The sequence below is a fragment of the Oratosquilla oratoria genome, chromosome 23 (assembly GCF_046742065.1).
Source record: "Oratosquilla oratoria isolate Oo_2021 chromosome 23, ASM4674206v1, whole genome shotgun sequence".
Classification (NCBI taxonomy): Eukaryota; Metazoa; Arthropoda; class Malacostraca; order Stomatopoda; family Squillidae; genus Oratosquilla; species Oratosquilla oratoria.
This window is the reverse complement of record NC_134799.1, coordinates 60721054-60840140: the sequence shown is the minus strand read 5'-3', so window position 1 is coordinate 60840140 and position 119087 is coordinate 60721054. Positions and strand designations below refer to the sequence as shown.

Below are 119087 nucleotides of genomic sequence, written 5' to 3'. Positions count from 1 at the left end.
ATTGTTACTTTGTTCAGTAATCTTTTTATGGTGGTTGCCCCAACATTTCTTTATATCCAACCTTAGCCCGAGCTCTTTCCTCGGAGAGAGAGAGAGAGGGGGGGAGGGCATATTCCACCATGAGGTCTCTATTCATACCTTCTGTTCTAACTTTCAGGTGGATTGTTCCACCCATGCCTTCACTCACATTTGCTTCTCCTATCATTACGTCATTTCTCGTGACAACAGTCGCCTAGGTTATCTTCCCTGTCCCTTGTCCTGGTGGTGTATCTATTATTTCCCAACTGAAGATCAACATTTTTTTGGAAGTTTGGCCTCTACCAATCATTTATTTCCAACCTGGCCGATATTGAACCATCTACATTAGATAATTTGATTTCTTGTGGTGTTTCCTGTGCTTTTATTGCCCTCCGGTCCTTTTCAAAATCATCTCCTTACACGACGAGAATTCTACAGAAAAACTTTCTTCTTCTTCTTCTTCCGTCTCTGTTTCATTTTTGTCTTTGGCTTCCTTGACGTGAGCCCTGGCTTTGCACGCTCAACTTCAATTGCATCTTTCCCAATCCAAATTCTTTAATTTTTTTCTTCTCTTGCAAACTTCCAAGACTTGGAAGTTTGCAAGAGAAGAAAAAAATGAAAGAATTTGGATTGGGAAAGATGCAATTGAAGTTCAGCGTGCAAAGCCACGGTTCATGTCAAGGAAGCCAAAGACAAAAATGAAACAGAGACGGATGAAGAAGAAGACGAAGAAGAAAGTTTTTTCTGAAGAATTCTCGTCGTGTAAGGAGATGATTTTGAAAAAGACCGGAGAGCAATATAACACAGGAAACGCCACAAGAAATCAAATTACTCCACTTCGTCTGGTTTGCATTTTACTTTCATTGGATGCGAGCCACTACTCTTACACTGAACTGACCTAATAATGCCATCCATCTGATCACTTACATCAGAGTCGTTTCCCATAATCATGGAAGTAATTTCCCTGGCAGCCATTTTGTATCGCATGCACCCCGTGTACTTTCCATGAGGTAGGTAGGTAGGTAGGTAGGTAGGTAGGTAGGTAGGTAGGAAGGAAGGAAGGAAGGAAGGAAGGAAGGAAGGAAGGAAGGAAGGTAGGTAGGTAGATAGGTGTGTAGGTAGATAGGTGTGTATGTGTGTGTGTGTGTGTGTGTGTGTGTGTGTGTGTGTGTAAATATATATAAATATATACACACACACACATATATATATATATATATATATATATATAGAGAGAGAGAGAGAGAGAGAGAGAGAGAGAGAGAGAGAGAGAGAGAGAGAGAGAGAGTTTACCTTAGCCATACTCCAGTGCTAAATTTATCCACGGAGTCTCGCCGTCCACTCCAGATCCCATATCTCAGACATGGCAGCACACTTTGTATCTTACCCACAGCCTTCTGAAGGGAATCCATTCCCCTCGTCTCCCAATGCCCTTACCTTAAGGGTTGATTCACACTATCGGTCCGGTCGCGCTCCACTCCCGCTACGCTCTCGGTCCGGTCCAATATTGTCTCATTAATTTCAATGGAAGCATTCACACTGGCGCTCTGGCTCCAGTCTCGCTCCGGTCACGGTTCCGTCAAAAGATATTTTTACTGGAGCGAGACTGGACCGTGAGCGCCAGTGTGAACTCGGTTGCCACGGTCCTGCTCCACTCCAGTCGAGATTCAGCCTTCATATAAGCAAGTAGTGTTACCCTCTGTCCTACCAAACCATGGATAATCCAAAGGAAACACCACAATGGGATCATGAGAAAGTTAGAAAAATGATAAAAATACAGTTTCTTTTTATTTATCACTGATACAATGACAATGCGTACAGCGAGGATATTCATAAGCACCAACTGAATACAATATAACCTACAAAACTTACTTTAATTTTGTGGATTTAGATGAAATGCTAATAGAATTAGTCAAAAGGTAAACCAGAGCTGTATGACCTGACTTCGCTGCACTACAGTGATAATGTTTGCATACTTATCATATTGCCAAGGTACCGAGAGAAAAAAATACACATTATTAACCGAAGAAAGAAATTCCATATGGATAATAACAACCTATTATCCACTGCGGAAATGCATCTCCTTAGCTCACTCAACAAATATTCCTACACAAGTTTGTTTGTCTACTTATATTTTATCATTTTGCCAAGGCATTGAACCAGCTGGGGAGCTGAAATAATCTTTCACTGTTTCTCTCGCGCCAAAAGCCTCCTTTGTAGCATTTCCCCCTCTTCCTCTCATTGGACGTACTGTGTTTGATGGAGGCATGACAACAGTATCTGGTAATGCAACAGCATTTGGGTGTATCAGATTGTGAAGTATGCATGTTGTTGTAATGATTGCATTAGCGTTAGAAGGCATAGCTTTAAGTTTCCTTAAATATATTCTGAAGGTTTGCACTAGAATACCAAATGTGCACTCAACTATCCTCCTGGCTCTAGATAATCTATAATTAAAAATCCTCTTCTCTATCTTATGTTCAGTCTGTGAACCTGGGTAGGGCCTCATCAAATTTCTCTTCAGCGGGAAAGCCTCATCTCCCACTATAACGTATGGTGCAAGCACATCAGTGCCAGGAAGTGCAGCATCTTCTTGTACATTTCAAGTCATCCTCAATTTTGGATAGTATTTTCTCAAATGTTCCTTTGTTCATTCTGAAATAGCTGTGGAATTTACTCTCATCATCAATAAGACGAGGATACAGAGTATGAAATTCTCCTTCAGTCTTCCTATCTTGCAACATAGGATGAACCCACAATCTCTTTCTTTTTCTATTTTGTTTTCCTTCTTCTTCTTCATCAAGTGCAATAGCGAATATTGCCAACTCGGCGTCAGAAAAGTCACACTTCCTTCGTAACTGATGGTAAGACTTCTACTGGTATCGAGGGAGGGGCGATGACGGGAGCGAGAGCGGACCGTACGTGTGAATGCCTCAGAACCGAGAGCAGACCGAGAGTGGAGCGTGACCGGACCGATAGTGTGAATCAACCCTAAAGCCTCGTTTACACGGAGCAAGTTGAGAGGCAAGTCAAGCGTGCAAGTGACTTGTGTGTGTAAACATTTGCCTGACAAAGAAAATTAGGCAAGTTGCCCAATTGTTTTTCATGCAGATGTTTACATACGGAAAGTAAATTGTAGCAAGTAACTGGCACGCTTGACTTGCCCCTCAACTTGCCCCGTGTAAACGAGGCTTTACGCATTTCTATATTGAAATCACGCAATCCCACCCTTTTGCTCTCTGTAACCAATCGCGAACGTCTTCAGACAGACCACCCGTTCGTTCTTGCGGGATTGTGTGGGAGAGGAAGAGAAGTCTGAAGGAAAGTGAATTGATAGTAGTGTATAAAAGGGGGCTATTATTGCCACTAACTTGGCCACTGAGGCTTGCATCTTTTTCAACCAACGAAAGCGGGAAAAATGGGCGTTGTTGAGAAATATAAAAACACGGGGAGGGGAACTGAGAGGTAAACTGAAATGTGAAGGAGTACGAGAGATAATTAAAATTTAGTGAATTTCTGTCGAAGAAAAAGCGAGAATGTGTGCATGTGGGCGTCATTTTCTTCCTGGGAATTGTGTGTGTTTCCTTCGAGAAGAGAGTCGAATTTACTTCACGCGTGTCATACAGTATTGAATATGACGGGCGATACTGACATTGGGCAACATACACTCCTTAATATGCCCGGCAACGTCGCAAAACAACTAAACACACAAATCTGTGTTCGTGACTTGAGATTTAGGCCCAGCTGCAGCAGCAGCATGGCAAAGAGACAGAAAGTAAAGCGACACAACGACAAGGCGGGCGACGCGGTGGGAGGAGCTTGGCGCCAAAACACCAATCGGCAGCCGCAGGGGGCGGGCCGTTGCCGAGCAAGGGCGTGTCCCCCAGGCTAAATGCAAACTTGGCACGATTCCTTCTAGGCTTGGATCCAAAACAGGAGAGCACGTGTTGGGCCACGTACGTACTTACCCTTGCTCCCACAGACAAGCGACTTGACATTCAGGGCTCTTCACAGAAGAGCAGATACAAATCTATATATGAAACAAAACAAATACAAGAGCCTAAAAAAAGGATTTACGTCTCTGTGTGTGTTGCGTGTATTACCTTGGTCTTTGGATCACGTGCTGGACTCGTGAACGACAGCTGTTTCCCTCACGGAAGTGAGCTCGTATGACCGATCTATGGTCAATGTTGTGACCTTGCACGCACACACACACCCAACTCCCCGCCCACGAGAGTTGGAGTAACGACTCGAAGCGCAGCGATACTGAAATTATTTCAGCCCTGGGCAGGATTCGAACCCGTACCGCCGTAGTGACAGTCGGAAACTCTACCAACCGCGCCACCGAGTGTGTGTGTGTGTGTGTGTGTGTGTGTGTGTGTGTGTGTGTGTGTGTGTGAGCGTGTGTGCGTGCGTGTGTGCGTGCGTGTGTGTGCGTGTGTGTGTGCGTGTGTGAGCGTGCGTGCGTGTGTGTGCGTGCTGCCTGTGTGTGTGTGTGTGTGTGTGTGTGTGTGTGTGTGTGTGTGTGTGTGTGTGTGTGTGTGTGTGTGTGTGTGTGTGTGTGTGCGTGTCCCGTTAGCCCAAGACATTAGATTAAACTTGCCTGGCTTTGGACATAAACTATGGAGTCCTCAGACCCAAAGGATAAGATTAATCAAGGACTGTTCCTCCTGATCCATGATATCTCTTTCTCCCAATTTCCATTCCTCTTTATTTATTTGTTGTGTATTCGCGTGTATCATACTCTGGACATCGCGTCGCTGCCTTTCCGTTTCAGCAGTAGATGGAAGCCTGAATCTGTGTATATCCTTTGTACACTTCCCATTGAACGTTTCAAGTATACAATCATCTCATCCTACACTTGTATATTTCATTTAGCTCTCCTTAACTGCAAACGTATATCTATTAGACAACTCTGTCCCACCCACCCCCCTCTCTCTTCTTTCCTCCATTAGCCCCAGTGGCCTTCTCTCGAGCGCGAGATCGATAGGCATTTCGCTCCACCAGGTGCACACCATCCACAAGGTCCCCGAGGCGGTCAAGTCGAAAACATAAAGGCTGCAGTTTAAACTTCTATCATCATCTGACCCCACTCTCCTGATCCGCAATTCTACATACGAAACCGCGCGGCTGCATCACCTTCATTCCCTTTGACCTATTTCTCCTTTACCTTTAGTTTCCATTAGACACCAATCTCGATTCGATTTTTTTTTCTAACCAGACACACTGTATGTGAATACGACTGCAAACACATTAACAGAGAGCCAAAGTTATAAGAATTACTCCCGAACTATATAGAGATCACAATCATGAGGATTTCGAGCGCAAACATATTCAATGTAGAGCACGTGCATGCGGATGCGTCCGCACTCTCGAAATAAGTTCCATCCACGATCACGTGTAGACTACTCGACTTAATGATCTGCCAAAGACTTAAAAAAAAAAAAAAAAAAAAAAGCGCGCGTGACTACCTGCGTCACCGTGGGCGTGGTCACATAACCACAGCTAAAGTGTTATCAATTACCGCCGCTCTCAAATTAGGTGTCCACGTCAAGGAGTGCGTGCGAGTTTGCTCAATAAAATGTAAAATGAAAAGATTATTCCTGGAAGTGCTTAGCTACGATCGAAGTCGTAACTTATGGCCGGATGCTTCTGCTGCTCAAGGTCTAAATATACAGGTCAGACCGTTTACATTCTTCTGCGCAGCTTCTGACGTCATTTGGCTGAGTCCATTTTCTCTTTGTGATACACTGAAGAAAACTGTGAAACGCCAAGGAAGACAGGAACTATAATATTTTATATATATATATATATATATATATATATATATATATTATATATTAATATATATAGACAGGAACTATAATATTTTATATATATTTATATATATATTTTATATAATATTTGTCAGAATATAACTAATTGCGTGGAGCAGTGCGAGCGAAGGCAACGTCATTTTTGAACGACGGACCAGCTTCAACTGACAGCTATAGGACCCGCTAACCCCACTTTGAGCAGCCAGGTGACGTTCACGGGCCCGCTGCGCCAACTCCCTCGAAATTCGGTCGGAAGTGGTTAGACCTTATATTCTTAGATCTTGCTGCTGCTGCTGCTGCTGCTGCTGCTGCTGCGTGCACAGACGGCAACCGATTGGGTCTGAATTCAAGCCCCCATCAATATTATTCAAGAGGCGAGATCGAAACGAGAAGCAACAACGGTTCACACACGCAGAGAGCGAGAGAGAGAGAGAGAGAGAGAGAGAGAGAGAGAGAGAGAGAGAGAGAGAGAGAGAGAGAGAGAGAGAGAGTCAGAGAGAGTAGATGGTGCATCACGTCACATGGATAACGGCCAACCAACTCCCATCGAGCCGGGGGGGGGGGGTTGTTCGGTCCTTCTGGCCTAAGTTCCGACGAGAGACTCACTGACTGACTGAGCGACACCAGACAAGGGGTGTATCATTAGTTATGACTTTTGATTCATCTTCTTTCTATTGCTAACCTCTGTACCTGCGACATTTATTCACTGGGCACTAAATTGGTTTTTTTATTTATTACAACAAATTAACTTATCCTCAACCAGCATAATTACATATGTATATATATATATGTATATATATATATATATGTATATATATATATATATATATATATATGTATATATATATTATATATATAATATTATATATATATATATATATATATTATTTGGATGATGGAGAACATAAACACAGGGGAAGGCTCGGAACCCTAAACACTCTAACGTTTCGTTCGCGTAGAACTTCTTCAGAGAGTGTATGTAGAACTGCAATTGAAGTTTATGTACTAAATCTAATTATCTTTTTGGACACTTGGGAAAGGTCGTTTTTTAGAATCAAAATACTAGTTTCTTTAGCTAAATTGATAAACCCTCCTCGATGATTCGATGAATTATTAGTAGAAATATATGCTGATTCAACAATTCTTCTAGTGAATTTATCAAAACCTTTATGTAGCACTTCAGCTTCTCTCCAGTTTGGTAAATGATCGAAAAATTCGATCATTTACCAAACTGGAGAGAAGCTGAAGTGCTACATAAAGGTTTTGATAAATTCACTAGAATTGTTGAATCAGCATATATTTCTACTAATAATTCATCGAATCATCGAGGAGGGTTTATCAATTTAGCTAAAGAAACTAGTATTTTGATTCTAAAAAACGACCTTTCCCAAGTGTCCAAAAAGATAATTAGATTTAGTACATAAACTTCAATTGCAGTTCTACATACACTCTCTGAAGAAGTTCTACGCGAACGAAACGTTAGAGTGTTTAGGGTTCCGAGCCTTCCCCTGTGTTTATGTTCTCCATCATCCAAATAATTTGTCTAAAATACTTATCAATATATATATATATATATATACACAAACACACATGGATACGTATATACATGTATATATGTATATAATATATATATATATACATATATATACACGAGGCGTGTTTTTTAAATACCGTTTTGAAATAAAAATAAAAGAAGTAGACTTTTCGTAACAATTTTATTTTTACATGAAAGCCTGTACTGTAATCTACTTTTCAACATAATTACGGAATCATCTGACCGTGTTTAAGTTTGTATTTGAAATGCCTCCTCCGATTGAGAATGCCGCCGACTGTGAAATATGCGCTGTGATTCGTTTTCTTATTGCTAAAGGCGTGAAAGCGGCTGAAGTTCATCGTCAGATCAGTGAAGTGTATGGAGAAAACATTATGAGTGATGGGATGGTGCGGAAATGGGCGAGAGCTTTTCAAGGTGGCCGTACAAATGTGCATGATGAGGACCGAAGTGGACGACCTTCACTCATTACTGATGGTTTGGTGCACACTTGTGATTTAGTTCTTATATTTTATGTTATGTGACTTCGTTGTTTCTGTGCTACGTATGAGTGCGGCCCACCGCAGCACCCATCTACGCCGAGACATGACTAACCTAAACAATCTAACCTAACTCACATCGGGCGATATACCCGGCCCGCTCCGTCACCGTAGACCAAGTTGCCCGATGTGCATTAGATAAGGTTATTTTGAGTTAGATATTGTTAGATATGGTTAGGTTTGGTTAGGTTAGGTTGGTTAGGTTAAGTATAAGTCATTAATATCATTATTCAAATTGTTTTAATCATCCCGTAGTAGTAGCATTATTGTTTCTCTGTTTCTGGCGACTTGAGAATGGCATGGTCTCCCTGCCGAAAGGTTGGCCAATAAATGTTGTTCTTAGCTGCTATAGCTAATTAAGACCTTTCAACCTTCTAGGGGTAAGGAGATCTTCACTGACTAAACAATCACGACGACTGGACAAAGCAATCTCATACTGTGCCCCTGGAGCTGCTATGCCCCTTGAACCTAACGCCCGTGACCCATATGGCGCCCGGCAGGCAGGTACAGCCGCCATATATCGGTAGGTTTAGGCCCTGTTCACATCAGCGGTTTGAACCGCACGGAAAACGCGGCGGTACCGCATAGTCTAGGAAAAATGCGCGGTTGTATGTGAACGTCTCCACTGACTTACATTATAACTGAACGGCCGCGGTTGAAACCGCATGTGCAAACAAGGTCTTAGGAGGAAGTACAGTAGTGAGCCAATGCGCGACTTATTACTCTGGGCCTGAGACCTTAAGATCTTCTTCAATAAGAATTTGGATAAAGATATGAAATCTCTGGGTCAGACCACTCACTTTCGGGGGATCGGTTTCTTGTGGGGAAGGAAGAATGCATTTAAAGATAGTTGTGCTAATAAGAACACGGGTACGTGTGTTCACTTGTGCAAAGCAGACCACTTGGAAAAAGAAACTAACGAAGCAGAGCGCGTTCGTATATTACATCTTCAGTGCAAAAAGTACTTTCTACACTGAAGATGTAATATACGAAAGCGCTCTACTTCGTTAGTTTCTTCTTTCAAGTGGTCTGCTTTGCTAAAAGATAGTTGTGTACAAAAGGGACTACTGCCAATGAGCGTTTTTGAAGGAGTTTTTATTTGTTTACCACGTCCCTGGAGGGGAAATTTGCGTAGATTGTAACCAACGAAAGTGTGCAGGCTATTTATACTCTAGTAGGTCTCCGTCGGGTCCTGGTGCTGTATCTTTCCCCCATTCTCCAAAGTGCCGCGTAGGTACTGACCACTTGGCCGCGACATGATATGCACACCTGCTTGATCCCAAAGCTAATCTAATCCAGTGCAATTATGAATCATTTTACGCCACGGGAGCTTGCCCACACGATATATCTATATACAGCTCCGGGGCGCATGCAAATCAGTTATAGCTTTACAAATAATGGTCAACGAACTCGCTAACCCTCTTTCCTCCTCACCATAGCACCCCAACGCTACAGCACCTTCCTGCCCCCTCGCCCTGTGGCCTCTTTTTGCCTCCGGGTGACCATTTGCCACTTGTTAACCCTTCTTCCCGTGAACCGGACTGTTTCCTCCTACTTCTACCGGTACTTGTCATCATGTCTTACTCTCATTCACACACACACACACACATACACATATACATATATATATACATATATATATATACATATTATACATATATATATATACATATATATATACATATATATATATACATATATATACATACATATATATATATATATACATATATATATACATATATATATATACATACATATATATATATACATATATATATATATATATATATACATACATATATATATATATACATATATATATATATATACATATATATTATATATATTATATATATGTGTGTCTAAATAAAAATATTCTTCTAAAAAACGCTGTGGAAGCCGGGGACAGGTGGTATTACGGTGACACTTTGTCCTAAAAATATTCTTGAAAAAGCGCTTGGGTAAGTCGGGGTCAGGTGGTATTCTTTTCTTCTTCTTCTTCTTCTTTTTCCTCTTCTTCGCGTTCCTCTCTTTCTTCTTCGCGTTCTTCTTCTTCTTCCTCGCGTTCTTCTTCGCGTTTTTCTTCGCATTCTTCTTCGCATTCTACTTCGTATTCTTCTTCGCGTTCTTCTTCGTGCTGGGGATCCCGTGTTGGGGTTCCGCCCCGAGGCCGAGGCCGAAGGGGAAAACGAGGGATTAGAGCGCGGAAAGCTCGGCCGCTGTTTGCGCAGCCAAGCTTCCGGCGAAGCCGGGTAGGGCGAAGCCCGCGGCTTGTATATGTATGTATATATATATATATTATATATATATATATATATATATAATGTATACATATACACACTTATTACTAAGGATATGAAATTAGGCTTTATTATCGTGTCACGGTCTGAATGGCTGAGGTAATTCAAAGAGCAGTGTTAGTGCCCTGGTTGTCAAAAACACAAGGATGGCACGTTTAAGACAACAAGCCAGCTACTGTGTTGGGTATGAACGCCGCCAACTCTACGCCAGGTGCTCTCGTGATTCCTTCCCAGTGCTAGAACCTGCAGGAACCAGCACCCAAGCCCTACAACGAGGCAACCCTGAGCAACACCAACGAAATATATGTTGGGCAGCACGGATAATAGTTTCAAGTACTTTTCTAGCAGCAGCAGCAGCAACAGTTGTGTCGTAGCAAGATTTCATTCAGAAATTTTGTGGGGAATCCTCTCCCCGTTAACGACTCTGGCCTGAACACGTACGGCCCGACCTCTCTCGTTCAGACAGTACGTATGTCTCTCTCTCTCTCTCAAACTGCATCTTCTTATTTCATTTACCTCTTACTGAAAATAGTCCCCGACCCCTTCCTACACACTCGACGCAAGTCTTCCTCCATTTTGCTCTCCGAGCCCACGATAAGTAAATAAAACTCCAAACGCGCTCAAGGGCAATAGAACCCCTTTCCACACACACACACACACACACACACACACACACACACACACACACACACACACACACACACACACACACACACACACACACACACAACCATCCCGTCGTTTCCCTGCGTATTTTCCTCCCACAAAAAATAAAAACAGATCCCACGATGGCGGATGGTCTGACCCAGATGTTTCTCATCCTAAATGCCTTGGGATCTAACTCTCAGGCTGCCGCCTCCGCCACACGGTTGTGGAAACCTCCTCAGCCCGACAGAGGACCACGCACAACTCGAGCTGTCCTTACCAGGGATTTTACTCAGTTGCACGGGGGAGGGGAGGGGGATATACCACACCGGAACTGGACTAGCATCAACGCCCTCCGTCCCTGCCTCTCCCTTGAAGGCCGCACTCACCACCCTTCTCAAGTCCGACTCGAGGCGGACTCCCGTCCACCAAGATCGTTTCCAGCATCGAGTTCATTTCTCGCGGGGATGACCCCTGGAGCAAGGTCAGTCATCAAGAGTGGAGTAGCTATGGAGAAATCTAGGAAATGGAAACGAATACTAAGAACCGACTGATGACATCAAACCGTGACATACTCCACAGAATCTCTTCAGGTCCACGTCACCACGGTATTGGATCATGTGTTGGACTCGTGATTGACAGCCCTTAACCTCCCGGATGAGAGCTCAGAGCTCGTATGACCGATCTATGGGTAATACTGTGACCTTACATGCACACACACACCCAACTCCTCGCCCACGAGAGTTAGAGTAACAACCCGCAATCCAGCGATACTGAAATTATTTCAGCCCTGGGCGGGTGTCGAACCCGGACCGCCGTAGTGGCAAGCGAGAACTCTAACCACTGCGCCACGAGGTTGTGTGTGTGTGTGTGTGTGTGTGTGTGTGTGTGTGTGTGTGTGTGTGTGTGTGTGTGTGTGTGTGTGTGTGTGTGTGTGTGTGTGTGTTTTCTGTATTCTACTCAAACTGCTTTGTGTTCTGTAGTGAGTGACATGCGAGGACTTCTGGATAGAGGAGAGTGTGGACTATTGATTTTGTTGGACCTAAGTGCAGCTTTTGATACGGTAGTGCACGATGTATTGCTTCGAGTTTGTGAACACATTGGCATTGAAGGTGCTGCTCTCTCGTATCTTAAGAGTTACCTGGAGTGTCTCAAGGTAGTGTGCTGGGGCCGGTACTTTTTTGTATATACACTGCTGACTTATCTACAGTACTTAAGAAGCATGGAGTTAAGTTCAAACTGTTTGCTGATGACACTCAATTTTATGTCTATAACAAATATACATGATGCCGAAGATCATCTTAGTGCCATACTGGTTGACATTAAACATTGGATGGACTCTAGAAAACTGAAATTGAACGAAGATAAAACTGAGTGTTTGTTTATCGGCCGTGAAATTGACTTCCAACGTCTGGGTGTTCGAGTCTTGAATGTGAACAATTCAGACCTCACAGTGAGTAAATGTGTGAAGAGTCTTGGGGTGCTGCTAGACAGCGAACTTATGATAGAGAACAGATAAATCAGACGGTGCAAGTAGCTGGCTATCATTTGAGAAACTTAGCGTTTGTAAGGAAATACCTTGATGAGAATTCTATGAGGTAAATTCTATGAGGTAAATTGGACTACTGCAACTCTTTATATTATGGTCTTCCTAACTACTTATTGAAGAAGCTTCAATTAATTATGAATAGAGCTGCGAGACTGATAGAGAGTCAGTCTAGAAGGGAACGGATAACTCCAGTGTTAATACAGCTGCATTGGCTCCCAGTCAAAGCACGTATCATGTATAAACAGTGTGTTATGGTGTATCAGGCATTGGAGTTTGGGAGGCCTAAATATGTGTGTGATATTCTCGTGGACTTCCGAATAGATAGTGATATAGCCTTGCGACACAGTATTGAAGTGAATAGACTATTAGAGCCAAGGTTTTATAGATAATCTGGGCGTAGAGCGTTTGTTAATAGTGCTCCCCGTCTCTATAATAGACTTCCTGAAAATTTTAATATGGCTGAAACTACGACCATCTTCAAGAAGAGACTGAAGACACACTTCTTCACTGCTTCGTATGACTTGGAGAATGCAGTGATGAAATCAGATTTTGGACTTTAGATATTCTACGTGGGGGGGGGGGGGCTTGGAGAGCCGTCATCGGCTGAAAGCCCCTAGAAGCCATCACCTAAGTACATACATACATATACCAAGGCTTTTTCCCCCTTTCAAGGGAGGTAGCCAAAAAGGGAAAGGCATAAAAACACTCCCACCCATTTCATCCCTAAATACACCCCACACCCCTCCCACCCTCCCTCTCATCTGAGCACCTCCTGGATGACGGGTCATCCCTGCACCTTGCCCACCGCCCTGGGTCAGAAGCAGTGTCGCAAGACAGCACATCCACAGCAAGGCCGCTTCATTTAATCGGCGACCCCCCCTCTCCGTCCCCCCTTGCATATAAGGAGCGGACGGGGAGAAATCCCTTCGGGCTGCGTCAAAATTTGCTCACACATACTACCTCACCCCCACCCCCCCGCCCATTCCTCCTCATGCAATCACATCATCCATATACAACCATTCTCCACTCACCTCTGTCTTCCGTCCTCTCCCTTCCTTCCTCAACAGACATTCCCCTCTTCCCCAAAGCCCCCTTCACCCCATCCATCCACCTCATCCTAGGACGTCCCCTCATGTTCACTCCCTTCATCACCTAAGTAACCTAAGTGTGTGTGTGTGTGTGTGTTTTGACCTAATTGTGGTATACAGGAAGGGAGCAACGCTCGTTGGGTCCCGTCTCCTATTCTCTAATACTCTAACTAGACTCAAATTCATGTATGGTTCCATCTTAATCTACATTTTTTATTTCCAATTTAAATTTGGTGTGTGTGTGTGTGTGTGTGTGTGTGTGTGTGTGTGTGTGTGTGTGTGTGTGTGTGTGTGTGTGTGTGTGTGTGTGTGTGTGTGTGTGTGTGTGTGTGTGTGTGTGTGTGTGTGTGTGTGTGTGTGTGTGTGTGTTTATTTAGCCACGGTCTTAGATCTCGTGTTGGATTAGCAATCGACATCGCCTCACCCACCCACGCAACCCGACCATCCCAGCCTATGAGAGCTCCCGATTTCCGGAAATAAATAAATAAAAAAAAATCGACCTTGTTTGCACAAGAGTGGTCCCCTTGATGTTGAAGACACTTACGTCTTTTGAAACAAAGGACCAACATGGCTTGTCAACACAACGTTTCGCAATGTCTTCCGTCCCGTGGTTGTCGTTCGTTTGTCTGTGATGACCCACATCGGCCTCTTCAATAAAACATCATACAGTCTTCGATTTCCCTCCAATCTTCAGTTGTTGAGGAATGAGAAGAGCTCAAATATTATCGTTCTGGAGGTTGGGGCGTCGAGCCTTGTTAATGAAAAATAATTCTAATGGAAAAAAAAATCAGAAATACATTTGCTGAAAAACTTACAAAACCATATTCGATCCTCGACGTCAGCTTTGGTGCTGAAAATCCTTTGCTCCTACGAGCTGAAGGAGGGACACTCACTAACATTTTGTTCCCGAACCCACCCACCCGATCACGACATATACCGGAGGAAAATCTGCAGAGAAAGGATCATCATGAAATTTTGTAGTTGAGATGTCGTCTCCATGACAATTTATCCTTTACTACTGTCCTTTTCACGTGATGAAAAAGGTCTAATGATCGTCACCCCGAGGAGGAGGAGGAGGAGGAGGAGGAGGAGGAGGAGGAGGAGGAGGAGGAGGAGGAGGAGGAGGAGGAGGAGGAGGAGGAAGAGGAGGGGGGGGGGGGGCAAGCACGATACACCGAAGCTCTTTCGCCCTGGACGACCTGGCCACACAAAGATGACGAAGAATGGGCGAAGACTCCGGCCGCAGGTTCTTCTTCTTCTTCAGTTCTGCTGCCACACGTGCCCGGCCTTCCGACGGCAACAACGCACCCACAACAAGATCACCAGCAGCGACAGTAGTCCCATTCCTGCGTCACAACTTCTTGACTTATTTCGAAAGGCTTCCTTCCTGGGTCTTCCGGACCAAAATCTCTACGCCTGCAGCCGTGAGCGCCCCCATCAGAAGAATAGGATGTGGAGGTGCTGGGGTTAAAGGATGCTCTAGGTTGAGGGGTTGGGTGACGGAGACGTTGAGGGAAAACCCTTTGTTGTCGACATCCAGGGTTTTCCCTCAACGTCGATGGCGGGGGGGGGGGGGGGTTCGCCGCAAAGGAACGAAAAAACGAACTCCGAAAGCTCCTTCCCTTTCACCAACCTACACAGGTCCCAGCGCAATGTCGCACCACATCAAGTGACTTGAGGCTCAGCGGCGAAGAATAAGTGTACTTGTGTTCGCAAATCTCGTGAGAGAGTTTCGAATCCCGTGGGTACACATGTACCAGATCTTGGCCCTCCGACCGACCCACGCCCGCACGTGCATCACACGCACGTGCGCACTCGATCCCCGCGACTGACCGCCTGCCCACCCCTTCGGGAAAAACCTGTCCGCCTGCCCCCCCCCTCCCTTAACCACTTCCGTAGTGCGACCATGCGACACTGCTCTGCATAGTCACCCCCCTGCCCTCCCCTCCCCCCCAACGGAATTCACGAGGGAGGCAAGGCACAAAACGCAGAGACGGAGCCGGAAGCGATTTAGGTTTGTGTACATTCTATCGTGTAGATATATAAACCTGTGTGTGTGTGTGTGTGTGTGTGTGTGTGTGTGTGTGTGTGTGTGTGTGTGTGTGTGTGTGTGTGTGTGTGTGTGTGTGTGTGTGTGTGTGTGTGTGTGTGTGTGTGTGTGTGTGTGTGTGTGTGTGTGTGTGTGTGTGTGTGTGTGTGTGTGTGTGTGTGTGTGTGTGTGTGAGAGAGAGAGAGAGAGAGAGAGACAGAGAGAGAGACAGAGAGAGAGACAGAGAGAGAGAGAGAGAGAGAGAGAGAGAGAGAGAGAGAGAGAGAGAGAGAGAGAGAGAGAGAGAGAGAGAGAGAGAGAGAGAGAGAGAGAGAGAGAGAGAGAGAACTTTGAACAAGAGAGTGAGTGCAGGTGAATAAGGTGAGATTGGGAAAAAAAAAAGTACATGTGAGGAAGGGGAAAGGAAGAGAAGATATAGAGAGGGGGGGGGCACCAAGTAAGGAAACAAAGTTATGTTACAAAGAATGAAGGAGCAGGATGGAGAAGTAGAGTGAGAAACGATTATCTTGGGTCAAGCCCGGCAAAAAGGATGATACTGGTAGTCTTCTTTGTGTTGGAAGGATAGTGAGGACCAGGAAGAGCCAAGGGAAGACCAGCAAGATGTGTGTGTGCTAGTCAAGGACAAATGGAGGCAAAGTTGTCAAAAGTTTTCTAAAATTAGCAATTTATTTTGAGAACACCCACTTCCCTCCCATCAGATACTGAGCACTGCCGCCAACACCCACGGGATCCATTATATCATTTCTACCCTGGTCTGTCTGTCTGTCTCTCTGTCTCTCTGTCTCTCTCTCAGAATCCTCCATTCACTTATAAGCCCCCCCCCACTTTTTTTTTCTCCTTAATTTTACACTCGATCCCTTTCTTGATTTATTCAACATTCCTTCTTCTTTTAGAAAACTAATCAGTCTTCAATCAATTCATAAGAACCACACTCAACATTTGTACAATTTGGCTAGCAATAATCAGCAAAACAAACACTATCACTTTACAAACTACACAAAGTAATGCATTGAGAATAACAGCAGACAGAATCCACCAAACCCACTTCAACAGAACACCACTCCGAAACCAAAACCCCCCTACAAAATTTTGTATGAAATTTATAGGTACGCAATCCTATACTAGGCTCCTCACCCTAATCACAACTTTCAGTTTTTCACTCAACACTTATTAAGGGGTTATGACACTGGGCTCTTTTTCCTCCAACCGTTGGAGCAGATTTGGAGCCCGCAGCTTTCTGGATGGAATCTTACATACATACATATACCAAAGGCTTTTTCCCACTACATGGGGGGGGGGGTTAGCCAAAAAGAAAAAGGCATAGAAACTACTCCCACCCATTCCATTTCCTATATATTCCACTCCACTCCACCCTCCTCCCTCCCTCTTATCTTGGCACCTCCTGGATGTCAGGTCATCCCTGCATCCTGTCCACTGCCCTGGGTCAGAAGCAGTGTTGCAAGACGCAGCACATCCACAGCAAGGCCACTTCATAAATTCGGCAATCCCCCCCTCTCCGTCCCCTCATGCAGAAAAGGAGAAGACGGGGAGAAATCCCTTCGGGCTGCGTCAATTTTTTTTCTCATACATACTTCCTCACCTCCCATCCCCCACCCACTCCCCCTCATGCATCACAGCATCATCTATACACAACCCCTCTCCATTCACCCCTATCTTCTGTCTTCTCCCGTTCTTCTAATATGCTGGAGGAAAATCATTTCCCTCCAGCAGCATAATATCAAATGAAATTATATGTATTCTTGTTAATAGAAAAAAATAAGTTTACCATAGTTATGCAGGGGGCCCTGGAACACGCCCTCACATCCCACTCCAATTCCGTGGTTATCCACACCGACTCTCTGAACCTGATGAGCTGCTTGCAACACGCAGACCCCGAAGACAATGTCCACCTACTCACCAATATCCTTGCGTTCCTATACAAATTACACCGCAAAGGATGGAACATCATTATCAACTGGGTGCCAAGTCACGTCAGTATCCATGCCAATGACCTCGCTGATGTGTCAGCCACGGCTGCTCACCAGCCAGCACTCCAGGGTTGAAACCCAGGTTCCCCCCCCCCCAGCAGAAGCCAGCTCAAACTCCAAACCAAGGCATTAGCATGCACGCAGTGGCACCTCCAACACAGTCTGGAGGCAGAGGTTTCCCAATGGGCAAGGTGGTACATGAAGGTGACAGCATATAAACCCCTAGTACTCCCCCGCTCCACTCCCAGACGGGTAGAAAAGCTGATCTTCAGGCTGCGTCTCATGGACTGTTCCTTCTGACAATTGAATCCTAGGTGTGCCACAGATGACCGCCAGTGCAACCACTGCTGTGCTGAAAATGCCAACCTCTTTCCTCAGACAGGGGCCACCAGCACCCCCTGAAGGTCTTGTGAGCACCTCTGCCACCTTCAAAGCCCCTATGAGCTCCATCAGCTACTGTAGCATCTGCCGCTGCTCTAACGGCTGTAGCCTCTCTGTTCCACTGCCCTCCCTCCTGTTCCTCTGACAAGTTCAACCATCCCACTTTAACTCTTGCAAGATGTGTCCTCCATAAACACCCACCACCACATAGGCTCAAAGCCCATGGAAGTGACATTTCACTCCCAATTTAAAAAAACACTCCCCCACAATGGTATAAAACCCTGTTTCCATTTAAAAAAAAAATTGAGTATTTTACCAGTATATTTGTAGAGAAGGGGGTGCATAACTCGAAAACACATTTTCAACAAAAATATCAGGGTCTTAGAATTGTCCAAAACAACAGAAAACATGTTTTTGTAATAAAAAATTCTGCAGATGAAATTCTGGATATTTTTTAATCATATTGTAATAATTGCATTTTGGTAACTAAGTGGATCATGAAATACAATTGGAAATGAAACAAATGTTGTGGTGATTGATTAGTGATGAAATAATGTCATAGATCAGTTTGTTACATACGTTCAGTATGAAGCCAGTGATGGGAGCTGGACACATATCATACGTATAGGGAGTGAATGTTCTGTTCATGTTACTGGGAAGCTCGACTATCAGTCTGTGTTTAGCACAGGTTCTGCCAGCATCTTAGTGTTGCTTGTGATCGTACATTATCCAAACTTGGGTTCAGACGCATTATTTGTGATTTTTTTTTTCAGTACAAAGTTTAACCTTAGCAAGAATGTCCCTGAAGAAAAACACACAAGACAGGGATAAGAGAAGATAAATCACTATAGAAGTGAAACATGAAATCACTGAGAAGCGAGAATGAGGTGTGAATGTGGCTGACTTAGCACGCACATACAATCGGGCTACAAAAACAATTTGCATTATCCTCAAGAACAAGGACAAGATTAAGGAGATAGATGCATCAAAGGGAATGACAGGAATATCTAAGCAATGGCCACATATTCTTGACAATGTTGAAAGGTTGCTTCTCATATGGATCAATGAGAAGCAAATGCAAGGCAACACTATTAACAAGAGCATCATCTGTGAGAAGACAAAAGTAATTTTCAACCTTATTACGAAAATGCCAGGAGCAGCAAGAAACAAAGAAGCATTCAAAGCAAGCCGCGGGTGATTCAAGAAGTTTAAAAGACGAACCAGCATCCACAGCATTGTAAGACATGGCAAAACAGCAAGCTCTGACACAATGGCAGAGAATTTCATCATTGACTTTGGAAAGCTTGTGGATTCTGAGGGTTAGCTGCTGCAGCAGGTTTTTAATTGCGACAAGACAGGTCTTTTCTGGAAGATGCCGAAGCGAACCTATATAACAGTGAAGGAGAAGGCATTGTCTGGCCACAAGCCAATGAAAGACAGTCTCATGCTGCTGTTTTGTGCCAATGCATGTGGCGATTTGAAAGTGAAACAGCTGCTCATGTACCATTCAGAAAATCCACGAGCCTTCAAGAAGTGTAAAGTCCAGAAGAGCAGACTAAGTGCGATGTGGAGGTCCAACAGCAAGGTTTGGGTGACACATGACCTATTTACTGATTGGATCAATGAGGTGTTTGGTCTTTGTGAAAAAATATTTGCTTGAGATGAATCTGCCACTTCATGTCTTGCTTGTTATGATCAACACTCCTGCCTACCCTCAATAACTAGAGGATGACATCCTTGATGGATTTCAATTCTTCACAATCCAGTTCTCGCCTCTCAACACCACTCCTTTACTCCAGCCCATGGACCAGTAGGTCATTTCAAACTTTAAGAAGCTTTATGCTAAAGCTCTCTCTGAGTATTGTTTTGAGGTGATTGAGGGGATCAATCTCACTCTCAGAGAGTTTTGGAAAAACCCCTTCCACATTGTTGCCTGCCTCAAGATGATTGACGAGGCATGGGAAGGGTCACCAAGAGAACCCTTACTTCAGCTTGGAAGAAGCTTTACCCAGACAGTGTTGTCAAATGCGACTTTGAGGGGTTTGAGTCAGTGCTTGTGGAGCCTGTAGTCAATGAGATTGTCTGGCCAAGATCATGGGGCTGGAGGTGGATAACAATGACATTGATGAGCTAGTAGAAAAGCATAGACACAAGTTGACCATCCAATAGCTTGTGAAGTTGCATTCTGTTTCACAGCAAGAAGTTGAGGAGGAGATTTTGTCAGGGGAGGAGGAGGGAACAGCCTCAGCAGAACAACAAACTTCCAGTGAAACAAGGGAAATGTTTAAAGCATGGGAAACTGTTTCATGATGCATTGAGAAGTATCACCCTAATAAGGCAGTGGCTATGCATGCTACAAATTTATCTAATAATAATGCCGCATCACATTTTCGCCAAATTTTGAAGTGTAGACAAAAACAAATGTCTCTAGACAGCTTTCTTGTGAAAAGTGATTCTAAAGAAAGTGTCAGTTGTGCCAATGTTCCTGGAAGATTTAAAGCTAGTGAGTCAGTCGAGACTATTATAGCAGTGAATGAAGAGGAATCTCCCTTGGTGGAAGATTCTCCTCTTTCACCTCAATAAGCCTCCCCCCCGCCCTGTCTCCGTCTCCCTTGCGCCAAGAACTAAATTTTTTTTTTTTTGTAAATTGCAACAGCATTTATATTCATTTCTATTTTATTTCACTAATTATTTATTCTTTCCGAGGTTCATTTACTGTACTTTAATTTTTTTTTTCTTTTATTATTTAAAAACTATTTTAGACATTATTACAAATTATATTTTTGGGTATTTTTTCTTAAGGATGGGACACATTATTGTATTTTACATTGATTCCTATGGGAATTTTTTTTTTATCCACTTGTGCCTCATGGTGTCAACATTAGCGTGATTGTATGCTAAGGGTTAATGATGATATTTCTACTGAAATTCACTCATTTCTGTGTTATCCCACAAAGGTGGACAAAAAACTGAAAACAAGTGATTTCCAGTTGAAATCAATATCAGATCTGGAAGATTCACACTATAAAACATTCTGGTATTTAAAAAGATATTTGCCAGTCTCACAGCTGCAATTCTTACCTATAGCATCAGCTAGTTCTTATTATTCTGAGTATTTTGAATCCCATATATAAGTACCACAAATCAATACCTAGTAACTTACATGGACTTACATGGATGAATTCCTGGAAGAGGCTTTCATGCCTGAGACTCCAAATCAACATTTTCAATTTGTGGCAACGTGTGGACTATCCTTGCTTTATAATCGTACTTCAATTCTTAATTAAACCAGAATTTATCCAGTCTGACCTCAAACTGGTTAACCGATGTTGCTGTGATCACCCACTCAGACAAGTGATTCCAATTATTTATCACCCTACACGGGAAAGCATACTTCCTTATATCCAACCACGACCTTGTCTTAAAAAGTTTGTGAATTTCCCCTACAGATGCTTTCTTCTCGAAGTTTCAATATGCCTTGACTACATTCCCCATCATATTTTCCAGTAAGTATCTTGTATGTCTCTATTAATTCTCTCCATCCTCTTCTGTATGCCAACAGTAAACAGGGTCAATACAGCATCTCAGTACTCAACAAGTGTGAATGCATTTATTCCTGTCACACTCCACTCTCCACACTGTACTTTGTTACTTTTAGTTATAAAACTATATTTTTAATACAGAACAATGGACAAGTTTTAATTCCCTGTTACCAACCCTGTCTTTATATTCTCCATAAAATTTAGCTTTCTTACTGATATGATAAATATATGGAGTCTTTTGCATTTGCAGCATAGGGGATATTATATACTGTATTCAAGTTATTCAAAAAGTATATGCTCTTGTTTTGCAATTCTGTGATAAAAGCAGTGATGTGCTAAAATAAAGATAGAATTTCCATTTACCTGTCTATATCAAATCCCATTTTTCAACGGTGTACGCAATGTGTATATACGAAAACATTAAATTTTCAGAGGTGCAAACTTACACAATACAGTATAGCATTAGAAAATTAAATATAAATTTGTGATTTATGAGACATCCATATAAGATACACTTTTCTTGGTGGAAATCATTAACAGAAAAGGTTGTTAACACATAATCCCGCTTTGCCCGACCTCGTGCACTAACAACAGGGGTTGTTGATGCCGTTTTTGGCACGTTTATGGTCACCACCAGATGCATAGTTGTAAATAATAGTTTCGTAAATAAGTAAATACGTAAATACGTAAAAATTCTCGCCGTGACACGATGCGCACGCCTCACAAAATTTTGCGGCACACTGGCTGGCGAGAGCAGTTTACTTCCTGCTAGCCTACAGTACTACCATAGGACTACGTCATGGCCAAATATAGCAGTGCTATCAATTTTAGCGCGGTTTTTATTAGCGCTGAAAGTAGCTGCCCCATTTAAGGCCTGTCGGACGTTTGCGATGCAGCCCTATTTAAGGCCTGTCGGTCTTAGCGGGTTAAAAGTGATACACTTACAAACAGAGCTGCTTGAGATGCCATCTTTGTTTTGATTGATGCGGCAGTTAAAAAAGTAATGTATGAAAAATACATCTATTCTAACTTAACCTGCATTTAGTAATGTGATACCTATAATTCTATAGGTCATCAGGGTCGTCAGGGATGTTGACAGCCAGTTTTGGTATCCAATCAGACTGCAGCTTTACAGGAGTTGCATAGCTTTAAGAAATGTATGAATCTCAGCTCCATAGCACCATTTTAAAAATATGTACCATAAGAGGTACTGACAGAAGTACTAAGGGCATATTCCAGATCCTGTGGTCACAGCTTCATTTGGTAATGAACAATTGAACCTCAGTTCTCAAACATCTCTGAACTCAAACCAATCGGTTTTCAAACGAAAAATTTGAGCTGAAAATACCTCTGTTTTTTTTTTTGTGTTTTTTTTTTTTACAAAATTTCGGTTCTTGATTGATATTGACACGTGGCTGCTGACAAAATGTAAACAGTTTTCTGTTGACCACTGAGCTGAATAGATGCACTGTGCTTTCATTATCAATTTTATTGAATTCAGCATTTATTTTTCCTACACTAGCCCTCAGTCATGGCTCCAAAGAAGGCAAAAAATGCTATTGGTCAAGGAAAAAGAAAAGTTGTGAGAAAAACAATTGAAGTGAAGAAAGAAATTATAGCAAAACATGAAAATGGTGTTTGTGTATCTGATCTTGCTGTGCAGTACAGTATGGCAAAGACAACAATTTGCACTGTTCTCATGAATAAAGAAGTGCTAAAACCAGCTGATGTTGCAAAGGTAGTGACCGCCATTAATAAAAAAAAGACCACAAATACTTGAGGAAGTGGAAAAGTTGTTGCTTGTTTATATAAATGAGAAACAGTTAGCAGGTGATAGTATCTTTGAAGCATTTATTTGTGAGAAAGCATTAGCAATTTACGATAATCATCTGGGGCTTGGGAACGAATTAATTTCTTTTACATTATTTGTAATGGGAAAATATGATTCAGTTTTCGAACAATTCGGTTTTAGAACAGATTTTCGGAACAAATTATGTTAAAAAACCGAGGTTTGACTATATTTGGGTAAATTTTAGAAGTGCACACCTGCATGATAAAGCAATAGAAAATTAATCATTAATTCTGTAAATTATAATACATCAACGTAATATGCAATTTTCTTGGCAGAAATCAACAATGAAGTCACAGCGGTTGAATGATACACCATGTTGGTTTTGATAGATGGTGAGGTCAAAGAAATGAAAGGATGATAAATTTGTCTATTCTAACCTATCCAACAATACTAAACTACATAACTTAAGCTATACTTAGTAATTCGGTACCTCAAATTCTAAAGCTCATCTGGGTCGTCGTCATCGTCATGGATGCTGACAGCCTGATTATTATTGTACCTTGGGCAATTAACAGATGACAGCAGAACACTATCCTCTCAATAAGTCCAAGGAAGCCCTATTGTCTTTGTAACAGCGCTAATTAACATCACCTGGAGTTGGAGAACACCCAGTCCACAACATGAAAGCTATCGTCTAATTGACAGTGACTGGACTGGGCAGACGACAACATGGCATCTGGGCTGTATCCTAGTGGGTTCATTTATTAATAGATTTGTTTGTAGCTTATTACATTCATGTATTATAATTTACAAAATCAATATTTAATTTTCTAATGCTATATTACATTCATGTATCATAATTTACAAAATTAATATTCAATTTTCTAATGCTATATCGCATAGGTGTGCACAACTAAAATAATACCTGTATATGCTTTTAGTGGGGCTGGACAGACAACATGGCATCTCAATCCTGTGATTGCAACTTCGTACTTTTTTTATTGATTTCCACCAAGAAAAAGTATATTACATTGATGTATTATAATTCACAAAATCAATTTTTAGTTTTCTAATACTATCTCACATAGGTGTGCACTTCTAAAAAAAAATACGATGAAAACTACTAACTTTTATGCTTTATGAATCTCTGAAAGGACTTAGGTTCATGGCAAAATAACTGTGTTTGTACTTGTACTTGAAAAATATCTACATACTTCGACTTAAGTACAGTTGCCTGTAGTTGGACCCAACCCTGGTCAGTAGCAATTTAAGACCAAATATCTTGGTGTATTATACAGATATTAGCAGATCCCTTACATGCCTAAGTGCCGCCCCGGGGCAAAGTTCTCAGTAACGCCCCCCCCCCTTCCCCCATCACCACTTCCCATCTCCACCTTGCCTTACTGCCTATTATAGCTATTGGCTTGCAGAATAATTAAACAGATTTTAAAAATGTTATTCAATGGCCCTATTGCAGAAAGGATAAGGGAAAAATATTATATTATTTTAGTTGTGCACACCAACATGATATAGCATTAGAAAATTAAATATTAATTTTGTAAATTATAATGCATGAACGTAGTATGCAATTTTCTTGGCAGAAAAAAAAAAATTGCTAAAAGCAAATTTACTAACGAAAGAAGTCGCTGGGATACAGTAATAGACACCATGCCAGTCTAGTCACTCTCAGACGACAGCTTTCATATTGTGGACCGGGTGTCCTCCAACTCCAGGTGATGTTAATAAGCGCTGTTACAAAGACAATAGGCTTCCTTGGACTTTATAAGAGAACATGGGGTTCTGCCATCATCTGTTAATTACCCAAGGTACAATACTATTCAGGCCTTCTGCATCCGTGACAACAACAACCTGGATGTTCTTTAGAATTTGAGGTATTGAATTACTAAACATTGGTTAGGTCACATAGGTTAATTAGGTTACGTTAGGTTAACCTCTTCCATACGGTGCTGCCTACATAGACGGCATGAGGAGCAAGTGGATACGCGAGGCTGCCATATCGGCGTCTTGATTATACTTATTGTAGTTGCCCCTGTGTAATGACATACTCTCTAAACTGTCATCACATTTTCTATGGTTATCAAAATTCATGGGTGAAAGAGAGAACGATCAATATAAGCGGTGACTATTTTTTATGATGCGAGTATTATGACGCAACATCGTACGTCTGGCAGCTAATGCTGCCTGCGAGATTTTGGCCCGGAGTGAAGTGGTTAAGTTAGGTTAGGTTAGGACTTAGATTAGAATAGACTAATTTATCATCCTTTCAATTCTTCAACCTCAGCACCTATCAAAACAAACATGGCATATCATTCAACTGCCGCAACTTCGTTTGTTAGAAAATAGGTTTTAGCAGCTTTTTTGTCATTGATTTCCAAGAAAATTGCAGGTAAAACTTTAGTTGTGTACACCTATGCTATATAGCAATAGAAAATGATCAATTTTTTAAATTACAATACATCAATGTAATAAGTGATTTTTGGCAGAAATAACAAAAATTTTGCAACGTATTTTCTAATGAACAAAGTCATGGCAGTTGAATAATAGGCCATGTTTGTTTTGATAAGTACCGAGGTCAAAGAAATGAAAGGATAAATTTGTCTATTCTAACCTAACCAACATTAAGAAATTCAGGTCCTCAAATTCTAAAGATCATCCAGGTCTTCATCACCACGGATTCTGACGGCCTGATTATTATTGTACCTCAGGTAATTAACAAACAACGGAAGAACCCCATATTCTCTCAAAGTCCAAGGAAGCCCTATTGTCTTTGTAACAGTGCTTATCAACCCCTTCAATATGGGCCACATCGCACGTCTGGCAGCTAATGCTGCCAGACATGCGATGTTGCGTCATAATACTCGCATTATAAAAAATAAAGTCACTGCTCTATCGCTTGTTCTCTTTCACCCGTGAATTTTGATAACCATAGAAAATATGATGAAGCTAGTTTACAGAGTATGTGGGGTCACGCAGGTACGACTACAATATAATCAAGACGCCGACGTCAGCATCCTCATATACCCACTTGCTCCTCATGACGCCTACGTAGATGTCACCGTATGGAAGAGGTTAATGTCACCTGGAGTTGGAGAACACCCAGTCCACAGCATGAAAGCATGGCATCCGTTACCATATCCTAACGGCTTTATTTGTTAGTAAATTTGCTTGTAGCAAGGTTTTTTGTTTTTTATTTCCACCAAGAAAATCACACAATTTACAAAATTAATATTTAATTTTCTAATGCTATATCGCATAGGTGTGCACAACTAAAATAATACCAAATATCATATTACATTGATTTATCATAATTTACAAAATTAATAATCAATTTTCTATTACTATATCGCGTAGGTGTGCAACACTAAAATTTTACCAAAAATATTTCATATGCTGTCGATTCTAATCCAAAATTCATATATTACAGTAAAACATTCAGGGTTCCTTTGATTTTTTTTATGATAATTTTGTCAGCTTGTGGGCGGTACATCCAGACTAGAATTTCTGCCCCCCCCTAAATGTGCCACCCCAGGGCATATGCCTCCCCCCATGTGAGGGCCCTGGATATTAGTCAATCTCATAGCTATAATGCTTACCTATATTATTGGAGCTCTTATCACGGAGTATTTTGAACTCCATATATAAATCAATAGTAACTGGTAGCGATTTTAAAAAATTGAGACAGGCAAACATCTTTATATTTACTAAGATCTTAGATACAAAGGATTACAAAGGCGGAGCATGCCGACAGGAGACCTTTTGGTCCATATCTAGGTCGGATGCAAAAAAAAAAATCATAATAAAATAATAAATAAAAACTATAATAATGTAAATAACAAATAAAATACATAAATAAATGCATAGGTATAGTTAAATAATAAACAAACAGGTAAATAATAAATAATAATAAATTGACATATAACTAATAATAAATGAAAATCACAGACAAATGATTACAAAACAAAAACAAATAATATAAAATAAATTATAATCATTACAGCATCTTGCTTAGGTGTTTATCTAAATGATTCTTAAACCTTCGAACTGAACTACATTGCACTACCTGTGCAGGAAGTTTATTCCATTCATTAACTACACGGTTGGCAAAGTTGTCTTTACCTACTTCCAAATTGAATCTATTTCCGGACAGTTTGAGACCATTGTTTCTTGTCTGATTCTCATTCAATGTGAAAATTTGGTCACTTTTGATGTTGTCAATTCCCTTTAGAATCTTAAAGACCTGTATAAAGTCACCTCCGAGTCTACGTTTTTTAGGGAAAACATTCATATGTTTTAGTCGATTTTCGTATGATTTATTTTTGATATTTGGAATCAGTTTTGTGGCTCGCCGTTGCACTTTTTCCAGTCTGTCAATGTCTTTAATGAGATTCGGTGACCATACGGAAATAGCATATTCCAAATGTGGACGAACTAACGATTTATATAGCTTGTTAATGAGTGATGGACTTTTGAAATCAAAAGATCGCGCAATCAGTCCTAGAATCTTATTCACTTTCTCAGAGGCTGAAATACACTGCTTGGATGATTTGAGGTCGTTACTGATAATTACGTCGAGATCTTTTTCACTATCCACTTTTGTTAACGAATTTCCAAATAACTTGTAATCGTACTTACTGTTATTTTTACCTAAGTGCATTACCTTGCATTTACTTGTGTTAAATTTCATTAGCCACTTTTCAGACCATTGCTGTAATTTATCTAAATCTTCTTGAATATCCAATTGGTTTGAGTGATCATTTGCCACTCCGCACAGTTTTGTATCATCAGCAAATTTGGAAACAGTAGATTTTAGTCCATGGTCTATATCATTCATATATACTATGAATAGAAGTGGCCCAAGAACGGAACCCTGAGGAACTCCACTTGTAACATTTTTCCATCTAGAAGTTTTTCCATTTAAAACAACTCTCTGTTTTCAACCATTCAACCAATTACTAGTCCAACCTAATAGGCTACCACTTATTCCGTGTAAAGCTAATTTAGTAAGTAGTCTTTCATGTGGGACAGTATCAAAAGCTTTTGCAAAGTCTAGATATATTAAATCTATATTGTTTCTTTTGTCATAATTTGAGTAAGTTAGTCACGCAAGAACGTTTCCGTCTGAAACCATGCTGGCTATCATTTATCAAACGGTTACTTTCTAAATGATGTTCGATAGCATCTCTGATGATAGTTTCCATTATTTTTCCTACAATTGAAGTCAAACTTATAGGCCTATAGATATTGGGCTTTTTTTTTCACCTTTTTTTAATTTCAATATGGGAGTAACGTTAGCTAACTTCCATTCTCTTGGGACATCTCCGGATATGATGGATTTCTTGAAAATAATTTCTAATGGAACAACAATCTCATTTTTCATTTCCTTTAAGATTCTTGGATGGCAACCGTCAGGCCCTGGTGTTTTATTAACTTTGAGTTTATCTATACACCTTTTAATTTTTGTCTTTTGTTATATTTACCATAGTAAGTTTACCCTAGACTTTTCACAGGTTTCAGTTTGGAATTCACTTTGAGGTGTTTCGTTTACAATTGCAACAATACAATACAATAAACAAAATCAAATAAACTATGTCACTTACCTGACCACCATGGCCATCATACACACCAAAGAAGGAAATCTTGCGATTGTCTCCAACATCAATGTTTTGCTTTACACAAAACCGATCCTCCATGTTCCCTCTCCGTCCCTGTAGTGAATATACCCCCACTATGCCCTCAGTCAGATTCCAGGTAATGTTATCATTACTCAATGTCGAATTCACAATGGTTTTGAGGTTGTGCTCTGAGAGCCGAACTTGACTGAGCCCAAATGTGTGCCTAGCTTTATAGCCAAACCTCTTGATCAAGTCACTACTGTTTTGGATCACGACGCTTGCCACAATGCACAAAAACACTATGAACATACACGGCCATGGCTGTAACAGTTTTGACCTAAATGATTCTCCTGGTCCAGGCATGACTGTATCAGCTATGCCTGCTCCTGTCAAGCCGATGAAACGCCAAATTATGTGAATGTGTGCTGTGAAAAGTTCGTAAATAATTTCATTTTCCATATCGTCATCCATTCCGTCAGTACAGGGGCGAGCTCTACACACGTAAGACAGGACTTTAGCTCTTCTCCAGCCACACTGATTATTTATAGAATGGTGCCCGAGTAGTTCGTAGTGCCAGAACTTCACTCAGCGCGTATAAATATTATTCGGTTGTTTTACCTCTTGGAATCGCTTATTAATATCACTGTTGCCGTTTCCCGTGAACAATGATCACAGGAACCAGAAATATAACACTTTCTTGCATCACATATATTAGAAATCACAACAAATTGTCATTCTTCGTACTAGGAACGAACGATTTCTGTTTACGTCGGCAAATGTTTCCACTTTCTTTGATGGTTCACTTTTTAAAGCAAATTGTTTAAACGAGTTAACAAAATAAAAAAGTAAAATAGGAGAAAAAATAAAAACAAATCAAAATAACCCTGAGTAAATGACAGAATCAGAAAGAAGATAAAAGAAAGGAGAAAAGTGAATGGGGAAAATAGATATTATAGATACAAACAGTTGCTTTCTGGGCAGTAAACTGCTCATCAGACTAGTGAGAAATACAACATTTACATTAGAACATAAGAATGAAGGATACTGCAAGAGACCATAAGGCCTACACTAGGAAGTTCCATGTCCATTACCACCTGCCATCCCCATCCATAAAGTTGTCTAACCGTTTTTTAAAACAACCAATAGTTTCAGTGCTCACTACTACATGGTTACTAAGTCTATTCCATTCGTTGACCACCCTATTAGCAAACCAATTCTCACCTATTTCCTTCTTAAATCTAAATTTGTTCAATTTATATACATTACTGCGATTCGTGCTCTGCTGTCTTAATATGATGATCTTGTTTGCGTTACCCTTGATCAAGCTTTTGATCACTTGAACACCTCTATTAGATCGACCCGCACTTTGCGTCTTTCCAGAGATTCACCATTCACCATAGTCTTGGATCACGTGTTGGACTCGTGATCGACAGTTATTAACCTCCCGGATGGGAGCTCAGAGCTCGTATGACCGTTAAGGTGCCTAGGCCTAGGTAAATTTCTGTGTCCATGTATTATTTTGGTCATTCTCCTTTACCGGTCCTACTAAATGCCGTCCAGAGCCGTCCAATTATAAATTAAGCCATCTTCTTTTATCATAATGCCTTTAAATGGTGTATTCTTCAATTTACTGATTCTAGTGAATTGATGTCCGTAGGACAGAGACCAAAAATGTACCGCATAGTCAAGGATGGGTCTAACTAATGCTAGAATTTGATAATTACCCTGCACTTCTATTCGTAACCGTCCTAGCAGTGAAACCTAATGCTGTGTTAGCTTTATTCCTGGCGTTAATGCACTGTTTCCTGGATTTAAGATCAGGACTCACTGGAACTCCCATGCAAGTCTCTCGCACTCAGTTTTCTTTAAAAACATGTTATCTAAGCAATATCTATTTTCGGGGTTGTGTAGCCCTACGTTTAACACGCTGCACTTTGAGATATTTAAGTCCATTTGCCATTTCACCGACCAAATGAACAATTTGTTAAGATCATCCTGCAGAATATCGGCGTCGTCTCCTGACCTAATTAGGCGTCCTGTTTTAGTGTCGTCCACAAACTTATTGACATCATTATTAATACCATTATCCAAGTCGTTTATGTACATGATGAACAATAAGGGACCCAAAACCGAGCCCTGGGGAACTCCACTAGAAATACTCCCTCATTTGGATTTTACACCATTTATGGTGACCCGCTGTTTTCTGTCACTGATCCAGGCTCCAATCCAATTTAACACTTTATCCCCTATGCCATGGTGTTTGATTTTATTTAGTAGTCTGGTGGAGTACCTTGTCGAATGCTTTGCTCAAATCAAGGTAAATGACATTGTATAACTGTTATTTGACGCCTTATATACTTTAGTGTATAATATATAAAAAAACAACGCATAACCTACCACATTATACCCGTCGGGGTATTGGCTGCATGTTATTGTGGTAAAGTAGCATGCAGTTGATACTTTAGGGTCTACTGTATATGTGGTGCCCCTACGGACCAGAGTCACACATCATTTTGTCTGTGATAGAGGAGGACTCTGTTCACAGAGTAATGATGACACTTTTATTATACTGCTACTGTCCCTCCGTTATCCTATCCCCCAACCCCTTGTTACTGTCCTGCACAATTTCTCTGAATATTCATTTTCTTTTTTCGCCTACCCTGTGATGGGGGATAGAGTGCTGCCACCAAGTATTCCCACTTGAATTGTAAGAGATGGGAATAACGGGACGGGGATTGGGACTAAGCATGCTTCTCCCTGTAGCCCCACAGGGGATATTCCTAAAAAAAAAAAAAAAGTAAAGGCATAAGAGGGTCTAGGAGTTTTTCAACCACTACCCTAAGGTTTGGGTCTTTTAATGGGAATGGATGTAGTACAGATGAGAGTAAAAGGGGAGAGATGGGCAGTATGTTTGTGAAAAGAAAGATGGATGTGTTGGATTTGAGTGAAACTAAGTTGAGAGGAAGGGGCGAGTGTGAGTTTGGCAGTGTAGTTGGGAGGTTCTCAGGGGTGAAGAGAGGACGAGGGAGAGAAGGGTTGGCTATACTAGTAAGTGAAGAGACAGGTAAACGTGTAGTGTAGTGGAGTGGAAGGAGGTTTCCTCAAGGATAATGTGGATGAAGGTGAAACTGGGAAAGGAAATGTGGGTTTTTGTAAGTCCATATGGGCCTGGCAGTGAGAAGAGTGTAGAAGAAAGGGAGTTTTGTTTTTTATAGATTTAAATGAGTACATAGAGGGATTAGGGAGAAACGTCAATGTAGTAGTATTGGGAGACCTTAATGCTAGGGTAGGAAATGAACCAATAGACGGAGTGGTTGGGAAGTGTGGAATTCCAGGAAAAAATCGCAGTAGAGAGTTGATGGTGGAGATGTGACTAGAAAGAGAGTTGATGATAGCAAATATAGTGTTTCGGAAGAAAGTAAAGCGTAAGTACACATGGGAGAGGGTGATGGATAGAAGGGTGGTAGATAGAGCGTTAATGGACTATGTAGTGGTAGATAGGAGTACAATAAGAAGAGTTAATGATGTACATGTTCTAAGGGGAGAGAGTGGGGGATATCAGATCATTTTCTGGTGGAAGGTAAGATGAGAGTGGAGGATAGATGGAGAAAGAGGAAAAGGACAAAAAGTAGGGAGGTGCTTAGAGTGAACTACTTAAACGAGAAAAAAGGAGGAGTATAAGAAGAAGCTGAGAGAGGAGTGGGAAGGAGTGAAGGATAGAGTAGAATTAGGAGTGGAGGAGGAATGGGGATGGTTCAAGGAGGGAGTCACAAGGTGTGCGAAGATGATGTGTGGAACAAGGAGGACGGGAAGAAATAGAGGGAAGGGTAGTGAGTGGTGGGATAAGGATATAAAGAAGTTTGTAGAAGAGAAGAAGCGAGCTTTCACAGATTGGGTACAAAATGGGACGAGGGAATCATATGAGAGGTACAAAGAAAAGAAAAGAGAAATAAAGCACAAGATAAAGGAGGCAAAGACGAGAGCAGATGTGAAATGGGGTAAGAGTATGACAGAAAAAATTTAAAGTAATAACAAGATATTTTGGAAAGAAATTAAGAGAGGAAGAGGAGGTGAATCAAGTAGAGAAGGAAAGGTAAAAAGTGCAGAAGGAGAGATGATAATGGAAGAGACGGCAGTAAGGGAAAGATGGGCAAAGTATTTTAGGGAGTTCCTTAATGTGAAGGAGGATAGGGAGGGAAAGGTAGTTGCAGTGGGAAGTGCAAAGAAAATTACCGTGATGAATGAGGAAAACGGAGGAGAAATAAGGAAAGATGAAGTGAAGGCAGTTGTTAAGATGATGAGAGCAGGTAAGGCACCTGTTCTGGATGGATGCTATACAGAATATCTGAAATAGGAGGTACAGTGATGGTGGACTAGCTGGTGAGGTTATTTAGTGTTTGTTTAAAAGAGGGTAGAGTGCCGGAGGACTGGAAGAGTGCCTGTGTAGTTCCACTTAACAAGGGAAAAGGAGACAAGTGTGAATGTAGTAGTTTCAGAGGGATTAGTTTGTTAAGTGTAGTTGGGAAGGCTTATGGGATGGTCTTGATTGAGAGGATTAGGAGAGGAACAGAGGGAGTAATTGGTGAGGAACAGTGTGGGTTTAGGACAGGTAGGGGTTGTGTAGATCAGATTTTTGTGGTAAGACAGATATGTGAGAAAGTTATAGGAAAAGGTAAGGATGTATTTTGGGCTTTTATGGATCTGGAAAAGGCTTACGATAGGGTAGACAGGTAGGCACTGTGGGAGGTATTGCAGATATACGGGATAGGAGGAAAGCTCTTAGGAACTGTCAAGAGTTTTTACAAGAGTAGTAGAGCATGTGTCAGGATTAGAAATGGAGAGAATGAGTGGTTCGAGGTAAAGGTGGGACTTCGTCAGGGATGTGTTATGTCGCCCTGGCTGTTCAATCTTTACATGGATGGGATGGTGCGAGAGGTAAATGCAAGGGTGGTGGATCAGGGATTAGAGATGGTTAAAGAAAATGGGGAAAAGTAGGAGATAAGCCAGCTGTTGTTTGCGGACGACACTGCGCTTATAGCAGGACCAGAGGAGGGATAGAGGAAGTTAGTGACAGAGTTTGGGAAAGTTTGTGAAAGTAAGGTGGTGAGATGTACAAGGGGTGAAAGTGACAGCAGACTGGAATTGAGTATTAAGGGAGAGAGACTGGAGGAAGTGGGTAGTTTTAGATACTTGGGTGCGAACGTGTCAGGAAAGGGAGGAGTGGAGGTGGAGGTAGAATGTAGGTTGAGAGGAGTGAGTAAATGCCTTGGTGGATTAAAGTGTAATGAGAAATAGACATTTGTGAATGCATGCTAAGAGGAGGTTATAAGAAAGAGTGATTGTGCCAACAGCACTGTATGGGACAGAAACATGGAACATAAGAGAGGAAGAGAGAAGGAGTTTGAATGTGTTTGAGATGAGGTGTCTGAGATATATGATAGGGGTTAGTAGGCTGGATAGAGTGAGAAACGAGGTGTGGAGGAGAACAGGGGTGGAAAGGGAGCTGGGAGATAGGGTGGATGAAAGAGTATTAGGATGGTTTGGACACACGGAGAGAATGAGTAAAGAAAGACTAGTAAAAGAGGTGTGGAAGGCAGATGTGGAAGGAGTGAACATGAGGGGACGACCTAGGATGAGATAGATGGATGGGGTAAAAGGGGCTTTGGGAAAGATGAAAATGTCTGTTGAGGAAGGACGGAAGAGGACAGAAGACGGGGGAGGGAGTAGAGAATGGTTGTGTATGGATGATGTGATCCATGAGGGGGAGTGGGAGGGGGTTAGAGGGAGTATGTGTGAGAAAAATTTGACGCAGCCCGAAGGGATTTCTCCCCGTCTTCTCCTTTTCTGCATGAGGGGACGGAGAGGGGGGGGGGGGTTGCCGATTTGATGAAGCGGCCTTGCTGTGGATGTGCTGTGTCTTGCGACACTGCTTCTGGCCCAGGGCAGTGGACAAGATGCAGGGATGACCCATCATCCAGGAGGTCCCAAGATAAGAGGGAAAAAGAGGGGTGGAGTGTGATGGGGATGGAATGGGTAGGAGTGGTTTTTATGCCTTTGTTTTTTGGCTACCTCCCTTGGAAGGGGGGAAAAGCCTTTGGTATGTGTATGTATGTACCACATTATGTCAATAATTCGATTCTTTGACTTGATATGAACTGTGTTACCAAACAAAAAAATAAAAAATGCACACCCATATTTTTACTCGAAGTATATAACTTTAAGCGTCAGGTTAAAAGAATAATTCTCAAATGATAGCTAGAAATCAAAAGTCTGCTATTTATTCTTAGTTCTTTATATATCACTATTCTAATTCTAATGTTTAGATTTGTTGTCTCTTCATACGTACTTTGATATTTGTAAGATAAAAAATATTGCAGATGTTGTGGTTAGGTTGCGACAAGCCAGTGAAATGAAACTCACAATAACACTAAGGCACACAATATTTAATGAATACTAGGCTCGGAGGTCACGGACGAGGACTCGTAAAGGGAAGGTCCTGAGTGAGGGCCTCTTTAAGTGTCGTGGGCTGAGAGCGAAGGGCCACAGGAGGGAAGGTCCTGAGTGAGGGCCTCATCAAGTGTCGTGGGCTGAGTGCGAAGGGCCATACTAGGCAATGATAATATTGCATAGAGCTACAATGTGCCAGAAAGGCATTACGAATGTTAGTCAACTTGAACAGACAGTATTCAGAGCATATAAGAATCATTGGAGTTAAGAAGGAACAACAGAACGATCTAAAAATAAGACTATGATTGTAACACGAAGCTTGCCTACGTTAATACATACATATACCAAAGGCTTTCCTCTTTACAAGGGAGGTAGCCGAAAAAAAAGGCATAGGAACCACTCCCACCCATTCCATCCCCCACTTACTCCACTCCTCTCTACCCTCTTCCCTCCCTCTTATCTTGGCACCTCCTGGATGATGGGTCATCCCTGCATCTTGTCCGCTGCCTACGTTAATAACTAAGTAAAAAAAAAAGAATGGAATAAGACAGGTGCAAAACCTCGCAGTCATATCCAAATGAGAAACTTAGGGAATTATCGGGAAAATGGAAGCAGCTGTGAATAACCATATTTTTCACAGATAATGTGCTGTTAGTCTCATAAACACTGGAATCAACCAAACATGAAGACTGAGACAAATCAGCAAAGAATAGGAGTTCATCTCAAATGCTAATAAAAGCAAGGTTATCAGAATAGATATGAAAGAATATAGAAAAAAATAAAACCTAAGGAAACAAAATGCCTAGGAATCAGTTTACTAATAAGAAAAGACTTCCAAAAACATGTGAAAATATGATGAGCTGATGATGAAAACACAAAGTTACCTTGTCATTTTGAATGATAACCAAAAATGCAGTGAATTACGGACAGGGAAAACAGCGTTTCTTCGGACATACTAAAGAACCTGGCATTGCCTAGCCTGGAGCTAACGTGGTGCACATGAATACAGCAGAAACAAATTCCAAAAATATAAAACTCAGTAGGACTACTCATAAGTCAGGAACAAAGTATTTCGTGCTCAAGGTTCTTTACAAGGAGGAACGTAAAAGATAATGATTGCAAGAATGAAGAAATAAAATTGATGAGAGGAAAATTGCAATACATTTATGGAACCATAATAAAACGAGACAGTAGAGAAAATCATAGAAATTGAAGATAATTGTTTAGAGACCTACTGTAAATAATATATCAAGAGATTAGGCATGACGAACAAGGAAGAGTGAAGAAAAGTGGATGGAGAAAAGAGCAGAAAAACAAGAATAGCTTGCTAATGTTTAGAACTCAGAGAAGAGAGGTTAGGAGAAAAATGAAAATGAAAGGAAAAAGAAAATATTGCGATAACCACCGACATTGACATGTTATTAAAATGCAAAACAAACATTACAGTAAAACGATAAGAATAATTTTTCATATATTCGAAATATACACCATTTGAGGACGGAGCCTTTATTAGTACGACGTTTCGCTTTCATTACAGGTTTTTTTTTTTTTAAGTACATGACAAGTCAATCGAAACAAACACCAAATGTGGCGTCGGAACCTTTATTAGTACGAAACGTCGTACTAATAAAGGTCCCGTGGCCCCCGTCCACTGTGCTTATTTCGATAGACTTGTCGGTAACTGCCACTTCCCTACAAATTCTCAAACAAGGAATCCAAACATCCTTATTGTGGCAATGAACCATAATATTGGAGCAGCATTTCTCAACCTGAGAATCCAATTAAGACTCCAGAGGATTACCTAGGGAAATGTGGATTACAAGAAACTTGATCAAACATCCCACTAGATCACTGAATAAAGGAACTTGATTTATTTTTTGTAAGCAAGGTAATTTCACATTTTGTGCTAACAACTTCAGAAAAAAGCTACCGTTTACCATTTGTGTTACAATTAAACAAGTCATGCAATTTTACGTTTTGGCTACAATTCTTCTTGTGCTCACATATAAGGAGGTTTGAGAGAATTGAATTATGAGGAAATTACAGAAACGAATATAGGAAGAAGAGGCAGGGAAACTGAAGTTATATATAAAATTTGAAGAAAAAAAAAGAAAGCAATTAGATAAATACACAGATAGAGATAAAACAATGAAAGGTGATAAACAGAAAAGAAATAGGCAATCAAAAGGCTAAAAGGGCAAAGAAAATAAGATAACAGGAGAGAGAAGAGAAATGAACAAGTAAAGAGGAAGATAGGATGTTGGAAGGGTCGATGCAGGGGTAAGGCTTCAAACTCCGACGTCACATGACGTGTAGGTCGATGGAAGATACACGCACGCGCGCGCGCACACACACACGGTGTAATAGACGTTTGGAACAAGTTAGATGAGAAAGTGGTTTATGCAAAAACAATACACGAATTTAAAAACAGTCTAGATTAAACGAGATATGAAGACGGGACATACGAGCATAGCTTCTCTTCCCGTAAAATACAACTCGGTAAATACTACTATGGACACCCAGTACAATAAGAAATAAAGAAACTAGAAAGAATTCAAAAAGCATTGACAAAGATGGCACCAACACTTAGTAAGTTGACATACGGACAAAGATTAGACAAACTAAACTAACTCTGGAGCAAAGAAGAGAAAGAGGCGATTTTATAACCATCTACAGAATTATGAAAGGGATGGAAATCCTTGATAGGGATGATCTACTTAAATGGGACAGAAGAAACACAAGAGGACACGAGGAGAAACTTATGGACATTTACAGAAGAGATTTGAAAAAGAACAGCTTTCCACACAGAGTAATAGATACATGGAACATATTGAAAGAGAAAACAGTGAGTGCTAAAACTATACATAATTTCAAGAAAGAACTGGATGCGGAAAGATACAACTGTGGGTCACTACGAGCATAGCTCTTCTCCCGCAAAATACTAGGTAAATCCCAGTTAATGAAGTCGATGTTGCACTTTTTAAGGTACGTTTTCAGGGAGTCTTTGTAGCGTTTCTTCTGGCCTCCTTTTGTTCGCTTGCCGTCTTTGAGTTGGGAGTAGAAGATCTGTTTGGGAAGACGTTCGTCCGTCGTTCTAACCACGTGGCCGCTCCATCTTAGTTGGCCTTTGATGACATAGGCTTCGATGTTGGTAATTTTTGCTTCCTGTAGTACGCTGACGTTTGTTCTTCTGTCTTCCCAACTGATGTTGAGGATTTTCCGAAGACAGCGTTGGTGAAATTTCTCGAGGAAACGGCAAAAAATAGACCACTCTGGAAAACCACCATCCATGAGGGAACAGCGACTATCGAGTCAAAAAGGTCTACAGAGCTGGAGGAGAAAAGACGACGACGGAAGGAGCGCCAACAACAACCACGGCCGACCTTTCCTTCCGGCACAAGATGTCCACATTGCAACCAATCTTTTCGTGCAAGAATCGGTCTTTATAGTCACTTACGGACTCACCAGTAATTTTGCGCGAAGACTATCATCCTCAACCTTGAGGGATTGCCATCATCACTAGGTAAATACTATGTAAACACACACACACGCACGCACGCACACACACACACACACACACACACGGTGGCGCAGTTGGTAGAGCGCTGAGCTACTAGCATGGTGGTGCCCGTAGTACTTGGTTCGAATCCTGCCCAGGGCCGAAATTATTTCGGTACCGCTGCGCTTCGGGTCGTTACTCTGACTCTCGTGGGCGGGGAGTTGGGTGTGTGTGTGTAAGGTCATAGCATTACCCATAGATCGGACCTACGAGCTCTGAGCTCTCTTCCGGGAGGGAAATAGCTGTCGATCACGAGTCCAACACGTGATCCAAAAGACCAAAGACCAAGTGAATACACACACACACAAACACACACACACACACACACACACACACACACACACACACACACACACAAATGAGATATGAAGACGACACCACGAGCATAGCTCCCCTTCCCGTAAAATACAACTAGGTAAACTAGGTAAATACACACACACACAATATATATATATATATAATATATATATATATATATATATATATATATATATATATAGGGGGTGATCAGAAAGTAATGACAGTCGGACTCGTAGCTGAGAGACTATACGAGGGTCATTCAAAAAGTTCTGAGCCCCCCTTCATAAAATTTGCCACAGTGAACAAAACGTGATCAAACTTCTAGGTCCTAATTGTATATGTGTAATGTAACATTGAGCTGAATTTTGTTAAATATACTCATCATTTACTAGTATAAAGACGACCTTGATCAACATACTTTGTTCCATTTCGGAAATATGAGCTTCTCAAAGGAAGAAGTGCGAACGATCATCAAATTTTCGGTTATTCTGGGCAAATCTGCTTCTGCCATCCACGCAGAACTTGCCCAAGTTCTTGGTGAAGAATCTGCACCTGGCCTTTCCACTGTGAAGCGTTGGGCGGTGAAGTTTCGTGAAGGAGAAGCAGAAGTCTCGGATGCCCCCAGAAGTGGACGACCAAGAACAGCGACCACAGACGACAATGTGGCGCTGGTGCAGGAGCTTTTAGCAGAAGATCGGCGTCTGACAGTTCAGGAGATCAGCTTGGAGGTTGGGATATCTGAAGGAAACGTTTGGGATATCCTCCACAACAAACGGCAGAAGCGGAAGAAGTGTGCGCGGTGGGTTCCACACCTCCTTACCGACGAGCAGAAGGCCTGCCGCATCACACTGGCTCGTGTGCATCTTCGACGGTTCAGGAGGGAAGGAGATGCTTTCTTGGACAGAATAGTAACCGGGGATGAGACCCAGACCTCTCTCCATGTGACTTCCACCTGTTTGCAATCCTCAAAGAGCCGCTGCGTGGTCAACGATTTCAGGACGAAGATGAGATAAACATCGCCGTTTCCAACCGCCTGAAGACCATCCAACGTGAAGGCCTGGGAAATGGTGTTCCCAAACTTCCTCAGCGCTGGGAAGCCGTCATAACCAAGAATGGAGAATATATTGAAAGTGACAAATAAAGTTTTTGTAATAAATCTTCTGATTAAAATTTTGTGAAGGGGGCTCAGAAATTTTTGAATGACCCTCGTAAGTGTTGGGGGGGGCGGGAAGCAAGGGGCAGCAAGTGTTGCCTGTTGTTACATGTTTGAGCTTGTCGCTCTTTGTCTAGCTTACATTTTGTCGTTGCACTGTGCGATTGCGTCATTGTTGGTTTGCCTCTCTAACCGGAAACATGGATTTTTCGAAAGAAGGCTGTAGATTCTACACCTTCACAAGGTGGAAACTCGGGAAAAAAGCAACGGAGATCAGAGAGGAATTGTTGCAAGTTTTTCCCGAGTCTACTCCATCACTGGAAACTGTTTCCCGCTGGATTCGAGCTTTCGCAGCCGGAAAATTGCAGCTAGAAGATGATCATCGTCCTAGCCGCCCTCGGACATCCGTGACCGAAGCAACGACGGTCCATGCGCGGGCCATCATTGACGAAGATCCAACTGTTACTCTTCGATTCTTATCCTTGGAGCTCGGTGTCAGTTATGGGAGCGCACATGACATCGTGCATGAACACTTAGGGCTGAGGAAGAAGTGTGCTCGATGGATACCTCATTTGCTTACGGAAGAGCAGAAGAGCGAACGGGTGCGGATTTGTCGTCTATGGCTGGCTGAATTCGAGCCAAATGGTCCGAAACGGCTCTCAGATGTAGCTACCGGAGATGAGTGTTGGATTTCTTTCTTCACCACCAGAGACAAGCAGTCTAACATGGTGTGGTTGAGTGATGAAGAACCTCGACCTCAGATTCTGAAGGAAGGATTTCGCAGCAGGAAGCGCCTTTTCACCATCTTCTTCAATTCACAAGGACCAATGTGTGTGGATGTAATGCCTCAACAGTGTACTATCACAGCCCAGTACTACACTGATCACGTCCTTCCTCGAGTCCTGGAATATCAGGCCAAGACTGCACCAACCCGTCGCCGATCGCGCCTTTTGCTGCACCATGACAATGCTGCCCCCCACAAAGCTCGCCTCACTGTGCAGTTCCTGGAGCAGCAGGGGATCACACTTCTCCCCCACCCACCCTACTCGCCTGACCTTGCTCCCTGTGATTTTTGGTTGTTTCCAAAGATCAAGGGTGCGATCGCAGGGAAGCTGTTTCATCGCATCCAAGATCTGGCGCGAGCAGTCAATTCAGAGCTACGAGGTATATCGGATTCTGAGTACCGTGAGTGCTTCATGAAGTGGCGAAAGAGGATGGAACGTTGCATAGAGGCAGGAGGGGAGTACTTTGAAGGAATGTAGGCCACTATTTGGATTTACCTCTGTACCGTGAAAATATATGGTATCACTGTCATTACTTTTTTATCACCCCTCGTATATACACACATTTTAACAACCACAATGCACTTTAATTCTAAGCCATCAACATCGGGAGACCCAATGGAGGCCACATGCAGGAATTGAAATGCGGTACTGCCAAGGACACACACACACACACACACACACACACACACACACATATATATATATATATATATATATATACATATATATATGTATATGTGTGTGTGTGTGTAATATATATATATATATATATATATATATATATATAGTAGTTGCAGGGGATAGTACTAAGAAAATGACAGCGATGAGTGAGGAACATGGAGGAGAAATGAGTAAAAATGAGGTGAAAGCAGTTATTAAAATGATGAGAGCAGGTAAGACACCTAGGTTGGATGGGTGCCATGCAGAATGTGTGAAGAAAGGAGGTACAGTGATGTTGGACTAGTTGGTGAGGTTATTTAATGTTTGTTTAAGAGAGGTTAGAGTGCTGGAGGACTGGAGGAGTGTCGGTATAGTTCCACTTTACAAGGAGAAAGAGGACAAGTGTGAGTATAGTAATTTCAGAGGGACCAGTTTGACGTGTGGTTGGGAATGCTTATGGGAGGGTTTTGATTGCGAGGAATAGGATAGGAACAGAGGGAGTAATTGGTGAGGAACAGTGTGGGTTTAGGACAGGCAGGGGTTGCGTGGATCAGATTTTTGTGGTAAGACAGATATGAGAGAAAGCTTTAGGAAAAGGTATGGATTGTTGTTTAGGCATTTAAGGATTTGGAAAAGGCTTATGATAGGGTAGACAGGAAGGTACTGTGGGAGATATTGCAGATATATGGGATAGGAGGAAAGCTGTTATGAGCAATCAGGGGTTTTTATGAGTAGTAGAGCCTATGTTAGAATCAGATATGGAGAAAGTAAGTGGTTTGAGGTAAAGGTGGGACTTCGTCAGGGATGTGTTATGTCGCCTTGGCTGTCCAACTTATACATGGATGAGGTGGTACAAGAGGGAAATGCAAGGGTAGTGGGTCGGGGATTGGAGACGGTTAGAGAAAAGTGGAAGATAAGCCGTGTTGTTTGTTGACAACACTGCGCTTGTAGCAGGATAAGAGGAGGGATTGAGGAAGTTAGTGATGAAGTTTGGGAAGGTGTGCAAAAGTTGAAGATAAATGTGGGTAAAAGTAAGGTGATGAGATGTACAAGGGGAGAAAATGGCAGGAAGTGGATAGTTTTAGATACTTGAGTGCGAATGTGGCAAGAAAGGGAGTGGAGGTGGAAGTAAAATGTAGATTGAGAGAAGCAAGTAAATGCCATGGGGGATTAAAAAATGTAATGAGAAATAGACATTTGGGGATGGATGTTAAGAGGAGATTCTATGAAGATTGTATGCGTCTTGCAACACTGTTTCTGACCCAGGGCAGTGGCCGAGATGCAGGGATGACCCGTCATCCAGGAGGAGCCACGATAATAGGGTGGGAAGGGTGAATGGGAGTGGAGTATGTGGGGATGGAATGGGTGGGAGTGGATTGTATACCTTTTTTATGTATATATGTATATATATATATATATACTGTATATATGTATACATATATATATGTATGTATGTATACATATATATGTGTTTCTTATTAAATAACACAGCAAACTGGGCGTTAGTTATCTTCTTATTGAGACTTTCTACTCTTCTAATAACTTTTCTCTCTAAAGGAGGGAGAAGGTATACAATATTTCCAAACGAGTCCATGATTGGGTAGGAAAACTAACATTATACGACGTTTCGCCTATGCATTAGGCATCTTCTGGTAATTTATTCAGAAATAAATACATACTTATATAATACAAAGATAGGTACATTAGGAGAGATCTAGGACTGTGACAATTCATCCTTTCCAGCCCGCTACTCGTGACCCATACAACTCTAGGGTCCCGCACATGTTTTGTTGTATATTAATAAGTGGCATATAGTTTCTTATCATCACTGCCTCCATGCATTTTAATTTTGTTGTATTACCATTCCTGGCGATTATTATTGTGTTCGTGTTAAGGTGTTCTCTTGATATGTTGTTCTTGTGGGATTTCGTCATGTGTGATTTTATTGCCCCGTTCTGCATGTGATACGTGAGTCTCTGTGAAAGTGTTTGTGTTGTGTACCCGATATACTCGTCTGTACAAAGCGCACCGTCTTTGTTGAAATTACAAGTATACTTGTACACGACATTACTCCGTTTTAATTTGTCCTTTTGTGCTGCCAAATTATTCTTCATGATAAGAGATGATGTTCTGGGGTTCCTGTAATAAATTATCAAATTAAGCTTATCTCCTTCTTTTGTAGGTGTACAATTCTTTTTTATTATTTCTTTCAGGACCTTTTCATCTTTTTTATAGCCTGAAGACATTGTGTTCTGGTAGTAAAGGTTAATGTTATTGAATTTACTACTTTCATCTAAAGCAGTGGTGTTGACTAAATCCATTTTAGTTTTTATTTCGTTGTCAATATCTTTTAACGGGAAGCCATTGTTAGTTAAGATTTGTTTTATCCTGTTTAATTCTTGGTGAAGAAGAGACCAACTTGAACAAATTTTGAAGGCCCTTGCAACGTAAGCCCGTACCACACTTTTCTTATACTTAGAGGGACATTCACTCATCCCGTTTAAACACCTTCCTGAGTCACTAGGTTTTCTGTAAACATCAGTGGTGAAAGTGCCATCTGATCCATCTACCCACACGTCTAAAAAGGGAATTTTGTTCTCTACACTCTTTTCAATAGTGAATCGTAGGCATGAGTTCTCTTCCAAAGCCCTCTTGAGGTTTTCAAGCTGTTCGTCTCCGTCTACGTCAACAAAGATGTCGTCTACGTATCTTAAATACATTTTTGGTGAAGGGTTGATGGAACTTAGGACGGAGTTTTCAACATGACACATGTAAGCTTGGGCAAATAGTACTCCCAATGGACTGCCCATTGCGACACCATCAACCTGGAAATAAATTTTACCTGAAGGGCATCTAAATGGTGCTTCTTTTGTGCAGGCACGTAGCATGTCCTCAAGGACGGGGCGTGGTACCTTAGGTGGTGGCAAAGTGTCATGGTGGAAGACATTTCGTAAGATGATTTGAATTGTTTCATCCACAGGCACGAAAGAAAATAAACTTTCTACATCTAACGAAGCCAAGATTCCTTGAGGGGTAGTATTTCTAAGGATATCTATGAATTCGTCTGTATATGTATATGTATGTATATATATATATATATATATATATATATATATATATATTCACACACACACAAACACACACACACACACACACACACACACGCACACACACACACACACACACACACACACACACACACACACACACACATATATATATATATATATATATATATATATATGCGTGTGTGTGTGTGTGTGTGTGTGTGTGTGTGTGTGTGTGTGTGTGTGTGTGTGTGTGTGTGTGTGTGTGTGTGTTGTTAGGAACATAGGGGACTTGGGCCTTGCTGAAGACAAACTCTGGAAAGTTTCGTTAGCTTATTCATAGTTTGGCGCCTGTGAATCAGATAAATAAGCTCGTTTCGGGCCGCGGAGGAACAAGGGGAGGAGGAGATAGTGGCTGTCCTCGGCGATGAAGTCTTGGTGCTGGAGTTGGCTGGAGATAGCTTAGTCCCGAGGCAGTCTGTCCGGCTGGCAAGATGGCGGGAGATTCCTTCCTCTGTTTCCGAGGCCGTATCATTGGTCAATTCTCGGTGATCCGTTATATTCGCCGGGACCAGGTCATGGCCCTCGCATTAACTGTCCCTTGGAAGACGTTCAGCACATCTGGGGGCTGAAGGTGTTAAGGAGACTCGCTTTGACCGACCCGCCGAGGCGGGCCGGACCTCAAGGCCCCATTTGTCTGACCCGTTGCGGCCTGGTCATGATCTCGGGGTAGCCAGTGACTGTCAGGTGTTCGGTCCCCAGGGATCCTCGGAAGTGCAAATGCTACGTATGCGTTGCCAGCGAGGGAAGTCTCACCCCCCCCCACCCACACTGATCAATTGTAGGTTTTCCACCCAAACAAACATAGGCTAGGTTAGGTTATATTTACCTAGTTGTATTTTACGGGAAGGGGAGCTTTGCACGTGGTGACCCGTTTTTGTATCTCGCAAGATCAAGTTTGTTATTAAATTCTTGTATTGTGTTTGCACACAGTATTTCTTCGTCCAATTTGTTCCAGATATCTATCACTCTGTGTGGGAAGCTGTTTTTTTTTTCAGGTCTCTCCTGTAGCTGACCTTTTTGAGTTTCATTACATGTTCTCTTGTTTTTCATCTGTCCCACTTTAATAAGACCTCTCTATCAAGGCGTTCTTTTCTTTTCATAATTCTGTAGATGGTTAGTAGGTCACCTCGTTCTCTTTGTTCTAGGGTCGGCAATCGCAGTTCGGCCAGTCTTTGTTCATATGTCAGGTTTGAAAGTGTTGGGTCCATCTTTATCGTTGCTCTTTGTATTCTTCCTAATTTTCTTATATTCTTTTTTGTACTGGGTGACCATATCAGCGCTGCATATTCCAGTTTTGGCCTTATCAGTATTTGTAATATTTTTTTATCATTTCCTAATCCAGGTATTTAAAAGCCACCTTTATTGATCTCAGCAAATTGTATGTTTTTCCGACTATTTTATTTATATGTTTATCTGGCGACATGTCTTTGGTGATGATTACTCCTAGGTCCTTTTCAGAATTTACTTTCTTTACTTCTTTTCCGTCAATTTTATACTGTCCTGATATCCTATTTTTGTTTTTCCCAAATTCGATTATACTGCATTTCTTGATGTTGAATTCTACTTCCTATCTCTTGCTCCACTCTGACACGTTGTTCAGATCACTCTGTAATGACTCACAGTCTATTTCGGAATTAATTCTCTTTAATAACTTTGCGTCATCCGCAAAGAAGTTCATGTAACATTCAATACTTTAATCTATGTCATTCACATATATAGCAAACATTATCGGAGCTAGTACTGACTCCTGTGGGACGCCAATACTCATTTCTTCCCATTTTGAATATTTGTCTCTGAGCACCACTCTCATTTTTCTTCCATGTAGGAAATCCTCCATCCAATTCAATAGTTTTCCATGTATGCCTCCTATTGTTCCCAGTTTATATAAAAAATTTCTGCGTGGTACCTTATCAAATGCCTTTTGTAAGTCCAGGAAGGCACAGTCTGCCTAGCCATCCCTTTCTTGCAAAATATCAATCTTGAATAGAAACAAATCAAATTAGTGGTACATGATCTTCCCTGTCTGAACCCATATTGTCTCGGGTTCAGTATATTGTTACAAAGGATTACAAAGGCGGAGCATGCCGACAGGAGACCTTTTGGTCCATATCTGGGTCGGATGCGAAAAAATCATAATAAAATAATAAATAAAAACTATAATAATGTAAATGACAAATAAAATACATAAATGAATGCATAGGTATAGTTAAATAATAAACAAACAGGTAAATAGTAAATAATAATAAATTGACATATAACTAATAATAAATGAAAATCAGACAGACAAATGATAACAAAACAAAAACAAATAATATAAAATAAATTATAATCATTACAGCATCTTGCTTAGGTGTTTATCTAAATGATTCTTAAACCTTCGAACTGAACTACATTGCACTACCTGTGCAGGAAGTTTATTCCATTCATTAACTACACGGTTGGCAAAGTTGTTTCTACCTACTTCCAAATTGAATCTATTTCCGGACAGTTTGAGACCATTGTTTCCTGTCTGATTCTCATTAAATGTGAAAATTTGGTCACTTTTGATGTTGTCAATTCCCTTCAAAATCTTAAAGACCTGTATCAAGTCACCTCTGAGTCTACGCTTTTTTAGGGAAAACAGATTAATATATTTTAGTCGATTTTCGTATGATTTATTTTTTATATTTGGAATCAGTTTTGTGGCTCGCCGTTGCACTTTTTCCAGTCTGTCAATATCTTTAATGAGATTCGGTGACCATACAGAAACAGCATATTCCAAATGTGGACGAACTAACAATTTATATAGTTTGTTAATGAGTGATGGGCTTTTGAAATCAAAAGATCGCGCAATCAGTCCTAGAATCTTATTTGCTTTCTCAGAGGCTGAAATACACTGCTTGGATGATTTGAGGTCGTTACTGATAATTACGTCGAGATCTTTTTCACTATCCACTTTTGTTAACGAATTTCCAAATAACTTGTAATCGTACTTACTGTTATTTTTACCTATGTGCCTTACCTTGCATTTACTTGTGTTAAATTTTATTAGCCACTTTTCAGACCACTGCTGTAATTGATCTAAATCTTCTTGAATATCTAATTGGTTTGAGTGATCATTTGCCACTCCGCACAGTTTTGTATCATCAGCAAATTTGGAAACAGTAGATTTTAGTCCATGGTCTATATCATTTATATATACTATGAATAGAAGTGGCCCAAGAACGGAACCCTGAGGAACTCCACTTGTAACATATTTCCATCCAGAAGTTTTTCCATTTAAAACAACTCTCTGTTTTCAACCATTCAACCAATTACTAGTCCAACCTAATAGGCTACCACTTATTCCGTGTAAAGCTAATTTAGTAAGTAGTCTTTCGTGTGGGACGGTATCAAAAGCTTTTGCAAAGTCTAGATATATTAAATCTATATTGTTTCTTTCGTCAGAATTCTTTTGTAGAATTCGAGTAAGTTAGTCACGCAAGAACGTTTCCGTCTGAAACCATGCTGGCTATCATTTATCAAACGGTTACTTTCTAAATGATGTTCGATAGCATCTCTGATGATAGTTTCAATTATTTTTCCTACGATTGAAGTAAAACTTATAGGTCTATAGTTATTTGGCTTCTTTTTGTCACCTTTTTTTAATATGGGAGTAACGTTAGCTAGCTTCCATTCTCTTGGGACATCTCCGGATATGATGGATTTCTTGAAAATAATTTCTAATGGAACAACAATCTCATCTTTCATTTCCTTTAAGATTCTTGGATGCCAACCGTCAGGCCCTGGTGTTTTATTAACTTTGAGTTTATCTATACACCTTTTAATTTTTTCTTTTGTTATATTTACCGTAGTGAGTAAGTTTACCCCAGACTTTTCACAGGTTTCAGTTTGGAATTCACTTTGAGGAGTTTCGTTTACGAATACCGAGCTAAAATAATTGTTTAAGATATTACACATTCCTTCATTTGAATATTCAAGTTGACCGTCAGCAGATAATAGTGGACCAATGTGATTCCTAACAACCTTTTTATCTCTAATGTAACTATAGAATTCTTTGGGATTCTCTTTGGATTTATCAGCGATGTTCATTTCGTATTGTCGTTTTCTTTTTCTTATTGTCTTTTTTAAATCTCCTCCAAATATTTTGCCCATCTGTCTTTGATGATTCTCTCACAAATTTTAACTACTGTACTCGTTAGGGACACCGGTCTATAATTTGTTGGGTCCTCCTTATTGCCCCTTATATATTGGCAATATATTGGCATTTTTCAAGTCTCCTGGTAGTTTTCCTTCTTTGTGTGAGCATTAAACTATTTAGTATATTTTTCCTGTTAGTTCATCTATACATTCCTTTGGTATCCAGTTTGCAACTCTGTCTGGGCCATGTGATTTGTTAACGTTAAGCTTTAATATTTGATCCCCTTATTTCATTCTGAGCAATATCTAATTCCTTCATTGGAGGAAATCTTAGTTCATTTCTTTGATAACAGTTCTGTAGATTTTTTCTTTTGTGAATACAGATTTGAAATGTTTGTACATATCTTCCATTTCTATATCTTCTGTGTATTCTCTGTTACCTTGACGTAATCTAAGTATTTCCTGTTTATTTTTTAGTTTGCCGTTTACATATCTATAAAATAATTTGGGTTGATCTTTACATTTGTCTATTGTATCCTTTTCATAATTTTTCTTTTCTTTTCTACGTATTTTTACATATTCATTTCTTAGTTTGGTGTATATTTTCCCTTTCTCAGATTTTTTTCTTTTTTTGCCATCTTTTCCAGGCTTTATCTCTTCTGTCTTTTACCTCACTGCACTTTTTATTGTACCTGTTTTTGTCTAGGTACATACTTGTCCACTCCTTCATTATAGATTTCCTTCCGAATTGTCCATTTTTCTTCCACCTTTGTTTCTTCATTATTAAAATTTTCCCAATTTGCTTCTTGAAATAATTTTCTAAGTTTCCCAAAATCTGTTTTGTTATACATTAGTCTTCCTTTTCTGTGTTTTTCGTTTATTTCTATGTTTGTTTCATTTAATTCTAATTCTAGTAGTATGTGATCACTTTTTCCAATTGGAGCCTTGTATTCGATTTTATCCACAATTTCGGGTTCTGATGTGAATATCAATTCTAATCTTGAGGGTTCATCGTTATTTCTAAATCTGGTATTTTCCTTGACCCATTGTGTAATCAATGGTCATTTCCAGTAATATGTTTCCCCAGTGATCTTCTCCACCTTTCACAGCCATTTCTTCCCAACATATCTCTTTCGAGTTAAAATCACCCATAATTACCAGATTTCCCTCTGTCTTTAGTATTTCATTTAGTGTTTGTCTTGTGTCTTCCAGCATTTTGGAGTGTTCACATTCATTCCATGCGTGAGTTTTAGGCGGGAAATAAATCACTGCATACTTTCTATTTTTTCATATCTCTATCCTCATCTCTTATCTACGTATGCGTGTGTGTATGTGTCCACGTATATTTGTGTGCCAACAACAGAATATAGATATCGGTTGACTACGATCCTTCCTTCACACCCCTCCCCCTCCAGAGGGTCACCGAATGTTTACGAGACCTGAAATACCGACCAAGTTCAAGGTTGTGGCCGTGAAAGACGAACCACAACCCCCTACTCTGTTCACAAAGGGTGAGCGAAATGGCTTGTGAAGGTTGCGTGAACCTAGAGGTTCGTCTCAGGATGTGTGAGGAGGAAATTCGTCTTCTCAGGAGTGCGCTCCGTGAGAAGAGTGAACCCTCCCCACAACCCAAAGAGCGTACCACTTCTTCCCCTACTGTCACTGCCATGAGCGAGTGGCGCTCCGTGGGGTCCCGTTTGTCGAGCCCGCGTTCGGTAGACGTGTGCCCTGAGGAGCAACCGCTGGCTCTAGCCAATCGTTTTGCTCTACTGGAGGATGAAGTGGCTGAAAACCAGGAGTTCTTGGTGGTGGGGGACTCCATGGTGCGAGGCTATGACGACATCCTGCAGCAGAAGACTAAGCGACGTTGCAAGCTTGTATGTCAACCGGGCCGTGGGATCGTCAATTGTACCCGGTCCATCAGGGAGCAAGGACGGAAGAACACGGTTACGATTGTTCATACGGGAAGTAACGATATAAGTAGGGTGAGATCAGAGGAGCTTGTTCGGAATTACAAGGTCCTCCTTCAGGAGATGAAGGAACGTGGGAGCCGTCACGTAGTCTGTGGGATCCTCCCGAGGATCTACGCAGGCTCGTGTTGGAACAGTAGAGCCATAGGGATCAATGATAGGATATCGCAGTTGTGCACACAATTGGGATACCACTTTCTTGATCCTTGGTATCTCTTTTCTAGGCGCCATGACCTTTACGCTTCTGATGGGATCCACCTTACCCGCAGAGGCAAAGATGTTCTTACAAACCTCATTGTGGGAGTTTGTAATGAATTAGCTCCTTTTTTAGGGTAGAAGCCCAAAGGGAAGGGGAAATAGAATGTACTCGGGAAAACAGTGTAGAGTATAGCATTAATGTAGAACAATGTGCCAATATAGGACAAAATATAATTTTAGGATATAATGTTGCTAGAGGACGAAATGTCACATTAGGATGTAATGTCATAGGACAAAATGTCGCAATGGGATGTAATGACAGTGGAGGACAAAAGATCACGATGGGAAGTAATGATAGTGGAGAACAAAATATCACGATAGGATGTAATGATAATGGAGGAGAAAATATCACGGTAGGATATAATGTCAGTGAAGGACAAAATATAATTTTAGGAAGGGATACCGGACAGAATGTCAATGAAGGCCAAAATATCATGATAGGATGTAATGTCTCTAGAGGACGAAATGTCACATTAGGATGTAATGTCATAGGAAAAAATGTCGCAATGGGATATAATGACAGTGAAGGACAAAAGATCACGATGGAAAGTAATGGTAGTGGAGAACAAAATATCACGATAGGATGTAATGATAATGGAGAAAATATCACGGTAGGATATAATGACAGTGATAGTGGAGAACATAATATCACGATAGGATGTAATGATAATGGAGGAGAAAATATCACGGTAGGATATAATGTCAGTGAAGGACAAAATATAATTTTAGGAAGGGATACCGGACAGAATGTCAATGAAGGCCAAAATATCATGATAGGATGTAATGTCGCTAGAGGACAAAATGTCGCAATGGGATGTAATGACAGTGGAGGACAAAAGATCACGATGGGAAGTAATGATAGTGGAGAACAAAATATCACGAGAGGATGTAATGATAATGGAGGAGAAAATATCACGGTAGGATATAATGTCAGTGAAGGACAAAATATAATTTTAGGAAGGGATACCGGACAGAATGTCAATGAAGGCCAAAATATCATGATAGGATGTAATGTCGCTAGAGGACAAAATGTCGCAATGGGATGTAATGACAGTGGAGGACAAAAGATCACGATGGGAAGTAATGATAGTGGAGAACAAAATATCACGAGAGGATGTAATGATAATGGAGGAGAAAATATCACGGTAGGATATAATGTCAGTGAAGGACAAAATATAATTTTAGGAAGGGATACCGGACAGAATGTCAATGAAGGCCAAAATATCAAGATAGGATGTAATGTCAGTGGAAGACAAAAGATCACGATGGGATGTAATTATAGTGGAGGAAAAAATATCATGTACTTTAATGCTCGTAGTATTAGGAAAAAAATTCAAGAAATACAGGCGTATGTCAAAAGCGAAAATCCCGATATGATAGGAATAACTGAGACATGGTTAATTGGTACAGAGTTCGAAGCTGAATTTAATATTGCGGGATTTAAACACTTTCATCAGGATAGAAACCACAAGAAAGGTGGGGGTGTTCTATTGTACGTTAAAAACAATGTTCATGCTTGTGTTTTAGAGAAAGTGAAACAGGATGCATATGACAGTTTGTGGGTTGAGTTAACCCAAACAAATGGACAAAAAATGAATATAGGTGTAATATATAGGCCAAAGACATTATCATTAGCAGACGACCAACTATTATTTCAAGAACTGTCTAGTTTCTGCAACCGGGATTTATTGATAATGGGTGATTTCAATTTTACTGACATTGATTGGATGATCCTTGAACATGGCCATATAGGTAGTCGCTTGATTGATTTTCTTGGTGACAATTACTTAATTCAGCATGTAAAAGAGCCCACAAGATATGGAAACTTACTCGATCTTTTGATCACTAGCCGCGAAAGCATGGTAACTGATGTAGAAGTCGGTTAATCTGTTGCAAATAGCCTTCACAACTTAGTTAGATTCAAACTCCTAAACAATTTTAGAATAGATACTTGTGTTTCTAAAATACCCGATTTCAGTAAAGCTCAGTTCATAGGACTACGTCAGGAGCTTCAGCTTACAGATTGGGAGGCAAAATTAAACGAAAGACCTGTAGATCAGATGTGGGAAATATTTCAAAATACGCTCACTAAGATGATTCAAACTTACATTCCTTTTAAGGACAGACGTCCCCCAAATCAGGCTCGCCCAAAGTGGCTCGACAAAGAAACTGAAAAAAGTATTGCTAAAAAGAGACAGGCTTATAAGAAATATAAGTGCTCGGGTGCATCTAATGACTATGAAAATTATGTATCAATACAGAGAGATTTAAAAAAGACAATAAGGAAAAGAAAACGACAATACGAAATGAATATCGCTGATAAATCCAAAGAGAATCCCAAAGAATTCTATAGTTACATTAGAGGTAAAAAGGTTGTTAGGAATCACATTGGTCCACTATTATCTGCTGACGGTCAACTTGAATATTCAAATGAAGGAATGTGTAATATCTTAAACAATTATTTTAGCTCGGTATTCGTAAACGAAACACCTCAAAGTGAATTCCAAACTGAAACCTGTGAAAAGTCTGGGGTAAACTTACTCACTACGGTAAATATAACAAAATAAAAAAATTAAAAGGTGTATAGACAAACTCAAAGTTAATAAAACACCAGGGCCTGACGGTTGGCATCCAAGAATCTTAAAGGAAATGAAAAATGAGATTGTTGTTCCATTAGAAATTATTTTCAAGAAATCCATCATATCCGGAGATGTCCCAAGAGAATGGAAGCTAGCTAACGTTACTCCCATATTCAAAAAAGGTGACAAAAAGAAACCAAATAACTATAGACCTATAAATTTGACTTCAATCGTAGGAAAAATAATGGAAACTATCATCAGAGATGCTATCGAACATCATTTAGAAAGTAACCGTTTGATAAATGATAGCCAGCATGGTTTCAGACGGAAACGTTCTTGCGTGACTAACTTACTCGAATTCTACAACACAGTTATCTCCAATTATGACAAAAGAAACAATATAGATTTAGTATATCTAGACTTTGCAAAAGCTTTTGATACCGTCCCACACGAAAGACTACTTACTAAATTAGCTTTGCATGGAATAAGTGGTAGCCTATTAGGTTGGACTAGTAATTGGTTGAATGGTCGAAAACAGAGAGTTGTTTTAAATGGAAAAACTTCTGGATGGAAAAGTGTTGCAAGTGGAGTTCCTCAGGGTTCCGTTCTTGGGCCACTTCTATTCATAGTATATATAAATGATATAGACCATGGACTAAAATCTACTGTTTCCAAATTTGCTGATGATACAAAACTGTGCGGAGTGGCAAATGATCACTCAAACCAATTAGATATTCAAGTAGATTTAGATAAATTACAGCAATGGTCTGAAAAGTGGCTGATGAAATTTAAAACAAGTAAAAGCAAGGTAAGGCACATAGGTAAAAATAACAGTAAGTACGATTACAAGTTATTTGGAAATTCGTTAACAAAAGTGGATAGTGAAAAAGATCTCGACGTAATTATCAGTAACGACCTCAAATCATCCAAGCAGTGTATTTCAGCCTCTGAGAGAGCAAATATGATTATGGGACTGATTGCGCGATCTTTTGATTTCAAAAGTCCATCACTCATTAACAAGCTATATAAATCGTTAGTTCGTCCACATTTGGAATATGCTGTTTCTGTATGGTCACCGAATCTCATTAAAGACATTGACAGACTGGAAAAAGTACAACGGCGAGCCACAAAACTGATTCCAAATATCAAAAATAAATCATACGAAAATCGACTAAAACACATGAATCTGTTTTCCCTAAAAAAGCGTAGACTCAGAGGTGACTTGATACAGGTCTTTAAGATTTTGAAGGGAATTGACAACATCAAAAGTGACCAAATTTTCACATTGAATAAGAATCAGACAAGAAACAATGGTCTCAAACTGTCCGGAAATAGATTCAATTTGGAAGTAGGTAGAAATAACTTTGCCAACCGTGTAGTAAATGAATGGAATAAACTTCCTGCACAGGTAGTGCAATGTAGTTCAGTTCAAAGCTTTAAGAATCAGTTAGATAAATACCTAAGTAAGATGCTGTAATGATTATATTTTATCTTATATCATTTGTTTTTGTTTTGTTATCATATGTCTGTCTGATTTTCATTTATTATTAGTTATATGTCAATTTATTATTATTTACTATTTACCTGTTTGTTTATTATTTAACTATACCTATGCATTTATTTATGTATTTTATTTTTTATTTACATTATTATAGTTTTTATTTATTGTTTTATTATTAATATGTTTTTTTTTTCGCATCCGACCTAGATATGGATCAAAAGGTCTCCTGTCGGCATGCTCCGCCTTTGTAAACCCTTTGTAAACACGAAGAGTGTCAAAGTCCTACACCCCCTCCCTAGGTAGACATCCACACTTCCCTGCCCGACTCCGATTATGGAGGTAGACAACCCCCCCCCCCCCCCCCTACACACACACATCAGCCCTGCCTCCGTATCTTCGGACGACAGTTACCAAATATCAGGCGAGAGTTACAGACTAATAATGTTTCCGTCCGGCAGCGAGGAGGATGCAGGGACAGCATAGCTGCAGTCTCCCCAACTCCCACTATGGTGGCTCCCTCCCAACCGCGTCCCTTCTATCCTTCCCACCTTACCCCTCCTCCTCTTCCTCCCCCACCCCCGTTCTGGCGAAAGCTAAAGCTCCTGTAGTGGAATGTCAACAGCCTTGTTGGCAAGATCCACGTCCCACAAGCTGCCCAGGGCATTAAGGACGTAGATGTAGCCCTCTTGCAAATAGCCAGTCAACCGGTCGCTCCGGGTCAGTGGATACCAGGCACTGTATACAATACATCCCGGAGCGACGATTTGAAGTGAGCCCGTGCCCGCCGTGCCTTGCAGTAAACGGGTAGAGGTCTTGGCTGCCAGAATCACCTTTGCTGGAGGCACCTTCCTCCTGCACACCATATATTGTCCTCAAGACGGTGAACTGGCACCTAAGGAGATGCTCTCCCTAGCTGGCCTACATTCATTTCCGGGGACTTTAATGCGCATCACCCTATCTTCCGCTCGCTCCAACAACCCAATCCTACCGGGTACACCCTAGCAACGCCGCTGGGGGAGATATCTGAGGATACCCTACTGAACACAGAGGTCACTCAAGTTTTGAGAGGGCGCATGGACCTCACTATGCTCTTCACCCGCAGGGCTCTTGCTTACTGGATGGTAGACGACCCCCGGATCACTAGTAACCATTTTGCTTAGACATGACTTTAGCTGTGGGCCTCCTCCCCCACCTCGACGCTGGAATATAGGAAAGCCCAACTGGACACTTTTCCAGGAGGAACTAAATCGCTGGTACCAATCCTACGTCTCCCCCTCCCCTACAGGACATAGACAACCTACATCGAGACTTCGTCACCGCCATTCAGGCCGCTTCGGAACGAGCTGTCCCTAAATCAAAGCCAGGCTTCAATCGGCAAGTTGACCGGTAGTATTATAACGACATCGTACGGGAGCAAAACCACCGATTCAACATATTCCGTAGATTTCTGCGATGCCAACGAGGGACGGGGTCTCCTGCGCTCAGCCATCAGGCACGCGCGGGCGTCCACACACAAGGTCCGGGAAGAAAAGTGGCTGATTTGGTGTGTCATTATCTCTGCCCAAACCACCTTTAGCGCCCTCTAGAGAAAACTACAGCTGGAAGCCGGTGCAGTCCCCCCCCCTCCACGCCGCAGCCCAAACAATACGCAGAGCTGTTGGCGCAGAAATTTGCAAACCGCTCCTCCTCCACCCAAAGCCCCCTCCTTGTCAGATAGGAGCTACACCTTCTCCGACAGGGTGGAGAGGACGTGGTCCACGGCTGCCCCGACGGACTGTCCCTTTACATTTGAGGAACTTCGTCGGGTTCGCAAGACGAGTAAGGATAATGCCTCGGGTAGCGACCGGAGACTTTACTCCTTGCAACTGGGCCCTGCTGGGGAGCTGGCAGCACTGGCACTCGTTAATACTTCCTAGGAGGCGGGGCGACTCCCTGCGGAATGGAAAAAGGCGGGTGTGGTACCGATTCCCAATCCCAGCGACCCACACAGTTACAGTCCCATACCCCTCACGCCCTGCATTGGCAAGGCAGCTGAACGGATGGTCCTCAATCACCTCCTGTGGTGGATGGAATCCTTCCATCACAATATGTATGTTTTTATGAATGGAGGGACAGCAACTGTGTAGCAACCCTTCTTGGCCAGGTCGGTAGTCAGCTACCATTGTGGTGTTTCTGGATTTGGAAGAAAAATTCTAACTAGCAAGTGCTTCTGCCACTCTTCCATCCTTGACTACTAAGGGGGTCCAAATCAGACACCTGACCCGGGTTACAGACTACCTCACGTACAGGTTAGCGAGTGCGATTCCAGGAACTTTTATCCTCACACTACAGGATGGAAAATGGGATTCCCCTTTTCTGTTATGCGGACGATCTAGCGTTGGTGGTCACTAGGGGCGGCTGTCTCCTTCGCAGGGATCAGAGGGCACTCAATCGCTTCCCTCAAGAATGTGAATGGCTGGGATTGAAGATCTCGACGGCCAAGACCAGATCAATGAGTCTGAAGTCGCTGAAGAAATGCCCCCATCTTACTCTTCAAGGCGACATCCTCCCCTGGGTGCATACCTTTCAAAACTTGGGCATTTGGATCGACGCCAGCCTCTTTTGCTCCGGAGGTCGGGTACTTCCGTGAAGCCACGAAGATGAGATTAAATATCCGTTGAGGCACGAAAAGACCCCGACTGGATGGCGGGCACAAGGTCCTCCGGACGTACTAAATTCAAGCTGTACGTTCGGTGGTGGACTATACCACTATGGCTCTCATCTCCCTCCGTCTCAGCTCGTGGGACAAACTCGAGGTCCTCCAAAACCAGGCTCTCCGCACTATCACTGCGGCCCCTCCATGGACCAGTGTGGTGAATCTTAGACAGGAGGCGGGAGTTACCTCCCTTCGCCTACGGGCGGAGAGGCTTTCTTCCTGTCTTCTCGTCCGACTTCTGACCGGCCCAAGGGAGTATGAAGTCAAGATCTCCCTCCTGAGTGCCCTAGAAATTGAGGGAGACCCCACTGGTCACTCCTGGAAGGCCCATTCGGTGAGTGCGACCCGCGCCTTCGAACTGCGGGAATTGGTGCGGCGACGTGCTCTAGACAGACCTCATCCAGACTATACCCACCATCTGCCGTGGTGATTTCCCCGCGCCAGCTTCCAACTTTTCCACCTCAAGAGAAGGAAGGCTGTCTACGACCTGGCACAGCTACAACCCATGGTCCTTGAGACCATAATGTCCGTCAACCCCTCCCCCCTCACACACACGCGCGCGCGCAATCCACCAGTCAACACTGTCAACTAGAAATCCGTAGGCTACCGAATTAAGACGAAAATTTTCAATAGCGTAATGAGAGCGGGAAGCCTGGGTTGTTTTGAGTTAAACGGCAAACACTTGTGATTGCCCAAAGTGATTTAGAGCGGTGCTAGTAATGTCTATCGAGAGAAAATGCAACGAAATCAAGAGGGATAAAATGAAAATGGCGATGATTTCAAATCGAACGTCGTCACGAATGCGGAGCGCTCTGGAGGCGCTATACCGAAACTTAATGTAAACAGAGGCCTTGAAACGCCAAGGGGAATGCTTAGGCTAAGTACTGATGATCCATTTTCTGGATATAGTAAGCACAAAAGAAATTTGAGTCGAATCATAGACATGAAACGGGAGATAAGTTTTAATAGAAACTCATGGGACACGGAATTCATGGAACTAAAGAAAGATATTATGAATTTTAGAATAAAATACTTTGAAGTAAACAAAGAGGTGTGTGATTTAATGAAAAGGAATGCTGAAATAATGAACTGAGTGAATTTAAAAAAAGAGGTAAATTACAAATACAGGCAATGTCTGAGAGAATTGAAGAAAATTTACACGAGGAAATTTTGTAGATTAAGAAATGGAATGAAAACAGAGAAAACGATGAGATAGCTTTTTAAAAAATAGTACAACAACAAATGCAGGAGAATGCAGACACAATTATTCAAGTAATCAAAGAGAAAGTAAATTGGGTTAGAGATACAGTGAATAAAAAAGTGTATTGTATAGAAATTAAAGGAAAAACATGACATGGTTAGGTACTTGAGGGAAAAAGCAGAAAAAGAAATAGCAAAAACAATTCTAAAAGAAGTACAAGACAGAGGCCAAGAAGTAGAAAAGGAAATAGAAGTACATAGAATGGGATAATATTAAAAAGAAATCTATCTCTAAAGATAAAATTAAGGTCAAAAATGGTAGTAGAAGACACACTAGCAAAATCAGGAAAGTTAGCAAAGAATGAAAAGCGAAGAGAACGGAGGCCGAAAGAAAGTTCTACTGGAGAGTCTTAGACATGAGGCTGAGGAAATGGAGAACAGTAATGAGTGGAGTTTCACAAGGTTCAGGGCTTGCCTCAATGATGTTTCTTGTCTCTATCAAAGACATGATAGAAAGAGCAACTACCTATGCCACCATGTTTTCTTATGATGAGAAAATCATGAAAAGAGTGAAAAACAAGGAGGATGGTTGACTATTGCAAAAGATCTAGATATTATTTTTGTAGAGAGCCAAGAATGGGAAATGAAGTTCAATCCCAACAATTGCAAAGTACTGAAAATGGGCAATAGTGGCAAAAGACTATCCTTTAACCCATTCAACTCCGATGACAAGATGTCTTGTCATTTGGTCAAATAAAACAAAAAATCATAAAACACCAAAATGTTTGATCAAACACCAGAAAAATATGACGTCAGTCCTCGCTTCGCTCGCAGCGAAGCGAGGACTGACGTCATATTTTTCTGGTGTTTGATCAAACATTTTGGTGTTTTATGATTTTTTGTTTTATTTGACCAAATGACAAGACATCTTGTCATCGGAGTTGAATGGGTTAACTATTCCTTGGGGAATGAATTCATTACAAAAGCTAAAGAGGAGAAAGGTTTGGGAGTGATGATAAAAGACCTGTCAGCTAACAGACATATCAGCTAGATTGTGAGAGAATTATGGACTACTGCAGAGGATTTAAAGCAGTGTTTTACTATATGGATGAACATACATACATATACCAAGGCTTTTTCCCCCTTACAAGGGAGGTAGCCAAAAAGGAAAAGGCATAAAATCATTCCCACCCATTCCATCCCTGAATACACTCCACACCCCTCCACCCTCCCTCTCATCTTAGCACCTCCAGGAGGTGCTTATATGGATGAAGAGATGATGAAAGAAACTCACTAAAACCTTGATATTTCTGAGACTGCAATATGCATCAGTAGAATGCAAGATCAAGAGAATGTAAAGGGCAGCAACCACACTGGTCCCCAGCCTAGCAGATAGATCATATGAGGACTAAAAGCAGTGGGTCTGGCAACTTTGAAAGATCAAAGAGAAAGAGGTGATATGTTTACAGTATTCAGGTCACTAAAGGGGATCGATTGCATTGACAGATCTCCTGATTAAAGATGGGAGGGCTTTGAGAGGTTATGGGAGCAAATTAAGAAAGATCACCTGTCTAAAGGATGTGAAGAAATAATTTTCCATATATATATATATATATATGCATAAATACTTGGAATACCTTAGGTGGTATAGCTAAAGTTGACACAATACACAAGTTCAAATTTAATTGGAAATCAAGAATATAGATGAAGTTGGAACTGTACATGAATTTGAGCTAGAGAATAGAAGGGAGGACCCAACAAGTGTTGTTCCTTTCCTGTATACTACAATTAGGTAATATACAATGTGATTTACATAGCACTCCAAAACAACCACCAACTCTCATCTACCCTTTCAAACAACAACAGTACATCAAATATTATGCAATAAAACACAAAAACCTAAATAATTCCCCAAAACTTCCAATGAAAAATGGTCTCATCACTAAACTATACCCATGATTACCTAGACCAGTGGTTCTCAAACTGTGTTCCGCGGAGCCCCAGGGTTCCATGAAAACCTATCAAGGGTTCCGTGGCAAAGAATTCAAAGAGCATTAACAAAGACGGCACCAACACTTAGCAGGTTGACATACAAACAAAGATTGGACAAACTAAACTTATTAACTCTGGAGCAAAGAATAGAAAGAGGCAATTTGATAACCATCTATAGAATTATGAAAGGGATGGAAATACTTGATAGGGATGATCTACTTAAATGGGACAGAGGAAATACAAGGGGACACAAGAAGAAACTTAAGAAGGACAGTTACAGAAGAGATCTGAAAAAGAATAGCTTTCCACACAGAGTGATAGATACATGGAATAAATTGAAAGAGAAAACAGTGAGTGCTAAAACTATACATGACTTTAAGAAAGAACTGGATGCGGAAAGATACAACTGCGGGTCTCTATGAGCATAGCTCTTCTGCAAAATACACCTAGGTAAATACACACACACACACACACATATATATATACAGACGCTCCTCAACTTACGTTTTAGTTACGTTCCGAAAGGCCGAACGTAACGTGAAAATGAACGTAAGTTGTTACTGTACGTTCCAGTAATGTATGACTGTTCATACTGTACTATACATCCATAAATTCTATTACCATACCTTATAAAACACCCCTAAATCATTAATTATAAACATAACATTGTAAAATAATAACATTAATTTCAAATAAATTAAATTCAAGCAACATAAAGTGAGATGGTGGAGGAGAAGGAGGAGGGGGAGGAGGAGGCAAGGCATGTTCAGTCTGTCATTTGTGCCATGTAAACAATGGGCGCAGCATCATGCGTAAGTATCGTTTGAACGTCTCGTACTATGGAGAGCGTGCTAAACTCAAAAAAAAAATTACAATTTTTTTTTAGTCAGTTCAAACGTAAAATCGAAAAAACATAAAACGAATGAACGTAAGTAGAGGAGCGTCTGTATATATATATATATATAATTTTGCCTGGAATGTTTACAAGTATATTATGTCTTTGTTAAGACAGAATAATTATTTTGTAAGAAGCTTCTGGAGACAAACAAGTAGCCTGAAAGAACCGCAGGTAGCTGACCACTGACCTAGACCAATATGTGAAATACAAAGTATGACAATGGTGTGAATTTGTCCAAAGGATGAAAGCACCAGTACATGAAAGACCATGCAAACCAAACCTATGAGGTGGTGGTCAAGTTAAAGCACACATCCACTACATACACATAATGCGCTTTCCATCCTCACATATCATGAAGTCATCTCTGTACCCTCCTACACTGCTTGGGTTGAAGGGAATGCAAATCTTGAAATGGTGTGGGTATAGAAAAAGAAAGAAGAAAAAAAAGCGAAGATATAAAACACAAAGGTGACACTGTATTTGGTTTATTGTGGTAAAGCATACAATTACTATAAAAATAAAATGCATTTAAAAATGCATTGAAAAATACATTTTATGCAATACATAAAATTGAAAAGTTAAAAACAATAAAATAAGGCATTACTCAAATTCTTCATAATCTTTACTTGATCCCTTAGGTGCACTTTTACTTGGCTACATGTTGTCACAGTCGTCATCTATCTCAGGGTCAAGGGGCAGAGGGTTGTTGGAGGAAGCTGCACATTTGATGAATGTATTTAATTTTATTTCGATTGTTTACTTCTCTTTCCTCCAGTAACTTGACAATAGCAACTCAAAGCTTGTCAACCTTAGTGAATCTGGTCCATGCTTTCCAAATTGACAAAGGCTATATTCATTTGTGAAAGAAGATTGGCCAACTCCATTACAATAAATGTCTAAGGCTCCTTTTCTACCTTTTTTTACTTCCTTTTTTTTATTTTTTTTTTATTAATTCTTTGTTGGTCAATTCCTTCAATTGGTTCCTCTTGCTGGTCATCTTCAGAACATACAAAACTGGTTTAACTCAGTACAGAAATTAATTGGATTTACTTGAGTAATGCTTGCTTAACATGCTTTCCAAATGGCAACTGAGAGCAAGAACTAAAATGCTACAATATACTCAAAGACACAACAGCATCTGATGGTCACAATCAGTATTATGCAAACAACTGTTATCACTGGTGGACACACTACCAAGCATAATTTAGATATTTACATATATATTAATTTACAAAATATCTTTCTAGCTGTACATATGGAGTCATAAATTACATAGATCATTAGTTGGAGATAGGATGTATAATTTTTGCCTCAAGTTTCACCAACTGGAAACACAAAGATCCACAGTAGTCAACAATGGTACTTGGGCCCTACCACAGACATCTCTAGGAAGAACTATTAGGCTGTTGTCTGGGTTACATTAGTACAGGTGAGTTCTGTCACCAGACCATGGTTGGAAATGGAGTTGTTAGCTGCCAGCTCTCTGTATTGAAAAAGAATAAGAATAATAGTTGGAGCTGATATAGAGAGATTTTGGGAGGTGGAATGTACATACATGAGGGGTGATTGAAAAATTCATGGCCTATGGTAGAAGGACACGAGATACAGACTTGTAGATTTTTCGCACAAAATCTAATCTTTCATAAGCTGGTATAAGAATTTTCAAGCCTTATTTTTTCAGTTAATTGATTTGGGGCAGTGAGGTATTGTGGAAAAAAATAGACAAAATTGGTCACTGGGCAGTCATTCAATACCTTCACCTCAAGGGTTTAACTCCAAAGGAAATTCACGATGGTGGCTACTCTACAAGACAATGCTCCTTCATACAGCATAGTTAAAAAATGGGCAGCTGATTTCAAACAGGGCAGGAACAGCCAGGAAGATGACCCTCATCAAGGCAGGCCTGCCACTATCATCACTCAAGAAATCATCAACAAAATCCATGACATGTTGCTCACAGATCAGTGTTTGACTAAACATTTTATTGTAACAGAGTGGGCACCTCCCAGGAATGTGTTCATGCAATTATCCACAACCATCTTGAAATGACAAAGGTCTTAGATCAGTGGGTCCCATAACTTCTTGGACCTGATCAGAAGCAGCGACAATGCAACATGTCAAAGAATAATCTTGCCATTTTTTATGCTGATCCACAAAGATTTATCCAGCAATTTGTGACCATGGATGAGAGTTGGGTCCACCACTTCCAGCCTGAGTCCAAAGAACAATCAAAACAATGGAAGCATCATGGATCTCCAGCTCCAAAGAAGGCCAAGTCAGTGATCTCTGCAGGGAGGGTAATGGCTTCTGAGGGGGTGCTACTGGTGGATTATCTGACAAAGGGTCAATCCATTACTGGACCACACTATGCCAACTTAATAAGACAGCTGTGAGAGAAAATTAAGAAAAAAAACAGCATGGAAAGCATTCATTATGAGTGCTTTTCCATCATGAGAATGTGCCAGCACACAAATCTGCTGTGGCTCTTGCTGCCACACATGATTGCAGCTTCCAGCTATACTCATTGCATTGAGAAATGGCCGTTAGGGCGGAGCATTGGGAGTCCCCCTGTGTTGCCACATATAATTATTCTATAATTCTATTTTATTTTATAATTTTATTTTATATTTTCATAATGTTGACACATATAATTATATTATAATTTTTTGTCACACACCACCACTGAGGTAAAAATCAAAGCAATGTTTTCTATACAAAGTTTTCGTTTCCTCGAGTCAGACATGACATATGAGCACTAGAGAGCGACGTTGCCGCTACTTCTATTCTCAAGCCCCGCCGTGCGGGCCGTGTTATCTGTGGAGATGTGGCACCACCGGGAAATCTCCTAACCCCGCCTTAACGGTCACTTCTCGTTGCGTTGACTATAGTTGAACATCCACCCTATTCACCTGATTTGACTTCCCCAGACTACTATTTATTTCCCAAGATTAAAAAAGGGCTCAGGAGTTAATATTTTGCCATGGATAATGATGTTGTTGATGCTGTAGGGATGTATTTGGAGGACCAAGACTCAAGCTTCTACAAAGAGGGGATCTGTAAACTTCATGACAATTGGAATAAGTGTGTAAACTTGCAAGGGGATTATGTTGAAAAATAAATGTACCAGTTTATCATGAAATAAAATTTTGTACCTTAAGCCATGAATTTCTCAATCATCCCTCATATATCTTAGCAACACCTCCCCGAATGGAGGAGATGGAGGGGAGCTTAGTCATTCATCCTCTTGCAAAGAGAGGTTTTTAACCCTGGCAAGCCCCTGCTCTAACCAATCAATTCTTTAGCGACTTTAATGACACCTGCATTTATGCAGAGCTATCTTATGACTGGAGACTAGTCTCCACTTAAAGAAGAATGGATCACTTTTAAAAACTTCTACTATCACTCTTTTTGGCTACCCTCCTTAATCTTCTCCTTCAATAACTCATAAATACACCCCCTTAGCACATTATTGTACCAAAGGATAAAAGAGCTGGTTATTGGTCATGACAGGATGAAGGGGAAAGGGGGAATCCTTACTAGTTGATATAGGAGGTTGTGATACCACTCTTTATATTCTACAAAGAGGTGCAGGTTATATTCCTAAAAATCTAATTATGATCTTAATGAGGCCATTAAAATACATGGGAATAAAGATATGATCTGCAAGTTCACCAACAACCATATCAAGTCATAGTTAAGTACTGTACTAACTCATATAAATGGACCAATGACAAGTAGCTGCAAATGGTGAGCCTGGAAGAAGGTAGTGAGAATCATATCCCAGCCACCCCCTTCTCAAGGTTATCAATATTCTTTATCTCTATCTGGAGGTGCAGCCCTAAAGGGCTGTCACTTGGTCTGGATTGAACCTAGGATCTATCTTGTATTTACTCCACTTTATCATTTAAGTTGAGCTGACAACTAACAATTGATCTATCACTATGAGATGGTGACATAGAAACAGTCCAACCCTAATAAAACACAGACCAGTCCATAGTTTCTTACACAAAAAATTTATGGAAGGGCATTAGGACTGTTGCCAAACATTGGGCTGCAGGTTTCTTGTCAGTTAAACTTGAGGCAATAATTACTATTTATATAAATACATTACTTAAAGCTAAGTACAGTATACCGTACTGAAAATAAATATTCATCTGCAATGGAAAAGGATAATAGTATGCCTAACTGAACAACACATTGAATACTGGATTGGTGAGAAGTGGTGCACAAATTGGCCACAAGTGATGCTGCAGTAAAAACAACTGACAGGGGTTGCAGTAGCCTAGTTGATACAGACTTGAACTCATGAGCTGGTGGTTGCGAGTTCATTTCCTGGGGGTCACTGTGGGCTTGCTGCTTCGATTCCTGAAAGCCCTAGCCAGGTGGGGAAGTGACCCATCAGCCTAAAAAATTCAGCAACTTGTTGCAACTGACAGGGCTTTGTCCTAACAGGGGCTTCTCACTTCTCACTAAGTGGGAGTGGGATGGTACGTTTATGGTGAGGGAATACGTGCTCAGGTATTGTTCTCCCATCAGAATGCATGCATTTGAAATGGCAGTCATTATTGTGAAATTTTTCCTAAATTAAATAAAAGATGCTGTCATGAAATTTTGCTAAATGAGTACTTATTGAGCAAGAGATACCTGTACCTGAGTTCCCCCCAGGTAATCCTTACAAATACACTATCTGTATGGCATCACTCCTCAACTTAGGTTTCCTTAAAAGAAAATATAATAAAATTCTACCCAGGTATGGATGAGGTCACTCAACCACTTCACTTGAATAGAACCCTACACAAACATACAATAAATATACATATTATCCTATTCTATACTGCCAAATCACCATTAGACTTCTTAGGGGTGTGCAAAGCCTTGCACAGTTTTCATGCATGCAAATCAATGTGAAAAAATTTATCAGTTGTCAGATATTTTCCTTTCACATTATATCTAAAGAGCATTTCATATCTAGTGTCTCTTAATATACCAAATTGTGCATTACAAACCATTAGTGCCATTGGTCTTAAAAATCACAAACCAGTAGTTCTGAATGTATATATTACTTCTAAATCTACACTCACAATATTCATACAGCTTCATTCAACCCACTGTAGTACAAGTTTGTAGCACCCTTATTGCCCTTGCCTAAGGCACTCACACCAATGGAGGTCTTAACACCAAAACTGTTCTGTCACACATGATGTATTTCTCACTGAAAATTACTCCTTTGGAATTAACAACATATAACTACAATTAGTATTGAATTCATGATCAACTACTTAAGCCTAATCTAAATACAAGAATTATTCACAAACATCCACGCATCAAAATTATTGCATGAAAATTACTAACATCCTTAATCATCTAACACATACCAACCATGGACTCAGAATTCATCATGGAAATAGTCACTGTGATCATCATAGTCATCGTAATCTTCATAATTGTCACCTGGCCATGGACCCCAGTCTTCAGAAGTACATGCACCAAAGAAGCCCTCTCCACTGCAAAGAAACAAGATTTCCATAAGTTTAGAAGAAAGACAAGAAAGAAAGAAAGACAAGAAAGAAAGAAAGAAAGAAAGGAAAAAAAAAAAAAAAATCATGTCATAAGATTAAGACAAACATTAAAACATGTAAAACACCCAATATCAAAGAAATGTAATTAATACCCTGATGAAATGATACCCATTAAAGATGCTGTTCTCATGTGTGGAAAGTTCACCACAATCAATTCACCTCAGGAAAATTCATTGCAAGGAAAGTTCAATGCAAATTGTTTTATTTAGAAGGATAGGATAATACAAGAAAAAAATAATTTAAAATATATAAAAATTGTTGGATAGGGAGTCTCACTGCAAAGCTGGCACCACCCAAGAATTGATCCCACAACCTCTCATTTTCCAGGCAGACATGCTTACTAATTACACCATGGTCAGCTCTGAGGGCCAGTCCAGTAATGTGCACTGGTTTGTGATACTACCCGTTGTGCCATAGCAAGGCCATTTCTAATCCTAACACAAGCTCTACTACTCTTGTCAAAACTCTTGACTGCTCTTAACAGCTTTCCTCCTATCCCATATATCTGCAATACCTCCCACAGTGCCTTCCTGTCTACCCTGCCGTAAGCCTTTTCCAAATCCATAAAAGCCCAAAAAACATCCTTACCTTTTCCTATAGCTTTCTCACACATCTGTCTTGAGTAAAGACTTAACCACTTCCATAGGGTGACGCCTACGTAGGCGGCATGAGGAGCAAGTGGGTACTCAATGATGCCGACGTCGCCATCTTGATTATATTTATTGTAGTCGTACCTACGTAACTTTCATTCTCTCTAAACTGGCTTCATCATATTTTCTATGGTTATCAAAATACATGGGTGAAAAAGAACGAACAATTGAGCACTGACTTTATTTTTTATATTGTGATTATTATGATGCAACATCGCACATCGGACAGCTAATGCTGCCAGACGTGCGATGTGTCCCAGAGTGAAGAGGTTAGAAGAGTCGGCACACATGACCTTCCAGATCTGAAGCCAAACTGACTGACTGACTGACTCTCAGAATGTTCATCTCTTCCAGATATTTGGCCCATCAATCTTTCACAATCCTTTTACATAATTTCACTAGTGTGCTGGTTAGTGATACTGACCTATAATTTAACGGTGTCTCCTTGTTTCCAGCTTTGCGAACTGATACCACATTTGCCCTTTTCCAATAAAGCTGCACAATGCCTTCTTTCAATGAACATGTAATAAGACTGGATCTTGTCTGCTAGTTGTTCCCTACATTCTTTAAATATCTAGTTTGAGATCCTGAAGCTATTGTCACATCCAATTATTCCAAAAGAGTGAGCACTTCCTTCACTTCTACATCTATATCTGTTAAATCTAGCTTTTTGCTCCCCTTGATTTTCTCCAAAGAAATTGAGCTCTTTTGTGAAAATCAATTGGAAACTCATTATTTCTGCCTGAGCTGAGGCCTCTTCAAAGACATCACTAACTACTATTGACTTGGTAATTTCTTCCCGTGTCTCAATTTACATACATACATATACCAAGGCTTTTTCCCCCTTACAAGGGGGGTAGCCAAAAATAAAAAGGCACAAAATCACTCCCACCCATTCCATCCCTGAATACACTCCACACCCCTCCACCCTCCCTCATATCTTAGCACCTCCTGAATAACGGGTCATCCCTGCACCTTGTCCACTGCCCTGGGTCAGAAGCAGTGTCGCAAGACACAGCACATCCACAGCAAGGCCACTTCATTAAATCGGCAACCCCCCCCTCTCCGTCCCCCCATTGCATAAAATGAGAGGACGGGGAGAAATCCCTTTGGGCTGCGTCAAATTTTGCTCACCTCATGCTATCACACCATCATCCATATACAACCATTCTCCATTCACCCCTGTCTTCTGTCCTCTCCCATCCTTCCTCAACAGACATTCCCCTCTTCCCCAAAGCCCCCTTCACCCCATCCATCCACCTCATCCTAGGACGTCCCTTCATGTTCACTCCCTCCACATCTGCCTTCCACACCTCTTTTACTAGTCTTTCTTCACTCATTCTTTCCATGTGTCCAAACCATCCTAATATTCTTTCATCAACCCTATCTCCCAGCTCCTTTTCCACCCCTGTTCTCCTCCTCACCTCCTCATTTCTCACTCTATCTAGCCTAGTAACCCCCATCATACTTCTCAGACACCTCATCTCAAACACATTCAAACTCCTTCTCTCTTCTTCTCTTATTTTCCATGTTTCTGCCCCATACAGTGCTGTTGGCATAATCACTCCTTCATACAGTCTCCTCTTAGCATCCATTCTCAAATGTCTATTCCTCATTACACTCTTTAATCCACCAAGGCATTTACTCGCTTCTCTCAATCTACATTCTACCTCCACTTTCACTCCACCTTTCCCTGCCACATTTGCACCCAAGTATCTAAAACTATCCACTTCCTCCAGTCGCTCTCCCTTAATGCTCACTTCCAGTCTACTGCCACTTTCACCCCTTGTACATCTCATCACCTTACTTTTACCCATATTTATCTTCAGCTTTCTTCTATCACATACTCTCCCAAACTCTGCCACCAACTTCCTCAATCCCTCCTCCGATCCTGCCACAAGCGCAGTTTCGTCCGCAAACAACAGCTGGCTCACCTCCCACTTTTCTCCATTTTCTTTAACCATCTACAATCCCTTGCCCACTACCCTTGCATTTACCTCTCGCACCACCCCATCCATGTATAAGTGTCTCAATTTACCATTTATAAATCTGTAAAACTGTTTTGGTTCATCTTTGCATTCATCTACTACACTTCTTACAAAATTGCTTTCTTTCTGTGAATTCTTGTATAGTCATTCCAAGCTTGTTTGTAAGCTTTTTTTGTTTTATTGCTTCTTCTCCTCCTCTCTTTTCCCCCGAGCCATGTCCCTAGCCTTTTTTGCAATCTCACACTTTTTGTTAAACCAGTCCTGTTTCTGCTTCACCTTCTCTAGTCTATGGCACATGTTTCTTCACTCCTAGGTTGTAAATGTCAAGAAAGATTTCCCATTTCCTCCTTTTTCCTGTGATATTCATGAATTCCTGCCAGTTTGTTTCTTCAAAGATTTTTTCAACCCTAAGTAATCTGCTTTCCTAAAATTAAGTTTCCTTTGCCTGTGCAATTCATTCCTTGGCTCTATTTCCTCATCCTCCAGTTGGAACTCAATTTTTACATGGTCACTTTTTCCTACTAGGCAAAGGTAGTTCAAGGAGCTGATGATGTGGGAGTGTCATCTCTTACCTGGGTCAGTTCCTTTACCCACTGGGTCACTGTGTTCTCCACTGCTATATTCAACAGGGTATCTACCCAGGAACCTGTTTTACCACTTGCTTACCATTCCTCCCAGTTAATCTAACCACAATTAAAATCTCCATTGTGGACTATGTTGCTACTTTGTTCAATACTTTTCTTTAGGAAGAGAGCTGTATGCAATAACATTTCTTATTGGATACAGCTCTCTTCCTAAAGAAAAATATCAGTTGTTTTTTGCTGATGTTGTGCTTGTGGCTGGGTCAGAGGACGGTCTGACACAGTTTGTGACAATTTGGGAAGGTATGTGATAGGAGGAATTTGAGAGTAGATGTGGGGAAACCAAGGTGATGAGACTTACAAGGGAAGAGGGTGGCAGTGAATTAGATTAAGTCTTAAAGGAGAGACGCTGGAGGAAGTGGATAGTTTTCAATATTTAGGGTCACATGTAACAGGGAATGGAGGAGTGGGGGTGGAGGTAAACTGTAGAATAAGGGAAGCAAATCTCTTGTGGGAGTGAAAAGTATCATTAACAATAGATATCTGGGAATGAATACAAAGAGAAGACTGCATGAAGGGGTGATTGTATATATGACACTGCATGACCTATTATCCTTTACTACTGTCCTCATGTATCTTTCCTTCATAAAGTCTTTCATCCATTCTAGTAGTTTGCCACACACTTGGAATTTAAGATAGGGAGAAATCAAATGTGCTTGAGATGAAGTGTTTTAAGAAGTATTGTGGGTGTTATGAAGATGGATAGAGTGAGAAATGAGGAGGGGAGGAAGAGAGTGAGGGTGGAAAGGGAGCTGGTAGATAGTAGATGAAAGAATACTAGGATATTTTGGGCACATAGAGTGAATGAAGAAAGAGTAGCAAAAAGAGTGAGGAAGACAGAAGTGGATGGAGTGAACCTGAGGGGAAGATCAAGAATAAGATTCATGGATGGGGTGAAGAGATCTTTGAGTAAAAATTAAATATCTGTTAAGCAGGGAAGGGAAGGGAGGAGGCAAGAGATAGGTGTGAGTGGGAAATGGCTGTGATTAAAATACAAATTGACATGGGCTGAAGGGATTTCTCCTTGTCTTCTGTTTTTGTAAATGGGGACCAGGGGAGAGGATCATATGAAGCAGCTGGCTCTGCTGTGGATGAAATTTATAGGGATATTATTCTGTTTCATAAATCATTTTGAATAGATAAAGACAGGAAGTCACCATATAATGAAGTGACAAGGGTAAACTACATCTAGATGTGGTTAAATGGGAAATTGTTTATGATCTTTGTGTGCATTTTGACTTGGCCACACACCCTTAAATAGGAGAAAGGGTCTTGAGCACATAAATACTTAGAGAATCAAGCACACTTATTTAAAAAATAACCTATCATAAAAAGTTAACAACGTAAAAATGATAACTGCCTTACCGACATAGATATTTAGACAGTCCCTCTGAATCACTGAGCCATGTCTTGTACAGAGTCATTTCATCTGGAGCTTCTGAGAGAAGTTCATCACACATGTCCTGTAATCTTTTAGGAAATAAAATTATTTTACATTAATGTCATCTGAATTAATAACAAAGATAAATACATGGTTGTAGAAGAGAAGCAAGCATTCACAGATTGGTTACAAAATTGGACAAGAGAATCATATGAGAGGTACAAATAAAAGAAAAAGAGACAAAGCATAAGACAAAGCAGGCAAAGAGGAGAGCAGATGTGAAATGGGGGTAAGAGTATGACAGAAAATATTGAAAGTAATAAAAAGTTGTTTTGGAAGGAAATTAAGAGAGGAAGAGGAGGTGAATCAAATAGAGAAGAAAAGGTAAAAGGTGCAGATGCATTAATGGAAGAGACAGCAGTAAGAGGAAGATGGGCAGATTATTTTAGGGAGTTGCTAAATGTGAAGGAGGATAGGGAGGGAAAGGTAGTTGCAGTGGGAAACGCTAAAAAATTACAGTGATGAATGAGGAAAATGGAAGAGAAATACGGAAATATGAGGTGAAAGCAATTATTAAAATGATGAGAGCAGGTAAGGCACCGGGTGGGATGGGTGTCATGTGGAGTGTCTGAAAAAGGGAGGTGCGGTGATGGTGGACTGGCTGGTGAGGTTGTTTAATGTTTGTCTAAAAGAGGATAGAGTGCTAAAGGACTGGAGGAGTGCCTGTATAGTTCCACTTCACAAAAGAAAAGGGGACAAGTGTGAGCATTGTCATTTCAGAGGGTCAGTTTGTTATGTGTAGTTGGGAAGACTTATAGGGTTTTGATTGAAAGGATTAGGGGAGGAATAGAGAGAGTAATTGGTAAGGAACAGTGTGGGTTTAGGAAACCTAGGAGTTGCGTGGATCAGATTTTTGTTGTAAGGCAGATATGTGAGAAAGCTTTAGGAAACGGTAAGGATGTTTTTTGGGCTTTTATGGATTTGGAAAAGGCATATGACAGAGTAGACAGGAAGGCACTGTGGGAAGTACACTAAAAATGTAGCATAATGGCGTTTAGAAAAAGTAAAAAATAAGATATCTGGAAGATATAGAATTGGTGAAAAGGAAGTTAAGAAAGAGGGATCCGAAAAAGACCTGGGAGTGATCATCACAAAAGATGTCCCCTCACAAACATATGAACAAGATTGTTGGCAAAACCTACAACTTACTAAGAGTAATAAAAATGTCTTTTACCTACTTGGATGTATACATACATACATATACCAAGGCTTTTTTCCCCTTACAAGGGAGGTAGCCAAAAAGGAAAAGGCATAAAATCATTCCCACCCATTCCATCCCTGAATACATTCCACATCCCTCCACCCTCCCTCTTATCTTAGCACCTCCTGGATGACGGGTCATCCCTGCACCTTATCAAATGCCCTGGGTCAGAAGCAGTGTCGCAAGACACAGCACATCCACAGCAAGGCCGCTTCATTAAATTGGCGACCCCCCCCTCTCTGTCCCCCCTTGCATAAAAGGAGAAGACGGGGAGAAATCCCTTTGGGCTGCATCAAATTTTGATCACACATACTCATCCCCTATACCCCCGCCCATTCCACCTCATGCAATCACAACATCATCCATACGAGTATACAACCATTCTCCATTCACCCGTCTTCTATCCTCTCCCGTCCTTCCTCAACAGACATTCCCCTCTTCCCCAAAGCCCCCTTCACCCATCCATCCACCTCATCCTAGGACGTCCCTTCATGTTCACTCCCTCCACATCTGCCTTCCATACCTCTTTTACTAGTCTTTCTTCACTCATTCTTTCCATGTGTCCAAACTATCCTAATACTCTTTCATCAACCCTATCTCCCAATTCCCTTTCCACCCCTGTTCTCCTCCTCACCTCCTCATTTCTCACTCTATCTAGCCTAGTAACCCCCATCATACTTCTCAGACACCTCATCTCAAACACATTCAAACTCCTTCTCTCTTCCTCTCTTATGTTCCATGTTTCTGCCCCATACAGTGCTGTTGGCACAATCACTCCTTCATACAGTCTCCTCTTAGCATCCATTCTCAAATGTCTATTCCTCATTACACTTTTAACTCCACCAAGGCATTTACTCGCTTCTCTCAATCTACATTCTACCTCCACTTTCACTCCACCTTTCCCTGCCACATTTGCACCCAAGTATCTAAAACTATCCACTTCCTCCAGTCGCTCTCCCTTAATGCTCACTTCCAGTCTACTGCCACTTTCACCCCTTGTACATCTCATCACCTTACTTTTACCCACATTTATCTTCAGCTTTCTTCTATCACACTAGACACAATGATAAGGCCTAAATTGGAGTACACAGTGACACTGCAGTCACCCCATACAAAAAAGAATATAAAGAAGATTGAGAGAATCCAGACAGCAGCTACGAGGATGGCCCTAGAACCATCAAAACTATCATATGGAGAAAGACTGTTAAAATTGGTGTTGCTGACTCTGGAACAGAGGAGAGAATGAGGTGACTTGTTGACCATCTATAGAATTATGAAGGGCATGGAAGTCCTTAACAAAGAAGACTTACTAAATTGGGATAAAAGAAACACAAGAGGACATGGAAAGAAGTTTAAAAAGGACAATTATAGAGGGGACCTGAAAAAGAACAGCTTTCCCCACAGAGTGGTGGATGTATGGAACACACTGGATGAAAAAACAGTGTGTGCAAAAATAATACAAGAATTTTAGAGCAAACTATATATGGAGATACAAAGACAGGACACCACAAGCTTAGCTCCCCTTTCACGTAAGATACAACTAGGTAAATACTTGATTTGTGGGTGTAGTGATGGCCTATATAATGCAGTCTAAGAGATTTACCTTGATTATCATGTTGAAGAAGTTTTGTTAGATGACTTGTTTTTCTAAAATTAAAGATGTTCACAGCATTACAGGTGGTCTAGGACTGTTACCACTAAGTTCTAAAGTATGTCCAACCACGTAAGGGAATGAGCATTTAGGTCACCTACCAAAATGCATCTTTGGGTGTTCAGGGGTTATAGTAGTAGGGTATATACTTGGGATGTTCATGCTGAGACAATGTACATGTTTGTGATATAAATTTTCTTGTGCTTATATGGTCTGTATTTCCAATTTCCATAATCTTATGCATTGTTGTTCATACACCTGTACATAAACACTATCTACATACCAAGAACATTTTCCCCCTTATAAGAGAGGTAGCCATGTTAATGGCACATACTCAATTCCACCCATTCCACCCCCCTCCTCCCTCTCACCTTAGCGTCTCATGGATCACAGGTCATCCCTGTATCATCTATACACAGCCGATGCCCACTCATCCCTATCTCCTGCCTTCTACCTTGCTTAACAGACATTCGCCTCTTTCTCGATGCCCCCTTCACCCCATTTTATCCTTGCTTGTCCCTTCAAATTCACTCCCTCCACACCTCTTTTACTAATCTTCCTTCACTAAGTCTTAAAGTAAGTCTTAAAGGAGAGGCTAGAAATGGATAGCTTTAGGTATTTGGGGTTGTATGTGGCAGGAAAGGGAGTGTAAATAGAGGTAGATTGTAGAATGAGAGAAGCATGTAAATGCTTACGAGGCTTAAAAAGTGTCATGAGAAATAGGCATTTAGGAATGGATGCAGAGGAGATTGTATGAAGGGGTGATTGTGCAGATGGCTTTGTATGGGGCATAGAATTGGAATTTAAGAGAAGCAGAGAGGAAAAGTTTGAATGCGTTTGAGATTAAATGTCTGAGAAGTATGGTTGGGGTTACTTGGTTGGATAGAGTGATAAATGAGATGAGGAGGAGAATGGGAGTAGAAAAGGAGATGACAGATAGGGCTGATGAAAGGGTATTGGGATGGTTTGCACAAATAAACACAATAAATAAATACTTACCTGTGGTCCCAAAGTGAATCATACTCCACTTCCCCTTCAGAAGTCTCCACCTCTGATCCTGGTCCTGAGAGTCTTTCCACGCCATCTACAATTTTGATCCCATAGCTGAAATGACCATTAAGGATATACATTGAAAATCAGATATATTATAAATCAAGTTTGCAAGGTGAACACAATTTCAAGATCTATGACATCTAGAAAAAAAAAAAAAAAATGAAACAGCAATGTTTACACTATAATGCAAAATTATGGAAGACAAGCATTAAAATCATCTTACCCTTCCCAAGAGTCATCACACACGCCTTCCAAAGCCTCAATCACCTCTGGTTCCGATAATTTCTTGACTCTGGACAAGATGCTGTGTCCTTGTCCTAAAGCATCTGAAAACTGGAAAATAATATACATACAACAAGTGGTAACAATATTGGTAACACTATGTTCTCTTATGAAAACTGTAAAGCTGATGCACATACTCTATTTCCTTCACATGAGATTAGTAACTGATTACTTTTATCAACAGTTCTGTTTGTTTTAATCACATACTGCAAAATCTCCCATACTTGGAAATATACAACAGTAGAAATTTACATTTTTGTTTTACTAAGGTTTTGTCATGCATATAAGCAATCCATGACTGATTTACTCTTTACTGGGGTGATTGTGCCAACAACACTGTATGGGGCAGAGACTTGGAATTCAAAAGAGGCAGAAAAGAGAAGTTTAAATGTGTTTGAGATGAAGTTTCTAAGAAGTATTGTAAGGGTTACAAGTTGGATAGTGTGAGAAATGAGGTAAGGAGGAGAGCAGGGGAGGAAAAGGAGTAGGCAGATAGGGATGATGAGAGAGTATTGGGATGGTTTGCGCACATAAAAAGAATGAGTGAAGAAATGTGGTGGGGAAGGGAGGAGTAGAGGTGGAGGTAGAATGTAGAGTGAGAGAAGCAAGTAAATGCCTTGGGGGATTAAAAAGTGTAATGAGAAATAGAAATTTGGAAATGGATGCTAAGAGGAGATTGTGTGAAGGAGTGATTGTGCCAACACCACTGTATGGGGCAGAAACATGGAACATAAGAGTTTAAATGTGTTTAAGATGAAGTTTGAGAAGTATGGTAGAGGTTACTAGGCTGGATAGAGTGAGAAACAAGGTAAGGAGCAGAGTGGGGTGGAAATGGAGTTGGGATATAGGGTTGATGAAAGAGTATTGGGATGGTTTGGACACATGGAAAGAATGAGTGAAGGAAGATTAGTAAAAGAGGTGTAGAAGGCAGAGGTGGAAGGAGTGAACATGTGGGGGCAACTAAGGATAAGATGATCATAGATGGTTCTACAAAAAGTCTCAAAGCTGTTTTACTACATAATGGGAATCAGTATCCATCCCTGCTTATAACATACTTGGTACATATGAAGGAAGAATATGACAATGTAAAAAGGCTTCTTGAGAAGGTAAACTATGATGAGTTTAAATGGGATGTTTATTTGGGAGCCTGCACAACAAGCTTTTGACAAGTTGAAAGATAAACTTACTATTTCTCCAGTTCTCATATTTCCTGATTATGATAAAGAGTTCATTCTTTGAACTGATGCATCTGATGTAGGGTTAGGAGGCGTACTGATGCAAGAGAGAGATGGAAAATTGAATCCAATAGCTTTCACATCAAGACTCAGTAGTAATGCAGAAACTACTCCATTACAAAAACAAAAACATTAGCAGTGATATATTCACTAGAGAGTTTTAGAAATATGATACTGGGATATCCAATCAGAGTGTGGACTCATCATACAGCTATCCAGAACTTATTCAAATGTAAGAATCTTTGGGGCAGATTAGCCAGGTGGTTTACTACACTTCAGTGTTATGAGGTTAAATTTAAATATATTCCAGGTAGAATGTTGCAACAGATGCACTATCAAGGAATATTAGCCCACCAATGTCAGGGTTGATCAATTTCATCTGCAGTGTTAATGAATTAGTAACATTAAATGAGGAAATTATAATAAGAGAACAAAGAAAAGACTAAGGAAAAAGTAGTCCAGAATTTGATGAACCCATGAGGTATTTCTCCCAAACTACCAAAGGGGTATAGGATAGAGGAATTTCATTTGAACCATGGACTTTTGTATAAAAAACATTTGTAGGTGGGAAAGATATTTCTAGGGGCCCAGTGAACCAGGTGGTAATTCCACAAACTCTTGTACAAGAGGTATTGAAATTACATGAAATTCTCACCCAGGAAAGAGGCGAGAAGAAAGGGACGGGGAGAGGGACTAGGCATCCTTCTCCTTGTAGCCCCAAGGGGCAATTTCCTAAAACGAAAAGGAAAGGCATAAGGGGTGCTGGAGGGCCTCGGGCCAGCACCCTAAGGTTTGGGTCTTTTAATGTGCGTGGATGTGGTACAGATGAGAGTAAAAGGGAAGAGATAGGTAGTATGTTTGTGAGAAGAAAGTTGGATGTGTTGGCTTTGAGTGAAACTAAGTTGAAAGGGAAGGGTGAGTGTATGTTTGGGAGTGTAAGTGGGAGGTTATCAGGAGTGAAGAGAGGGCGAGGGAGGGAATGGGTGGCTATTCTAGTAAGTGAGGAGATAGGTAAAGGGGTAGTGGAGTGGAAGGAGGTTTCCTCAAGGATAATGTGGATGAAGGTGAAACTGGGAAAGGAGATGTGGGTCTTTGTAAGTGCATATGGGCCGGGCAGTGAGAAGAGCATGGAAGAAAGGGAGGCCTTTTGGATAGATTTAAATGAGTGCATAGAGGGTTTAGGAAGAAATGTCAATGTAATAGTACTGGGAGACCTTAATGCTAGAGTGGGAAATGGTCCAATCGATGGAGTGGTTGGGAAGTGTGGAGTTCCAGGAAAGAATCGTAGTGGAGAGTTGATGGTGGAAATGTGTCTAGAAAGAGAGTTGATGATAGCAAATACAGTGTTTCGGAAGAAAGTCAAGCATAAGTACACATGGGAGAGGGTGGTGGAGGGAAGGGTGGTAGATAGAGCGCTAATGGATTATGTAGTGGTAAATAGGATTATGATAGGAAGAGTTAAGGATGTACATGTGCTAAGGGGAGAGGGTGGGGGAATATCAGATCATTTTTTGGTGGAAGGTAAGCTGAGAGTGGAGGATAGATGGAGAAGGGGGAAAGGGACAAAAGGTAGGGAGGTTCTTAGAGTGAACTCCTTGAATGAAAAGGAAAAGGAGAAGGAGTACGAAAAGAAGCTGAAGGAGGAGTGGGAGGGAGTAAAGGATAGAGCAGAGATGGGTGTGGAGGAGGAATGGGGATGGTTCAAGGAGGGAGTCTTAAAGTGTGCAAGGATGGTGTGTGGAACAAGAAGGACAGGGGGAAATAGAAGAAAGGGTAGTGAATGGTGGGATGAGGAAACAAAGAAGGTTGTAGAAGAGAAGAAGCGAGCATTCACAGATTGGTTACAAAAGAGGACAGGGGAGTCATATGAGACGTACAAAGAAAAGAAAAGAGAAATAAAGCAAAAGGTAAAGGAGGCAAAGAGGAGAGCAGATGTGAAATGGGGTAGGAGTATGACAGAAAATTTTGAAAGTAATAAAAAGATGTTTTGGAAAGAAATTAAGAGAGGAAGAGGAGGCGAATCAAGTAGGGAAGAAAAGGTAAATAGTGCAGATGGAGAGTTGATAATGGAAGAAATGGCAGTGAGGGGAAGATGGGCAGAATATTTTAGGGAGTTGCTGAATGTGAAGGAGGATAGGGAAGGAAAGATAGCTGCAGTGGGAAATACGAAGAAAATGAGAGTGATGAGTGAGGAGAATGGAGGAGAAATAAGGAAGGATGAGGTGAAGGTAGTTGTAAAGATGATGAAAGCAGGTAAGGCACCTGGTCTGGATGGATGTCATGCAGAATGTCTGAAAAAGGGAGGTTCAGTGATGGTGGACTGGTTGGTGAGGTTATTTAATGTTTGCTGGAGAGAGGGTAGAGTACCGGAGGACTGGAGTAGTGCCTGTATAGTTCCTCTTTACAAGGGAAAAGGGGACAAGTGTGAATGTAGTAGTTTCAGAGGGATTAGCCTGTTGAGTGTAGTAGGGAAGGCTTATGGGAGAATCTTAATTGAGAGGATTAGGAGAGGAACAGAAGGAGTAATTGGTGAGGAACAGTGTGGATTTAGGACGGGTAGAGATTGTGTAGATCAGATCTTTGTGGTAAGACAGATATGTGAGAAAGCTATAGGAAAGGGGAAGGATGTTTTTTGGGCTTTTATGGATCTGGAAAAGGCTTATGATAGGGTAGACAGAAAGGCACTGTGGGAGGTTATGCAGATTTATGGGATAGGAGGAAAGCTTTTGGGAGCTGTCAAGAGTTTTTATGTGAGTAGTAGAGCATGTGTTAGGATTAGAAATGGAGAGAGTGAGTGGTTTGAAGTAAAGGTGGGACTTCGTCAAGGATGCGTTATGTCGCCCTGGCTGTTCAACTTATACATGGATGGGGTGGTGCGAGAGGTGAATGCTAGGGTAGTGAGTCAGGGATTGGAGATGGTTAAAGAAAATGGAGAAAAGTGGGAGGTGAGCCAGCTGTTGTTTGTGGACGACACTGCGCTTGTGGCAGGGTCAGAGGAGGGATTGAGGAAGCTGGTGGCAGAGTTTGGGAGAGTATGTGATAGAAGAAAGCTAAAGATAAATGTGGGTAAAAGTAAGGTGATGAGATGTACAAGGGGTGAAAGTGGCAGTAGACTGGAAGTGAACATTAAGGGAGAGCGACTGGAGGAAGTGGATAGTTTTAGATACTTGGGTGCAAGTGTAGCAGGAAAAGGTGGAGTGAAGGTGGAGGTAGAATGTAGATTGAGAGAAGCGAGTAAATGCCTTGGTGGTTTAAAGAGTGTAATGAGAAATAGACATTTGGGAATGGATGCGAAGAGGAGACTGTATGAAGGAGTGATTGTGCCAACAGCACTGTATGGGGCAGAAACGTGGAACATAAGAGAAGAAGAGAGAAGGAGTTTGAATGTGTTTGAGATGAGGTGTCTGAGAAGTATGGTGGGGGTTACTAGGCTGGATAGAGTGAGAAATGAGGAGGTGAGGAGGAGAACAGGGGTGAAAAAGGATTTGGGAGATAGGGTTGATGAAAGAATATTAGGATGGTTTGGACACATGGAAAGAATGAGTGAAGAAAGACTAGTAAAAGAGGTATGGAAGGCAGATGTGGAGGGAGTGAACATGAGGGGACGTCCTAGGATGAGGTGGATGGATGGGGTGAAGGGGGCTTTGGGGAAGAGGGGAATGTCTGTTGAGGAAGGAAGGGAGAGGACGGAAGACAGAGGTGAGTGGAGAATGGTTGTATGTGGATGATGTTGTGACTGCATGAGGAGGAGTGGGCGGGGGGATGGGGTAGTATGTGCGAGTAAATTTTGACGCAGCCCGAAGGGATTTCTCCCCGTCCTCGCCTTATATGCAAAGGGGGACGGAGAGGGGGGGTCGCCGATTAAATGAAGTGGCCTTGCTGTGGATGTACTGTGTCTTGCGACACTGCTTCTGACCCAGGGCGGTGGGCAGGGTGCAGGGATGACCCGTCATCCAGGAGGTGCTCAGATGAGAGGAAGGGTGGGAGGGGTGTGGAGTGTATTTAGGGATGAAATGGGTGGGAGTGTTTTTATGCCTTTCCCTTTTTGGCTACCTCCCTTGGAAGGGGGAAAAAGCCTTGGTATATGTATGTATGTACAACTTAAATACTTTTAGCCAGGTATGAAGACATTTATGCACATATAGAAAATAGCTTGAAATGTGCTGAGGTAAAAGGAAATACACTTAAACATGCTCCTATGCTATCATACCCCATTCTGCAGAAACCTTGGGAAGGAGTTCACTTGCATACACTGGAGTTACCTATGTCTGAAAATCTGAAAATGGATATATTTGTTGCCATTGATTATCTTTCAAGATTTTGAATTTTACAACCCATACCAAATAAGAGAGCTGAAACAACTGCTTCAGTAATTTATAATCAAATAATCTGTAATTTCCCTTCTAAGATCTTAGTTTTAGACAATGGTACTAAATTTAACAACAAAATCTTGGAAGAATCATGTAGATTCTCTAAGATAATGTTAATATTCAAGTGAATCATCCTCAAAGCAATGGAGTTGTACAAAGGTTAAATAAGAAAATTCTCAATTGTCTTAGAGGTTTGATAAGTCCACATAGTATAACTTGGGATAATTGGATTCCTTGTGTTAAATGTGCACTTAACAACCAAATTAATACAGCTACAGGTGAAACTCCACACTATATTATCTACGGGGAAGACAAAATTCTCCCATATGAAATCTTGATTCCATAACCAAAGCCAGTGTATAATATAGTTGATTACATCTCAAATAGGATACATACATTTCAAGCCAAAGAGTTATGGAACACATGAAAAATTATACACAAAACTGGAGAACGCACCAACACTATGGGGAAGAGGGGAATATCTGTTGAGGAAGGACGGGAGAGGACAGAAGACAGGGGTGAATGGAGAATGGTTGTATATGGATGATGTAATGCATGAGGTGGAATGGGCGGGGGGATGGGGGGTGAGGTAGTATGTGTGAGCAAAATTTGATGCAGCCCAAAGGGATTTCTCCCCATCTTCTCCTTTTATGCATGGGGGGACGGAGAGGGGGGGTCGCCGATTTAATGAAGCGGCCTTGCTGTGGATGTGCTGTGTCTTGCGACACTGCTTCTGACCCAGGGCAGTGGACAAGGTGCAGGGATGACCCGTCATCCAGGAGGTGCTAAGATAAGAGGGAGGGTGGAGGGGTGTGGAGTGTATTCAGGGATGGAATGGTTGGGAATGATTTTATGCCTTTTCCTTTTTGGCCACCTCCCTTGTAAGGGGGAAAAAGCCTTGGTATATGTATGTATGTAGAAAGAATACATACATATACCATGTATGTATGTACATATATGTATACAGACGCTCCTCTACTAACGTTCATTCGTTTTACGTTTTTTCGATTTTACGTTTGAATTGACTGTAAAAAAAATTGTAAAAAAAAAAAAAAAAAAAAAAAAAAAAAAAATTGAGTGAATTTTTTAGTTTAGCGCGCTCTCCGTAGTTCAAACGATACTTATGCATGATGCTGCGTCCATTGTTTACATGGCACAAACGACAGACTGAACGTGCCTTGACTCCTCCTCCTCCCCCTCCTCCTCCACCATCTCAATTTATGTTGCTTGAATTTAATTTATTTGAAATTAATGTTATTATTTTACAATGTTATGTGTATAATTAATGATTTAGGGGTGTTTTATAAGATACAGTAATAGAATTTACGGATGTATGGTACAGTAACAACTTACGTTCGGCCGTTCGGAACGTAACTAAAACGTAAGTTGAGGAGCGTCTGTATACATATACCATGTATGTATGTAGAAAGAATACAAACAGCACCAACTGTCTCCAAATTAACATATGAACAAAGATTGTCCAAATTGGAACTACCAACTCTGGAACAAAGAAGAGAAAGACAAGATCTACTGATTATTTATAGAATCATGAAAGGAATGGAAATCCTTGATAGGAGTGATTTATTAAAATGGGACAATGGAAAAACAAGAGGACATGAAAAGAAACTCCAAAAGGATAACTATAGAAGAGATCTGAAAAAAAAAAAAAAAAAAGCTTCCTTCATAGAGTGGTGGATACCTGGAATAAATTAGATAAGGAAACAGTGTGTGCAAACACTATCCAAGATTTTAAGAAAAAACTTGATGCTGAAAGATACAAAGAGTGGTCACCACAAGCATAGCTCCCTTCTCGTATAATACAACTGAGTAAAGTCCAAAAGATGAATAAGCAACAACACAAAATAGCACATAAAATAGAATTACAAATAGGAGATTTGGTCATGACTAAAATGCATACAATTAGTAATAAACTTTCACCAAGATACCCAGGTCCATATAGAATAATTGATTTTACAGGTGGAAATAAATACAACATCTCACATTTAGAAACTAGGGAAGTGTCATTTAGACATGTAGATGATTTAAAAAGGACTAGGATAGAACTTGATAATGATGATACTTGTGACACTGAGGACTGTAAATCAACTCTTTTTGAGGGAGAAGAAACACCATGTATACAATCGAGTGGGGAAACTTTGAGTTCTGATGAGTATCAGGAATATGTATAGTCTCATGTATGAATTGCATATTAATCCAAAAAAAATTTACAGACAAGACTGGATTTATAATATTGATATATGTATGGTGCATGCCTGAGAATGGAAACCTGTGTGATCTGGAGGCTTGGTCTGTCATGAAGACCTGGAGCTTTGCCAATGTATAACACCATTAAGTATTGTAAGATTATGTTTTTTTATGTTTTATGAAGCATTGAAAAATTCTTGTAAAGCTTCACTAGTATGTGTCAATTGTTTGCTACATCTTCATGAGCTCTTAAGTTAGAATTAGTTGATTGTACTATCTCAGTCTCTGATTACTGTGAAATACATGCTGGCACACTCTCCACTATTGCTAACACCCTTAATACTGTGCATATAACACAGGGGAACACTTTTTCAGTAACTTTGAGTTGCATTGGATATTTTAACAGATTTTGAAAGAGTTTTAGGCGCTGATTTCAAATCTGAAATTAGTTTTTCTCTACAAGCTCTAGTTTGTATGCAATTTGAGGTTAATGAAATTGTACATATGTGAACTTGCGTAAACCATGTATAAGCATTTTAACGTCCATATATATAGATAGCTTCTAATATTTTGATCATTCTTCTTTTGTTTCAGTTCAAACATGGCTTCCAGAATGAGACATCATTGCAGAAACAAGCCTGATGCCTTCTGCTACATATGTGGATGCTACACACTCAATCGTCAGAGACGTAACATATCCTCGTTCGTCAAGCGTGCCTACAAGGCATATTTTGAAGTTCATCTTGGTGATCAAGACAAGCAATGGGCTCCTCATGTTGTGTGCCACAATTGTGAGGAAATGCTTCGAGACTGGACCAAAGGAAAACGCAAAGGTCTGCCTTTTGGAGTTCCAATGATTTGGCGCGAACCCACCAACCATGTAACTGACTGTTATTTCTGCATGGTAAACACAACGGGTGTTGGGAAGAAAAACCGACATAAGATTACGTATCCGAACATTCCCTCAGCTATTCGGCCTGTTCCGCACTCTGAAGAAGTACCTGTTCCAGTTTTCAAAGGCTTGCCTTCATTGGACGATAAAGACATTGGACATGATACAAGCCAGCAAGACAGTTGTGACAGTGAATTGTCAGAAAAGTGTTCACAATCGGAGGACTGTTCTTCAGACACTGAACCTTTCCCCGTCCCTAAGCCTCTTCCCCAGGCTGAACTGAATGATTTAGTGCGGGATTTAGGTCTTTCAAAGAAAGCAGCAGAGCTTTTGGCATCAAGATTACAAGGCAGAAATCTTGTTGATCACTCTGTTAAAGTATCATATTTCAGAAAGCGTGACCAGCTTTTTGTGACCTTCTTTTCAAAAGACAGACAGTTTGTTTACTGCCATGACATCCCAGGGCTTCTCAAAGAACTGGGTGTACCTTACTATAGTCCTGCTGAATGGAGACTCTTTTTAGACAGTTCAAAACGCAGTCTAAAGTGTGTTCTTTTACATAATGGCAATGTTTATGGAGCAGTACCTGTCGGTCACTCAGTGCATTTGCGGGAAGACTATGATGATATGAGAATGGTCATGGACTTATTAAAGTATCATGAGCACAATTGGATAATTTGTGTAGACTTAAAGATGGTCAACTTTCTTCTTGGACAACAGAAAGGTTTCACCAAGTTTCCATGTTTCCTCTGTATGTGGGACAGCCGAGCACGAGACAGACATTGGGTCCAGAAGGACTGGCCTATTCGTGACACCCTTGAAGCAGGCATGCCAAATATCATACAAGACCCAATTGTAAACAGAGATAAGATCATCTTTCCTCCTCTTCACATCAAATTAGGTTTGATGAAACAATTTGTCAAGGCACTGGAAACCGAAGGTGAATGTTTCCAACACATCATCACAGCTTTACCAGGGTTATCATTTGAGAAGATCAAAGCAGGCGTGTTTGATGGCCCACAGATTCGAACCCTAATTCGTGATGATCAGTTTGTTGCTAAGATGACCGCTTTAGAAAGGGCAGCATGGTTATCCTTTGTGGCAGTCGTTCAGAACTTCCTTGGAAACAATAAGGCGGAGAACTACAGTGAACTTGTGAACAGAATGCTCCTCGCTTTTCGTGATCTCGGGTGCAACATGAGCATCAAGCTTCATTTTTTGAACAGCCACCTTGATCAGTTCCCTGACAACCTGGGGGCTGTGAGTGACGAACAAGGAGAACGATTCCACCAAGACCTAAAGATCATGGAAGAACGCTACCAAGGGCGCTGGGACAAAAGTATGATGGCTGACTACTGCTGGAGCATTAAACGAAATTGCCCAGATGAAATGTACAAACGCAAAAGTTACAAACGCAAATTCCTGCCTGAAAAAAATACACAAAGAAATTGATAAGCTTCCATCAGCTGTGGTGATGTTCTGAAGGATGCTAATCTAACTTTGGGATAGATGTTCTGTTAATGTTCTGTTTCTTTTGCCTTAATAAATGTACAGAAATGGCTTTCATACTGTTTTAAGATTCAAGTGAACAAAAGAATTGTGGCTGATATTGCAATTTCCTATAATAACGAAAATTTAAAAAATAAATAAAAATGTCAAATTGCATAAAATCTGTAGCTTGCAGACAAAACCCGACTTCAGATTTGAAATCAGCACACTCAAGTTGACTATAGAAAAGTCTTTTTTTAAATGCAACAAAATGAGTGTTCCCCAGTGTAATGGATGTTACATACCTTACAAACATCAACATCACATTGCCAGACAACTCATAACCTTTGAAAATATGAAAACATCCTAAACTGAGATCTTCAACAAACAATTCCTAAACAAATAATTGTAATCAAAAGGTGGAAGACATCAAATACTATTCGACACTTTTTCCTGATTTTGTTACTGGATATCATGGCATCCTCAGACCTTTGTAGCAGTGAGTTTTGCAAACAAATTACTGAAACTGATATGAATATATTAAAATGTTTTGTTTTCATAATTTGGTTAGGATGTTCTTAAGGATCAGTATATATTTGGTGTTACAGATATTGAAGTCCTTTTGCCATTTGACCAACCATGCAAACAATATATTTAAATCCTGCTGCAGTATTCCAGCATCCTCCCCAGACTGAATATAGCATCCTATTTTAGTGTGATCTGCAAACTTACTAACATCACTATTTATACCATTATCCAGGTCATTTATACACATAATGAACACTGAGGGGCACAAAACTGAGCCCTGGGAACTCCACTAACACTACTCCATTTGGATTTCACACTGTTAATGGTGACCTACTGTATTCTGTCACTAATCCATTCAAACACTTTTCCTTTTGCTTCAGCCTTGCCTTCAATCAGATTTGCTTCTTCCACCTTTGTCATTTCTCACAAACATTATCCCTGCACCCATTTAGTCTTCTCAGTCTTTTCTCCAGGTATATCTATTGTTCCCCAGCTGTAGTTAATTTTTGGGGGGAGTTTGGTCTCCACTAAACACATATATGTACTACTGAAAGATACAGCCAGGCATTTTTGGATTTGACTAATGAGTATAGTTTATTGCCATGCTAAATTTATAATGCTGATTGAAGAGAGTTATTATACAACAGTATACCCTATAGAACTTTAGCTGGGGCTGGTGAGAATAAAAAGGAACAAAATAATAAATTATAATAATATGTTGCTTACTGTATACAGTAATTACACTATTGCATATGGGTGAAAAAATACATGCTACCATGCACAGCCTAAAGTGAAGTTATTCTTAATTTGGAGACCCAACTGGGCAGATGGTTCAGCAAGAGTGCACATTTAGCAGGCCCCACACACCCACAATCGGCAGCTCACACTTGCCAAATCCTACAGCCAGCAGTTTACACTTACAGCCTCCACTCACATCATTCATTCAGCTACTTCACTTACACACAGAAAAAATACACTACTGCATATTGACTTTTCAAGACTTATAGCTTAAAAAATCATATGCTAGAAAAACAACTGATGTTTCAGCAAATTCAATGTTTTAGCACCAGTTCATTGAGATTTCTGAAAACCAGGACTTTTAATATACTCTACTAATTTTATTTCAACAAATTCTGCACATGCAAGCTACTGTACCAGTGCAGCAATGATGGTGCAGGCATCACACTTAAGTGCTGTATCAGGATTGTCTTCCACATGGGTATCAATGAAGTCAGGTTCTTCGCAATTAACTACTGCAAGTACAACCAGTGCACCAAACAGAAGTGGCCTCAATGCCATCTGAAAAGATCAAGTAATGTGATTCATTTAAATTCTTAAACAAAACTAAAAAAATCTTAAGAATTTTACTAGAATAAGCAAATTAGTCACTCTATAAGTCCAAGCAGACCCACAGATCCCAGGTAACCAATAATGGCCACTGGACAGGCCCATAGATCACTCAAGTTAAAAATATTGTGATGATATCTAGGAATAATTTCCTTGGAGCAGTGTAACATGAAGTGTTTAGTGTCCTGTGTTATGGTAGTATCTAAAGCAGTTAGATTCTTTGGCCAGGTCTATTCTGTGCTGGTCCTGTCTTTGTATTACACGGTGTTCTGAGCACAAATTTGCTACTGTGGTTCTTCCTTCTCTTGAGAGATTTTTCTGTATAGCTAATGTAGGAGCATGGAGGGGGTTAATGTGTTTGATGGTTTGTCTTGAAAAGCCTGTTTTGTGATCTGTGTTTGAATGTGTTTTTGTGTTAATGTGTTGTGCGGTACAGGTTATAGATTGTAGTATATGTTTGTGTAATATTCTGCTGGCAAGTTTCTTTTTATGTTCATCTGGCTATGCTTGTCTGATGTAATTGAATGAATGAGTAGGGTTGAGGACTCTAGCAAAGAGCTGTGCTCCCATCATTCTCATACAATATCCTATGGTGGGGATTTTGGTTTCTGAATGCAGGATTTCTACATAGATAATTTTGGTCCATCCTATCATTCATAGTGCTTTATTTTGTATGGTTTGTAAAGTGTCTATGTTTGTTTTGCAAATGCTGGGAACCACGCTGTGGAAGCATAGTTGAATGGGTTTCCTATGAATTGACTGTAGACAGATTACAGTTTCCTTCTGTTGTCCAAAGCCCATACTTGTTAGGTACAACTAGAGGACAACATACATTTTCTGCATGTTTACTAAGGAGGAGGAAAAGTATAAAATGACTGGAAACTAATAATGTGCCAATTCATGAAATGGGTGACAAGAAGTTTCCACTAAATCATAGACCAGTGTTCCTGAGCTGTATGGTAGTTAAAATATGTGAAAGACTTGCCATAGATCAACCATTCAATCTGGTGTCTCTTGCAGAAGACCTGTGGCCTCCAAGAAACTGGCAAGAGCCTCTGGGCAGGACCATAAGTCACTTAGAAGAGATATTGTGTTGTTGTTTGGGGACTGTCAGTGTGGGACATTGTAACATGAGATGTACAGCATCTTCTGTGAGGTGGTTGCATCTGTCACCAGGCCCATTCTGTGTTGGTACTGTGCTGGCCCATTCTGTGTTGGTACTGTGCTGGCCCATTCTGAGTTGGTACTGTGCCTACATAGGCGTCATGAGGTGTGAATATTTACCTAGTTGTATCTTATGGGAAAGACGAGCTAAGCAAGTGGTATCCCGTCTTTGTATCTCTCCATATACAGTTTGCTTTTAAATTCTTGTATTGTTTTTGCACACACTGTTTTTTCATCCAATGTGTTCCATACATCCACCACTCTGTGGGAAAAGCTGTTCTTTTTCAGGTCCCTTCTATAATTGTCCTTTTTAAGCTTCTTTCCATGTCCTCTTGTGTTTCTTTTATCCCAATTTAGTAAGTCTTCTCTGTCAAGGACTTCCATGCCCTTCATAATTTTATAGATGGTCAACAAGTCACCTCTTTCTCTCCTCTGTTCCAGAGTCTGCAACTCCAATTTCAACAGTTTTTCTTCATAAGGGAGTGAGTACATGAGGATGCTGGGGTTGGCATCTTGATTATATATTTTTTGTACTTGTACATGAGTTACCCCTCCAGATTCTGTGAACTGGTTGGATCACATTTTCTGTTTATTATTACTCAGAGTAAATGAGAACAAGTAATACATCAGCTACTTTTATATTTTATAATGTGAGTAGTACATATGGCAGCCAATGTTGTTGTGTGCGAAAATTTGACTTGTGCTGAAGTGGTGTGCAGTTTTGTCATTTTTTTTTCTTTTTTCTTTTTATATTTGGGGTTGTTGGAGTATTGAGTTTGGCAGTCTTTCTTGAATATATGTATATATATTGATGTTTTCTGTGGTTTATGTGGTATGCTATTGTTATTGTAAATGTTTGAGACCTGGTCAAAGTATGGAGAAAATTTGATGGAAAACCAATTCAGCTTAACCTCTTCCATACAATGATGCCTACATAGGCATCATGAGGAGAGAGTGGGTACACGAGGATGCTGACATCAGTGTCTTGATTATATTTATTTTGTAGTTGTAGCCGAGTGACCACCATATTCTGTGAACACGCCTGATCATATTTTCTGTGGTTATCAATATTCAGAGTGAAAGAAATCGAGTACTACAGCTGTAACTTTATATCTTACAATGCAAGTATTGTGATGCATCATTGTACATAAGGCGATGCTGTCTGTGAGAATTTGACTTGTATTCGAAAGGTTAAGGTAAGGAAGATCATGTCTCCAATTTGTCATTTTGCTTTTGTATCTAGTAACTGATGTGTTTCATAAGAGGAATTTTCATGAGAGGAATGGTTGGGTAAAATATTATTTCCTAAGTTTTTGGACCTTTGATTAGATTAAACTTGGTTAGGTTTTGTTAGGTTAGGTGCTGCCATTTTACAACTGTAAATTTTCAAAATGCTGTCCCATTGGGAATATCAAATGAAGATCATGTATTGTAAAGTATAAATAACAGCAATATCATCATCTTGACTTACCAAATAGAGTATATTCAAACTACATTCCCAATATATTATTTTAGAGAGAACATTAAAACCTGTGTCCTGAGATGACCCTAATTAATTTGAGACAACCTTCAAATATATATATATATATATATATATATATATATATATATATATATATATATATATATATATATATATATATATATATATATATATATATATATATATTATCTAATTGTGATAAATAGAAATAGTTGTACCGAGTCTCCCATAGGATGTTTTGATACTTGATGTTGAGCTGAATATAAACACCAAGACCTACCAACATAATGTAAATATTCTGTTCCCCAGTGGGAAATGTACTGTTCCCCAGTGGGAAAGGCAGTTTGATGTATGCAGGACTTCTACTAGTTAGTGAAAAGCAGTGTATAATCTTCATGCAGCATTGCAGTCCACCTAGTACAAATTACTCACCTACACACATTCATACTACATAAAATAAGTCTTAAACTTGGTCAGCCTTCTTGATATCTTAACATGATATGATGAGTACTGTACACCTTACTGCAAGTTAGCATAATCATTATTCATACTGTGGTCTGTGCATACAAGACAACAGGATAAATTAGAGATAAACACTGGGATTCTATTCTCCATTTCTTTTACATTCTCATACAATCTTACTTCATATAAATGCAATATATAAGTAATAACAGTACTCCCCCTGATAAGACGAGTTTGTATTTCGATAATAAATGCAAATAATGTCTTCGATAAATAGATCTCCTCTATCTTAACCATATAATTCTACTTTCCACTTATCGTGTACTACTTAACATACATATAATCACAATGAAGTAATTATGATTTAAATCCATAATCTCACCTTCAAACTGTAAATTTTTTAAATCGAATTTAAGTATAATACAGTTTTAAGAATAAAATGAAAATCAGACTAACCTTCGCAACCTCCGCGAGATCGAACACAGTCATCTATTTACAAACTTTGAAGGAAGGGATTATTAATAAAGTTGGTAATATTACCATTTTTCATTTTTCTGAAGGTCATGGATAAGTACACAATATTTATTCATTTACTCAGACTATCCTCACTGATGTTTACTGGTTTATAAACAGATACGTGTACGTATATATGGGTATATAAGGTTAATGCTCATATAATGGTTCTTTCAACTATTAATATTACCCTTCTAGATCAGATATTCCGAAAATATAATTGCTTAGGGTTCATTCCTTAGATCCTTAGCGATAATTTTCCTCAGCGTGTAGAGACATCTTTACCCCTGTGGTGGAGAATGCACCCAATAAAAATCGCCTGGTGTTGTCAACAATAAAATCCTAATCCCCTTCATTACCAGAAAATTATCACGGTTGTCATCAGGTTATTGTATTCTCCCTAGCACCCATAGATCATGGAGCAGGTATGTCGACCACCCGCTTGTGGGTGATCGATTTCTGTGAGGAACTATAGCTAGTAAGGACATTTTAAGGATACTTTGTTGAGGTTTATGTCGAGGCTAAGGAGGCATGTGGCAGGGACCAGGAGGTTCAGAACACATCTATGTCAACCAACGAAAGCGGGGAAGGGGTCAGCTGGAGATTTAGTTGTAGAGGCAGGAAGATGGAAAAAAATAGTAAAAGGAAAACTGTTTAGGGATGATGCAGTCTGAGAGAAAGAAATTAAATTAATTTAAGTACAAAAATATTTATATTTGCGCTTGTGGCCGTATTGTACATCCGAAATGTGTGTATGTTCTTACTTGATACTTGATACTTTATGTGACGATTCGGTGCTGAGTAGTGGTGGGCAGCTACCGGTAAAGTTACCGGTTTTATCGGTAACAACCTTAACGGTAGCTTACCGGCAAAAATTCTGCTACCGTTAAGGTTCCGTTAACCGATAAGCTATACCATAACACTCGGAGAGCGGTAAACACGTCTCGGCTTGGTGGTACTGAGTGACGGTACTGACTAGTGGTGGGCAGCTACCGGTAAAGTTAACAAAAATGCCGAAAAAACGGTTTTAATGGTAAAATAATTACCGAGACTTTAGCGGTACATACTTGCTTAATGGTAAAAGTTTAACCGGTAAAATTAGCGGTACAATGGACCCGTCAGTACTGTCACTCAGTACCATCAAGCCGAGACGTGCTTACCGCTCTCTGAGTGTTATGGTATAGCTTATCGGTTAACGGAGCCTTAACGGTAGCAGAATTTTTGCTGGTAAGCTACCGTCAAGGTTGTTACCGATAAAACCCGTAACTATCGGTAGCTGCCCACCACTACCGTCAGTACCGTCACTCAGTACCACCAAGCCGAGACGTGCTTACCGCTCTCCGAGTGTTATGGTATAGCTTATCGGTTAACGGAGCCTTAACGGTAGCAGAATTTTTGCCGGTAAGCTACCGTTAAGGTTGTTACCGATAAAACCGGTAACTTTACCGGTAGCTGCCCACCACTAGTCCTCAGTATGACCAAACCTCTGACAATAGTAACATATCTTTACATGATATCTGTCTCTGACTGTAAACACCACCCCACTCCAACTTTATCTTGTCATGGTGCCTGTGCAGGCACTCACGCACGTCAGGTTCACACTTTAGTATAAAGTTAATAGTGTTGCCATGCGCTGGTTTCTGAAATAACAGTTCAATTTTGTCCTCAACACCATCCATTGCCTGCAGGTGTTTATTCTTTCTTACCATAGTAGCAATCAGATTGGCTCCCTCTTCCCTGTACACATTACATAGTGTTATTTTAGGTTTGAATTTTCTAACAGATTTAGTAGAGACTGCGTTCACAGCTGTAGGGAAGCCCTTCCTTACTTAATTATTGTATATATTTATTGTATATGTATCTCCTTTAATGTATATGTCACACTTCTTTATTATACATGAGTACTTAATATCAACATATATCTATTGTAAATGTATTGTATAAGTAAGCCTATGTAGTCATTACATTATATAAGTGCCCTATACATAATTATATAACCGAATATATATACGTCATTAGGCGTACGCTAAACGCGTATGCGTCTATGCCAATTGTACACGTCATAGAATTAAGGTACTGAATATATGTTACCCTTAACCATTTTGCATGCATATTCATCATTATATGTGATTGTTCTATTGTTTCTGTACATTCTTATGTATATACCTAGATATGTTAGTATGTATTGTTTTGCCCAATCTTTTTCCCGCCTAGCAACAATGTATCAGAAACTAGGCCACGGGCGCGTCTTAATGCCCATGCTAGGCCCTCAAGCATTCGCTTGTGACAGATTACTTCCTGCCATACTTGTGTGTAGACCTCCGCAATAAACTCCTACCAAAATACTGCGTGTTTGGCACATACCACAGTGGTGACCTCCCGGAGTGACAGTGCCCAAGTGACCCTAATACCCAGTGCTCCATACCTAAGTGATTTAGGGTCATACACATTACGTGGTTAAGTGCCTATGCGTATTCATAAACTGTGACTCGTCACGCGCATGGAACTACGCCTTTACGAACTTCAAAGTGCGCAAGAAATAATCGGAGTGTGCGGCATTGTTAGTCCTGATCTACACGCAACACGTATACGATACACAACACGTATACTGGGAAACATCCGACAACAACAACATGAATTCCCCTTCTCCGCCTACAACCACTGTAGCCACTTCAACGACGACAGCAGTAGCAGGAAGCACTTCTTCCTCTACGCATTCCACGACTTCGGCCGCCGTCGCTGTTCGACCTCCACCATTCGACGAAGCATCGCCGGCAAGATGGTTTTCGTTGCTAGAGGCGCAATTTGCACTAGCTAACATAACCGTCCCCCAAACTAAGTTCAACCATGCACTTGCGAACTTAACCATCCCTGTGCTCAACCAGCTCGACGACGATGTCGTTACTTCCGGTGACTACGACCGCTTGAAGAAGGCGCTAATCGACGCCCTTACCAGGTCTCCGCCGGAACTCTTCGATGCCTTGGTCCACCAGAACAATATCATGTATGATAAGCCGACGACCTTCCTACGAGAACTTCGCACCATAGGTAAACAACTCGGTGTCGACGACGACTTCATCCGCCTAAAGTTTTTACGTGCAGTGCCAAGTGACATACGACCACTACTTGTTACACACGCAGGTTCCCTTGATGAGTTGGCCCGTGTTGCTGATACTCTCATGGCCCATGGCCACGGAAACAAAGGGATAATTGCATCATCGGTGAACAAGCCTGTGCCAAAGGCTCCGCGGAGTGATAGTGTGCCAGTGTTTCGTAGTGGTAACCCCACTACACGTGTTTCAGCATCCACTACCTTTCCACTCGGATTAACTCCCTTCTACGACGGTCAAAGACCACGAGTGTGCCGTTACCACCTCTTCTACGGCAACAGTGCTAGAACTTGCGAACAATGGTGCATTCTATCCCACACTAGTGCTAACGTGTTACCTAGTTCACGCCCCAGTTCACGACCTAACTCACGTTCTTCATCCCCAGGACCTCAGCTTAACACGTCGGGAAACTTGATGGGCAGTCTGTAGAAGTATCCCTTGCAACCGCAGGACTGCCTCTCGTCATTAGTGCCACTATAGGTTGCAAGAACTATGAATTCCTTATAGATACCGGTTCTCAAGTCTCTCTCATTCCCTACGACCCAAGTTTAACTCCACTGCTCCGTTCCACGGTAGTACAACTTACTACTGCTTCCGGTACCCGTATTCGTACGTACGGCGAAGTCGACGTGGAACTTGGGATTCGACGTATCAGACGTTCTCTCCCATGGTCCTTCGTCGTTGCTGATGTTGTCCGCCCAATTCTTGGTACCGATTTTTTAACCCATAACTCACTAGTAGTTGATTGTAGAAATCACCTCCTCTCTGATCCTTCCACAGCATGCACCATTCCTTTAAAGGCTTCTCCTCTCCCTATCTCTTCACATGCGGTACATTATGGGGATATTGATTCAAGAGCCATTGCTCTTCTTTCAAAATTCCCCGTACTTACCGCGCCCCGACAACTGTCTGATCCTACACCAGTAGAACCTACAACCTATCATCATATTGATACAGGTGATTCTTCCCCTATATCCTGTAAATTAAGGCCATTGACAGGTGAGAAGCTCAAAGCGGCAAAGGATGAGTTTCAATTTTTGCTTAATGCAGGGATCATACGACGCTCCAATTCACCTTGGGCGTCCCCACTTCATTTGGTTCCCAAGAAAGAACCACATTCCTGGAGACCTTGCGGAGATTACCGAGGTCTCAACAATGTAACTGTAAATGACAAATATCCCATACCACACTTGCGCTCTCTCACCATGTCACTTAAGAATAAGGTTATATTCACTAAGTTAGACTTACAACGTGCATATCTGCAGATTCCTGTAGCTGAACAAGATATTCCTAAGACTGCGATATGCACGCCATTTGGTTTATTTGAATTTTTGTACATGCCTTTTGGATTGAAAAATGCCGGAGCCTCATTTCAGCGCTTTATAGATACCCTTTTAGCTAACGTAAACAACACGTTTACGTACATTGATGATGTACTGATTGCTAGTGAGACCCTTGAAGAACATATTTCAGATGTTCAAACTGTTCTTTCTATTTTGGCTCAGCATAACATGCGACTTTCTCTTGACAAATGTCAATTTTTCAAGTCAAACCTTACCTTTCTCGGTTACGAGATTAGCTCACAAGGGATTAAGCCACCTAAAGACCGTACCACGGCCATTTCCGATTTCCCTTTGCCTCAGACTTCACAGGCTTTGCGCCGTTTCATGGGTATGATAATTTTTTTTCGGCCCATGATTCCTAATTTTGCTACCGTAGCCTATTCCCTTACTGAGCTTCTTAAACAATATCCTTCTTCAAAGTGTCTCACTTGGACTGACGCAGCAAAGGAATCCTTCAATAATTTGAAGCAAGCCTTACTGGACTGTCCAACTTTAGCTTACCATTCCCTGATACCGACAAACTACCAACTCGTGACTGACAGTTCAAGCCTAGCCGTTGGCGCCGCTCTCTGACGCACAACGCATCTATTCCACCTACGACCGCGAGTTATTAGCTGCTTACCTCGCAGTTTTGCATTTCAGGACTCTCATTGATGGACATACAGTTACCCTATTTCTTGACCACAAACCCCTCGTAGCTGCCTTTTACTCTAAATCTCTTGCTAAAACTGACAGACAACAACGACAACTCTCTGTTCTTTCTGAATACGTTTCTTCAGTCGAGTATATCCGTGGCGACAACAACATTGTCGCTGATTGCTTATCTCGCACGTCATGCGCTGTTACACTAGACGCTTTTGACTTAAGTGGCATAGCTCAAAGTCAGACAACAGGTGACGAACTGGAAACTTTCAAGCCTAGACTCTCTAAATTCCCTTTAACCTCTGATTTGACACTCTGGTATGATACCTCTACTAACACTCCTCGACCTTTTGTTCCATTACCCTTACGTAATGACGTAGTCTCTTCTTTGCATAACCTTTCTCATCCTGGTGTTCAGTCTACCTCTAAGTTGGTAAAACAACGTTACTTCTGGCCACACATTGACAGAGATGTAAAGACATTTGTAAGACAATGCCTTAGGTGTCAACAGTCTAAGACTACCCGCCACACTTCCTCTCCTGTTTCTCCTATATCTACTCCTACTGACCGCTTCCAGTCAGTACACATCGACATTGTAGGACCGTTGCCCCCTGCTACTCTTCCTAACTATCCTTACCCTCTCCCATACAAATACTTGTTGACTTGCATTGATCGAGCTACTCGTTGGACTGAAGCAATTCCCCTCATTGACACTACTGCCACTTCTGTAGCAATCTCTTTTGTGAATGGCTGGATATGCCGTTTCGATGTTCCACTTCATGTCATCACGGATAGAGGTTCCCAATTCGAGAGTGAACTTTTCTCTAAGCTTTCATCTATCATTGGTTTCCACCATATGCGTACCACTAGTTATCACCCCCAAGCTAACGGCATGATTGAACGTTTCCACCGTTCTCTGAAATCAGCTCTCCGCGCTAGGCAAGATAACTGGTTTTACTCCTTACCTATCGTCCTTCTTGGCTATCGCATGACACCTCACGTCACCAAATTTTCCCCATTTACCGCCGTTACTGGCGCTCAATGTTATACCCTTCTGTTGCCATTACTCAGGAACACCCCCCCTCCTCGGATGACACAACCATCCTTCGTCTTATCAAGGAAATGCAGTCTGTCAATTTCCAAGACCTCGCATCCGGTGATTGCCATACACCACCTCCACCCTATCTCCCTCACGACCTTCACTCTTGCTCTAAAGTTTGGTTACGAGTCGACAGAATTCGTAAGAGTTTGGAAGCTCCGTACTCTGGTCCTTATGACGTCATTCGACGTGAACCTAAGTACTTCATCCTTAACCTACCTCAAGGCGAAACCTCAGTTTCCATTGATCGTTTGAAACCAGCTTTCCTCCCAGTTTCTCCTCGCCCTAAGACCCGTCTCCATGTAACCCCAGACATACCCTCAACACCTTCCACTCCTCCTGTTCCTACTTCGTCCACTTCTGACACTTCCAGTGTCATCCCACCGAGTCCCATGCCACCCACAGCTAATGCCAATGACCTTGGCCACCCTATCACCTCTTCCCCTCCCTCCCACCCTCATACTTCCGCTCTCCCATACACAAGTCGTGCAGGCAGAAAAGTCAGATTTCACGATAAATCTGATTTTTACTACTACTAAAGACTTTCTTCACTGACGCTACACTCTCAAGGGGGGAGTACTGTAGGGAAGCCCTTCCTTACTTAATTATTGTATATATTTATTGTATATGTATTTCCTTTAATGTATATGTCACACTTCTTTATTATACATGAGTACTTAATATCAACATATATTTATTGTAAATGTATTGTATAAGTAAGCCTATGTAGTCATTACATTATATAAGTGCCCTATACATAATTATATAACCGAATATATATACGTCATTAGGCGTACACTAAACGCGTATGCGTCTATGCCAATTGTACACGTCATAGAATTAAGGTACTGAATATATGTTACCCTTAACTATTTTGCATGCATATTCATCATTATATGTGATTGTTCTATTGTTTCTGTACATTCTTATGTATATACCTAGATATGTTAGTATGTATTGTTTTGCCCAATCTTTTTCCCGCCTAGCAACAATGTATCAGAAACTAGGCCACGGGCGCGTCTTAATGCCCATGCTAGGCCCTCAAGCATTCGCTTGTGACAGATTACTTCCTGCCATACTTGTGTGTAGACCTCCGCAATAAACTCCTACCAAAATACTGCGTGTTTGGCACATACCACACAGCCTCTAACTTGGTAGTTGCCACATTCCTTGCTGTCTCATCTTCAAAGTTAAGCACAATATTACCTCCCTTTGTTAATCTAGAATCCATGATCTGAACACCCTCAAGTGCATTTGAAACCTCCTTTTTGTTATCTACCGCCTTTTCCTTCTCATCCTTCGCCTTGACTACAAGTAGATTTTTCTTCTTGGCCTTCCTTTTTACTACAGTGGTCCATGGAGAGTTGTTGTCATCACCCTCCGCTGAGCCAACAAGGAAAGTGTCAAAGTAGGTTAAAAAATGAATAAAAGTAAAACCAAAGTAATGTTCAATACGAAGGTTCAAAGTAAAGAGATTGTAATTGATGATGAGAGTCTTGAGGAAGTTGAAGAGTATAATTATTTAGGCCAGATGGTGAAAGTGACGAAAGATCATGATAATGAAATAAAAAGACGCATTACAATTGATTGGAAAGTGTTTAGTAAGTATAATAAGATCCTGAGAGGTTCTCTACCTTTATGTTTGAAACGTAATGTATAACTTATGTTTGAGTTATTTGAGTGGATGGATGTTGGCAGCTTGCTGTATTGATTCAGGGTTTCTAAAATAGCTCTATTGCGAAACCGTGATGAATCGGACTGCAGCATTATGAATCTTCTGAAGGCAGTAATTGTTTATGGAACATGGCACCTGGATCTATCTCAAAAAATATAGTCTGTGTGGTGCAAGGAGTCCGTGGGTGTGGTATACGTCGTGATTTATTAATAGCCATACTGCCATATCAAACTTAGCACATGCCTGTCTCTCTTATTGTGCTGTTTAAAAAAACATGTACACAGTACAATGAGTACAACTTTTTGTGATTACAACAACGATTTCAGTAAAATCTTTGACACGTGGGAGTGTTTTTACAAAGAATTACAAAGAAGGAGCATGCTGACGGGAGACCTTTTGGTCCATAACTTGGTCTGATGCAAAAAAATTATAGTAATAATAAATAGATAGGTAAAGTTAAATTATTAGCAGGTAAATAGTAAATAATTATAAACTAACATATAAATAATAATAAATGGTAATCAAGCAAATAATAACACAGAAATAACAACAAACAAACAAATATAAAATAAATGGCAAGCATTGCAGCATCTTGCTTAAATGTGTTTATCTAAACGAATTTTGAAGCTTCGAACTGAACTACATTGCATTGCCTCTGCAGGAAGTTGATTAAATTCATTAACTACACGGTTGAAGTTGTTTTTACCCACTTCCAAATTAAACCTATTTCCTGACAGTTTGAGAACATTATTTCTTGTCGAATTCTCAGGTTTGGGTCTTTTAATGTGCGTGGATGTGGTACAGATGAGAGTAAAAGGGAAGAGATAGGTAGTATGTTTGTGAGAAGAAAGATGGATGTGTTGGCTTTGAGTGAAACTAAGTTGAAAGGGAAGGGTGAGTGTAAGTGGGAGGTTATCAGGAGTGAAGAGAGGGCGAGGGAGGGAAGGGGTGGCTATTCTAGTAAGTGAGGAGATAGGTAAACAGGTAGTGGAGTGGAAGGAGGTTTCCTCAAGGATAATGTGGATGAAGGTGAAACTGGGAAAGGAGATGTGGGTCTTTGTAAGTGCATATGGGCCTGGCAGTGAGAAGAATGTAGAAGAAAGGGAGGCTTTTGGATAGATTTAAATGCGTGCATAGAGGGTTTAGGAAGAAATGTCAATGTAATAGTACTGGGAGACCTTAATGCTAGGGTGGGAAATGGTCCAATCGATGGAGTGGTTGGGAAGTGTGGAGTTCCAGGAAAGAATCGTAGTGAAGAGTTGATGGTGGAAATGTGTCTAGAAAGAGAGTTGATGATAGCAAATACAGTGTTTCGGAAGAAAGTCAAGCATAAGTACACATGGGAGAGGGTGGTGGAGGGAAGGGTGGTAGATAGAGCGCTAATGGATTATGTAGTGGTAAATAGGATTATGATAGGAAGAGTTAAGGATGTACATGTACTAAGGGGAGAGGGTGGGGGAATATCAGATCATTTTTTGGTGGAAGGTAAGTTGAGAGTGGAGGATAGATGGAGAAAGAGGAAAGGGACAAAAGGTAGGGAGGTTCTTAGAGTGAACTCCTTGAATGAAAAGGAAAAGGAGAAAGAGTACGGAAAGAAGCTGAAGGAGGAGTGGGAGGGAGTAAAGGATGGAGTAGAGATGGGTGTGGAGGAGGAATGGGGATGGTTCAAGGAGGGAGTCATAAAGTGTGCAAGGATGGTGTGTGGAACAAGAAGGACAGGGGGAAATAGAAGAAAGGGTAGTGGATGGTGGGATGAGGTAACAAAGAAGGTTGTAGAAGAGAAGAAGCGAGCATTCACAGATTGGTTACAAAAGAGGACGAGGGAGTCATATGAGAGGTACAAAGAAAAGAAAAAAGAAGTAAAGCAAAAGGTAAAGGTTGCAAAGAGGAGAGCAGATGTGAAATGGGGTAAGAGTATGACAGAAAATTTTGAAAGTAATAAAAAGATGTTTTGGAAAGAAATTAAGAGAGGAAGAGGAGGCGAATCAAGTAGGGAAGAAAAGGTAAATGGTGCAGATGGAGAGATGATAATGGAAGAGAAGGCAGTAAGGGGAAGATGGGCAGAATATTTTAGGGAGTTGCTAAATGTGAAGGAGGATAGGGAAGGAAAGATAGCTGCAGTGGGAAAGGCGAAGAAAATGAGTGATGAGTGAGGAGAATGGAGGAGAAATAAGGAAGGATGAAGTGAAGGCAGTTGTTAAGATGATGAAAGCAGGTAAGGCACCTGGTCTGGATGAATGTCATGCAGAATGTCTGAAAAAGGGAGGTCAAGTGATGGTGGACTGGTTGGTGAGGTTATTTAATGTTTGCTGGAGAGAGGGTAGAGTACCGGAGGACTGGAGTAGTGCCTGTATAGTTCCTCTTTACAAGGGAAAGGGGGACAAGTGTGAATGTGGTAGTTTCAGAGGGATTAGCTTGTTAAGTGTAGTTGGGAAGGCTTATGGGAGGATCTTGATTGAGAGGATTAGGAGAGGAACAGAAGGAGTAATTGGTGAGGAACAGTGTGGATTTAGGACAGGTAGAGGTTGTGTAGATCAGATCTTTGTGGTAAGACAGATATGTGAGAAAGCTATGGGAAAGGGGAAGGATGTATTTTGGGCTTTTATGGATCTGGAAAAGGCTTATGATAGGGTAGACAGAAAGGCACTGTGGGAGGTTATGCAGATTTATGGGATATGAGGAAAGCTTTTGGGAGCTGTCAAGAGTTTTTATGAGAGTAGTAGAGCTTGTGTCAGGATTGGAAATGGAGAGAGTGAGTGGTTCGAGGTAAAGGTGGGACTTCGTTATGTCGACCTAGCTGTTCAACTTATACATGGATGGGGTGGTGCGAGAGGTGAATGCAAGGGTAGTGGGCAAGGGATTGGAGATGGTTAAAGAAAATGGAGAAAAGTGGGAGGTGAGCCAGCTGTTGTTTGCTGACGACACTGCGCTTGTGGCAGGATCGGAGGAGGGATTGAGGAAGCTGGTGGCAGAGTTTGGGAGAGTATGTGATAGAAGAAAGCTAAAGATAAATGTGGGTAAAAGTAAGGTGATGAGATGTACAAGGGGTGAAAGTGGCAGTAGACTGGAAGTGAACATTAAGGGAGAGCGACTGGAGGAAGTGGATAGTTTTAGATACTTGGGTGCAAGTGTAGCAGGAAAAGGTGGAGTGAAGGTGGAGGTAGAATGTAGATTGAGAGAAGCGAGTAAATGCCTTGGTGGATTAAAGAGTGTAATGAGGAATAGACATTTAGGAATGGATGCGAAGAGGAGACTGTATGAAGGAGTGATTGTGCCAACAGCACTGTATGGGGCAGAAACGTGGAACATAAGAGAAGAAGAGAGAAGGAGTTTGAATGTGTTTGAGATGAGGTGTCTGAGAAGTATGATGGGGGTTACTAGGCTAGATAGAGTGAGAAATGAGGAGGTGAGGAGGAGAACAGGGGTGAAAAAGGAGCTGGGAGCGTGGCTGATGAAAGAATATTAGGATGGTTTGGACACATGGAAAGAATGAGTGAAGAAAGACTAGTAAAAGAGGTATGGAAGGCAGATGTGGAGGGAGTGAACATGAGGGGACGTCCTAGGATGAGGTGGATGGATGGGGTGAAGGGGGCTTTGGGGAAGAGGGGAATGTCTGTTGAGGAAGGAAGGGAGAGGACGGAAGACAGAGGTGAGTGGAGAATGGTTGTATATGGATGATGTTGTGATTGCATGAGGAGGAATGGGCGGGGGGGGGGGTGAGGTAGTATGTGTGAGCAAATTTTGACGCAGCCCGAAGGGATTTCTCACCGTCCTCTCCTTATATGCAAGGGGGGACGGAGAGGGGGGGTCGCCGATTAAATGAAGCGGCCTTGCTGTGGATGTGCTGTGTCTTGCGACACTGCTTCTGACCCAGGGCGGTGGGCAAGGTGCAGGGATGACCCGTCATCCAGGAGGTGCTCAGATGAGAGGGAGGGTGGGAGGGGTGTGGAGTGTATTTAGGGATGAAATGGGTGGGAGTGTTTTTATGCCTTTCCCTTTTTGGCTACCTCCCTTGTAAGGGGGAAAAAGCCGTGGTATATGTATGTATGTATGAATTCTCAGTGTGAAAATTTTGTCACTTCTTCATATTATTTATTATTGATGTTTGGAATCAGTTTTGTGGCTCGCCGTTGTACTTTTTCCAATATGCCAATGTTTTTAATGAGATTCGGTGACCATACGGAAGCACCATATTCCAAATTTGGTCGAACGACTTGTATAGCTTGTTAGTGAGAAATGGACTTTTGAAGTCAAAAGATCTCGCTATCAGTCCTAGAATTTTGCTTTCTCAAAGGCTGAAATACACTGCTTAGATGTATGAAAATTGAGGTTTAACAATTACAGGAATACGTTTGAGAACTTACCGGTTACATTTTTTTTTACCGTTGGCGACGTGCTGATGCATAAATAGATGCATAAAGTTATCTTTTAATAAATCAATTAATGACTTGTCTCATTTGATACCAAAGGAAAAGGTAAATTTTATCTTCAATTATCCCAACAATTTGTTCAGTAAAGTTGTCAATATACATCATAGATCCAAGAGTAATACAACTCCTGGAATTTACAAATTACCTTGTTTAGATTGCAAGGATGTATATTGGGGACAGACAGGTCGAGATCTCACTACCAGGGTGAAGGAGCACAAGAGCTCTGTTAAATACGGGCAGGAAAATTCCGCGGTATTTCAGCACGTCGCCAACAAAAACCACCGGATAAATTGGGACGATGCTGAAAGAATTTACAAATCCAAATGTAGTTTCAGAAGAAAAATGGTAGACTCCTCCCTAATAAACAATTTTCCAAATTATAACATTTCCTATGGTCAATGGTCACCAGATTGTATTTCCTCTTTTGCTATAAATAAAATGTTATCATCTACACTAATGGTGGACAAAAGACACCAAGGTCCACACAACGCCGGGCACGTGACCTGAGCCACCAAGATCCACACATGCACGCCGGACTAGTGACCTGAGCCCCCGTCCCTTCTAGCTTACCTCACTGTTTTAGTATAAATACACACTGTTCTCTACTCTGTAATTCATATCTGCTGAAGAGGATCACAGTAAGTGATCGAAATATACAGATCTCTATATCTTCGCTTATTCTTCTCCGAAAGTGGGTCATCAGTATTATATATATATATATATATATATATATATATATATATATATATATGTATATATATATATATGTATATATGTATATGCTGTTACGAGCAGTAACGGAGCCTTTTATAATTCTGTGTATCTCCAGTTTTACATAGATTTTGTCCTAAGCTCGTTTCCCCTTGGAAGGGGTTTCAATTTTGTTTTCTGTAATGTTTTAATTTTAAGTGTATTTCGAACAGAGACCACTTCTGTTCGAATTTCTACCTTTTGTAAGTTGTCTGCAAGCTGTGTTGCAAGATAACATCCCATTATTTGTACGATGTTTGCTTTAAAATTAAGAATAAGTAAGTTGTGTAAAGCCCTGTTGCCGTTTGTGACGTCACGACTCACATCTAGGCTTCAGTTTGGGTCTGAAACTCAAGGTGCTCACACCCCATTCGTAGTCAACTCAGTAAGCTGTGTGAAACCATTATTATGTTGCATGCGCATGAAGAATTATTTTTAGGCTGCTTACATTATGTTCAGATTCCTTGCAATCCTTTATATTTTATGTTTGGCGTATAGTAACTAGCGTCCCATGTTTTCAGTTTTCATCAAAACCACAAATCCCCTCGACCCCCCTCGAACCCATTTTGTATGATGGCGACGCCTTTTTTTATGAAGAGGAAAATGCCTCTTGTAAAGGGGAAAACCCTCCTTCCTATCGTCAATAAACGTGGCATCAAGTACTTAGTGCATTCTTCCCCTCCTCGCGTCTGTTTACGTTACGTAACGCAACAGTAATGCAGCCAGTGCTACGTTTTCCCTTTGTGCAGCAAGCCAGTTCGCTGCGCCACAATATATATATATATATATATATATATATATATATATATATATATATATATATATATATATATATATAATGTTGATTTAGAAAATCTTATATTAAGTCTAATTATTTTAGTAATCGTTGTCACCATCCAAAACTCCAAAAACATAGATAGAATTTGACTATGCGGTAATTCCATTCTCCCCCTTTAAGGCCGTTTTGACTTTAATTATTTTTGCGGAATCCAGTATAGGTTAATTAAAAAGAACTGTAAGTTTATTATCAGTTGATTTACTGATCTATGGTATACATCTGATAAATTGTAATAGAAATACAATAAATTATATACTCTATCACAGTTGATACAGTTGCTTTAAATTTTTATAAGATAACAAAATACATTGCACTGGATTATTATTCATGAAACAATTATAAATAAAAGGGGTAACGTGTATGGGGGTTAAGTATTGAATGGATTAGAGGCCTCAAAGGTTTGACTGAAACGTTTGAGTATTTGGCCACTGTAGACACCGTATCTGATATTTACTTTACACCTTCTTACTATCCTGACCTAATCCTATAAGATTTACTTTATCTTTAGAAGAGAGATCTATATCGCTGGGAGAGAGCACTCTCGGCCATAATCCCGTTCACACAATCATTCGCTTATATTCCCATAATCTAATACAAAAGACTTCGTTCGACCACCACGTACTATAGATTCGTGTATCTGTGATTTATGTTTACACTCCCTTTTCCCTCTGTTAGGGAGGGATTTCGGCTAAGAACTCGTACTTAAGGTCAACTGAGAAGGTTTTCAAAGAGGTGGTGAATATTTGCTAGATGTATGACTTAGTCACTTTTTGATCAAATAATGCCAAAATAAATCCTAATTATTACGCAATGTGATAAAAAGGCCAATCAAAATATAGACGAACTTTCCTTTGCCGATCTTAGGCTGTTCTCGTAAGGCTGTGACGTCAACCTCGCTGTTTACATTCTGATGCACCCATATGCGTGCACTATAAAATGCCTGATCGCACTGTCAACTTGATCAGTGATCTGTCATATTTCGTGTGTTAGCAAGGTTTTTCAAGTATTTGGTTCATAAATTGTTTATTGTGTCGCCGCAAATTGCAACAATGATTCGACGAAGCATTCTGCAGCGGATGGACTTTATTTTCATTCTTTTCCGAAACATACTGTTCGTAAAAAGGACTGGGTCATTCGGTGCAGACGGCACGAGTCATGGAAGCCTGGATTGAAAGCGAAACTCTGCTCGAAATATTTCGAGAAAAAAGTACATTCGGGACTCTGGCCTTGCCGAGTGACTAGGAATTAGCCTGAATCCCATTCTCAAAGAAGATACAACACCGACAATATTAATCATCGACAAGACCCCAGGTTTCGGCAAGGAAACGCCGTCGAAGGAGCTCTGCTGTTGAAAAAGTACAACGTCTGGAGGTAGGTGTAGCAGTCCGTATCATGTGTAGAGGTAGGTCTGTGTTATCTATGCTGTCACTCACAATCGTTAACAAGCATGGCTAGGCTTGACTACCGATTTTTGGGCTATGCGTAAGCAGATTAGAGGTACAGTCATGGCATAGGCTAGCTAGGCATGTAGACTTATGAATATGATGACCCCACTCCACCATGGTGACAGCCATGACCATAATGACAGGGGCTTCCATAATAGGCCTATGACCACGTCTTGCCAATTTGAATCAACCAAATTAAAGTCTGTCTTTTGAGAATCAAATAAGTGGAATCCCCCTCCCACCACTCCAGCATGAGTTAAGCCTAATTATCCTAGACCAGAGGGGAGGAATTCGTACCGATATAAACCTAATTATTTATTTATTTATTTATTTATCTTAGCTGTTACAAAGTGCCTATGATGAATATTCATCTGCAGGTACCACTACCGGAGAAATTGAGATGGAATGTGAAAGTGACCATGGTGACAGTGCCAGGCATATGATTGATGGCTTCTCTCCCCCCAGAGCAACCACTACCTATGGCAGATCATTTTATAGACATGTCTGTGAGCATCTTTTGCTAGCTTTCCTCTCCCCTTCAGTCAAATGATTTCTCTATTCTCTTTGCTACATAGGGTTGTTTTATTGTAACTTATCACAGATAAAAACAATTTGTAATTCATGAATCCTTGAAACTTTTGCCTGTAAATATGAAGCTTGGCATCCAAATCCGATAAATCTTCTTCACTCGATGTATCGCTGGCCATGTCCAAGAATGTAAAGAAGAACCCTTACGTCATCAGTTGCCCTAGCAGTGGAAAATGTAACTACGATATTGAAAAGTTCGTCTACTATCAGGGCTTTTAAGATCATGCTATTTGGATTAAAAAAAAAAAAAAAAAAAAAAAAAAAAAATATATATATATATATATATATATATATATATATATATATATATATAAAATGCTAGAAACGTGCCTTTTAGTGTTATAACTTCTTCTAAGTTATATTTTCATTCATGAAATAACAAAAAATAAAGAAATCCCAAACCTTCTCAGTTGACCTTTAAAATATCTATTATATGTATATCCAGATATGTTCATTGATATCAATATATATATATATATATATATATATATATATATATGTATACACACACACCCACACACACACACACACACACACACACACACACACACACACACACACACACACACACACACACACACACACACACACTTCAACGAACGGACGGCTTAGAGGACGTTCTGAAGAAAAAGTGAAATTTCGTGGATCCCGAAGCAAAGGAAGTACCTATTGTATTTACAGGGTGGGGGGGAAATTGCTCGTGGTGTAGGGGAAAGTGAGGGAAAAGGAGAAGGGGAGGGATTACTGAGGGAAATGGAAGGAAATGAGGAAGGAGAGGACTTGGCCCAGGCAGGCAGACGCCATGTAAACAAAAGAGGTCCCGACCAATTTAGTGACGACGAAATGTCTAACAAAAATGTAAAGATTAGAAACATAGATAAGAACAATTCAATGGAAGGTGAGGATAACAATTTCCAAGGATTTAAAGAGGGGGAGGCGGATACCAACCTCCCCCGACAAGCAAAACTGGAGGAAAGGCTTGAACAAATGACTGAACAATGGGAGGTTAGGTTCGGTAAAATGTCAAAACTTGCAGAAAAGTTTGAAAGATTGGAAGAACTAGAGAAGGCGAACAAAAACTTAACTGATGAAATAGAAGACCTAAAAAGACAGTTAAGAGAAGTAAAAGAGGAGAATAAAGAATTTAAAAGGAACAATAAAGACAATAAAGAAACAATAGCAAAAGAGGCACAGGGGTGGATAAAAATACAGGAAAATAGTAAAGTTGCATTTACTGATATAATTAAACAGCAAATGAAAGAACAAACTGAAGACTCAGTTATCAAAGTGAGTGAGACAGGAGAATATAGTAAGAGACTTAGCAGACAAAAAGAAATGTATAATTATATTAGGAATGGCAGAGAAACATAACCCAGATAGAACCTCAAGAATCAAAGAAGAAAATGAAAAAGTAAGCAGTTTACTACAATTAGTTCAGGAAGATGAACCAGAAATAATGAAACAAATCGAAGAGAAGTTCAGACTCAGAAAGTATAGTACAGATAAGACCAGACCAATCAAGATTAAATTCAGGTCACAAACGACGGCAGAGAATATCTTATCCAAAACAGGGAAACTAGCAACAAGTGAACAATATAAAAAGGCATGGATAAAAAGGGAAATGAATAAAGAAGAAAGAGAGGAAGAAACAAAGAAAAGACTTGAAGCTAAGGAAAAAAACGAGAACAGAACAGAGTCAGAAAAAGAGAGATTCTATTGGAGAGTAGTGAATATGAAACGAAGGAAATTCGACACACAAAAGAAAAGCAAAAGGGAAACAGAGAACACAATGGAAGTGGCAGAAAACTAAGAGTGTCTTACACAAATATAGATGGATTAATAACAGGATTGAATGAGCTGAATGATTATTTGAAGGAAAAAGAACCGGACATAATGGGAATTGTAGAAACAAAATTAATAGGTCCACTACCACCCAACAGTGTAGGACATGATGCATATAATTATTGGATTAGAAACAGAGAGACAAAGCAAGGGGGTGGAGTTATGTTCCTGACTAAGAAGGATATAAACGTGAGGTGTGTCACATATGGAAAGAATACAGTAGAGATGATTATGATCGAAGTGGAAGACAGAGATAAGAAGAGCAGAAAGTTTGTGATAAATTATGTGCCTCCGAAAACAGCCTCATGGGAAGAGAGTGAACATAAAATTATGTTAGAGAACACAAAGATAACATTAAATAAGATAATGGAAGATGGAGGAAGAATAGTTTTGATGGGCGACTATAATTGCAAAGAAATCTGCTGGGAAGAGATGACAGTAAAGGGTGGAGACGGCTCATGGGGAAAAGCTCTACTTGAGATGATTACTGACAATACAATGACACAGTGGATACAGGAGAACACTAGGTATAGAAATGAAGAAGAGCCATCGAGACTAGACCTAATAATTACATCTGAACCTAGAATAGTGGACAAGATTGAATATAAAACACCAATAAGTAAAAGTGACCACATATTGATTGAACTGGAACTTAATGAAGAAAAATACATGAAAAGAAATGAACAATATAGAAAAGGAAGAATGATGTATGAAAAAACAAACTTTGATAAAATAAGAGAATTCTTTCAAAAAGAAAACTGGGAAGAAATATACAAAGAAGAAACAACAGTGGAAGAGAAATGGAATATTTTGACAAAAATTTATAAGAAAGGAGTGGAAAAGTATGTCCCAAGACAAAAACAAGAAAAAGAATATGTAAAATGCTGGAACAATAGAAGTTGTAGGGAGTTAAAAGAAAAAAGAGACAAAGCTTGGACCAGATGGAAAAAAGACAGAAGACCTGAAAAATGGAAAATATATACCTGTTATAGAAATGAATATGTACAAGCATGCAGAGAAGAAAAGAGAAAATATGAAAATGATGTCATAGAAAAGTGTAAAGATCAACCAAAACTATTCTACAGATTTGTAAACAACAAATTGAAAAACAAACAAGACTTGGAGAAATTAAGACAAGGAGGAGTTGAATACACAGAGGAAATTGAAATGGCGGAAATTATGAACAAACATTTTAAATCAATGTTTACAAGGGAGAACATACAACCTGAAGAGATCGAATGGAAAGAGAAAGTCCCTCCCATGAAAGAAATAGAAGTAACAAAGAACGAAATATTGAAACACTTGAGTAATCTTGATGTCAGAAAATCGCATGGACCAGATGAAATAGCAAACTGGATACTGAAAGAATGCAGGAATGAACTGGCAGACAAAATACATAGCATAATAAACAGTTCCTTGAAAGAAGGAAAAGTTCCAGAAGATTGGAAAAAAGCAAATATAGTACCCATATATAAAGGAGGAAATAAAGAAGACCCTAACAACTATAGACCAGTCTCCCTAACAAGTACAATAGCAAAAATTTGTGAAAGAATTGTCAAAAGTAGATGGGTAAAATATTTAGAGAAAAAAAACGTGTTAAATCCAAGGCAATTTGGATTCAGACAAGGACGACCATGCGTCACCAATTTAATATGTTTCTATTCAAGGCTAATAGATATAATACAAGAAAGAGATGGATGGGCTGATTGTGCATTTCTAGACCTAAAGAAAGCTTTTGATAAAGTACCACATAAGAAGTTGCTTAAGAAATTAGAAACTGAAGGAGGAATACAGGGCAAACTACTAAATTGGATGGAAGATTTTTTGCAAGAAAGGAAAATGACAGTAGTGATAAGAGACAAACACTCAAAATGGGATGAAGTAATAAGCGGTGTTCCGCAAGGAACAGTTCTGGCCCCAATAATGTTTGCTATATATATTAATGATATGGATGAAGGAATTGAAAGCTTTATGAGCTTTGCAGATGATGCAAAACTACTGAAAAGAGTGAACACGGAAGAAGATTGTGAATCACTACAGAGTGATCTAAATAAAGTACAGAAATGGAGTAGGAAGTGAGAGATGGAGTTCAATACAAAAAAGTGTAGTATAATGGAATTTGGAAAAAGCAAAAACAGAATAACAGGAGCATATAAATTGGGAGAAGAAGGAATAAAAAAAGTAGAAAATGAGAAGGACCTGGGAGTCATTGTTATGAATAATATGTCACCTGAGAAACATATAAATAAAAAAAATTGAGAAACTTATAATTTAATAGGAACAATCAAAGTTGCATTTACATACCTGGATGAAGAAATGGTGAAGAAAATTCTAATCACCCTGATAAGACCAAGATTGGAATATGCAGCAACGATATGGTCACCAAGTACAATTTTTTTTATAAAAAATCTTGAAAGAATACAAAGAGCAATTACAAAATTGGCACCAACACTCTCAAAACTATCATATGAAGAGAGACTAGAAAAACTTGAACTACAGACACTAGAGCAAAGAAGAGAGAGAGGAGATTTGATAGCTATGTACAGAATCATGAAAGGCATAGAAATTACTGATAGAGAGAATCCGATAAAATGGGATGATAGAAATACAAGAGGACACGGAAAGAAAATAAAAAAAGACAGCTATAGAAGAGATTTGAAAAAGAACAGCTTTCCTCACAGAGTAATAGACAGTTGGAACAAGTTAGATGAGACAGTGGTGTGTGCAAAAACAATACATGAATTTAAAAATAGTTTCGATAAAATGAGATATGAAGATGGGACCCCACGAGCATAGCTCCCCGTCCCGTAAAATACAACTAGGTAAATACACATACACATATATATGCTGAAACCCCTCCCTAACAGGTATGTTAATGTTTTCAGTCAAATAATATGTATATATATATATATATATATATATGTATATATATATATATATATATATATATATACTGTATATATATATCTATATATTTATATATATACTGTATTTATATATATATATATATATATATATGTGTGTGGGTGTGAGAGAGTGTGTGGGGGTGTGTGTGTGTGTGTGTGTGTGTGTATACACATACACGCACGCACACACACACACACACACACACACTTCAGTGAACGGACGGCGTAGAAGACGTTCTGAAGAAAAAGTTAAAAATAGAGGATTCCAAAGCAAAGGAAGTACCTATTGTATTTGCAGGGTGTGGGGGGGGGAAATTGCTCGTGGGGTAGTGGGAAAGTAGGGAAAGAGGAGAAGGGGAGGGATTGCTGAGGGAAATGGAAGGAAATGAGGAAGGAGAAGACTTGGCCCAGGCAGACAGATGAAATGTAAACATCAAAAAACGGCCCCCCGACCAACTGAGTGACGACGAAATGTCTAATAAAAATGTAAAGATCAGAAACATAGATAAGAACAGTACAATGGAAGGTGAGGATGATAATTTCAAAGGATTTAATGAAAGGGCGGCGGATACCAACCTCCCCCGACTGACAAAACTGGAGGAAAAACTTCAACAAATGTCTGACAACTGGGAAGTTAGGTTTGGCAAGATGACAAAAATCGCCGAGAGGTTTGAAAAATTGGAAAAACTAGAGAAGGCGAACAAAAACTTAACTGATGAAATAGAAGACCTAAAAAGACAGCTAAGAGAAGTAAAGGTGGAGAATGAGGAATTAAAGAGGAATAGTAAAGAAAACAGAGAGGCCATAACTAAAGAAGCTAAGAATTGGAAAGCAACCAAAGAAGACAATAAAGTTTCATTCACTGACATAGTCAAACAGCAATTGAAAGAACATACTGAAGACTCGGTTATTAAAGTGATGAGACAAAAGGAGAATATAGTAAGAGATTTAGCAGACAAGAAGAAATGTATAATTATATTAGGAATGGAAGAAAAACACAACCCAGATAGAACCACAAGAATCAAAGAGGAAAATGAAAAAGTAAGCCAATTACTAGAATCAGTTCAGGAAGATGAACCAGAAATTATGAAGCAAATCGAAGAGAAATTTAGACTCGGAAAGTATAGCACAGATAAGACCAGACCAATTAAGATTAAATTCAAGTCACAAACGACGGCAGAGAATATCTTATCCAAAACAGGGAAACTAGCAACAAGTGAACAACATAAAAAGGTATGGATAAAAAGGGAAATGAATAAAGAGGAAAGAGAGGAAGAAAAACAGAAAAGACTTGAAACTAAGGAAAAAAACGAGAACAGAACAGAGTCAGAAATAGAGAGATTCTATTGGAGAGTAGTGAATATGAAACTAAAGAAAGTCGACATACAAGAGAAAAACAAAAGGGAAACAGAGAACACAATGGAAGTGGCAGAAAACTAAGAGTGTCTTACACAAATATAGATGGATTTATTACAGGATTGAATGAGCTGAATGATTATTTGAAGGAAAAAGAACCAGACTTAATGGGAATTGTAGAGACAAAATTAAAAGGTCCACTACCACCCAACAGTGTAGGACATGATGCATATAATTATTGGATTAGAAACAGAGTGAAAAAGGAAGGGGGTGGAGTTATGTTCCTGACTAAGAAGGATATAAACGTGAAGTGTGTCACATATGGAAAGAATACAGTAGAGATGATAATGATGGAAGTAGAAGACAGAGACAAGAAGAGCAGAAAGTTTGTGATAAATTATGTGCCCCCGAAAACAGCCTCATGGGAAGAGAGTGAACATAAAAGTATGTTAGAGGACACAAAGATAGCATTAAACAAGATAATGGAAGATGGAGATAGAATAGTTATGATGGGCGACTTTAATTGCAAATAAATCTGCTGGGAAGAGATGACAGTAAAGGGTGGAGACAGCTCATGGGGAAACGCTCTACTTGAGATGGTTACTGACCATACAATGACACAATGGATACAGGAGAACACCAGGTATAGAAATGAAGAAGAGCCATCGAGACTAGACCTAATAATTACATCTGAACCTAGAATAGTGGACAAGATTGAATATAAAACACCAATAAGTAAAAGTGACCACATTTTAATTGAACTGGAACTTAATGAAGAAAAATATATGAAAAGAAATGAACAATATAGAAAAGGAAGAATGATGTATGAAAAAACAAACTTTGATAAAATAAGAGAATTCTTTCAAAAAGAAAACTGGGAAGAAATATACAAAGAAGAAACAACAGTGGAAGAGAAATGGAATATTTTGACAAAAATTTACAAAAAAGGAGTGGAAAAGTATGTCCCAAGACAAAAACAAGGAAAAGAATATGTAAAATGCTGGTACAACAAAAGTTGTAGGGAGTTAAAAGACAAAAGAGACAAAGCCTGGACCAGATGGAAAAATGACAGAAGACCTGAAAAATGGAAAATATATACCTGTTATAGAAATGAATATGTACAAACATACAGAGAGGAAAAGAGAAAATATGAAAAAGATGTCATAGAAAAGTGTAAAGATCAACCAAAACTATTCTACAGATTTGTAAACAATAAACTGAAAAACAAACAAGACTTGGAGAAATTAAGACAAGAGGGAGTTGAATACACTGAGGAAATGGAAATGGCGGAAATTATGAACAAACATTTTAAATCAATGTTTACAAGGGAGAACATACAACCTGAAGAGAACGAATGGAAAGAGAAAGTCCCCCCTATGGAAGAAATAGAAGTAACAAAGAATGAAATATTAACACAGTTGAGTAATCTTGATGTCAGAAAATCGCATGGACCAGATGAAATAGCAAACTGGATACTGAAAGAATGCAGGAATGAACTGGCAGACAAAATACATGGCATAATAAACAGTTCCTTGAAAGAAGGAAAAGTTCCAGAAGATTGGAAAAAAGCAAATATAGTACCTATATATAAAGGAGGAAATAAAGAAGAACCTACAAACTATAGACCAGTCTCTCTAACAAGTACAATAGCAAAAATTTGTGAAAGAATTATCAAAAGTAGATGGGTAAAATATTTAGAAAAAAAAAAAACAAAGTGTTAAATCCAAGGCAATTTGGATTCAGACAAGGACGATCATGCGTCACCAATTTAATATGTTTCTATTCAAGGCTAATAGATATAATACAAGAAAGAGATGGATGGGCGGACTGTGCATTTCTAGACCTAAAGAAAGCTTTTGACAAAGTACCACATAAGAAGTTGCTTAAGAAATTAGAAACTGAAGGAGGAATACAGGGCAAACTACTAAATTGGATGGAAGACTTTTTACAAGAAAGAAGAATGAGAGTAGTGATAAGAGACCAGCACTCAAAATGGGATGAAGTAATAAGCGGTGTTCCGCAGGGAACAGTACTGGCCCCAATAATGTTTGCTATATATATTAATGATATGGATGAAGGAATTGAAAGCTATATGAGCTTCTTTGCAGATGCAAAACTACTGAAAAGAGTGAAAACTGAAGATTGTGAATCACTACAGAGTGATCTAAATAAAGTACAGGAATGGAGTAGGAAGTGGGAGATGGAGTTCAATACAAAAAAGTGTAGTATAATGGAATTTGGAAAAAGCAAAAACAGAATAACAGGAGCATATAAATTGGGAGAAGAAGGAATAAAAAAAAGTAGAAAATGAGAAGGACCTGGGAGTCATTGTTATGAATAATATGTCACCTGAGAAACATATAAATAAGATTTTTGGAGAAACTTATAATTTAATAAGAACAATCAAAGTTGCATTTACATACCTAGATGAAGAAATTGTGAAGCAAATCCTAATCACCCTGATAAGACCAAGATTGGAATATGCAGCAACGATATGGTCACCAAGTACAAAAAAATGTATAAAAAAAAACTTGAAAGAATACAAAGAGCAATTACAAAATTGGCACCAACACTCTCAAAACTATCATATGAAGAGAGACTAGAAAAACTTGAACTACAGACACTAGAGCAAAGAAGAGAGAGAGGAGATTTGATAGTTATTTACAGAATCATGAAAGGCATAGAAATTACTGATAGAGAGAATCTGATAAAATGGGATGACAGAAATACAAGAGGACACGGAAAGAAAATAAAAAAAGACAGCTATAGAAGAGATTTGAAAAAGAACAGCTTTCCTCACAGAGTAATAGACAGTTGGAACAAGTTAGATGAGAAAGTGGTGTGTGCAAAAACAATACATGAATTTAAAAATAGTTTCGATAAAATGAGATATGAAGACGGGATCCCACGAGCATAGCTCCCCTTCCCGTAAAATACAACTAGGTAAATACACACACACACACAAATATATATATATATATATATATATATAATATACACATATATATATTATTTGACTGAAAACATTAACATACCTGTTAGGGAGGGGTTTCAGCGTAGAAATGGTTAGCCCCTAAGCATGATAACCCACAAAACACCGACTACTACTACATAATACAATTCAAGGCTCCGTTACCTTATTTCCTGATGTAACATACATGTATCACACATCCTAAAAATATTCCTATAATGGAATCCTGAACTGTAGGGTGGGATTTTTTTCTCCTAAATCTAAGATCCCTAGTCTATACTTTCATACGAATACGTACTCATGACGTCACGGAGTGGGTTGAAAGTTTACCCACAATGCCCAGAGTGTAGAATATTTTAGAAAAATGCAAATAAACGAAAATTAATATTTCGATTCAATTTCTGGCCTAACAAAAGTACTTGGCAACACGTAGTGACTATGATTCCCCACCATACATTTTTTTTATGGTAGCAGCGGTGTATGCACCACAACACATTATATGGTGCAAGGAGATAAATGGAGAATTTGAGAACCTAAACACGCGTGCTGAGAAAGCCGGTCATCGTCGGATATGAGCATCGCCTTGGTTGAGAAGGTCCCGGTAACAACTCATGGTTCTGGTCGTCGGGAAAGCAGTTGTGGTTGCCGTAGGCTGAGGTGGTCTTCGTGGTTCTATCTAGCCCAACAGTGTGGAGGTGGCAACAGTAGTTACCCATGAGTTCCAACTGTATCTTAAGGCTACAGAAAAGGATAAACCTGAACAAGTTAAAGTTGCTTTGTTGCTAACGATAGGTGGTGAACAGCTGCAGGAAATATACAGTTTCCTGGGTTTTCCTCATCCTCAAGACTCGGCTAATGATCCATCGCAACTGTTGCCAACGGTGTTGGAGAAACTAGAACCCTGGGATTCCTGTGCAGGAACCTCAGGAGATGCAACATATACATGAAAATACTTGCTTTTAAGACACTCGTTTGACCACATTTAGAGTATTGCGACACCGTCTGGGATGCACACACAATGACACATACAAATTAGATTCGATGATACCATCAAGGACTTTCTCCGCAAGCACAAATGCATTGACGACATTCTGCTCTGTGATGCCAGCATCGAGGAGACTTTCTGGCACACGTTTGACTTCCTTGAGATGTGCGCCAGGAAGGACATCACTCAAACCAGAGAAGTTGTACGATTTTTCGATTACTTACCTGATTTCTGTGGAATCCCATTTCTCCGGTTGTTTCTCCTTTACACTTACTTCTCTCTCTCCCTATTCTACCTTAGCTAAAATAACTACCTATTGTAAACCTAATCCTAGTAAAGTTCCACTTGCATTCCCTCGATGTACACACACACACACACCACACACACACACACACACACACACACACACTGCGAGTCTGCGACCGACGCTGTCGTGTACGCCCCAGCCCTCCTTCCTCGCCGTGACCTTTTTGACTCCGCGCCGGAGTTGCCAACTGCGCATCCCTGTCTGTACCACATTCACACACACATACCCTTGATCTCGAAATCAAGCATTTCCTCGTCTTCTTCATCTCCTCCATTTCCTACTCCGTAGTCCTGCAGTCATCTTGGAGGATGTCTATCGCGTTGGGGTCTTCGGGCGTTGCTCACCCGTTCACTACCATGTCGTGACTTCTTCCTCATTTTCTCCGTCACTCAGCACACGACGAAGATCCAAGATATGTCGCGGCACTCCCTCGACAGATATTGTTCTGCGAATTTACCTCCGCTACGATACCCCGTCTGGGGTATTGGCTGCATGTTATTATGAA

The 119087-nt window shown here is 40.3% G+C and overlaps 2 protein-coding genes across 9 annotated transcripts in view; both read right to left on the bottom strand.

Annotated features, from left to right (window-relative positions):
- The window catches only part of LOC143038144 (uncharacterized), an 83395-nt gene extending 53890 nt beyond the window's left edge, over positions 1-29505 (bottom strand). Inside the window, exon 1 of one of the 2 annotated variants that reach the window (XM_076207163.1) lies at positions 28882-29505. In XM_076207163.1, the coding sequence (XP_076063278.1) occupies positions 28882-29367 (486 nt within the window). In that variant the 5' untranslated portion in view covers positions 29368-29505. The remainder of the gene's footprint in view (positions 1-28881) is intronic. The other variant, XM_076207162.1, reaches the window with a different exon arrangement.
- A 33086-nt stretch (positions 29506-62591) lies between these two features.
- Positions 62592-118535, bottom strand: LOC143038142 (marginal zone B- and B1-cell-specific protein-like). Of its 7 annotated transcripts, none has more exons than XM_076207153.1 (7): positions 91601-91622; positions 88482-88625; positions 76550-76659; positions 76273-76377; positions 72346-72450; positions 67498-67626; positions 62592-63605 (listed from the first exon to the last, which is right to left on the bottom strand). In XM_076207153.1, exons 1-6 carry the CDS (start codon positions 91604-91606, stop codon positions 67509-67511), a joined length of 588 nt encoding a protein of 195 aa, XP_076063268.1. In that variant the 5' UTR covers positions 91607-91622; the 3' UTR covers positions 62592-63605; positions 67498-67508. The 7 variants fall into 7 exon arrangements, with proteins under 7 accessions (XP_076063268.1, XP_076063269.1, XP_076063272.1 ...); XM_076207154.1 differs by having other exon boundaries at positions 67502-67626; XM_076207157.1 differs by lacking the exon at positions 91601-91622 and adding an exon at positions 118500-118535 and having other exon boundaries at positions 62592-67626.
- Between the last annotated feature and the right edge of the window lie 552 nt (positions 118536-119087).

Coding starts and splice junctions, on each gene's coding strand:
- LOC143038142 (XM_076207155.1), bottom strand. CDS start 92,271: ATGACTGTGTTCGATCTCGCGGAGGTTGCGAAG. Junction 88,626..92,238: donor ATCTCGCGGAGGTTGCGAAG/GTTAGTCTGATT, acceptor TGATCTTTTCAG/ATGGCATTGAGGCCACTTCT. Junction 76,378..76,549: donor TGTGATGACTCTTGGGAAGG/GTAAGATGATTT, acceptor TGGTCATTTCAG/CTATGGGATCAAAATTGTAG.